Raw genomic sequence first — 113871 nt, 5'->3', positions numbered from 1 at the left:
TGGGTGCGGTCAGTCAAATATGATTCTAGCAATTTCAATAGCTTGACTTCTATCCCTATTTTTTGAAGTTTAAGAAGGAGTAAGGGTATATCAACACGATCGAAAGCCTTACTAAAGTCAGTGTATAGAGCTTAAACTTGATTACCATTATCCATTGCAATCAAAGTGAATGTGACAAATTCCAGCAAATTTTTTGTTGTTGATCGTCCTTTGATAAAACCGTGTTGCTTATTCGTAATTCGTGTCTTTAGTTGTTGAAAAAGTTTTTGGTTTATTATGGCTTCAAAGAGTTTTGGAATGCAAGAAATAATTGCTACTCCACGATAATTTCTTACATCGGATCTATTACCGGATTTGAATATTGGTACAAGAAAAGAGTTTTTCCATATTTTTGGGAACCTTTCTGATTCAATGACGTATTGAAAAGCCATAAAAGTGGATGAGTTAATTCAGATGCCAAATTTTTTATAAAAACCGGTGGAATTCCGTCAGGACCTGGCCCTTTCGAGACATCGAGCTTATTTAATGCGTCAAAAATTTCAATGTAAGTTAGTTTTCTAACATTACATGGAAATTCTGGAAGAAATGCAAAGAAGTCACGATCTCGGTCCTCCTCAGCTGTTACAATATAAACTTCTTGAAAAAATGTTGCAAAGAGGTTGCAAATTTTTTCTGGGTCATTCCCCACGGTATCGTCAAGGTGCATGCGTGATGGAAAACCATTGCTTTTTAATTTTGTTTTTATGTAATTAAAGAAACTTTTCGGGTTAGATTTTATGTCCGACTCTGTTTTTAAGCTGTAATCTTCAAAAGCGCTTTTAACAGTTGAGTTGAGCTCTTCGCAAATGTTCAGATATTTTTGGAGATTAGCGTCAGATTTGTATTTCTTATAAAATTTATGTGCCTTCTGTTTTTTCTTTTTTAGATTCTTTATGCTTTGATTAAACCAAATCGGATATTTTGTGTTCATATTTCTCCTTTTTCGTCTTCTTGGTATCTCCTGCTCTATAATTTCATTGATCATCGAGTAAAAAGTCATCACTGCTACTTCAATGTTTTCCACACTTCTAAATAAATCCTGCCAGTTGATATAGTTAAGCTTACACCTAATTGATTGGTAATTTGCTTTAGTGTAATCAGAGACTTCCTCAAATTCATAATCAAATGGTTTTTGAGTGTTATCTATAAATATAGAATATTCGATAGCTGTGTGGAAAGCTTCGTTTTTTCAAAGTGGAGTTAATGATTCGGTCACACAAAAATCTTCGGTCATATTTGTCAACAAGAAATCCAAGAAGCATTTCTGTCGATTCTGAACATTGTTTATTTGATTCAACCCAAGACCGGCTATTTTATCAAAAATAAATTGCAGAGTCTTATTATCACCAACAACTGGAAGCAAGATAAATTCATTTTCAGAATCAGTGATAAAGTCCGCATTTCGTTGATTGAAATCTCCGTTTATATGGATTTTTGATTCTGGTGCAAAGGAAGATAAAATATTTTCAGCAACTTCAAAGAATTTCTCATAACAACTAAGTTGAGCACGATCAGGGAGGAAGTAAACAGATGCAAATATATGTATCTCCCCCGCAATAAGTGCTATGACCCACACTTGCTCAAACTCGTCGAATTCTGTTGTTGGAATATGTTCTGAATTTATTAATGAATTAATAGCAATAAGGACGCCGCCTCCCGATTTTTTATGGGATTTGTGAAGATTACGGTCATCTCTGAAGACATTAAAACGATTTCCGAATACTTCCTCGCTTCTAACACTATCATCCCAACTTGTCTCTGTGGCCATAATTATCGAGAAAGAAGAATTCAGAACATTAATTTGGATTTCTTTCATTTTAAGTGGACTTTTCATACGGTTGAAATTTTGACAGTATATCAAAATTTCAACTACATTTAGTTGTTGAGGCGAGGAAGATGGTTCATTATCTACTACTTGGTATGACGATGCATACAAATTGTTAAAACTTACTACTTCTCCTTGGTGTGAAGCTGACAATTCATTATCTTCTGGGACGTCTGATTTCGTTAATGGAAACATCTCCTCCTGAGAAGATGTCATGTCTTGCCTTACGCCAGGAAGTGGCGAGTTGTCATCCTCCAATGGGTTCGTCAATTCCGGGGAAAACACGAATGCCTGCATGGATATATGTTGCACGGTGCAGCTGTAGAGTCTCCCGAAGTCATGCAGCTGGACGAGTGCGCTTGAACGCAATGTGGTACGTTGGGTGCCATGTAGGGTTGAGAATTTCCCCTCTTTCAAATTGTATTGGTCGATAGCTAGCCGGTAGCCCAGAGAATTGATACTTCGCTGCCGCCAGAAGCTCTCTGTCCGTTGGAAGTTGGATGTTTCTGTGTTGACCGCTTTATATAGCGGAAATTCTCTAAGATTTGTTTGATATGCTATACATTACAATTCACTAATCCCTCATTTTTCCATACATTTGTTCTACCGATTTGTGTGCTAACCCTACCCGTACCATCAATAACGAGTAACTAATACAACTAATACGTTTTCAACGTTTTTGGTATAAATGAACCATCCGCGATTTGAAGCCACACTACTTCTCGTTTGGTGGTCATCGAAGCAATATCATTGCTGGAGAGCGTCGAGCGGGAGTAGACTTCATTTACTGGTGTCACAAACGTTAAAATTTGATTTTTTTGAAAAATGAAAAATCACCGAAAATCGAGATTTAAAAAAAAAAGTTAATGCCTAATGTCTGAGAATTGCATTAACCGTCGAGATTTACAGTTATCCCAAATTTTTTTTTGTAAAAAAGATGTTTTTTGGAACTTGGTCGTTTTCCGTTTCCGTTTTCATAAGTCTCCATGAACAAAGGAAAAGAAGAAGAACGGATGGGAACATTTGCCTAGAGTATAAACAGTGGATCTCGCTGAGGCAAACTTTCATTCTTCGTGAGGAAATCGATTGAGCAACATCGTTGCTGGGCGAGCTGAATGGCGAGGGATCGAATTCCTCTCTCAAGGCAATGGGGGTGGAGGAGTAATATGAGTCTCAAGCAAGGAGGGGAGGCAAACTTTCAGTATCGTTCTGTATTCAAAGTAATGAATATCGCTTGTTCTTCCTTGTTTTGCGTCATTACATGTCTTAGTTTCAGATTGAGCTGTGGACGCGACTAAATTACTCACTCGCTGATGTCTCTGGCATTGAAATCATTGCATCAAACTGACGCCATTGCATTAATGTTCTGAGCTACACAATTGTGTGGGGAATCATCAAGCTAGGCTATCTACGACTCACCAAGAAAATAAATGTTCTGTAAATTTGTCAGTGATTTGGTTTCGCATGACGGTAGGAAAACTTTCTCCACAAAGGATGACAGCTAAGCTAATCCACGGCTTACAGATACAAGGCTAGTTCTTTAGCGAGTAAAGATTTTTTTTGATGACGTCATCCGAGTCGTCAGTGTAAACAGTCGTCAGTTGTATTTTGTTTTCCGACTTACGCGTAAATGTTCCTGAAATGAAAATTCGAAAATGGTTCAATGCGCTGTAAGCGGGTGTATAAATTATAAAAATGACATTATCGGGCCAAAAAAGAGATTCTTTCGCTTTCCGAAAAACCGAGAATTATGTTCTTTGTGGATAAATGTTTGCGAAGCCAACAGTGATTTGAACGTAGCCAAGGCGAGGGTATGCTCCGATCACTTTTTAGATGAGGACTACCGATTGAAGGACATTCTACTAAACACCGTATGGAGCAAACGAATGCTGCGGGAAGATGCGGTTCCAAGCCAATTATTGCCTGCGGGAAACAATTTTGTTGCGAAAAACGAAATCACCGTATCCGAACGGAAGGAAATCGTTTCTGAGTACGACAGGTAAGGGAATTTCAAAATGTTCCTCCTTGTTGATGTTCATCAAAGTAAATCCTTTTTCAGGAATGTTCCTCGTTTCCAAGATGCATCTGTCCAAACAGATATTCAATCGGGGCAAGATGCAAAAGATAAAATTACGTTTTTAAAAAATTATCAGAATTATATTATTTTACATCAGAACCAAATTGGAACTGGCCTACCGGAGGAAGATTGAAGCTCTTCAAAAAGAGCTTCGATTGGAACGCAAAAAGAATAATCAATATGTTGCTGAGTCAAGGAAACATAGAGAACTATGCCAAGGAGTTAACCACTGTTTTTCGAAAGGTCAAGTGCGGAAGCTTCGATCTCCATCCAAGCGGATTAAGTGGAGCGCTGATGATATTTCAACCGCCTTATCAATATATTCAGCAGGATCTAAAGCCTATAGATTGCTTCGATCAAAAGGATATCCTCTACCAGCAATTTCCACATTGCGGAAATGGTCCGGAAAATTTGATTTGTCACCTGGAATACTTACGCCTGTACTGAAACTCTTGAAGTCAGCCCCATACGATGAAAAAGAGCGTGTGTGTGTATTGACCTTCGACGAAATGAAAGTACGAATGGTGTACGAGTATAACCGACGTACAGACAAAGTATTAAAGCCATCGAAATACGTTCAGGTAGCGATGATTCGAGGACTTTATAAAAACTGGAAGCAAGTTATCTACTTCGATTTTGACAGTGCGATGACCGCAACCCTTGTGAAACAAATCGTTCAAGCCTTGGATAGCATCAACTTTACTGTTGTGGCCATGGTTTATGATATGGGTCCAACAAATATGGGTCTATGGAGAGAGTTGACAATCACTACCGAGAAACCCTACTTCAAAACTAACGATGATCACAAGGTGTTTGTCTTTGCAGACACACCTCACCTGATCAAGTTAGTGAGGAATCATTTTTTGGACACTGGCTTTATGCTTGACGGTCAAACGTACGTCAATTCTAGACCTATTGTAGATCTCATGAATCTTGAACAGCATGACTTGAAAATTTGTCACAAAATTACAAGCACGCATTTGGACGTAAAAGATGCTGGCCGACAGAAAGTCAAATATGCTACCCAACTATTTTCAAACACGGTTGCCCAAGCGATCAAAAGGGGAGTTTGTCTTGGTGTACTGAACTCCCCAAATGCATGCGAAACTAGTGAGTTCGTGAAAGTAATTAATGATTGGTTCGACCTGTTTAACATGTCAACTAGCATGAAAGGTTCCAGGGAGAGGATGGTTGCATTCAGCATGTCGAATGAAACTCACATGGCCATCCTGGCCAAAACAACCCAAGTCATGGAAAACATGAGAGTTCCTAATAAAAGAATGATTCTTCCTTTTCAAAAAGGTATCCTAATTAACAATGCAGCAATCGTCCAACTGGCTGAATATTTGGAAACTACATACGGCAACAAGTATATTCTGACGAGGAGACTCCAGCAAGATGATTTAGAACGTCTGTTTGGAACTATTCGTGCCAAAGGTGGCTTGCATGACCATCCTACAGCAATGGAATTCATGCATCGATTGAGATTGTGTATCCTAGGTAATAAAAATCGTATTATCTGCAATTTTCTATGCATTACATTGCTCGTTTCATCTTTATAGGCCGTTCCGATTGCACTCAGCAGGTCAGTGAGTGGAGTAACGTAGAAGAAGGGGTAGAAGAAGTGGAAGACGTCCTGTTGACGGCCGAGATGTTGGCCGGTATTGTGGGAGAAGACATGTCAGACCCTGATGAAACCAGTTTTAACCAAGCCGAATTAGATGATTTTGATACTAGCGGGATCGAAGGCGAGTTGGATGATAATCTATCAATGACAGAGTTCGAAGAGGATGCCATTGAATATATCGCTGGATATATTATTCGAAAACTTCATCTGACCGATAAATATTCTGGAAGCTCGACGGACTTCACTTGGGTGGATCTTTTATCCGAGGGTGGACTCACCAAGCCAAGCCAGGAATTTAAAAATCAAATACTGCGATTGGAAAACTGCTTTGTTGCCGTGCATGGTGATCAACTGAATTGTAGCGAGAAAGCCATACATAAATGTGTTGAAGTATCCCAAGCAATCGACATCCCGGAAAAAGGCAAAGGGCTCTTTTTTAGGACCCGCTTGTATAATAGAATTAAGTCCTTAAACAAAGCCCATGCTGAACAGGGGAAAAAGAAGAAAAGGAAGCTAAACAAAACAGTTACATGATTGTTTTATTTTATACGTTTTCTTTCATTAATAAACTAACATAGATAAAGAAGTCATCTTTTGAACGCTCATTTCCGAAATCTATGTTGGTGCCTTACCTTCAAGAATATATTTCTGCGGTTTTCTCTGCATTTCACATTGCTAAGGTTTTATTATACTTTAAGTATCTTCTGTTTGTTTTTGGGCATGCTCGCATAGAATTCCTGCAGTTTGATTACACTCTAGGATGGATCTCTGTAAGCCGTTTCGTGTATTAGTTCCTCCTTCAAAGCACAGTTCGACAAAATGTTCAGTACACTGAACATTGAGCTATCAACTAGCGTTGATAGTACTGCTTGTTGATCCTATCCGATCACCGGATAGTTTCCGTCTTCGTCAATATTCCTTCGTAGTTCCTGTTATTGTGTTACACTAGTAGGGATTCGCAATTTCGCTAAGCGATTCAGTAGATAGGCCGCTTTTGTTCAACATCTTTTTTCCTGGACACATCCTTTAGCTGGAATGGATTTTCGATTTAGACAGGAGAAGCTGAGAAGAATCGGTCAACACTGTAAATGTCAGAAAGCGGTACTATATTTACCTATTTGCCTTGGTTTTCAGCATTTGACATATTATTTCTCGTTAATCGTCGCTAAATTTTATCAAATTATTCATGGTGTTAAATATAATCAACTATATTATCAACGCACAAACTTACAAAGCACGAAAAATAAAAAATAAGAACACATTGTTTACTTCAACGACTCAGATGACGTCACTAAAAAATAACTGATCCGGAGTAGCTAGCCTTGTATCTGTAAGCCGTGAGCTAATCTAGACTGGTAATATTAACAGTGGAAGTACACGAAATCAGATTGGGTGACGACCCTATGAAAAAATTGACAATGCAAATTTCCGCTGATAATAGCGAGACCCGAAATTCCAAACGAAGTGGTTTCACACGCTCGAGTGCTTGGGTCAGCGATTAAGACCCTCCTCGATGCAATAAAATGCGCCACAATGTAGGGAACATTACGAGTTCCAAGAAAACGCGACAATTAAAAACAAGTATAATGTTCGGCAGCGATAAGATCGAGAATACCATATCGATGCACGACGTCGCATCATATTCCATAGACGGGGCATTCATCGTGGCGATGGTGATCGCCATCATTTACTACCATTGGAGGAGAAACACGAAACGACTGCGCGAACTGGAAGGGGCGCAGCGGAGGATCCGACTCGATAGTGTGAATGCTGTATAATCAAAATAATGCGAACGCTGTATAATCAAACGCACATTTTGTGCTGACATGGAGAAACAAGAAACACCCAAGTGACCTAAGCAATGTAAAATTTAAGGAAATACAGTTCAGTCTAAAACCGACCGTGAAGGAGTTAGTACTTAGTCCGAAAGCCGTGTTGGGCCACTATGGCCCAATACTAACATCTTAATTTTAACGAACAACATTTGGTGACCCCGACGTGATCGCACTTCGAGCGATCACGGACTCGCGAAAGTAATCGATTCTGATAAGTGAAGTGACATTCTCTCCGCGCGCGAAAAAGTGATGCCATTGCATGGCTGTATAATCGGAAAGTGAAGTGACATTGTCTCAGCGCACGGAAGATGTTGCGCCATTAAGTGGCTGAAACCAAGAAAATGAATCTCCCATTCGCGGGAAGTATGATGTGCCACTGCGTGGCTAAAAATTAACAAAGTGAACTTCCTACTCGCGGGAAGTATGCTGCGCCACTGCATAGTTATTACAATGCGCCACTGTGTGGCTGAAAATTGACAACGTGAATTTCCCATTCGCGGGAATCATAACATGACACTGCGTGACTGTGTGATCAATAAGTAAACTTCGCCCGTGAGCGAAGCACGGTGTGCAACTGCGTGGAAGATGTGTGATAAACACGAATTATTGTGACTGATGTGAAAAATTTGTAAAGATGAATTCTCGACATTCCAACGACCTACTGTATTCCATGTGCTACATGTATATGAGGGATACGGAGGAGAATTTGAAACAGGACCCGCGTCGTACGCGGGAAGAAGCTGCAGCGATAAAACTGATAATATCGCACATGTTCAACTTGGCGGCAGGAGCCGCGGTTATAAACAGATACGAAAGCAGATTTACCACTGAACTAAATAGATCGGCCGAAGCCATAGCCGACTATTTAGACTGGAGCATAATCAATGACCCAGCTAAGTATTTGAGTCAATCAAACAAGTAAAGCGGTTAGTAATTATCAAATCAAATAAACATGACGACAAACGAGGACGATGCCGTTGAAAGCTGGAAAAAGCAGCTAACGGCACTGGAGCAAAGCATTGCTCCGATTATCAAAGACGCATGCAAATTAGCAGAAGACGACGACGAAGTCGAAACATTACTAGTGCAACAAGAAGTACTAACAAGCTTGTACGATCAAGCTTGTGCAGTGATACTGAAAATTGAGGGCCAAACGGGGCCCTCCAAGAGACGGGATGCTCTCCTCCCCGCATATATCAAGTCCAGAGCCAGTTTGGCAAAGAGAATACGGCATGCGCAATCACAGACGAATGAACCGAGTCAGGATGAAGGTTCAAGGCAAGTACTGGATCAAACAATGATCACCGGCAATAGCAAGGCCGATTATTTACCCCGATTGGAGCTCCCGAAGTTCCGTGGGTCAGCCACCGAGTGGCTATCGTTTAAAGCCCGCTTTGAGAAGCGGATTGCGACCCTAAACGAGGATGCAAGCAAATACGCTTTCCTGGCGAAATGTTTAGAATACGAGCCCGCTCGTAACTCCTGCGAAGCACTCGAGAATTCAGGAGTGCCTTTCACTGAAGCCTGGGCCAAACTGGAAGCAAGATTCTACAAGAAACGAATCGCATATGAAGGTTACTTTTACACTCTGCTGAAAATTAAAAGGATACATAAGGCATCGCAAAGAGCGATACTAGGACTGATCGACGCTGTCGATACACTATTGTCCGCCACTCGACAAATAGCAAATGAACAACCTGGCGAACCAGATTGCATCGCCAATGGGTTACTAATATGCTTAGTGAAAGAACGATTGGATGAATCAACACTTTCTAAGATTGAAGAAAAGTTGGACCTCCAGCGCATTTATGTTTGGAGCGAATTCAAAATAGAATTAGAGCGGCTGGCTAACCAGATGACTTGCAAAGTGGCTGCCGAAACGGCACACTCTAGTCATCGACCCCAGCCGAAAGTCGTAGCAGCAATCGAAGGCAAAGCTGCGACCACCAAAGACAAAAGGGAAGCACAGCGGTGCTACGTTTGTCACAATGAAGGACACACAGCATTTACGTGTCCTAAATTCACGAAAATGAGCATCCCAGAACGATGGGAAACTATCAAAGCAGGGAGGCACTGCTTTAATTGCCTCATACCTGGGCACTCAACGAAGGAGTGCAAATCACAACGGAAATGCCAAATATGCAGCACGAAGCATCATACACTACTTCATCGTGGAGACTCTCCCAAGGGGGACGAGATCCAACAATTGCATCCCGAGAAGGATGTCAATCAAGCACAAGCAAGTTCAACGAAATGACTAGCTCAGGAAGAATACGTCTTTCTGGGCACAGCCATAATTCATGTTAAGGGTGAGCAGAAATGGCACCCTCTTCGATGTCTACTTGATTCAGGGAGTCAAGTAGAAACAATCACAGAAAAGGCTGCTCGAAGCCTAGGAATTCCGCAACACTCGGTAAACGTAACCATTAAAGGAGTTAGCGGACAAGCACATGTTAAAAGGGGTATCAAAACTGTGATAGCCTCTCACGCAAGCAACTACAATGAAAGTTTAGAATTGATCATAGTGCCAAAGATATTGGACGATCAACCAAGCACAGCTATTGATGAAAAGGGTATACGGATACCAGAACAATTGCACCTTGCCGATCCCCAGTTTTACAGATCGAATGAAATCGACATTCTCCTCGGAGCGAGAATATTTTTCAAAATTCTAATGCCAGGCCGGCTTAGCGTAGCCAACGGTCTTACGTATCAAGAGTCCAGCTTGGGCTGGATTGCATGTGGGACGCTACGTCACAGCAGCCCATCAACCACTGTATTGCCTGCTACAAGGTGTAGCAGAAATGAATTCGAATTCCCACAGGACGAAATGGCCAAACTCATAGAGAAGTTTTGGCGTCTTGAAGAAGCGTGCTTTCAAGACTGGGATCCAAAGCAACATGACGAATGCGAGGCGGAAAGTCACTTCCGCACAACGTTAGAGATCGCTCCCGACGGGAGATACATTACACGAATGCCCCTACGGGGGGAGCCGTCATCGTTAGGCGACTCTTATCAACAAGCATATAGAAGATTCACATCGCTTGAGCAAAGGCTCAAGCGGAATGCAGACCTGTACAAAGAGTACAGGGCATTCATGAATGAATATGAAACACTGGGACATATGGTACCAGTCACCACAGAAGACTTTCACAAAGTAAAGTATTTCATCCCTCACTCGTGTGTGGTGAAACCAGATTCAACATCCACCAAGGTTAGGGTGGTGTTCGACGCAAGTGCAAAGACGTCAACCGGAGTATCCCTGAACGATATACAAATCGTGGGACCAACCATTCAAAAGGACTTATTTGATCTGCTAATTGATTTCAAGACGCACAACGACGTGCTAGTAGCAGATATTGCAAAGATGTACAGACAAATTCACATCGCATACACAGACACTTGGTTACAATGTATTTTGTGGCGCGACAGCCCCAATGATCAATTGAAAGCGTATAGACTGACGACTGTCACATATGGTGAAGCGTCTTCATCATTCTTGGCCTGTAGGGCACTACACGAAGCAGCTGAAGATTATCGGTCGGTAAATCCGAGAATTGCCGACACCATTCAACGATCGTTCTATGTTGACAATCTGATGATTGGAGCGTCCAACGCAGATGAACTGACGGAGACGAAACGAGAAATAGAGCATGCATTGTCACTTCATGGATTTCCACTTCGAAAGTGGGCATCAAACAACGCAAGCGTACTGGAAGGAATTCCAGAGAAAGACTTGGAACCATTGATCCAAGTTGGTGACCAAGAGGTCATAAAGACATTGGGGATAGCCTGGAACCCCAAAACAGACGTGTTCCAGTTCATCAGTACGAAAAACATAGGTGAAACATACGAAGCGCTCACAAAGCGACAGATGGTCTCGAAGATTTTGAGACTGTATGACCCAATCGGATTGATACAACCTGTAATCATTACAGCTAAAATATTGATGCAAGAATTGTGGACTTATAACGTCAGCTGGGACGATGATGTTCCAGATCAAGCACTAAGCTCATGGAAGAAGTTCGAAGCTTCATTAGTGGAGCTCAGCAAGATAGAAATACCTCGGATGTCGACTCCGAGTCATACGATCGCACTAGATTTACACGGATTCAGTGACGCCTCCGAAAAGGCTTATGGATGCGTCATTTACTTACATGCAATCAACTTAAAAGGAGAAGAGAGTACGAATCTCTTATGTTCGAAATCGAGAGTGGCGCCTTTGAAGAAGGTCACTCTGCCCCGTCTGGAACTCTTGGCGGCGGCACTTCTAGCAGAACTAACTGCTAAAATAAAGAGCATTCTGGCCGGTCGAATCTCGTCGGAATATTACTACAGTGATTCACAAGTAGCGCTAAGTTGGATCAAATCTTCAAATACACGTTGGGGAACCTTCATTAGAAATAGAGTGCAGAAGATACACTCCACCACGAATCCAGAGCATTGGAAATATATATCTACGAAAGAAAATCCGGCTGATATGGTTTCGAGAGGAATTCCAGTCAGAAAATTACGCGAAGCAAAACTAGAATTTTGGTTACACGGACCGGAATGTATACGAAGAAGACAATATTATCTGCAGAGCGGCTACGAATACACTGCTGCTGCAGAACAGGAAGAGATTAAAGAACCAATAACACGATTGGTAGCAGCAACAGGAAAGGCATGCGAAGACTTAATCGCAAAATACCCGCACCATCACACTCATGACAAAACAGTAAGACACTTTGCATGGCTGTGTAGAGCCATAAACAATATGAAGAAGGTCAATAAAGACACAGGCATCAGAAACGAAAAGAGATCGGGCCCACTCACCACCACTGAATTGAATGAAGGACTAACACTCGTAGTCCGAATTATGCAAGCCACTATTTATCCAAATGAAGTAGCGGAATTACGAAAAACTGGGAAGGTGCCTACGAAAGGACCTTTCCAGCATCTCAACGCAATCGTCAGAAATGGAGTCATACATGTCACAGGGAGACTCCACAATGCAGAAATGCCCATCTCACAAAAGAATCCAATATTGATTCCCAAATCGCACCCATTTTCGAGGGTAATAATTCAAAAAATACATGAGGATAGATTTCACGCCGGAACAGATCTGGTAATAAACGAATTTCGACAAAGATTTGGATGAGGGATCTCCGAAGGACCGTACAAGGAGTCATTCAACGATGCATCTTATGTGCCAAAGCGCGGCCCAGACGTTTACAGCAACGAATGGGACAACTGCCCTCGCCCAGGGTAAATGAATCAGTAGCGTTCACTCACACGGGAGTGGACTTATGTGGGCCATTCGAAGTATATCTCAATCAAAAATCGAAATGCAAGACCACAGCATATGCTTGCATCTTCATATGTTTTGCGACCAAAGCAGTTCACCTAGAAGTCGTCGAAGATCAGTCGACGGCAGCGTTCATATCAGCACTTCTCCGTTTCACATCAGTGAGGGGAATACCCGAGGTTATTTACTCCGACAATGGGCGGAACTTTGTCGGGGCCAGCAGAGAACTCAATCGTTTACGAAGAATATATAACAATGAAGTTTTTCAAAACAAATTAGTTGATATTGCGGCAACTCACAGAATAAGATTTTCATTCATTCCACCCCGAAGCCCCAGCTTTGGAGGACTTTGGGAAGCGAACATAAAGGTAGCCAAGCGGCTCTTTAGTGCAGCGGCCAGAGGAGCACAGCTAAACATCATGGAATTGCAGACACTGTTCTACCAAGTGGCCGCAATAATGAATTCGCGACCACTCACACCTGTTTACACGACGCCAGAGTCACCGACCGCGATCACACCCGGTCATTTTTTGATAGCACGCCCAATGCTAGCCGTGCCCATCCCTACGCAGAGTAAGGATGGAAGCAATCTCACAACCAGATGGAAACGAGTACAATCGCAGCTCGAACAATTTTGGAGAAGATGGAGAGACGAGTATCTCCACCAGTTACGTGATTATGCAAAATGGACCAAGCAACAAGCCAACGTTAAGGTAGGCCAAATCGTATTGATCGGAGACGATCACCTTCCCGTAGCAAGGTGGCCTATGGGAATTGTCACACAAATACACCCTGGAGATGATGGAGTAGTCCGAGTGGCAGTAGTGCGAACCGCTACCGGAATTTACAAACGCAACGTGCGAACACTTGCTCCTCTACCAGTCGAGGAGCACACCATTCAACCCATTATAGAAGAGTATGACAACACAGCTGATAACGAACAGCAATCTCAAGCCGAAGCAATCGAACTAGAAGACGATCCCCCTCCCCAAGCACCCCAAATGATTTGGGACGGTAGACTACGCCCTCGTCCCAAAGGGGGGAGAAAATGGAAGTACACGAAATCAGATTGGGTGACGACCCTATGAAAAAATTGACAATGCAAATTTCCGCTGATAATAGCGAGACCCGAAATTCCAAACGAAGTGGTTTCACACGCTCGAGTGCTTGGGTCAGCGATTAAGACCCTCCTCGATGCAATAAAATGCGCCACAATGTAGGGAACATTACGAGTTCCAAGAAAACGCGACAATTAAAAACAAGTATAATGTTCGGCAGCGATAAGATCGAGAATACCATATCGATGCACGACGTCGCATCATATTCCATAGACGGGGCATTCATCGTGGCGATGGTGATCGCCATCATTTACTACCATTGGAGGAGAAACACGAAACGACTGCGCGAACTGGAAGGGGCGCAGCGGAGGATCCGACTCGATAGTGTGAATGCTGTATAATCAAAATAATGCGAACGCTGTATAATCAAACGCACATTTTGTGCTGACATGGAGAAACAAGAAACACCCAAGTGACCTAAGCAATGTAAAATTTAAGGAAATACAGTTCAGTCTAAAACCGACCGTGAAGGAGTTAGTACTTAGTCCGAAAGCCGTGTTGGGCCACTATGGCCCAATACTAACATCTTAATTTTAACGAACAACAAACAGAAAGGGCTTCTGTTGAAAAGAGCGCAAAACGGAGATAAGTGTATGTATATTAAGTTGCTTCAAGTCATCGATATATGGATATTTGTGTGCGTACGTGCGTGCTTTATAACCCGTACGTAAAAATAGTGCATCTTCGCTACGCTGAAACCCCATTTGTATCTGCTGCCGTGTGCATTGGCAATGTAACGATGCAACAATCGCCTAATTTTTTATGCTATGATTGCTATTGATTGTTTGGTGCTGCAAATTATGCAGTCATAATGACAAATATAAACAAGAAGGGGAGATAGCGGGAGGGAAATATTTACGATAGGGTATTAGTAATGCATCTCTGCTGAGGCTGTTTCCAAGCAGTTGTTTGTTTTCTGTCATCAACGCATTGAACTGACGCTATGGTGAAGCAGGTGTTAAGGTTGTGCACCAAAAAAATTATTTGGGAGTACCAAGTTATTCAATAAGTTATAATAAGTTAATAATTTATTCGGGTTCGCGTGCCAGTCGCAAACTGCTTTCAACTAGGATTGCATTTGCGTTAATCTTGATCATAATGAAGCAGTGCTACTCTTTTCGAGGTTGTTGAGATTAACAGACAGAGTTTATTTCGTTTATTTTGTCACCAAGAAAGTATATGTCCTTCTGGAATTTTGTATGTGATTTGGTTTCACTTGCTACGCGTATCTCGAGCATGCATTGTTCTGCTAGTACAAGAATGAATCATCAAATTACTATCGTCAAATGATTCAAAAATAAAAAAAAATTCAGGACGACCAAACTGGTAGAATGGTTATTTCAAAATTTTCGTAGCATTATAAAATAATATCCGCAGTTATAAACAAGCAACTTGAAATAAACTACGGCGTAGTTCTACGTCAACAATGTCGTGTCTTGAACACAACCTCTTATAATTTTTTTTTTTTTAGATAACTGTAAATCTCGACGTGTCATGCAATTTTAAGACCACCGCCAATTTATTTAAACCCCAATTTCCGGTGATTTTTCGGTTTTCGGTTTCGGTTTATCGTGCAAATCAACACTTCGTAGCAAATTCCGTATGAAAAATACTTTTCGTTTCGTACTCCGAAAAAAGTCCCTGAGTTTTTGACAAAAAAATCGAGATGACATTAAATCTCGACGTTTCATGTAATTTTAAGAGATTTGACATCATAACATTTTGTTTCGAAACCACCGATTTCCTTTACTCCCCCCTTGGGTGATTTTTCGATTTTCAACATTTGTATAGAGTAACTTTTTGAAACTTTAGGGTCGATTTTTTCCCATACATTCATTGGCATCCTAATATACACGCACAGGTCGATACAAAAAAGGGGAAGCTGTCTGTAGCAAAGTGTGCTACGACAAAGAAGGTGCACACGAGTAATTTTTGTGTAAGTGCGGATACAGAAGAATATCCAAAATTTTAGAATATAGAATATACTAAATATTTTTTGAATATACACTGCATTTATTTAGATAAAACGTATCTATCATGGAAGTATGCCTCCAAATTCCAGCAAAAGCGGAATATAGGAAAAAAAGTGTGTATAGTTTGTTATCGATATCTGAGTGAGAAGTAGGAAGTCTGATGCGAGTTGACAGTGCAGTTCAATCGTAAGGTGAGGATGGAATTAAGTAAATAAAATGTGCTGATAGGTTTCGACGATTCTGAGTCGCATGCATGAAGTAATTAAAAACTGAATGGCTAAAATTTTATTTCAAAAATTTCGATGCATTCTAGAATAATATCCGAAGTGATGAACAGGTGGATTAAAAAATATAATTTTCTAGTTCTACGTCGGAAACTGCGGTCGTGTCCTAGATACGACCCATTGCATTTTTTTTTATTTGTTTGAATAAGCTATAGTAGATCATATTTTTGATGAGAAAATCGAAAAACATGACGGCAATTTTTTAAAGACACGGATTTTTTATTTATACCACAAAACCAGTAACCTGGTCGAAAGAAAAGTAGTAGTTATTCCTTATGATGGAAGACATAAGAACAATTCTGGTTTGGCTGCAGGTGTAAGTTGACGTCGCATTTAAGGTATATGACTTGCGTTTCCGATGTGTATCTCGGGGTTTTTCCGGAGTATCTGGAAAATGATCCATTCTATCATGCCTGACATCAGAGGATGGATCATACGCTCGCTTCGAAATAGATGGTTTCTTTGTGGTGATCAAACGTGGTCGACCGAGAGTTTTGCAAACATCTGAGCTTGATAGAATTACGTAACCTTAGTCCGAAAGTTCGGTAAATAAATATTTAAATGAGGATCTCAAAAACAATTTTTTTTGTTTTTAAATTCAGTAGACTTCGGATCGGATTAGTTTTGTCAGCGGCTCCAGTAACTTCCGATGTTAATTTTTAGTAGGTCACACTTCAGCAGGAGTCGGATTATTTTTACGTCCAACACCGCCTCAAGGCGGGTTATAGTTTTTACCGAAAAACTGTAATTTTCTGTTACCATAACAACAAAACTTGATGTCGAACGTGAAATACTAATCAAAATAAACTTACAGAACAATTTTTTCACCAGTGAAATGTTCAAAAAGTGTGTTTGTTTTACGTTTGGAATGCGCGACCGAAATCTGAATATTTTTTTCCACTTTTATCTCGAATAAAAAACTCCTAGCAGAAAGCAGTCAACAGAAAAACCAATGTGTTTATATGATAGATGTATGATAGAAAGTATTTTGAAGACGTGCTAGTGTTGTTCAACATTGAAAATAATATCTGAATAATTGAAAAAAAATTCCGTGAAGCCCGCCTAAAGGCGGGGTTGGGTTGTAGAGGGTTAACATACACATAAGGATACCTGTATCATTGACCAATTACACAACAGTTGGGAATATATTGTACTGATTTTATTACAAAATTTCTCTAAACCTAAGCTAATTTATATAAATTTAATGCAAGCAAATGTAACAATGTTCAAAAATATACAGTCAAGTAACATCTTCCACTTTGTTCGCTGTCATATTGAATCTGTAAAAGTAAAAGAAAGATGGAAGCATACATTATTATGGCACATACAAGCGAGATTGAATAGTTTATAAAACAAATGGAGTAAAACGTTCTGGTCGGTGGTTTTTTCGTCAAAAAGTTCTTCCAACTTAAGTGCACTACACATACAACGTCCCGTCACCGTCACCGTTCTCTTGGGCTTATTTTGCCGTTGCAGGTATATGTGAATGTGACCGTACGATTTCCGTGACAGAATATTTGACATTTCTTTCGTTTACGTTGACTTTACGGTGACGGAACGTTGTATGTGTAGCGCACTTTACACCATGTATTCGCACATGGGGGCTGTCCACATACCACGTGGACAACTTTATGGGGGGGGGGGCTAGGTAGTATCAAAATGTTCACGCTTGTCCACGGAGAGGGGGGAGAGGGTAGAGACTATGTCCACGTGGACACGAAGAATAAATATGTTTTCAAATACACTCGCCAAAAAAATTAGAGGAACAGAGTGCGAAGTCGGAAATTTTAAGTGATTTTTGACATGCTGTATCTTCGTGAAAAATCAACATATATCGATGGGAGGCACATGATTTTGAAGCTACAACTTTCAGGTATTAGAATATTTTACGTACATATTTTTATCTTGATGTGTGTAGGTGTAGTAGGCAATAATATCGGGAAGAAATGAAAAATCAATTTTTCTTAGTTTTTTCAAGAATATTCTGGACTAACACAATTTTTTGCCAACCAACTCAACAGCAAATCCATATAACCTAATCAATCAGCTTTTTTTTGAATGAAAAATTATCGCTTCGTCTTTGATGATGAATAATTCAATCAACAGCCATCGCACCGCAAATCGAAAGGCAGTTTTGAAAACTCCAATAAATTCTGCACAAGGATATTTTGTTACTTCGACGAAAAAAAATTATTAAACTTTTTTGTATTGATTTAAAAAAGGATCAAAACAGGATTTTCATAGTGCTTTACAAAATCGACTGTAGTTCTGCAAATATCGCAGTAAGTTCTAATGTTTCCAGGCAAATTTTTAGCCGTGTATTCCCTAAACATCTGTAATCGTTTCATATTGATACGTTCAACCGTTTTTTCTAGCCGATTTTTCAAAGTTTGGAGTAAATTAGAGGAGCATTTAATCGCAATCGTATCAGAAGTACAAAATCCTGCGCGACTCTCAGAACAAACGATTCGTAACATTACACTCCAATGTAACATTTTCGTCAACTCGAGAAGACCCGAAAAGCTATCGATCTTTATCGCTACTTTCACCACTAGCAGTCAAGAATAACTCTGAAAAACCAATCGTAACTGTTGTTCCGTGATTTGAGATTGGTCGTTTTGACTGCTCACGTTTGCACATTGGTCTTATTACGTTGCATGACAAAAATTTTAAACTAACTACTAAACGACAACCCTAATATCAGCATTTTGTTCTAAAGACAGATTATCATTGTTATCACTCGTTGAATTGCACTGAAATGGATAACAACACCCGAAAGAAACAAAAACTCAAAACGACCGATGTACGACTTCGTGTTGTTTTGACTGCTTTGTTAGTCTGGGCAATGGAAAGTGGCGTCCGAAGTAACAGCCGGGTGCTTGAAATCCTAATCTATACATTGAATTTTTTTTCATCGGCGATAAAAAGATGAAGAAGATAGATACGTGAACGATTGTTTTTGTAATGCATTCAATGATTGAAAACTAATAGCGTGTATCCATTAACTCGATTTGTTTACATTTGTTACATAGGACCTTTTCAAAAATTATGCGAGAACTCTATAATGGTTGAGTTTTCATGATATTACGAATATATTTTTTTCATCAAATATAATTTTCTATAGATTTTTTTCTAACTCGTGAACAGTTAGTGTTAGAATAAAAATGTTTGTATAACGGGTGTTAAATAAAAAATGAGAATTTTTTCAATACCTTTCAGTAACTCAAATAAAGAGCGTAAAATTTTCTTTCTCCAAGAAAATTGCTCTTTGAGCTCCCTAGAAACAGTAGGCGTGTTTGGTTTTGCTAGTTTGAATTTAGTCAAAGCAAAGATGGTGTCGAAACAGCACGTGCTCCGCGAACGCATTGTACGGTTCTACGAAACGCATTTCCAGCAAGGAAAAAACAGGAAGTGGGTTATATCTATGGTATAACCGCAAGGGTGACGTAGGACTATCGTTGATTTAGAGATCATTTGTTTGAAGTTGAATCAAAATCCATTCTGAATGAATGAATAAATGAATATTTGGGGGACTTCGAAAACGAGAGCGTTACGTTGGAGGCACAAGGTTTTATGCATCCAATATAGGATACGAAAAACCTTGTTCTGAAGAATAATCTTCAGAAGCTGTTATATGGTTAGACAACATTGAAATAAACTCTTTCACATGAATGTATTTTTAAATTCCCAGAGGAACTGGCAGATTATTTTCCAGAAATGATTAGATCTTTCCGGAACTTTCTCGATGCTGAATGGCATCTAAACGGAAAGAATTCCGCGCGTGTATGTGTCGATCCTTCGCCGTCCACCTCCTCCAGCGCGTTAGGCAACGATGTTGCCTTGTCGATATCCTCACGAAAAATGAATGCGTCTCACAACTAGAATATCGCTTAAGTATGCTTTTTGTGTGTGATTGAATCGAGAGAAGGTGTGGTTTACGATGGCAATTTGGAAGGCAAACTAGAGGGGAATGAACTTTCTGAGCTCGAAACGACTGAGCAATAATCGATTGCGTGCGCATACAATATTGGATACGGAAATATCCTACTGATGGGGAAGAATAATCTTCAGAAGCTTTCCTGCTAATTACACTTGGTTGAAAAATTACAAAATCAAATATATTTGATCGCTGTGTTACATAGTTAGAAAACATTAAAATAAACCTTGTTCTGAAGAATAATCTTCAGAAGCTTTCCTGCTAACTGCACTTGGTTGACAAATCACAAAACCAAATGTATTATATGGATATTTTAGGGATAGAAAACATTAAAATAAATGAACGCTTGAATGTAATTTTCAATTCCAAGGGGAACTGGCAGATTATTTTCCAGCAACGATTAGATATTTCCACATTTTCCTCGATACTGGAAGCCCACCAGTGGTTAATACTTACTCGATAACTACCTGTTAATAGCACTTGATTGAAAAATATTTGGTCACAGTGTTACATGGATAGAAAACATTAAAATAAACTCTTTCACGTGAATGTATTTTTAAATTCCCAGAGGAACTGGCAGATTATTTTCCAGCAATGATTAGATCTTTCCGGAACTTTCTCGATGCTGAATGGCATCCAAACGGAAAGAATTCTGCGCGTGTATGTGTGTGTGTAGCGATGTCTTCCCGGGAAACCGTTTGTGGCATCACTCTCCTCCTGATTATATACCGGTTGGTGATTTCAATAGCCTGTTTCGAGAACAATTTTAAGGCTATTGAAACAAGTTTTTGGATCAAAAAGTAACAAGTATATAATGCGTAGACATTTTATGTTTCTAATGAAGTGTTTATCATACCATTTCGTTCAGTTGTTCAGGAGCTATTAACGCTCAAAATCTCGGTCTCCGGCGTAACGCTTTCGGTTTCGAAACTTTGATTTTACACCTCGGTATAGAAATGAAAGACGTAGTCCTACGTCAAAAGTTCACGGTGGCATATTTTAAGGAAGAAAATGTACCTGTTAGTACGGTATATCGTATCCTGGGTTCCCTGAACGTAGAGCGGAAGGTCGGAAGTGGTCGTCCGGTGACGATAATGACGAAGCAGAGGAAGACATCGTTAAAGAAGCTGTTTGACAACAAGGACGCAACCAGCCTGCGTGACGCCGGTCGGAAATATGGCTGCTCCCACGTATTGATCCATCGGACCCTCAAGATGGAAGGAATCGATGGAAGGAAGAAGACGAGGTCGCCGGAGTACACGGAGGAGCAGATTGAGACGGTTAAATCACAGTGTCGGTGGATGACCAAAAAATACCGCGGGACGTCTTTCGTTCTGGACGACGAAAGCTATTTTCCGCTGTCCAAAACGCATATTCCAGGAAATGATAATTACTACTCCAGCGACAAGTCATCCACACCGCCTGAAGTGAAATACAAGTTCAAGCACAAGTTTGAAAAAAAGGTTATGTTGTACATCGCCATTTCCGACCGGCGCATTTCAAAGCCTTGGTTTAAGCCGAGCGGTCTGGTAATCAACCAACAAATCTATCGAGAAGAGTGCCTCGATAAAATCCTGCTGCCTTTCCTGAACGAGCATCACGCGGAAGGGAAGTACGTCTTCTGGCCGGACAAGGCGTCTTCCCATTGCGCCAAGAAGATGCTAGCGTATCTTGAGGAGAAAAAGATACCGTTCGTGCCGAAAGATCGTAACCCAACAAACTACAAACTTGCCCCAGTGCCGCCCAATAGAGGATTTCTTTGACTCACTCAGTGCCCTAGTGTATAAAAACAATTGGAGGGCCAAGGACACGAAGCAACTGACTACAAGAATACGGAATTGTATCCGGAAAATGGACGTAAGTGCCGTACAACGTTCTTGTGAGAGCATCGCGACAAAGTTGCGTCGAACAGCAGACCACGGCCTTTACTCAAACATTCACTGACATTTTTTTGAAGAAAATACATTATGTTATTAATAAAAAATACTGAAATCGATGAAAAAAAACATTTTTTTTATATGTGATTGAAAAAAATCTCATTTTTTATTTAACACCCGTTAGTTTTGCATGCAGAATTACGTGTAAAACCATTTTTTTCTATTATTTTTCTCGAAAACTTACAATTTTTCAAAGTATTGGAATTTTATCAATTCCTAGGATTCAATATTTACATTTGCGTAAAATAATCCATGCACCACTAGTCATCATAATTTCCTATGATCCTCTTATCTCTCCACGCTAATAACATTTTGTTTACATCGAGTACCGTTACCTATTATCCATAGAAACTGCGTATTAATTCGTGATCAAATTCACTAGACATTAAAATTCGTACAAAAGAAGTGTAAATTATTGCATGTGGTTGGATAAAGTATTCAGTATAATTCCTCGCTGTGGTGGCTGAGAGCAGAAATATGACCGCAAAGGGTTAATGAATTATCACGTAACTTTTAAAAGGTCCTAAGTAACAAATGTAAACAAATCGAGTTAATGGATGCACACTATTAGTTCTCAATCATTGAACGCTTTGAGAAAACAATCGTTCAAGTATCTATCCTTTTAACCTTTTTATCACCGATACAAAAAATGTCCAATGTACAGATTCAAATTTTAAGCACTCGACTGTTATTCGGACGCCACTTTCCTCTGACGCTCGATACGTCCAAAGTAACAAAGCAATTGCAGAATCGATAAAAATTTTAAAAATAATAAAATATTTCAATACGCTTTCAATACCCTCTGAAAATTCTCCGAACTATGGCGGAAAATGCTTCGTATTGGGCTAGCGACTAAAGGTGATTCGGAGATCCAGAGTGAAGATGAATCGGCATTTGCTGTGATCAATCATACTCCGGAGTGGACAAAGATCTGCACTCAACAAAATAAAATAAATAACAAATGGACCAGAATGCGGCATCGAAAATTTTGAGTGGGTTTTTGAACGCTGTAATTCTGTCATAAAACGATGCATTTGTCAGAGCAATAACTGGGTCTTGTATAGAACATTTCAAAACTGCCCGTCGATTTGCTATGCGATCGTTATGTCATGAAATATGCATAATCCAAAAAGAAAAAAATTATTTTTCATTCGATTTCCAGATGGAATAAGTACACTTCTGAAATGAAGCTGAGAACTCAAATTAACATCATTGTATATATGTATTACTAGCTAACCCGGCAAACTTCGTCCCGCCAAAAATTTGTTTTTTGTTATCAATACCTTCAAACATTCACGTTTTATTACTATGAGCAAGTTCATGAATCCAATCGCAGAACTGTTCATTGATTGATTTTCTATTCGACCCCGTTGAATTTACCTTTTACTATAAAATTCCTAGTGTTTCTAACTATTTCATTCCAGAGGAACGAGGGGTGTCATACCATTATAGAAACATTTCTCATACTCAAAAACCCTCACATCCCAAGTTGTGCTTGATTAGTTCTCGAGTTATGCAGAAGTTTGTGTTTCGTTTGTATGGCAGCACCCCTTAGAGAGGGGGAGGAGTGTATTCACCATAGAAACGATTCGTGCCCCGTAAACCTTCACATGCCAAATATGGCTCCATTTGCTTGATTAGTTTAAGAGTTATGTAGAAATTTGTGTTTCATTTGTATGACAGCCCACCCTTAGAGAGCGGGAGGAGTGTCCATAGAAATATTTATTGCATCCTAAAACTTCCACATGCCAAATTTGGTTTCGTTTGCTTGATTAATTCTCGAGTACTTCAGAAATTTGTGTTTCATTTGTATGGCAGTCACCCAAAGGGTTTTCTTACAAATCTTTCGCTTCCCTCTTTTCTATCCGGCTACCTGGCAAAGGTACGCCATCCGCTATAGATAATAATTTCATTCCAACTAACACTAGGATAAGAAACAAAAAGTTGAATTCCGACCATAAATAAGAGTAACAAGAGAAGAAAGAGTGATTCTCTCTAGCTAAATTGAATACCGGTCGTGAATAAGTGCGTAAAAACGTAATTAGTGCCAACCAATTAGTTTATGATTACAAGAAAAATGGCCGACGAAATCCAGAAAAGGATTGACGAGCTTCTAGCTCAACTGGAACTTCAGAGAACAAAAATCGCCGGGTTGGAGGCAATCACTGCTTCAACTAGCGGAAATAATGGCCAATCGCCCCCTACTAGCTCATTAGGGATGATTATGGCAACAAAATTTGATGGATCCCGAGTACCGGACGCGATCAAGATGATCCCCTCCTACAACGGCGACCCTAAAACCCTTTCATCCTGGCTCAATTCAGTAGATAGCAAACTCGAGTTTGCTAAAAAACTGTGTCCCACGCCAGAAGAGCAGAATAGAGCTTTACCCTTATGGTACAGCATTATTCGAGATAAAGTTGTTGATAAAGCCAATGACGTGTTGGTGCAGAACCACACATCCACTGATTGGCTTGAAATAAAACAAACACTCGAAGAATACTTTGGAGATAAAAGGGACTTAAGCACCCTAACCACCAAAATAAATTATTTGCAACAAAATTCAAAAACTATAGAGGAATTTTATAATGAATGTCGAGAGCTACTAGCCGACATCACTGCAAAAATATTGTTGCATCAGGAAATGCGCATTTGCGCTAGAACCCTGACAGAAAATTACGAATGTATGATAACTAATGCATTCGTGGACGGGTTAAGAGAACCGTATTCGACACTCGTTAGAGTGTCGCGTCCAGGAAATTTGAACGAAGCACGTCAAAGTGCTACCGAACAATTTAACGCGGCTCAACGAAAAAAGGAAAGGAACAATAAAACAGTAGTAGCACCACAAAAAACAGCTTTTAGACCAACAATGCCGCAGTATAACACTTGGCAAAATAATAAATACCCAGCCCCACTCCACTTTTCCCAACCATCATTCAAAAGGCAACCCTCTCAGAATCTACAATACCAGAAACCTTCTTTTCAAAACACACAATTCCAAAGGTCATTCCATCCAAATCCCCAGTTTCAAAAACAAACAATTCCATATATTAAATCTGATCCATCAGGACAGCCCAAACAACAAGTACCTTTTCAAAAGTGGGGAGCTCAATTAAACAATTGCGAAACTACGCAATATAAAAATTACGAACAGCGTCATGAGCACTCGCAAGAGCACTGTGCTTCAGAACAAAATTACGAAACAATTGTGATGCCAATCAATACAAATGAATACGAGAACACTCCAGAAAACATAGAACCAGATATGACGGAAGAATTAAATTTTCATTCAGCCTTCGACCACCAGACAGGAAACTAGCAAACAATTTTCTTCCTTTTCTTGAGATAAGTCTTAAGAATCGGAAACCGCTCCGATTACTGATTGATACGGGAGCAAATCAAAACTATATCACCCCAAATATTGTCCCAAAACCAGCCATAGATCGAGGCCCTAGACATAAAATTAAAAATATCAACGGAACTCATGACGTCGAGGAATTTACGCTTTTCAATACATTTGCAAAATTTTCAGAGGATATTCCGTCTCAAAAGTTTTTTCTATTCAAATTTCATAACTATTTCGATGGATTGATCGGTTTTGAAACCCTTCGGTCATTAAATGCAATTATTGATACCGCGTCAAATTCATTACAGATAGGAAGCTTTACTATACCCTTACACAAAAAATTTCCTGACACAATCACACTTAACGCTAATGAAACACAAGTAGTTACCATTCCTACCTCGAAACCAAACGGCGATTTCTTGATTGAACATGAAGTAGCAATAGCCCCTTGGTATACTAGCTGGACTATACCACTATCATGATCAGAAGGCTTATGTCATGATACACAACTACGATTCAGACAATAAACAAATAAATATTTGTGACCTAATAGAAGTTGAAATTAATAACTTCGAAACGCAGTCACCCTTCTATCCACTCGTGCCCCAAAACGAGCACAAGAACCTTTTTAACAAAATACGACACGAAAATTTGAATAATGAAGAAAGGCAAAGGCTTTTCAAACTTCTCCACCAATTTCAAGACGTATTTTATAATGATGGAGAAAAACTAACATTTACAAACGCTACTCGACATCACATTAACACTGTGGATGAACTTCCCGTCTATTCGAAAACATATCGCTACCCATTTTGCCAGAAGGAGGAGGTTCAGCAGCAGGTAAATCAAATGCTAGAACAAGGTATTATTCGAGCTTCAGATAGCCCTTATAATTCGCCCGTCTGGATTGTACCTAAGAAGCTTGATGCTTCCGGACAACGGAAATGGAGATTGGTGATCGATTATCGCAAGCTTAATAGCAAAACGGTGGACGATCGATACCCGATCCCAAATATCACCGATATACTAGATAAACTGGGAAAATGTCAGTATTTTTCCACCCTTGATTTAACATCAGGATTCCACCAAATCGAAGTCGACTCAAAAGACATTCGTAAAACAGCATTTAGTGTTGATGGAGGACACTACGAGTTTATTCGGATGCCTTTCGGCTTGAAGAATGCACCCACTACCTTTCAAAGGGTAATGGATAACATTCTTAGAAAGCACATTGGAACACGATGCTTAGTTTACATGGATGATATAATCATCTTCGCAACTAGCCTACAAGAGCACTTGTTAAACCTGAAATTAATTCTAGAAACCCTCAGAGAGTTCAATATGAAGATACAAGTTGATAAGTGCGAGTTTCTTCAGAAAGAAGTTGCGTTTCTAGGACATGTAATAACCTCTGAAGGAGTGAAACCCAATCCCGGAAAAATCAACGTAATTAAACAATGGCCAATACCGAAAAACGAGAAGGAACTAAAAGGGTTCCTTGGAGTAATCGGATACTATAGAAAATTTATCAGAGATTTTGCGAAAATTGCAAAACCTCTTACGCAACGGCTTCGTAAGGGCGAGAAGATCAAACACACAAGTGAGTTCATCTCAGCCTTCAACCGTTGTAAGGACATTTTAACAAGTAGCCATGTCCTCCAATACCCTGACTTTTCCAAACGCTTTATACTTACCACTGATGCATCGAATTATGCATTAGGTGCAGTTTTATCCCAAGGCCCTATCGGTAAAGACAAACCCATTGCCTTCGCATCACGCACCCTAAGCAAAACCGAAGAAAAATATTCAGCCATTGAAAAAGAACTCCTCGCCATTGATTGGGCATGTAAATATTTCAGGCCATACTTATACGGTCGGAAGTTCACGTTATATACCGACCACAAACCATTGACATACGCATTCAATTTAAAAACTCCAAACGACAGACTCATACGCATGAAACTGCGTCTGGAAGAATTCGACTACGAGATTCAATACCGTTCCGGCAAACAAAATGCAGTAGCCGACGGGTTATCGCGAGTCACTCAAGAGTTAAATTCAAATGAAACAGAATCGTTACCGGATGCATCAACCGCACGTTCCACAGATTCTGACAATGACATCCCTATAAGAATGACCGAATCTCCACTTAACTTTTTCAAACATCAAATTCTTATCAAGAAGGGAGATAGAAATACTGAAACATTAGAACAAATTTTCCCAGGAGTCCAAAGACGCACTTTGATGAGAGCAACATTTGGTGTCTCTATAGCTATAAAGATATTTCGGGACTATATGCATTCTTTAAGAGTTAACTGCATTCTTTGCCCGGAAGAATGGGTAAATACCCTACAAGCAACATATAGGAACCACTTCTCTCGTGCAAAATCATTTAAAATTGTATTAACACAATCCATATTGCAGGACCTTACCACTATAGAAGAACAAGATAGAGTTATAGAAGCCACACACGGCAGAGCCCACCGAGGAATAGAAGAAAACCAATCAGCAATTGCGAGAAATTTCTACTTCCCTCGAATGAGAGACAGGATACAGAAATTTATCAACTTTTGTGTCACCTGTCTTGAATGTAAGTACGAAAGAAATCCCTACAAAATAACCTTTTCAGATACCCCAATTCCACAAAAACCTTTAGACATCCTTCATGTTGATATCTACATTTCCTCTCCGAATCTTTTTATAACAGCCATTGACAAATTGTCAAGATACGCTATCCTTATACCTCTAAAATCCCGCTCTATACCCGATGTTAAAAAAGGCATTACCAAACTTCTCACTACTTACGGAACCCTTAAAATGATAGTCTATGATAATGAGGTTGCTTTCAAATCCCCAGAAATTCAAGGACTTCTCCAAAGACTGAATGTTGAATCATATTTTACACCTTCTGGACATAGTGAGGTGAATGGTATCGTAGAACGATTTCATTCAACTCTTACCGAAATCTTTTTATGCATGAAACAAAAATATACCGATATGTCAGCAAAAGATTTGTACAAAATAGCAACTGCATTATACAATAGCACGATTCATTCAGCAACAAAGTTGAAACCAATCGAGATCTTTTTTGGTATCAAAGATGGCGATGAACGCCCATTGAACATAGATAGAATCTTAGAAAACAGAAACCAAATTTTCGACGAAGTCATAAATAAAATTCAACAATATCAAGAAAAAACAAGAGAAAGACACAATTTAAAAAGAGAGGAAGAACCTGTCCTAAACGAAAATGAAATAGTTTACCAAAAAGCACAAGGCATAAAATCTAAACGAAAACCAAAATATAGAAAACAAAAGGTCAAGCGAAATTATAGGAAAACATTCACAGACTATAGAAACATTAAAATTCATAAAAGTAAAATTAAAAGAAGAAGAAAACGTTATTAATAAAAGAGAGAGAATGTAAGGTCCAAGTAGGAATAATCAAGATCATCCATCCAATTAATTTAACTACAATCGAAAATACGATTGATACATTAAGTAGTACTTCATATCAAAGATTAACCAATACAAATCCACTTGCAAACATCATCAAGTACAAAGTTCAGCAACTGTACACAACGTTCTACGGATTGAAATCCAGAAAACCTCGAAACAGACGTTGGGACATCATTGGCACAGTATTCAAATTCATCGCAGGAACACCTGATGCAGAGGATCTGAGAATAATTAATTGTACAATGAACGAACTGATCAACCAAAACAATGAACAGCTCAAGATTAATTTTCAAATAAGCGAAAGAGTTTCACAAATTACCAACACTATCAATAAAATCGTGGAGAATTCTTTCACAAACAAACTTATATTGGACGAAATTGAAACGATAACAACAATATTAAACATCGATAACATCAACCATCTTCTTGACAGTATCCAGGATGCAGTAACTTTATCAAAAAGCTCGCTTGTTAGCAACAAAATACTATCTTTGAGAGAAATAAACGCTATAAGGACACTGTTGCAAGATCAAGGCGTCGCAGTAAATTTTCCGGATGAGGCTCTACAATTTGTAATCCCGAAATTGGCGCTGAGAGACGATATACTTTTATATATACTTAATGTTCCCCAGCTGGAAAATACAACATCAGACATCATTAGAATTTACCCCTTGGTAAACAACAACCGTATCTTACACCAGAATCCAACCTACATAATTAAAAGGAACAACAATCTTTACACAACAACAAAACCCGAAGATTTTGTCCAGAAATCATCATTCCTGAACGAGTTACGCGATGAATGCGTAGCTTCGTTGATTCACGGAAGACAGGCTACATGTAGCTATGTAATGCAAAACAAGACGACCCAGAAACTTATCACGGAAAATTCGATCCTGATTTCTAACGCAAAAACCAAATCCTACAAACGACATGTGGACCAGATAATAGAACCCTGAATTGAAACTTCCTCATTTCATTTGGAAACTGCACGATATTGTTTAACAATCAACGTTTCAAGAATGCCGAGATAATAAGCGAAGCAAACGTCATCCAAAGAGCGTTTCACAATCTCAAAATCAACTGGAAACACCATAAAAACTACGAATTAGAAAAAATCAACAATGAAACTATCAGCAACAGAAATAAACTGGAGCATGTTTACCTCAAGCAAGTTCACATTAATTTTAAACTCTGGAGTCTTTTCGGCGGATTTTCTCTCATGTAAATTACATGCCTCATTGTAATCAGTTTCATTCTTTACAACAAGTTGTCGGCCACAAGAACTTATTCAAAAGCATCAGATATCGAAACGGGACGTTCCTCACTCGAAGGGGGAGTAGTTAACTACGAGACCAACCTTAACCCCCGAAGTGTCAACCCTGGGATGAACACGACTCCAAATTTACCTGAAGATAAGCAGTGCCCGCTCGAACAACTCAGAGCCCTACAACAGATACAACAACAACAAGCAGTTGCTCTCGAACTTTTAGAAAATAAGGAAACGATCCTAAATAAACAATGACAATGTTTGCCACACCGTAGTTAGACAGTAAAGATAAGCAACGAACAATAAGGACCGAAATAGCAATAAACGATTTAGATCATTAGCAGTATCTCACATTCAGGGAAAACACAACACAATGCCGATAATAGCAGCAATAAAAAGGATCGAAGGATCGATAGGGAAATATAGAACAAACAGGTAGAAATAGGAAGTTAGGAGTAAAATGTAATGATGAATAAAAATCAGTTGGTATTTTAGCTTCAAGAGAACAACATCTCTTTTATTTCAAATATATCACTTCCCGAACGTAAGTTATGTAACTTATATATATATAGATATGTGATATCAACACATTTCATTGCAAGTGTTGAAAAAATCCTGAACTAAAATTGTATTTGAAAATAATTTTAAACCCACTTATTTTTATTCGATTGGGGTTTGCAATCACAATCAGTAAAGCGCTCAAGATCAATCTTTGAAGTTGTGTAGTTTATATTCAGATGCGGATTGTTCCTCACCTGGTTACCTTTACATTACGAGTTTCCGTGTTGGCAAACTAGATAGCCTGTATATTTTCGCTGATAATGGAAAAACAAAAAAAATCTCGTTTACTCAAAATTATTTCAAAATTCAATGAAACATGTGCTTTGTCATGCTACTCATTTCTCTACCGTACAATAACAATGAGCCACAGCAAAGCTGGCACAGAAGGGTACAGCTAGTAAAATTTGAAATAAAATAAACTTAAATGGAATTCAGGTGCAATTCAATTATTTCCTTAATTATTAAAAAAGGAAAAATGTCCACGTGGACAAAGGGGGGTGGGGTATGAAAATGTCCACGCTTGTCCACGGAGGGGGAGGGGGAGTCTAAAATCGTGATTTTTCTGTCCACGTGGTATGTGGACGGCCCCATGGCATGGTAATATCCAGTACCAATTAAAATAACGTAAATAAAATACAACCAAGATAAGATAAAGTTCGTCTAGGAGTTTTATTATCATCTAAGAAGAAAAAGGTGGAGAAGCACTAGAAACGAAAGCGGAGACAGTACCACCTACCTCGGTAGGCTTTAAACAAAACAGTTCGCCTCTAATATGTAACTCACCTTTTCATGATTGCTTTGAATAGGTCCAATGCCCGAATCCAACCTGGAGTCCTGTTTTGAGTCATTACTTCGATGGTTAGGAATATTGCTGTTTTGTGTTCGGCAGATAATATCTGGAAATATGGTGGATATAGGTTAGGGTGCCAATGAAAATGGTCAACTCTAATTTCAAAAAGTTACCTCATAAAAAATGTTCACCACCTCGAAAAAACACCCTATGCCGAATATCAGCTCAATCGGACATAAGGAAGAGTGGCGTAATTTTTTTGAAAATCGAAAAATCACCCAAGGGGGAGTAAAGGAAATCGTGTTTTTCGAAAAATGTTTTTTGATGCCAAATGTCTTTAAATTGCATAAAACGTCGAGATCTAGGGTCATCTCGAAAAAAATTTTTTGTCAAAAATCGGCATTCTGGGACTGGATTTGCTAATGAGCTAATATTTTGCTTAGGGTATATTATCATGCAAATCAACATTTCGTAGCAAGTTCCGAATGAAAAAATGAGTGGGTTATATCTATGATATAACCGCAAGGTTCACGTGGAACTACCTTAGCTTAGCAATCATTCGTTTGTATTGATTAAATTCTTGATTGAATAAAACAGTTTCCAAATTCAATTGAGTTCAATATATTTGCTCTGTGAGTGAAAAAAATGAACAAATGCCGTGTAAAGTCAATTCATTTATTGTGATTGATTGTTCTTCGTTACAAGTAAATTTAATGACGGACCTTTTACGTTTGGTATGATGACTAGAACAAAATATATGTACGGAAGAATTATCAAACGTTTGATGAACCAGCCTAAGGCTGAAAATCTTTCCAATAAAGACCAAAAAAAATTATCAAACGATTATTTTATTTTACATTTCCCTCTGAAGTTTACATCCCAAAAGTGTACATACTTCTCGAATCTCGAATTTGCTTGAAACTGGGAAGTTCATTCGCTTCTAGTGGCTGCACGATTTTCCCATGTTCCTAAGTTTAGAAGATCATGTTAGGACAGACATATTCCACTCTGCACAAAGGCAAGCGAGGACAAAAGTACTCGCAGTTTGCATTTATTTGCAGAGCCGATTTCCCCAGAAACCTCGGTTTTGAAGTCTGTGTTAGGGAAACACATTTCAATCGGAACAAAAATACCCCCGATTTGTATGAATTCGCAATGCCGATTTCCCCACGCTTCATGGATTTGAAGTCTGTGTTAGGGAAACACATTCCAGTCGGAACAAAATTACCCCCGACTTGCATGAATTTGAAATACCGATTTCTCCAGGCACCTTGGTTTGGAAATCTCTATTAGGGAACACATTTCGGTGGGAACAAAAGCTCCCCCTACTTTCGTGTGTTCTTTTTCTTCTTTTTGGCTTTAAGAGGGTTTAAACTTTTCAGTTCACTCGCCTCTAGGCTCTTTCGTGTGTTTGCAATGCCGATTTCGCTGCTTGGTTTTAAAGTCTGTGTTAGGGAACATTTTTCGATGAGAACAAAAGTCCCCCTACTTTCATGTATTTGCAATGCCGATTTCCCCAAGGCTGCTTGGTTTTGATGGCTGTGTTAGGGAAACCGTAAATCGGGCCAATCAAAACGATGCAGTTAGGGCGTTTAGATAACGACTAATATTTTACAGTTATTCAATTGTTTATCTAATGAAAAACAACATTTTGTTAGTTGCGATAGATGCGTAGAAATATTCCCTATCAAGTGATGCAAACATCTCTCCTATCCAGTACGAAATGTTCGAGCTATAAGCATTCGAAATCTTTCATTTTTTCCTGCATGTTCTGTGTTTAGGTTTTCATTTTACCCTCCATATATTCCGGTTAGACGTAGTCCCACGTCAAAATCGAGATAACTATTTTTATTGGCACCAAAATCATACTTTTGTTTCGTACTCCAAAAAAAACTCCAAGAAAACCCAGTCCCAGAATGCCGACTTTTGACAAAAAAAACTATAGTTTGCGGTTATACCTATGATATAACCGCCAGGTTAACGTAGGACTGCCGTTGGCTTAGTAATTATTTGTGTTTTTTTCAATTAGCAATAATCGCACTTCGAATGTTCCTCATTGGGTACGATATCGCCGCTGCGCAAAGCTGTTGATTAAATTATTGATTAAACTAGCGAATGAATGAAACAATTCACGAATTCAATTGCAAACAAATTCCAATTTAAGTTAATTCATGCATTATGATAGTGGTTATCGCAGCAAATGGTTATCAACATTTTGTCAAATTATCAAATGGTATGTATGTGATGAAGTTCAATGAGCTGGCGACATGAAGGGACATGCAGTCTTGAATAACCGAGCCAAAGCATTGCATTTGTACCCGCTTTTGTAGACCGTGTTAGCAAAACGCATTCCGGAGTGTAAAAATGCATGGGGGTATTAAAAGTACTGCCGAGATCTGAAATGCCGATTTTCCCAACTAATTGGTTTCAGAATCTGTGTTGAGAAAACACATTCCGGTTTAGAAAAACACAAGCGAGTACAAAAGTACTCGCAGCTTGCTTCTTATTTGCAATGCCAATTTCCCCAAGCTCTCCCCAAGTGTCCGCTGCTTGCATGTATTTTATAATGCCGATTTCCCCAGGCTCCATGGTTTTAAAGTCTGTGTTAGGGAAACATTCCGATTTGCAAAAACGCAAACGAATACAAAAGTACCCGCTGCTTGTACCTATTTTGAAATGCCGATTTCCCCAGGCTCCATGGTTTACGTCTGTGTTAGGGAAACATCCATTCATTCCTGCGATGGTACCTCAATCGCTGTTTAACTATAACTGAGTGGATTTCCGAGCGGCGCTTGCTTATATACCGATTGGTGATTCCAATAGCCTGTTGTGAAAGCAATTTTAAGGCTATTGAAACAAGTTTTTGGTATATAACGCGTAAACATTTTATCTTTCAAATGAAGTGTTTATCATACCATTTCGTTCAATTGTTTAGGACGCTCAAAATCTCGGTCTCTGGCGTAACGCTTTCGTTTTCGAAACTTTGATTTTACACCCCGGTATAGAAAGAAAGACGTAGTCCTACGTCAAAAAAAAAATGCAATTTTAAGACATTTGGCATAGAATTTTTTTTTCGAAAACCCCGATTTCCTTTACTCCCCTCTTGGGTGATTTGTCGATTTTCAAAAAACTTAAACTTTGACCGCTTTGCGCCACCTTCCCTTGAGTCGGATTGAGCTAAAATTCGGCATAGGGTGTTTTTTCGAGATGGTGAATATTTTGTTTAGGGTAACTTTTTGAAATTTTAGGGTCGATTTTTTCCCATACATTCATTGGCACCCTAATATAGGTCATCAGGTAAGCCGAAGAACAATCGAATAAGTGCAGTGTTACAGAGTTGATGCATGATACAAATCAATGTACATTGATCATGACATGGATTATTCGTGGACGTGAGTTGATCTGGGACGGGATAGGGATTTTCGTTTCGTTCTACAATGCCAACTTAAGAATAGATTTGTTTTAACGTACCCAATAATCGTCTCCATTACTAATAACAACTGATATGCAACTGATAAATTTTCATTGATATAGTATGTAAGGTAGAAGATGAAGGGATGGAGCTCAACATCTAAGTTTTGGTTATGCTCATAGCGATCTTCCAAACTTTTAAAAGAGGCCCGCATATAACAATATTTGAGAGTATGAAGCAACCCATGATTATTCGCAATAGCTGAGTTTCGTCTCCCGTGGCCGAGTGGTTAGCGTCATAACTAACATGCCGGGTGTTCGGGTTCGATTCCCGTTCTGGTCGGGGGAATTTTTCGTCAAAGAAATTTCCTCCGACTTGCACTGTGATCACGCGTATTCTAGAGCTTGCCACTCAGAATGCATTCAAGGCATGTTATTTGGCATAGAAATCTCAACTAAGTACTAATAAAAATGACGCAAGTAATACTACGTTGAGACGGCGAAGTTCCTCTAGGAACGTTAGTGCCATTGGAGACGAAGAAGAAGAAGAGTTTCGTTAATAAAATATCCGTTGGAAGTTTTAGGTTGGACTAAGGAGGTCGCGTTGAGTGACTCGTTGACAATTTATTTTGAAGGTGTGTGTAAAACAGCGTAGCAACGCAGCAGCAAGGGTAGTTGCATAGTAATAGTAGCTCCAATAAAGAGTTTCTCTTGTTCAAACCTCACTGAAAGCGAAAGCGAAAGCGAAGCGACTGTTAGAGCTGAATATCGATGCGGTACCCATCGAGAGACATCGAGAATTTCTGGGCAAACCTGAAGCGTAAGATCTACTCCAACAATTTTGTCGCGAAAACTGAGAAGAAATTGATAAATAAAACGAAAAAAGAACTCTAAAACATGCCTACACGCATGTTTTCATCCGCCATGGCGAATGTTCCGGTTAATTGCCGGAAGGACGTTCGCAAGGGCGTAAAATTTTTTGTAAGTAAGAATATAATTACTAGAGTGCCAATGGATGTATGGGAAAAATTGACCCTCGAATTTTCAAAGCGAACTTGATTAAAAATGTTGATCCCCACGAAAAACTACTCTATGCAAAATATCAGCTCAATCGGACTTAATTTACTAGTGTCGCACAGTGCACACTTCACGGTGAAAACGAAGTGAATTGTATACAATCTTATTACAGCTGTGTATGTAGAATCCAGAAGAGTTCATCCGTCGTGACAACGTTGATGAACTCGGTGTTATTATGAATACCACGATACTGTCATGTTACGGAGAAGAACAGGTATATTATCACTTGTGTTTTAGATGGTGAAAGCTAGTCACGCGGAATGGAGTAAGTTTAATTTCGTATTTATTTAGCTTTTTTGCTAACATTTTGAATCTTGTCTTGTCTTGTTTAAGAAAGAAAAGATAAACAAACAGCAATTTACTCACTTGGTGACATTTTTAGACGAAATTCTAACGTATCCAGAGGACATAAATTTGTTTATTTGGACTCGGACGATAATTATGATTGATTATGTATATTATTGATTTGTTGATATTTTGAGTATTGAATAACCGTTAAGTTTTTCCAACACTGTAGAGCAGGTTTTTGTAATGCAAACATTCGCACGATAGTTATAAAAAATAAGGCCATTATTTTTTTACTTTTTACGCAATAAATATTTTCAACGATATTGTTTTGAAGACATGCTTTGAATAAAAGAATATTTAAAAAGCTATAATAGTTGTTTCATATGAAGATTATGTTTCTGACCGATGCTGTAAACCAGTTTTTGTTTAAACAATTAAATCAAATCTCGTTTCCCGTGTATCAAATTACTCGAGAATAGGAAGGAGAAAAGGATTGAAATTCAGAATCCCATATTGGAGTAGCTCAGATTATACTGATCGTTGTTTTCTATGGGTTAAAGAAGGTATTATTATTCAACAAAACTGTAGAAATGGTTCTTACAAAATGATTCTTACCTTGACCTATGCTAAATGCTTCTCACTATTCAAACGAGAAAGACAGGGATGTTCATTATTATACATAATAGTCATGTTCTATGTCTAGAGAAATTTATAGAAAGAGAAAATAAAATTACATTCTCATATGTTAAGTAACTATATTATTCACGAGCAACCAAGTATTCCTTCTCATCTTTGAACCTGCGTTTGATTCAGCAAACTAATACACAAAACAAATGAGTCATCGGATGAGCCCAAATAGTTGTCATTGAAATACCGCATCATCAAGGTATAATCGACAACTTGTCATTTTAAAACGTATGCTTAATTAAATGGAATATTATCTCATACATTGTATTAGTTTTACCTACATAACGGTGAAACGTCCAAAATTCCGCAACAGACATAAGTTCAAACGCCTAAAATTATGCAACGGACATGTCTCTTATAAACGGGAATGAACTCTTTCACTTCACGGAGTTTATTTTTACACGCAACTGTCCGTGACAATGATTATAGCCACAAAAAGATTAAGTTAAGTGTAAGTGACGTGGAAGCGTACGTAGCAGTGATGTTCGTGATCAGGCCCTCTATCGCTTATTACTCATATACGTTTCGATGGGTTTAAGAATTTGTCTGCATCAATCCATCAATTCATAGAAATATAACCAAGCTCATCCGCATGCTCAAAAAAATTGCCCCGTACTCAAACGGTTAAACAGAAAGTGAAAAACATTACAAAGGAAAAAAGGAAAAACGGAAGCATCATATTATCTTTACATAAATTCACAGCCTATGATGAAACGCCTTTTAAATCTGTTTAAAAAAATGTCGACGATCCAATACTCGATCGCTAACTAGGCTGGAAATACAACCCAATTAGCGAATTCCACTCGCTAAGTAAGCTGCAGAACAGTGAAAGCAAAACATCAAATTGAATATGACGCCTATTATTAATACACAAATGAGCTGCAGCATAGTCAACGCACGCCCTGTTTAAGAGCCATTTAAAATAGGCACATTTAACGAACGCACAATTCAAAGAAATGCGACACACGGGTTGCATGTAGTTCTAAAATATTCCCCTTTATTCCGCGCGGCGAGTGACGTGAGATTGCAAAGTTTACTACTTTATTCTGGAAGCCCCTTTACTTTTTAGCTCCTATTTGACGCTCTAGTCGATAACGACACGACTTCAAATCTAACCTAGTGACGAACTATAGTCACGCCATTCGCCTACGGGAATGCAGTCACTTGAGCCATCTCACGTCATTCGCCGCGAAGAATAAGGAGGATTAGTTCTAGCTGGCTCAAATGGAATGCACTTGAAAGGACAGAAAACAAATATCTGCACTCAGACTCAGTGATCATCTCTGAATCTGAATGATTCAACGGCAAACCGGCCCGTGAATCTCATATGCTACTGAACCAAATATACAGCTTACAGACTACGTTCAGAGGACAAGAGAGTATTTCTAGACTCTCTCCGAAATATTCTCACAGCTCACGCATGGAAACATTCGTTCTTGCTCTTTTTCCTCGTGTGGTATCTTCAGTGCAAACATGAGTTGCTCGGTGTGTTAATGTGAGAGTTTCAGAGCAGCTGACTGTTTCACGGTTGGTTCATTCAAATTTGAATGAATGGTGAAAGCACTGCTTATTCTGGTTATCTGTTTTGTCTTAGTGACAGACGAATATCGTGGTACGCAAGTAAACAATTGTGTTTAACACTTTCTTCAACCGAGGCGAAATACATTGCATTGGAGGAATGTTATCTACTCCAAACCAAGGCGCCTAAAAGTATATCCTAAGGTGGGTCAACTTGCTAAAACCGTTCTTCAGCCATCTTGGAAGTCTACTGTGTTTTTTTGTATGTAAACAAAACACAATACGCTAGTGCCGAAGCTCGCTCGCGATCAGTCTGTCTCTTTCACGCTACAAGCAAATAATTCCCCTTCTGCTTTCTTCCGTACTGTTTTCATATACCGCTACCCTAACCAACTTAGTGACGAAACGGCCTCACCTTAGGATATACTTCTAGGCGCCATGCTCCAAACAACTGCGTCTGCAGGAATTGATGTGAGATGAACAGACGGAAAACCCTGTATGCATTTTGGAAGATTATCAGAGTTGCACTAGGCTTCTCAGTCAAAACAGCGGATGCGCTCAAAACACGTGGACACTAAGTTCCTTTTGTCTAGGATCCTACGAACACAAACAAATCGACGTCGCCTACTGTTCATCTGAAGATGTGCTTGCGAGTATCTTGACCAAGCCGTTAAACCGTGTGAAGTTGATGATTCTAGCATGGCAACCCTGCCGTATTGATTTTTATATCTGTTATTCTTCTTTCCTCTTTTGTTCACTCTTTTGCTACACTACTGAGAATATAGGACGATGATTCATTATGACTTGGCAAATTTTCCGAGTCAAAATTTCTTCATATTCGACCAGAATTTGTCGACTATTCTTCAGAATCATTTTCACACCTTCAAAGTCTTTGTAGTTTCTCTCAACACAAAGTTCATCTGATGAACGTATAATGTGGAATAACATAATAACAACAGTTTTACCTTTAATCGTTGTAGCGTACGATTCATGTTCCATATCCAAGCTGGCCGCAAGTATGGTGGAAGCACTTGCACTAACTGAGCTACAGGAGTCACGCATATAGTCATGGTTCACAGACGACGGTATAACATTGTTGTCGATTAAAACGGAAGAGTTGCTTTTGTCTCTTTTCTTATGCCTTCGCATATAATCAAGTGTGGCTATGATACCCACTAAGAGCAGAAGGCTGACCCCTCCAATACCACTAACAACACTAGGATTCCATTTTGGAACTGACTTTTTTGTATCAAGAAAATCAATGAATAAAGGAACCATCGTAGTTCTTGGAGGAACACCAGAGTCAGTTGCGACAATATAAAGATGGAATTCTTTTGTCTCAGTGATATTTTGTCTTAGCCATAGTCCACCTTTGGAATCTATATAAAATACATCTGACTGTTCTCCAAGAAGGGTGTATGTTATTCTATCATTAATGTCGCCATCTGCGGCTTCTACTATGCCAATCATTGCAGGAAGGGTCATATTTCCATTGTTGACTATTCTAAAACCATAGCGTGGTTTCCTGAACCTCGGTTCCCAGTCATTAACATCGCTTACTTCTATTCTCATTTCTACATAACTCTTGTTGATTCCGTCATTTATTTCGACTGTAAATGCATGTAAATGTTTTGATTCATAATCTAATCTTCCATTGAGCTTGATGTTTCCGTTGTTATCAACTGAGAACCAATGTAGCTCTGTTTCGTTTAAAATTTTATACTTTACGTTCGATGCTTGTTGATTACCGTGTGGATGTACTCCAAGGTTTTTTAGTATACTACCGACAGCATAATTTTCTTTCACATTCATTTTATATCTCGACGTAAGAAACACTGTTTCGGGGTTTTCTTCCGAAACTTTTTGTGAAAGTATTACCGTACTCAGAGCATATCGGTCCGAATTATCTGACTGTGTTGCCTTTATAACCAATGTGATATTACCGGTAGTATTTTGATGGCCCTGAACTTTTAAAGTCCCGCTGTAGGGATCTATTGCAAAATAATCTGACAGAGATGATGGAACAATTGAATACAGCAATGAGGCGTTTATCCCGAAATCTTGATCGATTGCCTTTATATGTTCAGGGTGCAAAGTTATAATAGAATCAACCTGATTAGCCTCGAAAAATCCATAATAAACATCCTGATTAAATCTAGGGTTCTGGTCATCTGCATCTAATACATTTATGGTTAATGTTGTATCAGCAAACCTTGGAGGAACCCCTTGATCTTGTGCGCGTAGTTTTATCGTGAGGTTATTTGTGGTTTCATAATTTAATTCATGTTTTAACACTAGGGTACCCTCGAGGGGTGAAATGAATGAAATAAACTTTGCATGCGGTCCAGGAAGGACTTGATATTCGATAGTAGAATAAGGTCCAGGTTGATCAGAATCTTTCGCTCGAACCCCCTGTAATATTCTATAAAATAAAAGTTAGTGTGATGTACATGGAAACAACGAACCTAGCTTTAATTGATTCAGAATATTTTCCTCTAACTGATGGTCGCTGTTTCAGCGCATTATTATTTGAGTAATTTTACGATTGTGCCGAAAACGATAACATCGAGTCTGATTCGTGATGTATTTGCACATCATAGAGCGCTAGGACGTTCAGCATTGCAGAGAAATAGCTCGATTCGTAGGCGACCAAAGTGTTTGAGTTTAGTTAGATATTGGTTCGCAAATGAAAGGCTAAGTTGGCATTTTTTGAGAAGAATAAAGGAAAAATTAGAGACAGAAAACTTCAGCTGGACTGGATTGGAAGACGGAAACAACTCCATTTAAGGTTTTGTTTTCTTCTTAAATTCATGATTTGTTTTAGTACAGACTTTTTTCCTCCAAACAAATTAACCATATAATTAAGATCTTTGAGAATTAACGTACTTTTTTTCGTCAGTGGGTGATGTAAACACAAAACCACTGACGGTTTTTGTTTTTTGTTGATGTTTGAAAAAGTTATTATCAAAATGACAAGTAAGAGGAAACAAATAGATATAGTACACGAACAATGATAATAAGTAAGACTTGTCGAGTAAAGACATTGCGGGAAATAGCAGCTGCTGTCGGAAGAACCCACTCTACAGTAAAGAAAATCGTAAACAAGTGGGAATACGAAGGAACCATGGAAATGTCCTGTTTAATGGATGCAAACGGATCCTTCTCTGATGATGAACGAGTAATTGTGCGAAAATTGCAGAAGAACCCATCTGAAGAATAAAAATCGAGGGAACAAAGTGGAACTCGAAACGACGATTAAGGAGATCTGGGAGAGCATTCCGTCTACAGTGACCAGAAATCTCGTTGAATTGATGTCATGGCGCTTGCAGGCAGTGCTGGACGCCAAAAAAAGGCGATATCAAATACACTGAATTCTTTTGTTACGCGAATTTCTTTTTTGAGCGCAAGTAACTATCGCGTAAGTAAACTAACTAGTAAGTAACTAAACGCTCATCTTATTTCCTAACAAGAATAAGACATCTATTGAGTGTTTTGGTCGAAAAATTATTCAAGATTACCTTAGCATGGGTTTCCTCTCATTGCTCGATTCCGGGGAATGAGAAAGCGGACTCGCTAGCTAAGGTGGGCGCTTCAGAAGGCACACTTTTTGAAAGGCAAATTGCTTATAACGAATTTTTTCACATTCCTCGTCAGGACACACTCGTTAGTTGACAGCGCATGTGGAGTGAAGATGAGTTCGGTCGTTGGTTACACACGATTATCCCTAAGGTTTCGACGAAAGCTTGGTTTAAGGGATTGAATGTCGGTCGTGATTTCATTCGCGTGATATCTCGGCTTATGTCCAATCACTACAACCTAAACGCGCATCTCTATCGCATTGGGTTCGCAGCAAACAATCTTTGTGATTGTGGCGATGGCTACCACGACATCGAGCATATTGTCTGGTCGTGTATCCGGTTCCATGCTGCTCGCTCTCAGCTCTCTAGAGCACTGAGAGCAAAAGGCAGACAATCGGATATCCCCGTCCGGGATATCTTAGGTAGCCGTGATCCTGATCTTCTGCTTCATCTATACCTGTTCCTCAGAAACGCCGATGTCAACGTTTAATGATGTTTCCTTCGTTGTGTCCCTGTTTCATATCCCTCCTATCCGATCGATAAACTTTTACTTAGTCGCGGCAATACATACACACACTCTTACACGGGCCAAAGGTTGTGCAGTCCACTGATCATTCAACAAGAGCCGAAGGTTGTACCGCTCATGACAACTCTACATGAACTGATGATTGCGCCGGTTAGTGATCATTCTATCCTGGATTCCTCGAGTCGAGAAAGACGCACCACGCTAGATATGAGGTACAGACTAGGGGGGCGTTGCTGATTAAGGGTCAGCTGCATCCCAATAGGAAGTATCCCGTGTCGGGCACACGTACAGAGCATTGGAGACAGCAACATCCGAATTACGAAAACACTTGTAATACTAACCTCGAGCCAACCGCGAGTAATCGGTTACATATTACTAACATAGATAATAAGAAAAATTGTCAAAGTATTGAACTCCCGGCCCCGTGAGGCTAACGCCATATGAGCCTTGATAGAAATATATATTTTGGAAAAAAAAACTCATTTTCGATGAAATTGCTCTGCTCGGTTTTAATCAAATAAACCACGTAAAAAACAGTCAAAATACATATCTAGACCTTCTATTCACAAATATGACCGAAGACTTCTGTGTGTATCAATCCATGACTCCGCTCTGGAAAAACGAGACATTCCACACAGCAATAGAATACTCAATTTTTACGCAAAACAAAGCAAGTGCCTGCCGACTGTGAGTATGTAGAAGTGCCGGAATACAATATGACTGATTTCGAAGCAATTAAATGTATTCTACCTACAATAGATTGGGAACATATGCTTAGTAATGAAGGACCAATCAACCAATCTGTACGAAATTTTCACGAATTTCTGAATAACATAATGTAAGAATTCGTCCCGAAGAAAAGAAGACGTAGAACTCGCGAAGCAAATATCCTCAGTGGTTCAATCCACAAATAAAGAAATTAAAAAAATCAGAAACAAAAAGCACACAAAAAGTATAAACTAACAGAATCGGATGAAAATTTATTTAGTTACCACCTTATTTGTCAAAAACTGAATTCGGCCATAAATATCGCATATGAAGAATATAATCGGAAGGTCGAATCTGAAGTCAAATCCTGTTCGAAGAACTTTTTCAATTACGTGAAGTCTAAACTTATAAGCAATAATATTCCATCACGTATGCATCTCGACGAGAATGTGGGTAACACTTCGAAAGAAACATGTAATCTTTTTGGCATTTTTTTTCAGGAAGTCTATACCACATTCTCCGAGCAAAACCGTGACCGAAAGTACTTTTCATTTCTACCGAAACGACATCTCTGTGAACTATATCACACATCAGGAAATAGCCTGAGCCCATCGAAAGGCCCAGGTCCTGAAGGAATTGCACCAGTAATCCTCAAGAACCTGGCTGACGAACTTACGCATCCTCTTCATCTCCTGTTTAATATGTCTTAAAAAACTGGAATATTCCCAGACAAATGAAAATTATCTTTCTTAGTGCCTATCTTCAAATCAGGCTCAAAGTCTGACATCCGTAATTACCGTGGCATTACTATTATCTCTTGCATTCCTAAATTATTTGAATCAATTATTAATGAAAAAATCTTTCAACAAGTAAAAAGTCCAATTACATGTAGACAACACGATTTTTTCAAATGCCGCTCTACATCAACTAGCCTATTAGAATTCGTCACCTTTTTACTAAATGCAATGGACAATGGCAAACACGTAGAAGCCCTCTATACGGACTTTAATAAAGCATTTGACCGAATCGACATCCCATTATTAACCTTCAAACTGGAAAAATAGGAATAGCACACAGTCTTTTGGAATGGCTTAACTCATATTTAATAGAACGCAAACAAATAGTTCGTTTCCAAAACAACCATTCAAACCCCATTAAAGTCACTTCGGGAGTGCCGCAAGGACCCCTTTTTGGCCATCCTCTTTTAATTTTGTACATTATTGACATTTCCTTTATTATGAGCGTATATATGTACTCATATATGCTGACGACATGAAGCTTTTCGCGGAAATTGAAAATGACAGCGACTTAAAAGCATTCCAGAATGAAATAAATGTATTCTACACGTGGAGTAAAAAAAGCCTCTTACAAATTAATGCAAAATAAAAAGTAGTGCAATAACATTTAGCAGAAAACAACAAACACCAAATTTTGTAATATCCCTAGGAAACGAAACTGTAAGAAAATGCAGAATAGTCAGAGATCTAGGCGTCATTCTTGACTCTAGACTCACATTTATTGAACACTACAACTCAGTAATAAACAAAGCAAATAGAGTGTTAAGCTTAATAAAACGCTTTGCACATAACTTCCAGGATCAATACATACTCGACAAAAAAATTAGAGTGCGAAGTCGGAAATTTTGAGTGATTTTTGACATACTGTAACTTCGTGAAAAATCAACGCATATCGATGGGATGTGCATCATTTTGAAGCTACAACTTTCAGGTATTAGAATATTTTACGTATATATTTTTATATTGGTGTGTGTAGGTGTAGTCGGCAACGATATCGGGAAGAAAAGAAAAATCGATTTTTCTTTGTATTTTTTAAGAATATTCTGGGCTAACACAATTTTTTTGCTAACCAACTCAATAGCAAATCCAATTAACCTTATCAACAAGCTTTGGTGGTTTGGTTTGATGATGAATAATTCAATAAACAACCATCGCATCGCAAATCGAAAGACAGTTTTAAAAACTCCAATAAATTCTGCACAAGGATAATTTGTTACTTTGACGAAAAAAATTTTTTAAATTTTTTGCATCGATTTCAAAAAAGTTCCAAAAACAGGATTTTTATAGTGCTTTACAAAATCCACTGTAGCTCTGCAAATATAGCAGTAAGTTCCAATGTTTGCAGGCAAATTTTTAGCCTAGTATATTCCCTAAACATCCGTGAACGTTTCATATTGATACGTTCAGTTTTTTCTAGCCGATTTTCAAAGTTTGGAGGTAATTAGAGGAGCATTTAATCGCAAATCGTATCAGAAGTACAAAATCCTAGGCAACTCTCAGAATGAACCATTCGTAACTTTCGTCTCTATAAGTTTGTGGGTGATGAGTGCGTGAATGTGTGGATCGAAATGTAATCGTAATAATCGAATAATCGAAAAATTTAGACATCTTTATTGACATCACAATGAATAGAGAGCTAATTAAAAACACGTGCCGTAGAAATAACAATTAGTCTGTAAGAAAACATTGTAATAACATATGTATGTAGTGTACATTTGATTGACGAAATAAATAAATATATATTTATATTTGCAATTGTTCATCGGGACACATCGTTCATACATTTCACTTCAGTGTGGAATTGTTATTTTTTTCAAATGTATTCTAAGACTCGTGTCAGTGAAGCGCCACACAGTCTGATATTTGAATTGATCTACTTACGTACAAAAATCAAAACAGACGGTGTGATTTGCTTTTCTCTCACAAACACTATTATCCCATGAAACTACATGCTTTTACCTCTACTACTACAATGGCTTCCTTCCACTTTCACCTTAAGTTTTGTTGGCCATTCAACAGTATCTTATTACCCATTATTTTTTTTCTGTTTTTCAGCCATGTGGGTTTTGAATACAATAGAGCCTTTTCTTTCATTTGTCCACCATAAAATTAATTTACAAATACATATTTATGGCGAAAAACTACAAATATGTTTGATTACATTTGTCTCAAAAATTCCGACCAGAAAAAATGCATTTAAAAAAAAAAAACCTGTTGAGGTACTAGACCGATTCAGACCATTTAGCCAAAAAAAAAATACACTGGAGTCGCTTTTTACGCGGGGGAAAACAGCGTAAATTTCAAAATCCGCGTAAAAAAAACCTTGTAGATTTCAAAATCCGCGTAAAATACAACCTTGTAAATTCCAAAATCCGCGTAAAAATAAACCGAGTGAAAAAAATACGTATAAAAATCTAACAAACAGTAAATTATTTATTAAAAATGCAACTCATATTTTAACAATTGAATAACCGGTTTTTTTTTCGTATGCTGCAATCATGATATCTGTATCTTCTTTTATCTCTCAGCTACTAATCAGTGATACAATACAAACTTATTTCGTGAAAAGTCAAATCAATTACACATTCAATTTGTACACGGTTGATACGCGCTGCGTAAAAAAACCGCGTAAATGTCGAAATCCGCGTAAAAAACCGCGTAAATTCCGAAATCCGCCGAAGCCGCGTAAACTAAAACCGCGTAAAAGGCGATTTCAGTGTACTATACTCCCAAAAATTCGGATTTTGATAGTCATTTTTTTTTGCAAATGCTTAGTTTTATAAGTTATAGGCAGTATCGATACCTGTAAATGACGTTAAAATGAAGCCTATACCCAAAGAATGTCAGGGTTTTTATATACATTTAAAAAATTAAGTGTTCGAAATTTTAGACTGTTCGGACTGTTTTGTCTCAAAAACGATATACGAAAAAATCGATAAAAATCAATCGAAAAATACGATAAAAATCAATATAATTAAAACAACTCTAAAACAATTAAAACTGCAGATGTCGTAACGGCGTTTTTCTTTTAATTTGGTTCGATTAATCCACGTAAATTATTCGGTCGCTTCGATTATTGTTGCACAGTATTCGTTCGAATAATAATCGATTTTTGTAGTAAGTTTTCGATTAATCGATCAATTGAACGATTAGCGGACATCACTAGTTGATCCTGCCAATAATACTGTGGATAGGGAAACAATGTGATGAATATATGTGATATGATGTTTGTTTTCCGTATTTTACGCTGGAATGTGTGCTAATTTTACATTTTACGAAAATGAAACTCAAATGTTGGGCATCAATTATAAATACTTGAAAAGTACCTTGTTCCTATTATTGTTACTTCGGAAACATTGACTGCATACGGGGCACCACTCCAGCGAGGTGAATTATCATTAACATCTATGACCCGTATATTAACAGGAATAACGAAACTCTGAAAAATATTTCAAATTTATAAGCATTTGATTCAAATTTGTGGTTTGATTCAAATAGTTTTGAGAACTGCTTATGTGTTTGACTGTCCATGAGGAGTATTCTGAAGTGATTTATTTGAATTTCGAATGAGAGAGTTTTTCTTACCGGATCATTGGTTGATCGCCTCTCACAAATGACATTCACGTACACTGATGCGGGGCCTTCGATTCCTTCTTTATCTAGCGGTTTGCTTAATACCAAATTTTTCGAATTTGGTATTATGCTCACTGGTGCATCTTTTTCACGTAGCGATAAAACTATGTCATTTTGAGGATCACCATTAACACTCAAGGTTCCAAGTAGAGATCCAACGGCAACGTCTTCATTAGCCAGGAAACTTTCCGTCGAACCTCCTTCAGCCAAATAACATCTTGAGTCCAGAAGCTGTGCTGTTCCTGTTTTCAAAATATGAACAATTATAGTGTGTATAGAGTTAAATCAACTGTTGAAAAAAAAGTCCGACCGTTCTCGAACACTATTGTGTTATCATTAAGCAGAAGTATCGTTTCTTCTAAATTAACCTACTAAAAGTGGACTACATACGAGGTAGTTAAAGCAAATTCAACCTATTTCATAAGAAACAAAATACGATACTTCGTTCAGAAGTGTTTGAACGTGTAAACTTCTGTTCCTTCTAGTGTCATTAAGAGTTTTTGGGTTTCAGGCTTTGTTATCTCTTGTCACTCACGGCGAAGAGGAGCATAATTCAACCATAAACTTACAATAATTCATTCTGCCATCTCTGATAAATGCTATAACTAACAACTATCACAGCGAGCTTATTGCAATAGAGAAGTGATAAGGTATGAATGTTAAGACAATCAAGGATAATCTATTGCGTTATTTATAAGCTATCGAGATTTACGTGCACTTATTATATCAATTTTACATACCATTTTCAAGATATAACCCTATAAGAAGCAGAACACTCCTTCGCCACATTCTAGTTGGTTTCACGACATCTGCCAATATGAAATAGAATATTTCAAATAAAGTCCGTTCATGTATCTATTGGTTTGTTGCGGTTTTCGAACTAAACATAGACGAGAAATAAACATTGCTCATCAGATTTTGTGGCAGCCCCAATTCTGAATATCATTATATTGTGTTGACTTGTGTAAGGTATTGAAGATCTTTTCCCAATCAATTATATGTTGGAACCGTGACCAAAAAAACGCCCCGGAAAACAACTGCAACAAAAGCAACCGTTTAAAAAAAATTATAGGAGGTCTGCCATTGTTGACGTAGAACTACGCTGTAGTTTGCTTCAAGTCGCTTGTTAATAACTGTGGATATTTTTTTATAATGCTAAGAAACTTTTGAAATAACCATTTTACCAGTTTGGTCACCCTGAAATGTTTTTTTTATTGTAGAATCATTTGACGATATCTGTTTGATGATTCATTCTTATGCTAGCAGAACAATACATGCTTGAGATAAGCGCAGCTGACATCCTCAGTGGAGAAAGTTTTGCTACTGTCAAGCGAAACCAAATCATATACAAAATTCCAGAACGTCATTTATTTTCTTGGTGACTAAATAAATGAAATAAACTCTATATGTTAATCTCAACAACCTCGAAAAGAGTACTGCACTGTTTCAATAATGATTAATGAATGATCAAGCAAAATGCAAATGCAATCCTATTTTTTTATCCAAAATATAGGGTTTGGGAAAAAGAAATGTCGTATTTCTGATCGAAATTTGACGCTTTATTTAACATACAGGGTGGGCCATTTAAAGTGGAAGGATTTGTTTTTGCAATAACAAAGTAAAGAAGTGGAATTTTAATTTTTTTTTTGAAATTCATTTATTTTGGTCCAAGGAGATTTGTTCTAACTACTTTTTGATTATGATTTCTCGTAAATGACCGCCTCTGGCCTTGACCGCAAAATGTGCCCTTTTTCGGCATTTTCCATCACTTTGCCCAATGTTTCGGCCGATATGGCAGCAATTTCTTGTCGGATATTGTCTTTCAGCGCAGCCAGGGTCCTTGGTTTACCAGTGTATACCTTGGATTTTAAATATCCCCATAAAAAAGTCAGGAGGCGTCAAATCAGGTGATATCGGTGGCCAGTCCTAATCGCCGTTTTTCGATATTAATCTTCCGGGGAACATTTCGCGCAATAATTTGGTCGTGGCAGCCGCTGTATGGCATGTAGCGCCGTCCTGTTGGAACCAGTAATTGTCCAATTCATTTTCACGAACAAATGGTGGTTCGAGCGATGCCTAACTCTTGCGAACGATGGCGACCTGATGTCGATGGAGTCTCTGCAACACTGGCTCGAACGGCATCAATATTCTCGTCGAAACGTCTTGATCGTTGTCTGGACAGATGACTGGCATTACCAACACTACCAGACGATATAAATTTGGCATATAATCGATGTATAGTGTTGTCTCCAGGCGATGTTTTAATTTTATTTTTATTTTTCCACGCACGTTTAGTTAACACAATTGAGAAGTTATTTTGAATGTACAGCTGAACAATTTCAGCGCGTTGTTTAGGTGTGTATTGTTCCATGGTTAAAATTGTACTGAAATGACGCTTCCAACGCGGTATGACATTTGTTAATCTGACATCTCTGTCAAAAGTTATGGGGTTGCCAGATGCTTCCACTTTAAATGGCCCACCCTGTACTTAAAACTATCCAATTTAAGTCAAATATGCGCCGTTTTGTTCGCAAACTTGTTGTCACTTAGAAGGCAACTTCATTATCCCCTCCTTATTTGCAAAAATACTCAGACAGCCAGTTTTCGCAAGCCTCTTTTGAGGCCAACTTAGTATCACCAAGAGCGTTTTGCATGGACCGGAAGAGATGATAATCACTTGGAGCCAGGTCCGGACTATACGGTGGGTGCAATAGGACATCCCATCCTAGCTCCCGTAGCTTCTGGCGGGTCATCAAAGATGTGTGAGGCCGAGCGTTGTCCTGGTGAAAAACAACACCATTCCTATTGATCATTTCTGGTCGCTTCTGGTCAAGCGCCTGCTTCAAACGGTCAAGCTGCTCACAGTAGTAAACCGAGTTGAGAGTCTGGACATAGTTGAGCAGCTCATAGTGAATGATTCCCTTCCAATCCCACCAAACACACAGCAAAACCTTCCTGGCCGTCAATCCGGGCTTGGCGATGGTTTGGACCGGCTCACCGCGCTTCGACCACGACTTTTTTCGCTTTAGGTTGTCGTACGTGATCCACTTTTCATCACCAGTCACCATCTTCTTTTCAAAAAAGACTCGAGTTCATTCCGTTTCAGCAGTGCATCGCAGGCGTTGATTCGGTCTGAAAGATTTTTTTGCGTCAACTCGTGTGGCTCCCATACATCCTGCTTTTTTTGGAGTCCAATCTTCTGCAAATGGTTCCAAACGATTTTCTGGTCTATACCCAGTTCCTGGCCAATCGAGCGAGTGCTCACATGCCGGTCTACTTGGCGACGATCTACGACGATTAGCCTACCAGTACGGGATGTATCTTCGACAGCCACTACACCAGAACGAAATCGATCAAACCAACGCTGTTCTGTGCGAATTGTTACAGTATCGGATCCATAAACTACACGAATTTTTTCGGCCGCCTTCGTTGCAGTTTTACCTCGCAGGTAGTAAAAACGTAAAATATGGTGAATTTCTTGCTTGGTCGACTCCATTTTTGACGCGCTATAGCTTGAGACTGAAAAGGACAATCACAACACTGTCAAAACGACACTTGTAGCACAGATTGTCGTCTTTAAATAGCCGTGCCTTCCGGAGCGTGGCGCATCTTCGACGACCTCTACACCAGAACGAAAACGTTGAAACCATCGTTGTGCGGTGGAAATGGAAACTGTATCGGGTCCATAAACTGCACAAATTTTATTGGCAGCTTGAGATGCATTTTTGCCTTTGTCATAGTAGTACTGTAAAATATGTCGGATTTTCTCTTTATTTTGCTCCATATTTGCGACACTCTAACTCACGAACGACTTAACCAAACAAAACACTGTCAAGGACTGTATTATAGCGCGCAAAAATACCTTTCCAACAAGCTATAGTATGACTCGATACAATGAATACAACTAGAACTACGCGCTTACAACGACACCTCGCGGAAATACCGCAGGACTTTTTTGACAGCCTAATATTTTTATTAAGGCTCATATGCTGTCAGCCGGGACCCGGGGGCCGGGAGTTCAATATTTCGACAACGACTAATATATTATGCCTATGTTAGTAACATGTAACCGATTACTCGCGGTTGGCTCGAGGTTAGTATTACAAGTGTTTTCGTAATTGTGATGTTGCTGTCTCCAATGCTCTGTACGTGTGCCCGACACGGGATACTTCCTATTGGGATGCAGCTGACCATTGATCAGCAACGCCCCGCTAGTCTGTACCCCATATCTAGCGTGGTGCGTCTTCTCGACTCGAGGAATCCAGGATAGAATGGTCACTAGCCGGCACAAACATCAGCTCGTGTAGAATTGTCATGAGCGGTACAACCTTTGGCTCTTGTTGAATGATCAGTGGACTGCACAACCTTTGGCCCGTGCATCTGTAAAGAGTGTGTGTATGCATTGCCGCGACTAAGTAAAAGTTTATAGATCCTCCTATCCGATCTATAAACTTTTACTTTACTATAAACTTTTACTGGATATGAAACAGGGACACAACGAAGGAAACACACAGCAAAACCTTCCTGGCCGTCAATCCGGGCTTGGCGATGGTTTGGACCGGCTCACCGCGCTTCGACCACGACTTTTTTCGCTTTAGGTTGTCGTACGTGATCCACTTTTCATCACCAGTCACCATCTTCTTTTCAAAAAAGACTCGAGTTCATTCCGTTTCAGCAGTGCATCGCAGGCGTTGATTCGGTCTGAAAGATTTTTTTGCGTCAACTCGTGTGGCTCCCATACATCCTGCTTTTTTTGGAGTCCAATCTTCTGCAAATGGTTCCAAACGATTTTCTGGTCTATACCCAGTTCCTGGCCAATCGAGCGAGTGCTCACATGCCGGTCTACTTGGCGACGATCTACGACGATTAGCCTACCAGTACGGGATGTATCTTCGACAGCCACTACACCAGAACGAAATCGATCAAACCAACGCTGTTCTGTGCGAATTGTTACAGTATCGGATCCATAAACTACACGAATTTTTTCGGCCGCCTTCGTTGCAGTTTTACCTCGCAGGTAGTAAAAACGTAAAATATGGTGAATTTCTTGCTTGGTCGACTCCATTTTTGACGCGCTATAGCTTGAGACTGAAAAGAACAATCACAACACTGTCAAAACGACACTTGTAGCACAGATTGTCGTCTTTAAATAGCCGTGCCTTCCGGAGCGTGGCACATCTTCGACGACCTCTACACCAGAACGAAAACGTTGAAACCATCGTTGTGCGGTGGAAATGGAAACTGTATCGGGTCCATAAACTGCACAAATTTTATTGGCAGCTTGAGATGCATTTTTGCCTTTGTCATAGTAGTACTGTAAAATATGTCGGATTTTCTCTTTATTTTGCTCCATATTTGCGACACTCTAACTCACGAACGACTTAACCAAACAAAACACTGTCAAGGACTGTATTATAGCGCGCAAAAATACCTTTCCAACAAGCTATAGTATGACTCGATACAATGAATACAACTAGAACTACGCGCTTACAACGACACCTCGCGGAAATACCGCAGGACTTTTTTGACAGCCTAATATTTTTATTAAGGCTCATATGCTGTCAGCCGGGACCCGGGGGCCGGGAGTTCAATATTTCGACAACGACTAATATATTATGCCTATGTTAGTAACATGTAACCGATTACTCGCGGTTGGCTCGAGGTTAGTATTACAAGTGTTTTCGTAATTGTGATGTTGCTGTCTCCAATGCTCTGTACGTGTGCCCGACACGGGATACTTCCTATTGGGATGCAGCTGACCATTGATCAGCAACGCCCCGCTAGTCTGTACCCCATATCTAGCGTGGTGCGTCTTCTCGACTCGAGGAATCCAGGATAGAATGGTCACTAGCCGGCACAAACATCAGCTCGTGTAGAATTGTCATGAGCGGTACAACCTTTGGCTCTTGTTGAATGATCAGTGGACTGCACAACCTTTGGCCCGTGCATCTGTAAAGAGTGTGTGTATGCATTGCCGCGACTAAGTAAAAGTTTATAGATCCTCCTATCCGATCTATAAACTTTTACTTTACTATAAACTTTTACTGGATATGAAACAGGGACACAACGAAGGAAACATCATTAAACATTGACATCGGCGTTTCTGAGGAACAGGTATAGATGAAGCAGGAGATCGGGATCACGACTACCTAAGATATCCCGGACGGGGATGTTCGAATGTCTGCCTTTTGCTCTCAGTGCTCTAGAGAGCTGAGAGCGAGCAACATAGAATCGGATACACGACCAGATGTCGTGCTCGATGTCGTGGTAGCCATCGCCACAATCACAAAGATTGTTTGCTGCGAGCCCAATGTGATAAAGATGCGCGTTTAGGTTGTAGTGATTGGACATAAGCCGAGATATCACGCGAACGAAATCACGACCTACATTCAATCCCTTAAACCAAGCTCTCGCCGAGACCTTAGGCATAATCGTGTGTAACCAGCGACCGAACTCATATTCACTCCACATGCACTGCCAATCAACGAGTGTGTACTGACGAGGAATGTGAAGAAGTTCGTTATAAGCAATTTGCCTTTCAAAAAGTGTGTCTTCTGAAGAGCCCACCTTAGCTAGCGAGTCCGCTTTCTCATTCCCCGGAATCGAGCAATGAGAGGGAACTAATGCTAAGGTAATCTTGAATAATTTTTCGACCAAAACACTCAATAGTTTTCTAATTTTTGTTAGGAAATAAGAGGAGCGTTTATCAACCTTCATTGAGCGAATTGCCTCTATTGAGCTGAGACTGTCTGAAAATATAAAATAAAGGTTGATGGGTAGTGTTTCAATGATCCCTAGAGCATAGTATATCGCACCCATTTCAGCGACATACACGGAACAAGGATCTTTGAGTTTGAAGATGCCGAAGCCAGTGGACCCGTTTATGGATGAACCGTCAGTGAAGAACATTTTATCAGATCTAACTTTCCCATATTCTGCCGAAAATATCGGCGGAATAGAATCGGAGCGTAGATGATCTGGGATTCCATGGATTTTTTGTCGCATGGACAGATAAAAAATGACAGAGAAATTGCAAAAGTATGGGAAGCAAACTTGGTTGGAGATGCCCGGTGAAGGTGCACTTCATGGTAAGGTACTCATGGTATATAGACATAAAACTTGACTGAGGAGTCAGTTGGAGTAGATTTTCGAAGTTATCAATCACCAATGGGTTCATGATCTTGCAACGGATGAGAAATCTGTAGGATAATTCTGTGAACCGAAGAATAAGCGGGGCCAAGACTATACGCAAGCAACGATATTGTATTCTTTCCAGCTTGAGAATATGAATCCTGGCAGCTGATCGGAAGCGAAAACTGCCATATTCTAACACTGATAATATCGTTGTTTTGTACAACTGAATGAGATAGGTGAAGTTGGAATTGGGCGGGTTCGTGCTTCCTAGAAAAAAATATAGGAGGTTGTGTCCAAGATACGACCGCATTGTTGACGTAGAACTACACTCTTATTTTATATAAGTCGCCATACACTGGTGGCTTGAAATTACTTGGAACATAAACACTTCTCATCATTTTGCGCTATTCTCAAAAGAAACGCTTATGTTAATATTACTGGCCTCGAAAAAAGTTGCATTTCTCATGCTAGAGGGAAGCGCAGCTGTCACCCTTAGCGGAGGAGGCTTTGCTACTGGCAAGCGAAATCTAATCACATACAAAATTCCAGAACGACTGTAGTGTATTGCCTACCTTGTATTAATAAACCATTGCAACACACCTATTTACTCACACCTTGTATTGCCTCACATTGTTATTCACCGAAGCATACCTTCTATATTCATATACATTGATGGGTGGGCTACGGGCTGTCATTCGGGCTACGAGCGTAGAGAAGGACGGACACAATCTTACAACTGGCGACGAGGAGAAAAAATAATTGAGGAACGAGGTAATTATGCAACCAGCAAAATATTTTCATTGTGTAAGAAAATTGCGTGGCCTTTATCACAAGGTAAAATCCAGTAGCAACTGGAAGTGGAATGTTTAGCAAACGCGAGAATTATGAAGAATTCTCCGTGGGGTCGAATTTTGCGAGAATCAGAGTGATTCTAACGGCGTTGGCGGGAATCGGAAGGATTCCTCCTGTTTGATTTGCGAGAATTGATAGAATTCTCCAGGGGGTCGAACTTTGCGAGAATCGGAGTGATTCTCACGGCGTTGGCGGGAATCGGAAGGATTCCTCCTGTTTGATTGCGAGAATTGATAGAATTCTCCAGGGGGCAAAGTTCGATAGAATTTAGACATTCTCGAGGAGTGCGGAAGTTTCATGTCTTCCCTACTGTGAATGGTTCACATCTCGACGAGAAATGTTATGGAAGAGAAAAGTTTGTTTTCTGCATAAGAGGTTATGTCATAACCAAACGAAGCCTTCCGGGATACGGCCGAATGATGTAAACACAAGACGAAAATTCGAGAATTTTCCCTGTTGTTTTTGTTTTGGCTCAAGCTAAATCTAGATCAGATTCACAAATCGAAGTGCAGGGAATTAGAACTGGGGCCAATTCGATGTATAGTAATTCGAATTGGAGACGCACTGATGAAGCAGACGGGCATAATTGAGATTGTGTTATCGAATACAGATGGAAGATAAAATGTTTGTCTCTCTGTGGTTTCAGATGGATGAATCACGGGCGGTTCCGGCTTTTAGATGTGATAGAATCGAAACAAGTAAACTTGCTCGAGAATGAAAGGTGTGGAAGGAGTCACTGGAGTGCTTCTTTGCGGCCTACGATATAACGGATCAGAGAGTCATGCGAGCGAAAATGCTCCATATGGGTGGTTCTGCCTCGCAGACGGTTTTCAAGAACCTGGAAGATCATAATCACGTTCCACTGGTCTCCCTGGTTCCGCGATGGTACGATGTAGCGGTTGAAAAACTCGACGCATTTTTCGAACCAAGACACCAAAACACTTCTGAGCGCAGGAAGCTCCGGCAAATAAAGCAGAATTCTGGTGAAAGATTTGCGGATTACGTCATCCGTCTTAAGCAGCAAGTTGGTGAGTGTGGATTCGAAAGATATGGAGCCGATATAGAGGAAATCCTGAAGAATATCTATCTAACGGATGCCGTTGTTGAAGGATGTTCTTCAAACGAAGTGCGCAGAATGATTCTGCTGAAGGATTTGCCTTTCAAGGATATCGAAGCATTCGGAGTTACCCAAGAAGGCGTGGACCAGCAATTGGTTGAGATTACCCAATCGGGGACTCACACGATGGATAAGGTATACAGTGCTCATTCGCAGAATCGAGACCGCCGTAGTGCTGTTAGAGATAACTCAAACAGGATGTCGATGAAGAGATGTTACAATTGCGGTCGGCAGGGACATTTGTCAACCTCTCCAATTTGCCCGGCACGCGGTCAGCAATGCCGCAACTGTAAGAACTACGGTCATTTCGAGAAACTGTGCCGTAAGCGAAAGTCGACGCTAACAGAACCCTCGCTGAAGAACCAAATCCGAGTAATTGAAAGCATCAGCAACGACAATGATCTAAATGTAGTCGTACCAGAAGACAACCCAACCCAAGACAAAGTGTACTACGCCTTCTACTCAGGTAATGAATCGAACATGCTTACATGCAGTATCGGTGGTGTTTCTACGGAAATGTTGGTCGATTCTGGTGCTGATGCTAATTTGATTAGCGAGGTATCTTGGGCGAAAATGAAAAATAGTAGGATTTCGGTGCATACGTCCACCAGAGGGAGCAGTCGAATTTTAAGAGCGTATGGCAGCGATATTCCATTGACCATTTTGGGAACCTTCGTTGCGGACATAACCATTGGGAGAAGACAATTCAAGCTGAATTTCTCGTAGTCAAAGGAGCCTTCTCGGTGACCGAACAGCGAAGCAGCTAGGTGTATTAAAGATTGATTTGCACGTCAATCGTGTCGAGAATTCTACACAGTCGTTCAGCAAGATTAGGGGTATCACGGCTTACATCCCTATGAATCATGAAGCCATCCCAGTTTTCCAGCCAATGCGTCGCATTCCTTTGCCATTGGAGCAAGCAGTTGCGAAGAAAATCGATGAATTACCGAAGCGGGATATCATCGAAATCAAGACAGGTCCAACCAGCTGGGTGTCCCCGTTGGTTATTGTAGGGAAGGCAAATGGTGAGCCTCAACTCTGTGTTGATCTCCGCCGTGTAAACGAGGCTGTTCTTCGTGAGCACCATCCGATGCCTGTTGTGGAAGATTACATTGCGCGCCTGGGAAGAGGATCGATATGGAGCAAGCTCGATATTCGCGAGGCGTTCTTGCAAGTCGAATTGGCAGAGGAATCACGTGATGTAACGACCTTCATGACCAACCGGGGGCTATTCCGGTTTAAGAGACTGCCGTCCGGCTTAGTAACGGCACCGGAGATTTTTCAAAAAGCTATGGACGAAATACTGGCAGATTGTTGCGGCACCTATTGGTATCTCGACGACATAATTGTAGAAGGGAAGAACATCGAAGAGCACGATAATCGACTTGAGAAGGTATATTGATTTCTGACAATTTGATATTGTTTGTATTTGTTTCCCCTTTATACGAATAAAATGACTTTCTTGGATTAAACTTTTGAATTTCTTCATAAAATATACACTGAGCTGTGAACTGAGTCCAGGGTTTCGATTCCAGGTTCTTTCGAGATTGAAGGACAGGGGAGTGGAGCTCAAATGGGAGAAATGCCAATTTCGGGTTACCGAACTCGAGTTCTTGGGCCATCAGATCTCCAGAAACGGGAAAAGTCCTTCCGAGTCGAAAGTAGCAGCGTTGATGTCATTCCGAGAGCCTGAAAATGAAGCAGAGGTACGTAGCTTTCTCGGATTGGCCAACTTCCTGAATCGATTCATTCCGCATCTTGCGACTATTGATGAACCGTTGCGCAAACTTTTGGTTAAGGGTACTAAGTTTGAATGGACTTGCAGAGAATCTGAATCTTTCCAATCCATCAAAATGGCTTTAAGTAGTAGCTTGGGGTTCTATAAAGTAGAAGATCGTACAGCTGTAGTAGCAGATGCCAGTCCCCAAGGGTTAGGAGCTATTCTACTCCAAATCAACGACGAAAATGTGCAACGTGTGATCAGTTTCGCTTCCAAATCCTTAACAGAAACGGAACGACGGTACTGTCAAACGGAAAAGGAGGCCCTAGCTGTCGTGTTGAGCGTGGAACGATTCCAATACTATCTCCTTGGCAAGAAATTTAACATCCTGACAGACTGTAAGGTTCTTGAATTGTTGTTTTCCAAGCGCTCAAAACCCTGTGCGCGAATAGAACGCTGGGTTTGGCGATTGCAAACGTTTGATTATAACCTCATACACGTCTCAGGTAAAGAAAACATAGCTGATTCGCTATCTCGATTAGCTATCCAGGAACCTAAGCCATTCGATCAATCGGAGGAAATATTCGTACGCGAAGTAGCCATTCAAGCAGCTAAATGTGCTGCGTTAACTTGGAATGAGATTGTACAAGCAACAGAAATCGATCACGAAATCTCAAAAGTACTGGAAATTCTGAGGAATGGTGATATGCAGAACTTATCTGTTGAATACAGAGTAGTTGCCAATGAATTGTGCAACTTTCAAGGCGTACTGCTACGAAACGATCAGATTGTCGTACCTTTTCCAGTAAGAGAAAAAGTGCTGATTACAGCTCACGAGGGTCATCCTGGCATAGTGATGATGAAAAGTCACCTAAGTTCAAATGTCTGGTGGCCTAAAATGGATCAGGCAGTTGAACGATTCGTGAAGCGTTGTAGAGGTTGCGTATTAGTTGCTGCTCCAGAAGCACCAGAGCCAATGCAACGTAGTCACCTCCCTTCATCACCGTGGCAAACACTAGCACTCGATTTTTTGGGACCTCTGCCTGAGGGCAATACCCTTGGTTGTTGTTGACTGTTACAGTCGTTATATAGAGGTAGTTTAAATGGATACAACAACAACAAAAGATGTTACACGAGAGTTGATGACCATGTTCAGTCGGTACGGAATTCCATCGTTCTTGAAAGCCGATAATGCACCACAGATTAGTTCCGATTGTGAGGAGTTTAATGAGATTTGTTCGACTAATAGTATCAAATTGCTGAACACAATACAGTACTGGCCTCAATCAAACGGAGAGGTTGAACGGCAAAATCGTTCCATTTTGAAGCTCCTCCGAATATCTCAGGAGCTTGGGAAAGATTGGAGAAATGAGCTACGGCTGTATCTACTAACCTATTATTCCTCGAAGCATCCAACCACAGGCAAATCACCAGGAGAGTTGAAAGTCGGTCGTCAGATAAAAAGCAAGCTACCAACGATTTCGAGTTTTCTTGAAGATGAAGGAGTACGTGAGAGAGATGCTGTCATCAAAGAAAAGGGGAAAGAGTACAGTGACAGAAGAAGACAAGCAAAGGAGAGTAATATAAAAGAGGGTGATGTCGTACTTGCTAAGCGGATGCGAAAAGCAAATAAACTAGACACTGAATTCACTAACGAAGAGTTTGTAGCTTAGCGTGAAGAAGATACTGATACCGTCATACAATCGAAGGCCACTGGTAAACAATATAGGCGAAGTTCAGCTCATTTAAAGAAAATTGAAGATCCAAGAACTTTCCGGAAAACTCAGGAAAACAGCTCAGAGCCTATATCTCCGTCAGTTCAATCTGAAATCGACGGCGACAGGAGTTGTGCTTCCAGGGCCGAGTTAGAAAACACATCAGTCGAGGCATTCGTTTCATCCAGATCACCTGTAACAAGACGTCCGAGAAATGTACCGACGAAGTATCAAGATTATATACCGTATTAACTGTAAAGACCAAACAGATCTAAATAAATATTTAAACTTGTTTGCCTTTTTAAATCAAAGGAAGGATTGTAGTGTATTGCCTACCTTGTATTAATAAACCATTGCAACACACTCACACCTTGTATTGCCTCACATTGTTATTCACCGATGCATACCTTCTATATTTATATACATTGATGGGTGGGCTACGAGCTGTCATTCGGGCTACGAGCGTAGAGAAGAACGGACGCGAAAGCTGATACGGACACAATCTTACAACGACATTTACTTTCTTGGTGACTAAACAGGCAAAATAAACTCTTTTTGTTAATAACAACCTCGAAAACAGTAGCAATGCTTCATTATTATCAATATTAGCGCAAATGCAATCCTAGTTGAAGGCAGTTTTGCGATTGGCACGCGAACTCAAATAACTTATAACATTCCAGTAAGACTTTCAAGATGCTTGGTATTCCCCAAATATTTTTTTGGCGCTCAACCTTAACGCCTGCTTCGCCATGTCAGTTTAATGCATTGATGCATTCTCAAAGGCATCAACGAAGCCCTTATGATGACGGAAAACAAACCTTGTTAACAGCTTGGAAAAAGACTGAATTATGCTTGAATTCGCTGATGACTTTGTCAAGAGCGACCAGCGGGGGGAGCTTGATTTTGGTTGCTGTCTGGGTAACGGCGTTTACATTTTCGACCGACGCGCCGAAATCGCCTACTTCGCTGTTATTCGATGCGGTGTCACACTCGCGAAGGCTCGGTTCAGTGCGAGCGCTTTTCACTTTTCACTTCATGCTCATCACACACTACGCGAAGCGTCCAATTTATGATGCGGAAAGAAGAACATACGATACGAATAACGCGAAAAACGAACAGAAAAATCAAACGACGATTTCCAAGTTGGATTACCACTGGTGGGGTCCAATCTTAGATCGAAGCGCAGCGAAAGCAAAGTAAACTGGATTACTCAACAGTCCGATGCCGAATGAAAGTTTGCATCAGCGAGATCCACTGTTTATACTATAGGCAAGTATTCCCCTTCATTCTTCTTCTTTTCCTTTGTTCACGGAGACTTTAAATCCTACGATTCCCCCTCCGTTGGTCGTCGATAAGTTGCTCGTTATTGATATCTCTGTTCGGGAAAGCACTCAAATGGACAGAACAAATGTATGGGAAAATAGAAACACTTAAAGTTTTCATGAATTTTAACCATTTACTAACCAGGGGATTCTATTGTATGGCATATTAAACAAATTTTACGCAATTTCCGATTCGTTTAGTATGTAAATCGCCAAAATCCGTTCGCGGCGAAAATAACGTTAACTTTATTTCATAAAAACGTGACCTGTTTTCTGATTTGGCACCCTTAATGAAAGACGTAGTTCTACGTCAAAAACTGATGGCGGTCGACCATAGTTTTTGAAGGAATATATATCGAGGCAATTCAGAAGTATTTGCCATTGATTTGTGTCTGGCAAGCGACAACTTCAATGCCTGTCATCGATAGGGGAGTGACTCTATAGAAGGAGTGACATTTTTTGATCCCCAATAGTACGCCACCAAAACGAGTCATTTCGATCGAGGCGAATAATGTTGAAATTGTGGAAATTCAGCTCGTCGGCTGAAGAAAGCCATGTTCCACAGACGGAAAATACATCACAGTTTGAACTATGAAAATAAAAAATTAAATTGATCTAGTTTAGGGATGATGCTTCTGCAATTCCACTGTATTACAGTGGTCAAATCCTTGACCTTTTGCACTGAATCAGGCATCGAGGGAAATGAACGCTGCAAAAAAACCATATTTTTCTTTCAAAAATGTTCTCACAATCGGAAGCAAACATAATACTATGCTTTTAAGAGGGTCATTTACATTTAAAGCATTTAAAATGTTGTCCACCAGGTCAGAAAGGGCAAGTAGACCAGATTGTGGCAGTTGCCTTGACTCCTAGTTGAAAGCAGTTTTGCGACCGGCACGCGACCCCAAATAAATTAACAACATATTATAACTTATTGAATAACTTGGTATTCCCCAAATAATTTTTTGGTGCATAACCTTAACACCTGCTTCACCATAGCGTTAGTTCAATTCGTTGGTGCAATGTCAAGGGCACCAACGAAGCCTTTATGATGACAGAAAACAAACAATGTTAACTGCTTGGAAAAAGGCTCAATATTGAGATTCATTACTAATACCCTAGCGCAAAAAGTTATTCCCCCCGCTATCTCCCCTTCTTGTTTATATTTACCATTATGGCTGCATAATTTGTAACACTAAACTATCGTCAATCATAGCATAAAAAATTAGTTGCATCGTTACAGGGCCAATGTACACGGGCACATACAAAAGGGGTTTCAGCGTAGCGAAGATGCACTATTTTTACGTATGGATTATGAAGCACGCACGTACGCACACAAATATCCATATATCGATAGCTTGAAGCAACTAAATATACTTATCTCCGTTTTGGGCTCTTTTCAACAGAAGCCCTTTCTGTTGATATTGCCAGTCTAGGCTAGCTTAGTTTTCATCCTTTGTGGGAAGAGTTTTCCTACCGTCATGCGAACCCAAATCTCTGACAAAATTCCACAACATTTTCTTGGTGAGCTGACGATAGCCTAGCTTGATGATTCCCCACACAATTGTGTAGCTCAGAACCTTAATGCAGTGGCGTCAGTTTGATGCAATGATTGCAATGCCAGAGACATCAGCGAGTGAGTAATTTGGTCGCGTCCACAGCTCAATCCGAATCAAAGACATGTGATGAAGCAAAACAAGGAAGAACAAGCGATATTTAATGCTTTGAAGATGTTGTTCAGTCGATGTCCTCACGAAGAATGAAAGTTTGCCTCAGCGAAATCAACTGTTTTGACGTAGGACTACGTCTAACCGGAAGATATAGGGGGTGAAATGGAAATCTAGGCACTGAACAAGTAGGAAAAAATGCAAGATTTGGAACGCTTACAACTCGAGCATTTCTCAATAGATCGCAAAGGTTTTTGCATCAATTGATAGGAAATATATCTACGCATCTATCATAACGAATAACATTTCATTTTTCTTGAGATAAATAATTGAATAATTGTGAAATATCAAACATTGTCAAAATGCACTATGTGCCCATTTTTGATTGGTCCATTTTGTGCTCCTCAAATTGTACCGACCAAAACGGGCAACCAGAGCAGCAGCGAAATAGAATGAAGCACGATTGGAAAGAAAAAAGAAGAAAATGAACGAAACATTGGTCGCAGTCTCACACATGCGTAATTCTCGAGCCAGCCAGTCAGCTTAAAAATCCCCGCTCCGCTGCCGTAACGATCATTCTTTGTGTGGACACCGACTGGACAACATCGTTGCTGGACGAGCTGGACGGCGAGGGATCGAGTGCCTTTCTCAAGGCAAGAGGGCGGAGGTGGTAGCGCTGGAGTAGAGTAGAGTAGAGTTTTCAAAGGGCCTTTCTCAAGGCTAGAGACGAATGAACTGCAAAAGTTTAAAGTCTCTATAATACAATATCTTCCTTCCTTCCTTCCGTAACGATCATTCTCATTCAAACCGTACACCACATCGGTTCGCATCACAACACATCAACAAACCAACCCAAGCATCCATGTCTGGACATGGTAAAGGAGGAAAAGTGAAGGGAAAGGCAAAATCCCGCTCGAACCGTGTTGATCTGGAGTTTCCCGCAAGGGTAGCTAGGCCGAGCGCGTTAGTACCAGTGCACCAGTCCACCTAGCCGGCGTTATATAGTTTCGGTCGCCGAAGTGATCGAGTTGCCTGGCAAAGCTACTCGCGACGATAAGAAAACCCGCATTCGGAACAGAACACATTCGGTTCGGTGGACATCAAGACAACAGGCAGTTGCAGCGAGTGGCGAGTGGCAAACGCAATCGCAAAACGGCATCAGGTAGCAGAAGAAAAAATTTTGTTCTTTATACAAACTGCTTTAGTGGCAAATCCAGAACAAGGCGGCATCGAGGGCGTTCGAAATGGTTTTTTTCAAAACCACGAGTACTAAGTTTTCTAAATTGGAACCATTCCATAAAACAAGGCGCTTTTCAGGGCCATTAAACCTTCCAAAAAAGAGTTTAGGAAATACAGTTCAATGCTTTCTAAAACAATATCCAAAATAATAATAAAACACAAATTGATTTTTTCATAATTTGATTGCCAGGATATGATGAGTATGTGAATTTGGCAGTTGTTCTGAGCTTATTGATTTTCACCAATTCTTAAATTGCTTCTAGATTGAAAGTACAGTAATTTACACTTATCTCGACATTTAGCTAATTGAACGGACCTGTAATGCGACATATTTAGTTGGACATTTTTGTAAACATAGAGTTCGGGGTCCAAATTATGACCCCACATTGAAAGTCGATACTGTACCACTGTCATCGCAAATGTTCAATTACAGGTTAAAATTACCTAAAAGTGGTGGTAATGCGACGTGCCATTGAATGTAATTTACTGTAAAATATGTCACAAGCTGGTTGGGAGAAATTTTCCAACTGTGAAAGCTGTGGCGAGTGGCAAATGCAATCGCTAAACAGAAAGGTTTAGTCGAACAAGATGGGGATATCGAGTGATAACAAAACAATAAACTCTTTAGATTGAAGATAATTTTGTGATCCTGAAAAGGACCCTTTTTAGCCTGCATGTGAATCCAACGAGCGAACAAATCGTAATGAATGTATTTTTTTGCCATCGCTCCCTTTTAACGCTCATTCGTTCGTCTCGTTGGACTCGCCCCTCTGGCTAAGTCTGCCGATTTGTCTCTATCCTGTGAGTGTGTACCGCTAGAGTATAAAACACGCGGACCCCAAAAAAATATCTTATTTTCTTTCAAACCGTAAACCCGTGTGGTTGTACGGCATCGGCATCGTGGACGTAACAAAGGAGGACAAGTTAAGAGAAAGGCAAAGTCTCACTCGAACCGTGCAGGTCTCCAGTTCCCTGTTGGTCGCATTCACTGATTGCTCCGCAAGGGTAACTAGGCCGAACGGATTGGTGCCGGAGTACCAGTATACCTAACAGCGATTATAGAGTTTCGGCCGTCGGAGTGCTCGAGTTGGCTTGCAAAGCTTCTCACGACAATCAGAAAACCCGCATCAAGAACAGAGCAGCTTCGGTTCGGCGCTCATCAAGAAAACAATTAGTTTCAGTGAGTGGCAAAGTGTTTCTCCGGCACGTCGCATTAAATGTAATTCACTGAACAACATGTCACAAGCTGGATGGGAAGAAATTTTCCAACTGTGAAAGCTGTGGCGAGTGGCAAACGCAATAGCTAAACAGGAAGGTTTAACCGAAAAAGATGGGAATATCGAGTGATAACAAAAACACAACACCAAAGGTTCTTTTCAGAACCATCAACATATTCATAAAGAGTAAACAGTAAACTAATCCATTTTTCAGGTAGATAGGTAGGTATTCACGTATAAAAGAAAATAAAACAATATATTTAAAATATATATTTAACAAAAGCTGTCCCCTTTGTATAGTCCTACGTCACTCCGGTTATGTCCCCGACATTACCCACACGTCTTTTTTTTTTATTAATTCGTTTATTTTTACAGATTCAGTTACTTTAAGTTACTTTAGTTTAAAGGAGCCGAATTCTTAAATATAATTTTAAAACTATATATATAAACAATTTTCTTACATCTATGGTTAGTAAGGTGGAAACCTGATTACTCGCGGTGTACTCGAGTTTAGGAGGGTGACATATTTTTAGGAGAAGGATGGGATATAAGGAAATTGTAATAAAGTTGATGAACACTCACTTCTTAAATCTATTCGTACATTTCAACTTATTCTACTATTTATAGCAAGGGGACGAATTACCCGCAAAGGAAGGAAAGGAGGGTATAAGGATGTAGGGACAATCACACACGAAGATCTATAGCTTTAAATCAACTGTTTATACTCTGGGCAAATATTCCCCTTCGTTCTTCTTCTTTTCTTTTGTTCACGGAGACTTTACATCTCACGATTTCCCCTTCGTTGCTCGTCGATAAATTGCTAGTCATTGACAGCTCTGTTCGGGAAAGCACACAAATAGACAGAACAAATGTATGAGGGAATGGGAATGCTTCCAATTTTCATCAATTTAAACCATATACAGACCATGGGATTGTAATGTATAGTATATCAAACAAATCTTAGGGAATTTCCGATTCATTTAGTATGTAAATCGCCAAAACCCGTTCGCGGCAAAAATAATTATTAACGTTAACTTTATTTCATGAAAACGTGACCTGTTTTTTGATTTGGCACCCTTTATTATTATTATTATTAATCTTCGACCTAGTCGCACAAATCTTAAACTTAAATTACCTTCATAATTCGATTTTTAAAAACATTTTTAGTCATATTAAAGTCGAAACTGCTACTAACATTGTTAAATGCCCTTTGGTAACTGCTGAATGGGCTGTTGAACCCAAAACTTGTTCTATGTCTAGGAACGATAATTAAAGGCAATTGTCTAAGTTGACGTTGAGGGACGTAAAACGAAACTTTTTCAAGTAGGTTCGGACAATCGATATTGTTTTTCAAAAGGTTGAATATGAACAGCCGCTGTGTCTGGGTTCTTCGTGCTGATAGTAACTGAAGGTCTATAAGTTGGCAGCGAGCCGCATAATCAGGGAGATTAGCCGGATCGTTCCAGGGAAGGTTACGGAGGGCGAAGCGCATGAATTGCCTCTGTACACGTTCAATGCTGATCACTTGAGCAACGTGATACAGTGACCAGATCGGCGAGGCATATTCCAGAGTACTGCGCACTAACGTACAGAAGAGCGCTTTCAGGGCATAGATGTCGGTAAACTGCGATGCGTTTCGGCAGATGAATCCGAGAACAGAAAACGCTTTGGCTGTTATGGTGGCGGTATGTTCGTTGAACGTCAGCTTGGAGTCACTGACAACGCCCAGATCGCGGATGGACTGAACACGTTCTAGAGGAGTTGTGTTAATTGAGTAGACGTAATTGATCGGCGACATACCACGGGTGAACGTGATTACCTTGCATTTAGTGATGTTCATATGCATACCATTATCAGAGCACCATTGCGAAGTGATGTTGATATCCGTTTGTAGCGCAGTACAATCCAGTATTGACTTGATTACCCTGAATATTTTTAGGTCGTCTGCATATAATAGCTTCCCGGATGAAAATCGGGGGCATAGATCATTTATAAAGAGAACAAAGATAAGAGGACCCAGTACGCTTCCCTGTGGAACACCGGACGCTATTATAAATAATTCCGATCGTGCAGAGTTGCCGGAAACGTTTTCTCATGCACGGATCGATTAAATAGTATGTCAAAGGCTCCATTAGAGATGTAACACAGTTTTTGAATAAAAGTGGTGGTAAACCATCGACTCCTGCTCCTTTTGACACGTCGAGATCTTCTAATACATTCAGCACTTCTGCCCTAGAGAAATCGATGAGGGGCAGATGAACATTATAGGAAGGCACATCTTGGAAACTACTTTGATGAATTTAATGCGAGGTAGAGCTGAACACACTTCGAAAGTACATTAGCATGCAAGATTTCGAGTAATTTATCATACAACAGCAGTACGTTTTCATCGACAGAATCACCTTGAAAATAATTCTGCCAGTTTACTGACGAGAATTCAACATTCAGAGATGCGAAATCATACCTCCGAAAGTCAAAATCGAAAGCTGCGGGATGCAAATCCACCTGGTCGTGAATGCAGCAATGGGTATCTACTTGCGAGACGAATGGTACGTAATGAACGTCGATATTCAGGAGAGGAAGTGGAGGTGCGAAAATTTCGAGATCGTCCGGTGAATCAACGAACGCCAAGTCAAGAATGTTCACTAGATGCGTTTACCGGAAAAAGGTCAATGTAATAGGGGGAAGGCCCAAGCCGCCAAGATGACGCTATCCGGGTCGACCGCCGACCCGCCGTTGGAAGGGACGATATCTCGCTAGCAAACCTGTGTTCTACTGATTGTCCGGTGAGTTTGAAGCATAGGAAACGATCCTTTAGCAAGGTCCGACTGAGCTTCAGCGAGCGTCGGACGGCATACGTTTGCTTGGTGCATTACGTTGCCCGGTTAAATTTTTGTCTTGAAATATATCAATCGTTGCAATAATAAGCTCCGCATAAGCTCCGAGTAGCCGGTCGTGTGCTGTGAGCGTCTCCGTATTGTTTTCGGTTACCGTTGGTTGGTGTTTCTTATCGCCCGGATGTGCTTTTTGACGTAGGACTACGTCTTTCATTTCTATACCGGGGTGTAAAACCAATGTTTCGAGAACGAAAGCGTTACGCTGGAGACCGAGATTTTGAGCGTTAATAGCTCTTAAACAACTGAACGAAATGGTATGATAAACACTTCATTTGAAAGATAAAATGTCTACGCGTCATATACTTGTTACTTTTTGATCCAAAAACTTGTTTCAATAGTCTTAAAATTGCTTTCAAAACAGGCTATTGAAATCAACAATCGGTATATAAGCGAGCGCCGCTCGTAAACCCACTCAGTTATGATTGAACAGCGATTGGAGCATGTTGTCGCTGTTGTTGTGAAGCTAATTTCGTTTATCATGAAAACGCTGATGAACGGTGTCACCAAGAGCCTGTTTGTGCACCTAAGGCCAAAAGGGAATCCATCAGGAGGAGAGTGATGCCACGGCTCCGCTCGGAGCAGCCGCCACACACACACACATACACACATACACGCGCGGAATTCTCGTTGCTATCATCGTTGCTGAAAAATAATCTGCCAGTTCCCCTGGGAATTGAAAAATACATTCATGCGAAAGAGTTTATTTGGTGTGCGATTTAGGTATAATATATATTAGGTTTAGAAATACAAAAAAAAATAAGAATTATATTATTTTATATCTGCCGTAATGGCAGAAGGTCATGTTGACATGGAGATTGAAACTACTGTTTCCTCCTCACTAGCTACAACGGGGGCTGGGAAGTCGCTTAAACGCGTTCCCCCCTCAGAAGATGTCTCTTCAGAGAAAGAGGTAATCTACCTTAACAAGCCCCCCTCAAGAAAATTGGCAAACTTTTCCTCTTCGCCCCCTCAATCTCCCGCTCCCGCTTCCGCTCTACTTCCGAACTTGCCTCCCAGCCCTACTGATACCGCTCCCGTTCAACAATCGACCTCGTCCTCCCCCTCAGTTGTTTCCTCTCCTCGTGTCAAGGTCTATCCAGACGAAGCACTTGGAGCTGGTCCATGGGTTGTTTTTTTCCGGCCTAAACCAAAAGGAAAGGCAATTAATGTCATTCAGGTTTCGAAAGATCTGGCAAGATTATATTCCTCCGTGGTCGAAATCTCTAAGGTTAGACCGAACAAACTGCGTGTTGTCGTGAGTGATCGGAAACACGCGAATGCAATTGTGATCGACGAGAGATTCTCCCTAGAGTATCGCGTTTACGTACCCTCCCATGACGTAGAAATCTCGGGGGTGGTAACTGAAACTGGTCTGACGTGCGAAATGATAAAAGAAGGAGTTGGTAAATTTAAAAGACTCCCGTTGGTGGGTGTTAAAATTTTGGACAGCCGCCAACTAGGAAAAGTATCCCAAGAAGAGGGAAAAACTAAATTCACGCCGTCAGACTCGTTTCGAGTAACTTTTGCTGGTTCCGCTCTACCTGACTACGTCATGGTGGGCAAATTGAGATTGCCTGTGCGACTCTTCGTGCCAAAGCCCATGACTTGCCAAAAATGCAAGTCAGTTGGTCACACTTCAGATTATTGTGCCAACAAGGAGCGCTGTGCCACTTGCGGAGAGCAACATGAGGGGAAATCCTGCAGTGCGACTGAGCATGAATGTCCATATTGCGGGGGATCCCCACATGAGCTCTCAGCTTGTGAAACTTACAAGAGTCGCTGGGATAAACAGAAGCGCTCTTTGAAGGAACGCTCGAAGCGCACTTTTGCGGAAATTTTGAAGGGCGCTTCTCCACTGGCTCAAGAGCAACAACCAATCAACACACAAAATGTCTTCGCCACGTTGCCCGTTGACGAAATAGAAGCGGACACAGCTAACGGGGGCACACCGTTCATTTTCCAAGGGAATCCCCGGCGCAAAAATGTGACCACTCCCAAAGTTCAAGGACAAGCCCCTCCGGTGATAACCCCTGTTAGCATGCCTAAAAAATCGAGTGCAGCGGACAAGCAAAATCAGGTTCCTCCTGGTTTCCGTGGGAATAATTCACCTTCGAATGGCCCAGCACTCGAGGGGACATCAAAAACCCCAACTGTCCCTGTTTTTCCGTCCAGTTCAACTTCCCAATCGGGATTTATAAAATTGTCTGACCTTTTGGACCAAATCTTCAAGTGTTTTAATGTTTCCGACTCCATCAGAACCATTGTCATTTCAATGCTTCCAGTATTAAAGTCAATTTTGCAACAATTGATGCAAACATGGCCCCTCCTTGCAATGATTATCTCTCTTGATGTCTAATTTAAATAGAGAGGTCGGAGATATCACTGTTTTACAGTGGAATTGTCGTAGTCTTATCCCTAAATTGGATACATTCAAATTTTTAATTCATAAGTTCAATTGTGATGTTTTTGCTCTGTCCGAAACTTGGCTTTCTTCGCGAGATGATCTCTCTTTCCACAATTTTAATATCATACGCTTGGACCGTGATGACAGATACGGAGGGGTGCTATTGGGTATCAATAAGTGCCACTCATTTTTTCGAATTGACCTTCCACCTATTGGAGGGATCGAAGCTGTTGCTTGTCATGCAAACATCAGAGGCAAAGACCTCTGTATTGTCAGCTTGTATTGGCCTCCGAGAGCTGCGGTTAGCCGCAATCAACTTGTTGACATGTGCTCACTCCTTCCTGAGCCACGATTGATCTTGGGAGACTTCAACTCTCACGGAACTGCCTGGGGGGAACCGTACGACGACAATCGTTCATTGTTGATATATGACCTTTGTAACAGCTTCAATATGACCGTTTTGAACACTGGGGAAACAACACGTGTACCTAAACCTCCTGCTAACCCAAGTGCTCTTGACCTCTCGCTTTGCTCGAATTCACTATCGTTAGATTGCAAGTGGAATGTAATCCAGGACCCCAACGGCAGTGACCACTTGCCAATCAAAATTTCCATCACCATTGGTTCGAATTCTTCTGAATCTATAAACATGGCATATGACCTCACAAGACACATTGACTGGAAAAAATATGCGGACGCAATTGCTCTAGCCATCAATTCCAGAGATGGTTTGCCTCCATTGGAGGAGTATAACTTCCTTTCTCGTTTGATATATGACAGCGCGGTTCGCGCTCAAACGAAACCCATCCCAGGCTCCACTTTTCGTCAAAGGCCTCCCAATCCATGGTGGGATAGCCAATGTTCCAAGCTTTATCAGGATAAATCGAACGCATTTAAAGCTTTTCGGAAACGTGGAACCATTGAGAATTTTCAAACGTATTTGCACCTTGAAAATCAGTTCAAAAATTTGATCAAAGGGAAAAAACGTGCTTATTGGCGAAATTTCGTGGGAGGTTTGTCACGAGAAACGTCAATGAAAAAATTATGGAAAGTGGCTCGAAACATGAGAAATCGCTCTTCATCGAATGAAAGCGAAGAATATTCACATCGATGGATTTTTAATTTTGCACGGAAGGTTTGTCCCGATTCCGCTCCCGTGCAGAAAATTGTTCGAGATATACCACAAGATAGGTGCGATCTTGATTCTGAGTTTTCGATGGTAGAATTCTCTCTTGCTCTCCTTTCATGTAACAATTCTGCTCCAGGAACGGATAGAATTAAGTTCAACTTGTTAATAAACCTCCCTGATGTGGCGAAACATCGCTTGTTGAATTTATTCAATCGGTTTCTGGAGCATAATATTGTTCCAGATGATTGGAGACAAGTGCGAATTATAGCTATTCAAAAACCCGGAAAACCCGCGTCCGACTTCAATTCGTACCGCCCAATAGCAATGCTGTCTTGTATACGGAAATTGTTGGAGAAAATGATCTTGTTTCGCCTTGATCATTGGGTTGAAACGAATGGCCTACTCACGAGAAACGTCAATGAAAAAATTATGGAAAGTGGCTCGAAACATGAGAAATCGCTCTTCATCGAATGAAAGCGAAGAATATTCACATCGATGGATTTTTAATTTTGCACGGAAGGTTTGTCCCGATTCCGCTCCCGTGCAGAAAATTGTTCGAGATATACCACAAGATAGGTGCGATCTTGATTCTGAGTTTTCGATGGTAGAATTCTCTCTTGCTCTCCTTTCATGTAACAATTCTGCTCCAGGAACGGATAGAATTAAGTTCAACTTGTTAATAAACCTCCCTGATGTGGCGAAACATCGCTTGTTGAATTTATTCAATCGGTTTCTGGAGCATAATATTGTTCCAGATGATTGGAGACAAGTGCGAATTATAGCTATTCAAAAACCCGGAAAACCCGCGTCCGACTTCAATTCGTACCGCCCAATAGCAATGCTGTCTTGTATACGGAAATTGTTGGAGAAAATGATCTTGTTTCGCCTTGATCATTGGGTTGAAACGAATGGCCTACTCTCAGATACACAATATGGGTTCCGCAGGGGCAAGGGGACGAATGATTGTCTTGCGTTGCTTTCTTCAGAAATTCAAATGGTTTACGCCGAAAAAAAACAAATGGCTTCAGTATTCTTGGACATAAAGGGGGCCTTTGATTCTGTTTCAATAGAGGTTTTGTCAGACAAATTACACTCTCGGGGTCTGCCGCCTCTGTTGAATAATATGTTATATAACTTGCTTTGTGAGAAACAGTTGAATTTTTCTCACGGGGATTCGACAGTAAATCGGGTCTCCTACATGGGCCTCCCCCAGGGCTCATGTTTAAGCCCCCTTTTGTACAACTTCTATGTAAGCGACATCGACAATTGTCTTACACAAAATTGCAGCCTAAGACAACTTGCAGATGACGGAGTGGTGTCTGTCGTAGGATCAAACGAATCCGACCTGCAAGGACCCTTACAAGATACTTTGAACAATTTTTCAACCTGGGCCATTGGGCTAGGGATCGAATTCTCCACGGAGAAAACAGAGATGGTGGTTTTTTCTAGGAAGCATAGACCAGCAAAACCAAAGCTTCAACTTTTGGGTAAACCGATCACTCATGCTATGTCATTCAAGTATCTTGGGGTCTGGTTCGACTCCAAATGTACTTGGGGGGCCCATATTAGGTATCTGAGTAAAAAATGCCAACAAAGAATAAACTTTCTCCGTACAATTACCGGCACCTGGTGGGGAGCCCATCCCGAAGATCTTATAATGTTGTATCGAACAACTATTCTCTCAGTGATGGAGTATGGCAGTTTCTGTTTTCAATCAGCTGCCAAAACACACCTCATTAAACTCGAGCGAATTCAGTATCTTTGTCTCCGTATTGCGTTGGGATGTATGCCCTCAACGCATACCATGAGTCTCGAGGTTTTGGCAGGCGTACTCCCACTAAAAGATCGCTTCAATTTATTATCTCTTCGGTTCCTCATCCGGTGTAAGGTTATGAACCCATTGGTGATCGGAAATTTTGAGCAGCTTATCGAGCTAAATTTTCATTCAGGATTCATGAGCTCATATCATGAAATCATCTCCATGCAGGTTGATCCTTCTTCGTATACTACCAACCGTGTTTGTTTTCCTGACTACATCAATTCCTCTGTACATTTTGATCTGTTCATTAAGGAGAAAATCCATGGAATTCCAGATTATCATCGATCGGGGATCATTCCTACGATCTTCAATGCAAAGTATGGGCGTGTCAATTGTGATAATATGTACTTTACTGATGGGTCTTCTATGAATGAGTCCACAGGATTTGGAGTGTTCAACGAAATTTTTAGCACCTCCCACAGTCTTCAGAATCCTTGCTCTGTGTATATTGCTGAATTGGCAGCAATACATTGGGCGCTGGACAGCGTCGCCTCACGACCTGTTGAACACTATTACATTGTAACGGATAGTCTTAGCTCTGTCGAAGCTATCCGTTCAGTGAGGCCGGAAAAGCACTCGCCGTACTTCCTTGAGAGAATACGAGAAATTTTGAGTGCTTTATCCAGACGCTGTTATGTCATTACCTTTGTCTGGGTCCCTTCACATTGCTCAATTCCGGGTAACGAGAGGGCTGACTCATTGGCAAAGGTAGGTGCAATTGAAGGCGATATTTATCAGCGTCAAATCGCTTTCAATGAATTTTATTCTTTAGTCCGTAAAAATACCATCGCTAACTGGCAACGTAAATGGAACGAAGATGAATTGGGCCGGTGGTTTCACTCGATTATCCCTAAGGTTAGCCTCAAACCATGGTTCAAAAGTCTGGACTTAAGTCGGGACTTTATTCGCACCTTCTCTCGACTCATGTCCAATCACTGTTCGTTAGACGCGCTACTCTTTCGTTTTAATCTTGCCGATGGCAATATCTGTGCTTGTGGCCAAGGTTACCACGACATCGAACACGTTGTTTGGTCGTGCGAGGAGTATCTTGTTGCCAGATCGAATTTAGAAAACTCTCTTCGGGCTAGAGGAAGGCAGCCCAATGTGCCGGTGAGAGATGTGTTAGCTGGTTTAGACCTTGATTACTTGTCCCAAATATATGTCTTCCTAAAAGCTATCAATCTTCGTGTGTGATTGTCCTTATATCCTTATATTCTCCTTTTCCTTTCCCTTCGCGAGAAATCAAATCCCTTCTTACTAACAATAGAATAAGGTGAAATGTAAATACATGTTAGATATAAGATAGGCTTAAGAATTGAGTATGATGAATGTGAGTGCGAATGTGAGTGTGAACATTGTCAACATATCCTTATATCCCATCCTTTTCCTGAAACAAAATGTCACCCTTCTAAACTCGAGCAAGCCGCGAGTAATCGGTTCTCTACTTCATTAACATTAGAATTAATAAAAAATGTTTATATATACTTGTAACTATACAAATAGGAGTTTGGCTCCTTTAAACTTATGTAACTGAGCCTGTAAAAATAAACGATTTAATAATAATAATAATAATAATAAAGAGTTTATTTTAATGTTTTCTATCCATATAACACTGCAACCAAATACATTTGGTTTTGTTATTTTTCAATCAATCGCAATTAACAGGAAAACTTCTGAATATTTTTTTTTCCCCCATCAGTGGAAATTTTCGTATCCAATATTGGATGCATAACATGCAAAACGGAAAATGTTTCACATCGCGAAAATCAAGTCATTTTCAAGCGATTATTTGCTTTCTACTCATATAATGCTGCGACCAAATACATTTCGTTTTGGATTTTTTCAATCAAGTGCGATCAACGTAAGAATGTAAGAATGTAATGAACGTAAGAATGCGAATGTCTTTCGGCAATTTATTAGAGGTGCAATGAATCTTTAGGAATTCCCGCTCTACGCGCACTGGCAAACAATGTTTACTCAACAATTTCTCAAACGAGAAATGGGTGTTGTGAGAAAGGATTAGCGAACGCGAAAACGACAAACGGGAGAAAGATACGTTCGGAGGTTGAAGGAAATTGGCAGAAAACTTCTTCATTCTATCATTCAAATAATGTGATTCATACCACATCGTTTTGCCAGAAAGAGATTATTAATGTTCAAAGGAGGAATCGAGTCCTCCGAGGAAATTACCCAGCGCAAATTAGAGTCGACTATCGATTGCGGCATTCGTACACAAATAATTTTATAATGCAGTTTCACCAAAGTGATTTCTTCGGATATATTCACTACATCATGTCAAGTATTTCATATTCTTCATTAAGAAATCCATATCCATGGCACCTATCGGTATCGAATTATCATCGACACCGCGATTTTCGCTAAATGCTCCTTTCAGTTCGGCTTGTAAAAAACTTTTCTGAACTCTAATCCATCAAATTTGGAGCCCTGAAAAGGGCTGTTGATTATATGCTAAGCTAATATAGCACGCTCTCCTCGGATACGATGGGCCAGCTGGATGTCCTTGGGCATGATGTGACGCGTTTTGCATGGATAGCACACAAATTGGTATCTTCGAATAAGCCTCCTGCAGCGTCATAACCGCGGAACTTTGGAAGCGCAAGTCGGTTTTGAAGTCCTGAGCAATTCCACGATCCAAATGCTGCAAAGGTAGCTGCGGATCAGCAATTCGGTCGACTTCTGATAGCGATGAATTTCACGCAAAGTTCCCGGTCGATAGCGATGTGGCTTCTCCACCTATCCTGCTACTGGTGCGCTTATTCGAGCTGACTTCGTGTGCCTTACCACCGAATGACTAACGAGCTGTCTGCGAAAGACTAACGAGCTCGAGTCCTCACGGTGCGAGAGTAGAGTAAGAAATGAACGAAAGCAAAGGAAGCGTCATTTTATAAACCATAAAAGTATAGAATCTAAATCCCACCCTTATTATATTCGTGAGTATACAGTAAGTTTATACAATAAAGAGGGTGGGGTTTACATTCGATTCTTTTATGTTTTATAAAATGACACTTCCCTTGCTTTCGTTCAATTCCTCTTCTACTGAGGAGCTTTATAGCATGCAGGAACTTGCAACCCTGTTTCTTGAACTAGATCGACAGACTAGAAGTTGTCGCAACCAACAGGAACAAGTGCAAGTCATGCTACACTTTTATTATAACCATGGATCGGTCATCTCTCAGGCTAATTAATTGGAATGCCTGCTCTCTCAAGAGTAAGGTCATCGAATTCACTGACTTCTTAGTGACAAACAGCATCGACGTAGCTATCATTACCGAGACGCATCTTAAACCGAATGTTAACCTTCGGGTTCCGAATTATCGTCTATTGAGAATGGATCGTACTAGTTCTGGTGGAGGAGGTGTTGCCCTAGCCATCAGAAATAACATCAGATATCGACTTTTGCCGTGCCTGAAACTCAACATCATCGAAGCTATAGGAGCGGAAATCACAACATCGATTGGGCCTATTATCGTGATTGCGGTCTACTATCCCAAGCAGACGTCAATCAGAGATGGCTCGGCGTTGCTTTTTAAAAACGATATCATCAAGCTAACACGAAGGCAGTCGAAATACGTTATCGGCGGGGACATTAATGCTCGACATCAGTCCTGGGGAAACCAAAGGAGGAATCAAAATGGAGTGACTCTAAACGATGATCTACAGTGTGGGCACTACAGGATTCTTAGTCCAGCAACCCCCACCCGAATTTCTCGTTCTGGAGTACATTCCATCATTGATTTCTTCATTACCAACATGGATCGCCACATCGGTGATCCTATTGCCCTTAACGAGTTGAGTTCGGATCACTTCCCAGTGATGGTTGAATTGGGAGTGAATGTCGTAGTCAGGAGGCCACAATGTAGACGAGACTATCATCGTGCGAATTGGGTGGAATTCCAGCAGCTTATCGACAACAATATTGATTTCGATCAGCTTCTTGAATCTCCCGAAGATATCGAAACAACAGTCAGCTATATTCAAACTGCAGTTATTGAGGCTCGCCAAAACCACATCCCAGAAACGATTCAGGTGAGTGACTCTGTTCAAGTTGATCCAATTACTAAACATTTGATTAGACTTCGGAACCTCTATCGAAGACAGTACCAACGTACTGGTATTCGAGAGAGGAAACGACAGTATAATCAGTTAACCAAGGTTATCCAGACCAGAATGATTGATCTCCGTAACAAAAAATTCGCAAAAGATATAAGTAAACTTCCGAATAACTCCAAGCCATTTTGGAGGCTCGCTAAAATTCTCAAGACCAAGTCTAATCCTATTCCTCCTCTTCTACAACCTGACAATTCAGAACGATTGATAACACCCGCCGAAAAGGCTAATGCAATTGGCAACCATTTCGCTAGTTCACACAATCTTGGCCAGAACATTACAAGTCCATTTGAAGCTTCGGCGAATGATACTGTAAGGGCTATTGACAATATTCATTCTGTACCTCAAGAGAATGAAATCATCTCGACTGCAGAGGTTATCTCGGTTATACGCTCGTTGAAGAATATGAAGGCCCCCGGCTTCGATAGTATATTTAACATTGAGTTGAAACATCTTAGTAACAACTTATATGAAATTATGACTTCTGTCTTCAACAGATGTCTATCACTTGGCTACTTCCCCTCGAGTTGGAAGTCAAAGAGCTATCGACCAATTAGCCTTCTCCCAGCATTTTCGAAAAAAATTATATTAACGCGCATTCTTGCTTTTGCAGATGAGCACAATATATTTTTGGATGAGCAGTTTGGATTCCGAAAAGGCCACTCTACCATTCACCAGCTTCGTAGAGAATACAACATAATCAAACGAAACAAGTCAGTTTCAAAATCATCTGCCATGGCACTTCTTGATGTTGAAAAAGCATTTGATAATGTTTGGCATAATGGTCTCATTTACAAGCTTCAGAACTTTGGTTTTCCTACATACTTGATAAAAATTATCAAAAATTATCTTTCTGATAGAGCGTTCAATGTTTCTATAAACAATATTTCATCGGAGGAATTCATTGTGAATGCAGGTGTTCCTCAAGGATCCATCTTGGGACCAATTCTTTTCAATATCTACACTTCAGATATTCCCGCACTCCCATCTGATGGGAAACTGTCACTATTTGCAGATGACACTGCTATCATTTACAAGGGCAGAAGTATCACAGAACTAAGATCTAAACTTCAAAGAGGGTTAGACGCTTTGTCTGGATATTTCAATAATTGGAAAATATGCATAAATGCCGCAAAGACACAAGTTATATTGTTTCCCCACAAGAACACTCCAAAGCTTGTTCCTCCTCAAAATATGACAGTCAGTCTTAATGGCAATAGTATTGAATGGTCTTCAGAAGTAGTGTATCTGGGTCTAACTTTCAATCGAAAGCTTACCTTCAGAGCACACATTGACAAAACAGACACAAGATGCAACATTTTAATCAGGTCATTGTATCCCCTGATCAATAGATACTCTCGATTATCTCTAACGAATAAACTTGCAGTATGTAGTACTTTATTATAATATGTAGTACTTTATTATAATGTAAACCAAATTAAGAAATAAAAAGAATTTAAGTGAAAAAAAAAAAAACTTTCGTTCACTTCTTACTCTACTCTCGCACCGTGAGGACTCGTTTCATCGGGACTAAGCAGACAGCTCGTTAGTCTTTCGGTGGTAAGGCACCACGAAAGCAGCTCGGATAAGCGCACCAGTAGCAGGATAGGTGGAGAAGCCACATCGCTATCGACCGGGAACTTCGCATGAAATTCGTCGCTATCAGAAGTCGACCGAATTGCTGATCCGCAAGCTACCTTTGCAGCATTTGGTTCGTGGAATTGCTCAGGACTTAAAAAACCGACTTGCGCTTCCAAAGTTCCGCGGTTATGACGCTGCAGGAGGCTTATTCGAAGATACCAATTTGTGTGCTATCCATGCAAAACGCGTCACATCATGCCCAAGGACATCCAGCTGGCCCATCGTATCCGAGGAGAGCGTGCTATATTAGCTTAGCATATAATCAACAGCCCTTTTCAGGGCTCCAAATTTGATGGATTAGAGTTCAGAAAAGTTTTTTACAGGCCGAACTGAAAGGAGCATTTAACGAAAATCGCGGTGTCGATGATTTGATACTTGATACCGATAGGTGCCATGGATATGGATTTCATAATGAAGAATATGAAATACATGACATGATGTAGTGAATATATCCCCATATCGAAGAAATCACTTTGATGAAACTGTTTACCGATTGTCGTTTTTAAGTGTTGGGAAAGGGCATTATTTTTGCTGAGTAAATTCCAAGAAAAAATCCATTCCTTCTTTAAGCGTGATTCATTCTGCTTCGGATCAACGGAACAGTGATAATCATTTCATACAAAAGATAAAATGTCCAAGAGTTATATGATTGCTATTTATTGAGTCGGAAAATTGTTTCAATAGCTCAATGATAGCTTCGAAAACAGGTTATAAAATGACGCTTCCTTTGCTTTCGTTCATTTCTTACTCTACTCTCGCACCGTGACGACTCGTTTGTTTGGGACCAAGCAGATAGCAGGTTAGTCTTTCAGTGGTAAGGCACACGAAGCGCACCAGCCGCAGGATAGGTGAAGAAGCCACATCGCTATCGACCGGGAACTTTGCGTGAAATTCATCGCTATCGGAAGTCGGCCGAATTGCTAATCCGCAAGCTACCTTTGCAGCTTTTGGTTCGTGGAATTGCTCAGGACTTCAAAACCGACTTGCGCTTCCAAAGTTCCGCGGTTATGACGCTGCAGGAGGCTTATTCGAAGATACAAATTTGTGTGCTATCCACGTAAAACGCGTCACATCATGCCCAAAGACATTCAGCTGGCCCGTCGAATCCAAGGAGCTATATTAGCTTAGCATATAATCAACGGCCCTTTTCAGGGCTCCAAATTTGATGGATTAGAGTTCAGAAAAGTTTTTTGCAGGCCAAACTGAAATGAGAATTTTCGTTTGGATGCCATACAGCATCGAGAAAATTCCGGAAAGATCTAATCGTTGCTGAAAAATAATCTGCCAGTTCCCTGGGAATTGAAGAATACATCCATGCGAAAGAGTTTATTTTAATGTTTTCTAATTATATGGCGAACACAGCGACCAAATACATTTGATTTCGTAATTTTTCAATCAAGTGTAATTAGCTGGAAAGCTTCTGAAGATTATTCTTTCCCATCAGTAGGATATTTTCGAATCCAATAATGGATGCATAACATGAAAAACGGAAAATGTTTCGTATCGCCAAAATTATATAATTTTCAATCGATTATTGCTCAGTCGCCGAAATTTTCATACTCAGAGAGTTCATTCTCCTCTAGTTTGCCTTCCAAATTGCCATCGTAAACCACACCTTCTCTCGATTCAATCACGCACGAAAAGCATACTGAAATGATATTCTGGTGGTGAAACCCATTCATTTTTCGTGAGGCGTCGTACACAAATTACGTAACGCGATAAGGGGGGAGGGGTTAGATGTTGCGTTACTTTCTGTTTATTAGAGATAGGAAATTGCGTTACGAAAATCCGGATTTTTGCGTTACGTAATTTGTGCACGACGCCTGAGGACATCGACAAGACAACATCGTTACTGAACGAGCTGAACGGCGAGGGATCGAGGTATTCATTACCTGGCTTGACCTGACCTGAAATGCAATCAGTTTGTTTTAACTGTGAGGGAGCGCAGAAAAGCCGATCGATCAGAAGGAGAAGAGAAGGTGACCAAGAGAGTATCAGCATCGAAATACGGTTCCTCGGGAAGACATAGAAGCAGCCGCCACACACACACACATACACGCGCGCAACTCTTTTCGTTTGCTGGTTATCGAGAGGAAACCTGGAAAGAAATGATCGTTGCTGAATAATAATCTGCCAGTTCCCCTTGGAATTGAAAATTACATTCAAGCGAGTTTATTTTAATGTTTGCTATCCATATAATACTGCGACCACATACATTTGGTTTTGTGATTTGTCAATCAAGTGCAGTTAACAGAAAAGCTTCTGAAGATTATTCTTCAGAACAAGGTTTTTTGTATCCAATATTGGATGCATAAAACCTTGAGTCTTCAAAGTAACACTTTCGTTTTTGAAGTCACCCAAATATTTATTTATTCATTCATTCAGGATGGATTTAGATTCAACTTCAAACAAATGATCTCTAAATCAACGATAGTCCTACGTCACCCTTGCGGTTATACCATAGATATAACCCACTTCCTGTTTTTAACGCGTTGTTCAAGATATCGTAAAACGCAGTGTCTGCAGAAGAAGTGTCGAACGCAAAATCCGTGAGTGAAGAAGAGCCAATAAAGCTTGGCAAAGCCAGCCGGCTTTCAATTTTCGCCGATTCATCGCCATCGCAATCGAAGTCGGACAACGGTGATCAGTTGCACGCGCGATTCGCTGCTCACTTACGGCAGTGTGAAGAAGCGCATCACTTAATGATGTGTGGTAGTGCCGAGCGCTCTACACGCGATCCACCGATCGCGAAGAAAGCAGCGGTTGCCAGTTCATCGGCACTGGGGTGCATTGTGGTGAATAATTATAATTAAGATAATATGTATTATAAGATTTCCTTTTTGTTTTGACGTAGGACTACGTCTAACCGGAAGATATAGGGGGTGAAATGGAAATCTAAGCACCGAACAAGTAGGAAAAAATGCAAGATTTGGAACGCTTATAACTCGAGCATTTCTCAATAGATCGCAAAGGTTTTTGCATCAATTGATAGGAAATATATCTACGCATCTATCATAACGAATAACATTTCATTTTTCATGAGATAAATAATTGAATAATTGTGAAATATCAAGCATTGTCAAAATACACTATGTGCCCATTTTTGATTGGTTCATTTTGTGCTTCTCAAATCGTACCGACCAAAACGGGCAACCAGAGCAGCAGCGAAATAGAATGAAGCACGATTGGAAAGGAAAAAGAAAAAAATGAACGAAACATTGGTCGCAGTCTCACACATGCGTAATTCTCGAGCCAGTCATTCGGCTTAAAAATCCCCGCTCCGCTGCCGTAACGATCATTCTCATTCAAACCGTACACCACATCGGTTCGCATCACAACACATCAACAAACCAACCCAAGCAGCCATGTCTGGACATGGTAAAGGAGGAAAAGTGAAGGGAAAGGCAAAATCCCGCTCGAACCGTGTTGATCTGGAGTTCCCCGCAAGGGTAGCTAGGCCGAGCGCGTTAGTACCAGTGCACCAGTCCACCTAACCGGCGTTATATAGTTTCGGCCGCCGAAGTGATCGAGTTAGCTGGCAAAGCTGCTCGCGACGATAAGAAAACCCGCATTCGGAACAGAACACATTCGGTTCGGTGGACATCAAGACAACAGGCAGTTGCAGTGAGTGGCGAGTGGCAAACGCAATCGCAAAACGGTATCAGGTAGCAGAAGAAAAAAGTTTGTTCTTTATACAAACTGCTTTGGTGGCAAATCCAGAACAAGACGGCATCGAGGGCGTTCGAAATGTTTTTTTTTTCAAAACCACGAGTACTAAGTTTTCTAAATTGGAACCATTCCATAAAACAAGGCGCTTTTCAGGGTAATCAAACCTTCCAAAAAAGAGTTTAGGTAATACAGTTCAATGCTTTTTAAAACAATATCCAAAATAATAATAAAACACAAATTGATTTTCTCATAATTTGTTTGCCAGGATATGATGAGTATGTGAATTTGGCAGTTGTTCTGAGCTTATTGATTTTCACCAATTCTTAAATTGCTTCTAGATTGAAAGTACAGTAATTTACACTTATCTCGATATTTAGCTAATTGGACGGACATGTAATGCGACTTATTTAGTTGGACATTTTTGTAAACATAAAGATCCAAATTATGACCCCACATTGAAAGTCGACACTGTACCACTGTCATCGCAAATGTTCAATTACAGGTTAAAATTACCTCCAATCCGATACTGAGTGGTGGTAATGCGACGTGTCATTGAATGTAATTTACTGTAAAATATGTCACAAGCTGGATGGGAAGAAATTTTCCAACTGTGAAAGCTTTGGCGAGTGGCAAATGCAATCGCTAAACAGAAAAGTTTAGCCGAACTAGATGGGGATATCGAGTGATAACAAAACAATAAACTCTTTAGATTGAAGATAATTTTGTGATCCTGAAAAGGACCCTTTTTAGCCTGCATGTGACATTCTTTGTGTGGACACCGACTGGACAACATCGTTGCTGGACGAGCTGGACGGCGAGGGATCGAGTGCCTTTCTCAAGGCAAGAGGGTGGAGGTGGTAGCGCTGGAGTAAATAGAGTAGAGTTTTCAAAGGGCCTTTCTCAAGGCTAGAGACGAATGAACTGCAAAAGTTTAAAGTCTCTATAATACAAGACCTACCTACCCTGCATGTGAATCCAACGAGCGAACAAATCGTAATGAATGTATTTTTTTGCCATCGCTCCCTTTTAACGCTCATTCGTTCGTCTCGTTGGACTCGCCCCTCTGGCTGAGTCTGCCGATTTGTCTCTATCCTGTGAGTGTGTACCGCTAGAGTATAAAACACGCGGACCCCAAAAAAATATCTTATTTTTTTTCAAAACGTAAACCCGTGTGGTTGTACGGCATCGGCATCGTGGACGTAACAAAAGGAGGACAAGTTAATGGAAAGGCAAAGTCTCACTCGAACCGTGCAGGTCTCCAGTTCCCTGTTGGTCGCATTCACTGATTGCTCCGCAAGGGTAACTAGGCCGAACGGATTAGTGCCGGGGCACCAGTATACCTAACAGCGATTATAGAGTTTCGGCCGTCGGAGTGCTCGAGTTGGCTTGCAAAGCTGCTCACGAAAATCAGAAAACCCGCATCAAGAACAGAGCAGCTTCGGTTCAGCGCTCATCAAGGCAACAATTAGTTTCAGTGAGTGGCAAAGTGTTTCTTCGGCACGTCGCATTAAATGTAATTTACTGAACAACATGTCACAAGCTGGATGGGAAGAAATTTTCCAACTGTGAAAGCTGTGGCGAGAGGCAAACGCAATAGCTAAACAGGAAGGTTTAACCGAACAAGATGGGAATATCGAGTGATAACAAAAACACAACACCAAAGGTTCTTTTCAGAACCATCAACATATTCATAAAGAGTAAACAGTAAACTAATCCATTTTTCAGGTAGATAGGTAGGTACTCACGTAGGAGAAGAAAATAAAACAATATATTTAAAATGTATATTTATCAAAAGCTGTCCCCTTTGTATAGTCCTACGTCACTCCGGTTATGTCCCCGACATTACCCACCCGTCTTTTTTCTTTTTTTTGTATTTTATTAAAAAAAATAGTAGAATATAAGTACCAATTACAGAACGGCAGGAGTGGGAGGATTTCCAAATATGGAGTTCTCTGATAATGACTCCCCCCGGTTGAAAAAAGTAGTAATAAAGGAACAGCGAAGACACTTAAACGCTTTCCTATATCAGAAGATGTTTCGTCCGGGACGGGTCAGCTAACTCTAGTAAGCCTCCTCTAAAAAATCTGCAACTATCTGCAACTTCCACCCAACCTCCGATCTCGCCTCCCCACCATGTTGTCCCGATCCCCACCAATCCTTACCTCCTGTTGTCTCCTCCCTATGTGTCAAGGTCTATCCGGAAGATAATGTTAATGTTATTCAGATCATGAAATACCTGGCAAGATACTCCTCCGTGATAGAAATTTCGAAGGTTAGACCGACCATCCTGCGTGTTGTCGTGGCTGATCAGGAAGGCGCAGACGATATTGTCGTCGATCAGAGATTTACCCTAGAATATCGTGTCTACGTGTCTTCCCATGACGTAAAAATCTCGGGGGTGATAACCGAAACGGGTCTGACGTGCGAATCAATTATGAATGTAGATAGCAGATTGAAAAAGCTCCCTTTGACTAAGGTTGAAATTATACAATGCTGACAATTCGGCAAAGTCTCCCAGGAAGGGGAAAAATCGCAATTCACGCCGTCCGACTCGTTTAGAGTCCCTTTTGCTGGCTCCGCCCTCTCTGACTACGTTATGGTGAACAAATTGAGGCTACCGCTCCGACTCTTCGTGCCAAAGCCCACGACTTGCCTAAAATGCAAATCAGTTAGTCACATAGCAGCTTCTGCGCCACAAGGAGCGCTGTGCCACTTGCGGAGAGCAACATGTGGGCAAATCCTGCAGTGCGACTGAGCAAAAGTGTCCATATTGCGAAGGAAAAAAAAACGAGGGGTTGTATCCGCGACACGACCGCTCAGGACGTAGGACTACGCAATCTTTGTTTTTTTAAATTTGTTGATTTATCATTTCGGATATCATTTGCGAATACGTCGAAATTTCATAAATAACTCTTCAGAAAAATGTTCCGGGAACCCTGAAAAGGTTTAATGGTTTGCGTGGTTTTATAGAATCCGTTCGAGAAGCAACGGTTCTTTTTTGCCTTTGCGAGAACAATAAACTGATGTGTCATATGTCGCAACTTGTTTCTTTATAACAATGCACGCATTGCACTGAGTATTTAACGAGAGGCATCTTCCGTGCATCGCCATTCAACAAGCATCAAACACGCGTCTAACAGATGCACCCAGTTGTAGCATAAAAATGAAACATCGCGAAAATGACCGTTTATGAAAAATCGTATCTCGGCTCGGTCAAAACCGTCAACAAAGCTAGGAGCTTGCGGCATCAGAACAGAGCCGATGCGCACGAAAGCAAATACGAATGGCAACTAAAAGTATCGAAGGTGCGCTGTACATACGTACAGGGAATGAACTCAAAGTTTCGCGCAACGGAAACAAGCAACACACGCAGAATAAGCGACCTTTGTTGTTTCGGGCACAGAAAGATTCTGAGAATTTTCCTCAGAGGAAATCCAATACTTATACGCTAGCAACAGCTAGCAATAGGTATGCAAGGGTGGAGTTTACTTCGTAATCATTCTCTTTTCGCTATCCTGCTGTGTCGTTGTTTCTATTCTAGCGGCTGTAGAGCTGCTCGAGTTGCTAGAGTTGGGTTATTGACAGCTCTGTTCGGGAAAGCATGCAAATGGACAGAACAGTTGTATAGGGAAATGGGAACACTTCCAATTTCCATCAATTTAAACCATATACAGCCTATGGGATTGTAATGTATAGCATTTAAAAAAAATCCGATTCGATTGATATGCAAATCGTTGAAATCCGTTCGCGGCAGAAATAGTTATTAGCGTTAACTTTATTCCATAAAAACGTGATCTGTTTTCTGATTTGGCACCCTTAATGTAAGATGTAGTCCTACGTCAAAAATAGAAGCGCTCTACAAGGAACGCTCGAAGCACACTTTTGCGGAAATTTTAAAGGGCGTTTCTTCACTGGCCCAACAACAACAACCAATCTCCACACAAAATGTCTTCTCTACGTTACCAGTTGATGAAATGAAAGCGGACACAGCTCGCGGGGGCATACCGTTCATTTTCAAAGGGATTCCCCAGGGCAAAAATGTTACCACTCCCAAAGTTCAAGAACAAGTTCCCCCGGTAATACCCCCTGTTAGCTTGCCTAAAATATCGAGTGCAGCGGACAAGCAAAATCAGTTTTCTCCTGGCTTCCGTGGGAATAGTTCACCTTCGAACGACCCACCACTTGAGGGGACATCAAAAACCCCAACTGTCCCTGTTCTTCCGTCCAGTTCAACTTCCCAACCGGGATTTATAAAATTGTCTGACCTTGTGGCTCAAATCTTCACATACTTTAATGTTTCCGACTCCATCAGAACCATTGTCACCGCAATGTTTCCAGTATTAAAGACAATTTCGCAGCAATTGATGCAAACATGGCCCCTCCTTGCAATGATTATCTCTCTTGATGTCTAATTTAAATAGAGAGGTCGGAGATATCACTGTTTTACAGTTGAATTGTCGTAGTCTTATCCCTAAATTGAATACATTCAAATTCATAACTTCAATTGTGAGGTTTTTGCTTTGTTCGAAACATGGCTTTCTTCCCAAATCTCTTTCCACGATTTTAATATCATACGCTTGGACCGTGATGACAGATACGGAGGGGTGCTATTGGGGATCAACAAGTGCCATTCATTTTTTCGAGTTGACCTTCCACCTATTGGAGGGGTCGAAGCTGTTGCTTGTCACGCAAATATCAGGGGCAAAGACCTTTGCATTGTCAGCAGCTTGTTCAGGTTAGCTGCAAGCAACTTTCTGATATGTGCTCACTCCTTCCTGAGCCACGGTTGATCTTGGGAGACTTCAACTCCCACGGAACCGCCTGGGGGGATTTTTTTTCTCTCTATTATAGTGACTTTCAACATTTTTGACTGGTTCGTCACTTTAACTTCCATTTCTGGAATGAACGTCGAAAGTGAGAATTGAACTCATGACCTTCGCGTGAGAGGTATGGATGCTACCACTACCCCAGATTGCCTCCACTAAACCTGGGGGGAACAGTACGACGACAACCGTTGATGGTTGATATATGACCTTTGTAACAGCTTCAATATGACCGTTTTGAACACAGGGGAAATTACACTTGTACCTAAACCTCCTGCTAACCCAAGTGCTCTTGACCTTTCGCTTTGCTCGAATTAACTATCGTTAGATTGCAAATGGAATGTAATCCAGGATCCCAACGGTAGTGATCACTTGCCAATCAAAATTCCCATCACCATTGGGTCGAATACTTCTGAATCTATAAACATGGCATATGACCTCACAAGACACATTGACTGGAAAAAGTATGCAGACGCAATTACTCTAGCCATCAATTCCAGAGATGGTATACCTCCATTGGAAGAGTATAACTTGCTTTCTCGTCTGATCTACGACAGCGCAATTCGCGCTCAAACGAAACCCATCCCAGGTTCCACTATTCGCCGAAGGCCTCGCAATCCATGGTGGAATAGCCAGTGTTCTAAGCTTTATGTCGAGAAATCGAGTGAATTCAAAGCTTTTCGAAAACGTGGAACCATCGACAATTTTCAAACGTATTTAACCCTTGAGAATCAATTTAAAAACTTGATCAAAGGTAAAAAACGTGCTTATTGGCCAAAATTCATGGGGGTGTCACGGGAAACGTCAATGAAAAAACTATGAATGTGTTATACCTATGATATAACCGGTTGACGTAGGACTGCCGTTGGCTTAGTAATAAATTGTACTTCTTCAATTAGCAATAATCCCACCTCGGAATGATATCGCCGCAGCGCAGAGCTATCTTTTGTGTGTATTGATTAAATTATTGATTAAACTAGTGAATGAATGAAACTATTTACGAATTCAATTGCAAACAAATCCCAATTTAATTAATAGTACTTAGCTGGGATTTATATGCCGAAAAACACGCCTCAAATGTATTCTGAAGTGGCAAGCTCCAGTATACGCGTGACCACAGTGCAAGTCGGAAGTAATTTCTTTGACGAAAAATCTCTCGGCCAGGATGCGAATCGAACCCGAACCCCCAACATAATAATGGGCCTGATGGGTACACATCTTCCAATGCAGTCTTGAATAATCGAGCCGAAGCGCTGCATTTGTACCCGCTTTTGTAGACCGCGATAGCAAAACGAATTCCGGAGTGTAAAAATGCTTACGGGTATAAAAGAATTCCGAAAAAATATGTCACCCTTCTAAACTCGAGTCTACCTCGGGTAATTGGTTTTGCACGGTTGCGTGTTAGATTGAGGAAAATTGTTCATATATATAGTTTTAAAAAGACGGGTGGGTAATGTCGGGGACATAACCGGAGAGACGTAGGACTACACCAAGGGGTGTCCATTATTCGAATATCATGGAGCTCAGATCCCAGAATGACCAACTCAAACGTTTAGATTCAAATACAAAAAAATCAAAATTTGTCATGCAAATGTCGTGCGGTGCAAATGTTGTACGGGTTATTGTTCAGCCGGCAACTAACACACACTTGATGGCAAGCATATCGTAATAGGAATTTACCGTCTGGTATCGTGATATAATTGAGCTTTGAGAAAATATGTAATCCGCCATTTTGTAGCGGTCGCCATCTTGGATTTTCATAATTATGAAATACGCAGTGTTATAATGACTGCAGAGTTAAAGGTGTGTTCCAAATTTCTGATCAACCGGTCAACAGGAAAGGGGTCAAATTTCAATTAATGTGGTACAGCACCATAGACAAACATGTTACATACAAACATACAAATATGTCACAGCTAAATAAAGCCGTTTAAAAACTCCTGCATTCTATCAAATCGAGCGCGATTAGCCACTCATTCACCCGGCGCGACGCTTCACCACTTTTAACACACTTCGATAGGCTCTCCTGCTCCACATCCCTTTGCAACTCCTGTCTCTCACTCTTGCGGTATCGCACCGCATACATCCCCGGCAAATGCAGCGATATCTCTTATGCTGAAAATCAATTTCAAGAAAGCGTCTTTCCTACTTGGCGTCCGATGATAGATTGTGGCCAAGCCCCACCATCGCTCACTTTATATAGCCATATAGTTAACGTTGTAGCGACCGCCTATACTTATTTATAATCTCTTTCTCGTCCTCCATCTTCCGCTTGTCCATACGTTTTGCCCGTACCCGTGGTTGCTTGTTATGAATAGCTGTTTGCTGCGGACAATATGTATGGGAATGTAGGGAATTCTTTCTTCCAATTTTTCATCAATTTGAACTTCATATGAACTAAAAAAACGTAATGTGTAGCATATAAATTGCTGAGGATATTTCCTATCAATGTGTGTATTTGGAACCAAAATCCATTCATTAATTGAGGACGTATTAGCGTTTCAAAATTGAACACTTTTTCATACCGAAATATTGAAATGGGCCCATATATTGAAAGGTTAGACGTAGTCCTACGTCAAAATATATTTAACAATCCGGCTCCTTTAAACTTATGTTACTGAGCCTCTGAAAATAAATGAATTTATAAAAAAAAAGCAAATCAAAACTATTGCACCACGATCTGAAGAAATTTCCACAATTATAGGTATTTTCGTTGGGACATCTTATGAAAATGCAAAATCATAACTCGTATACCATGATGTTATTCCGCGTCAGAATATTTCTAGCCTGCTTGTGATCTTTCACTTTTTTTGGCGGTTGTTTCTGTTGCAGCTGTTTTCCGGGAATCGTTGGAACAGCAGTAATATATTTAGCATTTTATAAGCAAACAACCGGTTAAGCTGTGCTTATGCGTATTTCTTACATTCTAGAGCCTATGCTGGGTTCAACTGAGGTACCTTTCAGGCAACAGGTGATATACGGCATTCACGCACGCTACAAAGAATCATACAATCGAAGCAACACGATGCGGCAATCAAATCATTCTACATAATTGATGCGACATGCCGTTCAGTGTTGTCTCAGGGAAATCCCAATTTTATATATCCCCAAAACTTGCGACAAACTGAACTACACAATAAAAAAAGGCCGAAGTGAGTGGAAGTAGATCACTGGAAGCTAATCAAGCGGTAATAAACTATTAGCATTACTTTTGCATTAATGCAGTAGCTGTGATCATTAAATATCTTCTGGTCTAATTCCCTTTGCTGTCCATTCAATTATATTCAAGGAAAATGGAAAAGGATTTACTTATGGTAGGTACAATCTGTAGTCCGAAAATGCGCAATTTATATAAAGATGAATGATTTTTACTGTTTGATTTGATTCGTTACCTGTTTTGGCAAATATCTATATTGTGACCAACTTGAAATATACTTTCTACTGTACGATATATAATCACTGTACGATATATAATCACTGTACGAAGCGTAAACATAAAACTGCTGTTATAACGAGCTCATTATTATTGTTTCGTTCAGGTTTTTCACCGAGTGTTTGTTACTAATTAACTCTCCCAAAAGTCAATACACAAATCCCGAACAAACGCACAACAGGTTGTCAAAGTTGAATAAATTTACGCATAATTACTGTGATTAATGTTTCAATACAAAAACGACAAAAACCAATGAGACATCAAGTAGCGAATTCGTTTTTGTTCAGTTTCAACCCCAGTGCCGCACTAACTGCTGTCAAAACGTTTTTCTACACTGGAGGAAAACATTAGTAAATGCAATTACCAAATCTTTAGTAGTTGAAACCAAGATGTGTGGAATAAAGGTGTGACCGTGTCGTCAATAAGTGCGCGAGGGGAAACGGTATAAATCCCACTCCACAGAGGACTGTGGAGTGGGATTTAACTGCAAATAGAGATGTCTAAATGTTTCGTTTATTCGATTAATCGTAGGGTCATTTTCAAATTTCAATTTTTAATTGTCTTTCAGTATTCGATTAATCGAGCGAATATTTGTTTCTTGTAATCACAACGAACAGTCATTTATAATAAAAAATGATGTCATAATTTTAATAGTTACATTAAATATAATTTTGAAATAAATATGGTGTACTGAAAATGTATTTCAGTATATTGATAAATTTGCCATTTCATGATTTTTTGAGGACGATTGAAAAGAGAGCACACCATGAAAATGATGCACAATATTTTTATTATACCAACATAAAATGTTTTCTGTTCAAAATTACCTATTCTTCGAATGTTGTTGAAATATCTGATTTGTGTGTATTTTCCTGCTTTTTCCCTAAAACTACTAGTTCAAAAAAAGTATATTTATAGAATCATTGACCACTAGTATGGTATATTTTCCTTGGCACCCGGAGTTTGAATACTACTATTTTAGAACATGAGTTGAGACCACCTTTTTCAAGTCGGCATGTTACTTCTGCAGACCCTGAATTCTTCATCCCAGTATCCTCCACCAGCAGGGAATCATTTTTATGCTTCAACCGTAAATGGTTTAGCATATTCGATGAATATCGACGAAACACCGACGGTTAAACAAATTTTGCACTGTATTTTTTGAAAAATATCTCCATCACCAACCGACACCGAGACAAAACTAAATTTAATCGTAAAAGACTTACCTTTCAACTTCTCAATGCTCTTATTGCCACCAAAACAATTCCACACGCAAAGAGCAAAAAAAAGATATTGCAAAATATTGCAGATTGTTTACATACAAAATCCAAGATGGCTGAAAGGCCTTTCTCATAAGTCGCGCTACCGTATTGTATCTATCGTGGTTGAAACCAAGGCGCTTATATCAATGTATACCTCAAGACGGGTCTATGGGACTAGGTGAGGCCGTTTCGTCACTAAGTTGGTTAGGGGAGCGGTATATGAAAACAGCACGGAAGAAAGCAGAAGGGGAATTATTTCCTTGAAGCGTGAAAGAGACAGACTGATCAGGAGCGAGCTTCGGCACTAGCGTATTGTGTTTTGTTTACAAACAAAACACAGTAGACTTCCAAGATGGCTGAAGAGTGGTTTTAGCAAGTTGGCCCACCTTAGGATATACTTCTACGCGCCTTGGTATACCTATAGAGTACCTCAAGGCGCCTAGAAGTATATACTAAGGTGGGCCAACTTGCTAAAACCACTCTTCAGCCATCTTGGAAGTCTACTGTGTTTTGTTTGTAAACAAAACACAATACGCTATTGCCGAAGCTCGCTCGTGATCAGTCTGTCTCTTTCACGCTACAAGCAAATAATTCCCCTTCTACTTTCTTCCGTGCTGTTTTCATATACCGCTCCCCTAACCAACTTAGTGACGAAACGGCCTCACCTAGTACCATAGACCCGTCTTGGAGTACCTATAGAGGCGCCTTGGTTGAAACCAAGACGGGTCTATGGTACTAGGTGAGGCCGTTTCGTCACTAAGTTGGTTAGGGGAGCGGTATATGAAAACAGTACGGAAGAAAGCAGAAGGGGAATTATTTGCTTGTAGCGTGAAAGAGACAGACTGATCACGAGCGAGCTTCGGCCCTAGCGTATTGTGTTTTGTTTACAAACAAAACACAGTAGACTTCCAAGATGGCTGAAGAGTGGTTTTTGCAAGTTGGCCCACCTTAGGATATACTTCTAGGCGCCTTGGTTGAAACCTGTTGAAACCAAGATGGTGGAGTTAACAGGTGGCTCGTAATTTACACAATTTAGAAAAGACGTATAAGGAATGGCAAGACGAAAAGTTTGGATTTGTTTATGTTATTACTTACGTTGGTATAGTTACATTTGATTTCGTCGAAGGTATTTGAAGCAGTATAATAAATAAACAGTTGTCGTTGAAAATAGTAACCTAGTAACCTTTATGCATATGCTTCCGCCAGCTGGCTCTGATAATGTGATTCAGGGAATGCTTTGATCGTGGTACCGCCACTGGCGCACAATTTGCAGCTTTGTTTTTTGTGCTCGTTCATAACGGCAAACAAACGGCCCGGCGAAACTGTAGTCGATGTTTAGTGTTGTTCGGATACCATCTATGTAAATAAGTTCAAACTTACGGGATACGTCCGAACGACAATTCTGACATTTCGTTTTACCTTCCACTTCAATTTCCTTGGTTGAAACATTGGTAAAATGTACGCATTTTTTGTAAATGTTACCAAAACTTTGTAAAACGGATGTCTTATGCAATACACATCCCTACTAAAGATTCGAACATTTTACTTCATAGCATGTGTAACCTTGATTGTTTTCATTTCTAGGAACTGTAAAGTGCGTACTTCGCAGTCGTCATTCCTCTTGAGGAAACAAAGCTATTCGGAGGTAAGTTTTTTTGGTTTTTATTAGATTCAAACATATGTAACTTCTGTTTCTCTTCGGCGAAAACATATTCTCGACCACAAAGATATCGAGAACTTGTTTTCGCTGCGGAAAAACAAAAGTTTAATTCGTTGTATTGAAATCTTAATACACCGAATCTTATAAAATAAACTTCAACACAATCCTTCCCATTTTAATTTTGAGCTTCTAATCTTGGATTAAAATTGCACAGTTGACTATTCAATGTATATTAGACTGAGCATGTGCAACACAAAGGTAACTGTAGAGTACAGAGCTGACATAATACCAAATGAAATAATAGTAATAATAATAATAATAAAAAAGCATGAGAAACATGCCATGAAAACTATAGACCAATCAGATGAAAGGAAAATATGAGCCAGGCTATAAAAGCGCGAGCCATTCCGCGCAGCCGGCATTCTGACAACGGACGTGATACGAGCAACATCTGGAAGGAAAACCAGCAGCAGTGGCAACAGCGAAAAACGGAGCTAACCTGAGCAGCCGATAATCAAGCTAGGTGTCGCATCGGCCTGCTTCAATAGCAGCAGCAACAGGAGCAGCAGTAGCAACGGACATCGAAGTTCATCCGGACAACCAACAATCGAGCTCTGCCTCGCATAGGTCTACTTCGGTAGCAGCAGCAGTAACATCGCGAGCTGAACATTGTCGGCACTATCTCTCCGCTGATAGCGTGAGGACGCGCTTCCATTGAGCCGGGAGAGTGTCGCAGTGTGGAATCAACGCCGCAATACGTGATTGGCACCCACGTATTGACTAGCTGCAGAAAGGGTTTTAATGAGTTTTCCCCGCTGTAGCTGGCAAAGAAACTTCTAGACTGAGACTTCATATTTGAAGCCTATCCATTGATCACAATGGAAAATATCGACGGTCGCGACAGTAACCACATATATTTCATCACAAACCCATATTTATGCCTAACCATATCATACATCAGGAAACGGGAGAGCAAATAATGCGGATGAAATGTACTGCGATCTGGTCCCATTAGCTGCCAACTAATCAGTTGTTCCTGTCCTAAAGGATGAAAATGTGCAACAATAAAAGGAGCAAAACCTTGATGAGTGAGGGCTTGAAAAAACATATGAGATTGATTCGGTTGAGGCTGCGATTTAATCTGCACGAGCAATGTTTAGATGTAGAATGTAGGATGTAGGAAATTACTGTGTAAAAGATAATGTATGATTGAAGACAGCTTTTTAAATAAGAATTAATTATCAATAACTTAATGTCATTATCCCTTATCATTATCTCTTACAAATAAAAAACAACGTTTTCACTGATGCTGTTCCAATGGTGGGCCAACATGCCCACCATCCTACAAAAATAATGCCTACCAATTTCCTTTTGTAAGATGTACCAATGATTAGTAAGGTAGAAAATGACTAACGAATTGGTAACATTTACGAAAAAAACAGGAAGTGGGTTATATCTATGGTATAACCGCAAAAGTGACGTAGGACTATCGTTGATTTAGAGATCATTTGTATGAAGTTGAATCTGAATTCATTCTGAATGAATGAATATTTGGAAAACTTCGAAAACGAGAGCGTTACGTTGGAGGCACAAGGTTTTATGCATCCAATATTGGATACGGAAATATCCTACTGATGGGGAAGAATAATCTTCAGAAGCTATCCTGTTGATTGCGATTAATTGAAAAACCACAAAACCAAATGTATTTGGTCACAGTGTTACATGGATAGAAAACATTCAATTAAACTCTTTCACATGAATATATTTTGAAAATTCCCAAAGGAACTGGCAGATTATTTTCAGTAACGATTAGATATTTCCACATTTTCCTCGATACTGGAAGCCCACCAGTGGTTAATGCCAACTCGATAACCACCTGTTAATAGCACTTGATTGAAACATATTTGGTCACAGTGTTACATGGATAGAAAACATTCAATTAAACTCTTTCACATGAATATATTTTGAAAATTCCCAAAGGAACTGGCAGATTATTTTCAGTAACGATTAGTTATTTCCACATTTTCCTCGATACTGGAAGCCCACCAGTGGTTAATGCCAACTCGATAACCACCTGTTAATAGCACTTGATTGAAACATATTTGGTCACAGTGTTATATGGATAGAAAACATTCAATTAAATTCTTTCACATGAATATATTTTGAAAATTCCCAAAGGAACTGGCAGATTATTTTCAGTAACGATTAGATATTTCCACATTTTCCTCGATACTGGAAGCCCACCAGTGGTTAATGCCAACTCGATAACCACCTGTTAATAGCACTTGATTGAAACATAATTGGTCACAGTGTTACATGGATAGAAAACATTCAATTAAACTCTTTCACATGAATATATATTGAAAATTCCCAGAGGAACTGGCAGATTATTTTCCAGCAATGATTAGATCTTTCCGGAACTTTCTCGATGCTGAATGGCATCCTAACGGAAAGAGTTCTGCGCGTGTATGTGTCGATTCTTCGCCGTCCACCTCCTCCAGCACGTTAGGCAACGATGTTGTCTTGTCGATGTCCTCACGAAAAATGAATGTGTCTCACGTTTTCATGTTTCTTTGTTTTTAAGAGGCTTTAAACTTTGCAGTTCATTCGCCTCCAAGATGTGTCTCACCACCAGAATATCGCTTAAGTATGCTTTTTGTGTGTGATTGATTCGAGAGAAGGTGTGGTTTACGATGGCAATTTGGAAGGCAAACTAGAGGGGAATGAACTCTCTGAGCTCGGAACTTTCGGCGACTGAGCAATAATCGATTGCTGGCGCATACAATATTGGATACGGAAATATCCTACTGATGGGGAAGAATAATCTTCTGAAGCTATCCTGTTAATTGCGATTGATTGAAAAACCACAAAACCAAATGTATTTGGTCACAGTGTTACATGGATAGAAAACATTCAATTAAACTCTTTCACATGAATATATTTTGAAAATTCCCAGAGGAACTGGCAGATTATTTTCAGTAACGATTAGTTATTTCCACATTTTCCTCGATACTGGAAGCCCACCAGTGGTTAATGCCAACTCGATAACCACCTGTTAATAGCACTTGATTGAAACATATTTGGTCACAGTGTTACATGGATAGAAAACATTCAATTAAACTCTTTCACATGAATATATTTCGAAAATTCCCAGAGGAACTGGCAGATTATTTTCCAGCAATGATTAGATCTTTCCGGAACTTTCTCGATGCTGAATGGCATCCTAACGGAAAGAGTTCTGCGCGTGTATGTGTCGATCCTTCGCCGTCCACCTCCTCCAGCACGTTAGGCAACGATGTTGTCTTGTCGATGTCCTCACGAAAAATGAATGTGTCTCACCACCAGAATATCGCTTAAGTATGCTTTTTGTGTGTGATTGAATCGAGAGAAGGTGTGGTTTACAATGGCAATTTGGAAGACAAACTAGAGGGGAATGAACTCTCTGAGCTCGGAACTTTCGGTGACTGAGCAATAATCGATTGCGGGCGCATACAATATTGGATACGGAAATATCCTACTGATGGGGAAGAATAATCTTCTGAAGCTATCCTGTTAATTGCGATTGATTGAAAAACCACAAAACCAAATGTATTTGGTCACAGTGTTCAATGGATAGAAAACATTCAATTAAACTCTTTCACATGAATATATTTTGAAAATTCCCAAAGGAACTGGCAGATTATTTTCAGTAACGATTAGATATTTCCACATTTTCCTCGATACTGGAAGCCCACCAGTGGTTAATGCCAACTCGATAACCACCTGTTAATAGCACTTGATTGAAACATATTTGGTCACAGTGTTACATGGATAGAAAAAATTCAATTAAACTCTTTCACATGAATATATTTTGAAAATTCCCAGAGGAACTGGCAGATTATTTTCAGTAACGATTAGTTATTTCCACATTTTCCTCGATACTGGAAGCCCACCAGTGGTTAATGCCAACTCGATAACCACCTGTTAATAGCACTTGATTGAAACATATTTGGTCACAGTGTTACATTGATAGAAAACATTCAATTAAACTCTTTCACATGAATATATTTTGAAAATTCCCAGAGGAACTGGCAGATTATTTTCAGTAACGATTAGTTATTTCCACATTTTCCTCGATACTGGAAGCCCACCAGTGGTTAATGCCAACTCGATAACCACCTGTTAATAGCACTTGATTGAAACATATTTGGTCACAGTGTTACATGGATAGAAAACATTCAATTAAACTCTTTCACATGAATATATTTTGAAAATTCCCAGAGGAACTGGCAGATTATTTTCAGTAACGATTAGATATTTCCACATTTTCCTCGATACTGGAAGCCCACCAGTGGTTAATGCCAACTCGATAACCACCTGTTAATAGCACTTGGTTGAAACATATTTGGTCACAGTGTAACATGGATAGAAAACATTCAATTAAACTCTTTCACATGAATATATTTTGAAAATTCCCAAACGAACTGGCAGATTATTTTCCAGCAATGATTAGATCTTTCCGGAACTTTCTCGATGCTGAATGGCATCCTAACGGAAAGAGTTCTGCGCGTGTATGTGTCGATCCTTCGCCGTCCACCTCCTCCAGCTCGTTAGGCAACGATGTTGTCTTGTCGATGTCCTCACGAAAAATGAATGTGTCTCACCACCAGAATATCGCTTAAGTATGCTTTTTGTGTGTGATTGAATCGAGAGAAGGTGTGGTTTACGATGGCAATTTGGAAGGCAAACTAGAGGGGAATGAACTCTCTGAGCTCGGAACTTTCGGCGACTGAGTAATAATCGATTGCGGGCGCATACAATATTGGATACGGAAATATCCTACTGATGAGGAAGAATAATCTTCTGAAGCTATCCTGTTAATTGCGATTGATTGAAAAACCACAAAACCAAATGTATTTGGTCACAGTGTTACATGGATAGAAAACATTCAATTAAACTCTTTCACATGAATATATTTCGAAAATTCCCAAAGGAACTGGCAGATTATTTTCAGTAACGATTAGATATTCCCACATTTTCCTCGATACTGGAAGCCCACCAGTGGTTAATGCCAACTCGATAATCACCTGTTAATAGCACTTGATTGAAACATATTTAGTCACATTGTAACATGGATAGAAAACATTCAATTAAACTCTTTCACATGAATATATTTTGAAAATTCCCAAAGGAACTGGCAGAATATTTTCAGTAACGATTAGATATTTCCACATATTCCTCGATACTGGAAGCCCACCAGTGGTTAATGCCAACTCGATAACCACCTGTTAATAGCACTTGATTGAAACATATTTGGTCACAGTGTAACATGGATAGAAAACATTCAATTAAACTCTTTCACATGAATATATTTTGAAAATTCCCAGAGGAACTGGCAGATTATTTTCAGTAACGATTAGATATTTCCACATTTTCCTCGATACTGGAAGCCCACCAGTGGTTAATGCCAACTCGATAACCACCTGTAAATAGCCGCGCGTGTATGTGTGTGTAGCGATGTCTTCCCAGGGAACCGTTTGTGGCATCACTCTCCTCCTGATAGATTCCCTTCTGGCCTAGGGTGCACAAACAGGCTCTTGGTGACACCGTTCATCCGCGCTTTCATGATAAATGAAGAGCTTCACCGCAACAGCGACAACATGCTCCAATCGCTGTTCAATTAGAACTGAGTGGATTTCCGAGCGCCGCTCGCTTATATACCGATTGGTGATTTCAATAGCCTGTTTTGAAAGCAATTTTAAGACTATTGAAACAAGTTTTTGGATCAAAAAGTAACAAGTATATAACGCGTAGACATTTTATCTTTCGAATGAAGTGTTTATCATACCATTTCGTTCAGTTGTTTAGGAGCTATTAACGCTCAAAATCTCGGTCTCCGGCGTAACGCTTTCGTTTTCGAAACTTTGATTTTACACCCCGGTATAGAAATGAAAGACGTAGTCCTACGTCAAAATCGTCATATATTCTAAATTTTCCTCTCAGTGTATTCACTCAGTTTCAACCAAGGCGCTTATATCAATGTACAACAGGTGAAGCAGCATCATCACTTTTGCAAGAGGGGGATTACGGTTTTGTGGAGCGGAGGTTGTTTGTTTTATTATTGCTAGGGTACGCCATTTTTGCATTTTCACATGTGATAGTAATGTAAATGAGAATGAAATTCTACAAAATCATCCCTTCTTTTTCACATAAATTCGCGAAAGCCGAACATAATAGACATCGTTTGAACAAGCGTCGTAGCAGTTTATAGAGAGCCGCCGGCAGCGTTCTGATGCTGTGTGTAAACAATACCGACAGCAATTCCAATATGGCTGAAAGTGCATTTCATAAGCGGACCTTAAGGCTGATTTAGACGATGCCAGTCAGCGCTCTAGTTGAAGTATCCAGTGAACAGAGAACAGACACTCTGTTCAAGTTACTTGTACCAGTATCGAACAAGTAATTGGCCTCTAACTTGAACAGAGTGTCTGTTCTCTATTCACTGGATACTTCAACTAGAGCGCTGACTGGCATCGTCTAAATCAGCCTTTACACGGTCAACTTTATTGACAATATGATGACATTTGAGAGCATAATGACAGCTGAACATGGCCGACAACGCAGAAATCTGGATTTTCTGATTTTCGAGCATCAATATCGTGACATTTCACATAGATGCATGATGTTGACGTTTTACCTCACGTACTTCGAATTGCCAGATTTGCAAGCGGACATTTAATTTTTATTAGTCTTTTTTTGCGATTGCAATTAAAATTTATAAACTTCTGAAATTGTAGGAATCATAAATGAAAGCATTACAGGTCTGTCCAATTAGAAAAATATCGCATTAAATGTAAATTACTGTACTTTAAATAGCAAAATACGGTACTTTTCACGATTAGAGGCGAATGAACTGAAAAGTTTAAAGCCTCTTTAATCCAACATCATCATCATTTTCACGATACAAATCAAAACCTCAAAGTAAACTGACAATGTGATGGTGAGAGAGAGAATGAAAATTAACAACGTCTTAGGAATTTTTTAACGTTGAATTCGGTCATTCTTTGCGCTAGCGAATGCACTTCAGTCTAAGTTGTGTGAATGAGAATGAGAAGATCTGGGAAAATCACAGGTGAAAAAACATCACGTGTTAATTCAAGTTACAGCAGAATCCCGATTATCCGTGGAATAGTCGGGTAAACTCACCGCGAATAACGAAAATCGCGTATGACCCTTTAAAGAACCAAAAAAAAAATGTAAACACGAAAAAAGATGTTTCAACATAAAAACTATGTTTTATCAATACAGAAATCATTAAACTATTCATCTATAAGGTCGTGTATGTCAGTGGCTAAATAATGTTAAAGCCATGACCACAACAAAAGATTATGCATACCACTACCACTCACTAATAAATTCCGGAAAGGCCTTTTGTTTTACTATGGAACTACTTTTACTATGGAACTATGGAACTATGGATCACCCGCTCGCGGATAATCGGGGTTCTACTGTCATAGTCTTATTTATGGAATAAAAACATTTGCTTGCAGATAATATAACTTGCATATATTTTCGCAAACTAAAATAATCTGGCATCTCTGAAACTGAAAGGAACAGTCTGTATTTATGAAGCGAGTATTATGATGTATTTTTGAGAAGGAAAAACGAGTTTCAAAGTGTAAATTATGAATGAAAATTAACTTTCAAATTAGTGTTCTATGTGAATACAAACCACTTTTTTTTCTCCAAGTGGTGAGAAAATTCCATACAAAAATTGTGTCCGAAATTGACGTTATATTATAATATTAAATTTTAGTAGAAATATCTGAAAATTCAGAGGAAATAGGTTAAGTTAGGGTTAGGACTACGCCCTTCAACTAATTAAATAATACCAAGTAGATATTTTCATTCAAATTTTACCAATTTAAAATTGCCTTTTAGCCTTCTAGTCTGATGGAGAATAGTTTGGATCCCAAACTCGAATGTCGCCACTAGCCATCGCGGATATTTTCGTTGTCTCCGGTTGAGGGCGATATTGACCGTGTAAGGTGACAAAATATTGATTGAGGTAAGATCGGATGTCGAAAGCCTTGCTGTCACGATATTGAAGACACTTATTGTCAATCATTTTGATCGTGTAATGGGCACCTTACACGATCAACCGGATTGACAATAAGCGTCTTCAATATCGTGACAGCTAGGCTTTCAACATTTGATCTAACCTCAATCAATATTTTTCCACCTTACACGGTCAATATCGCCCTCAACCCGAGACAACGAAAATATCCGCGATGGCTAGTGGCGACATTCGAGTTTGGGATCCAAACTATTCTCTATCAGATTAGAAGGCTAAAAGGCAATTTTCAATTGGTAAAATTTGAATGAAAATATCTACTTGGTATTATTTAATTAGTTGAAGCGCGTAGTCCTAACCTTAACTTAACCTACTTCCTCTGAATTTTCAGATATTCCTACTAAAATGTATTATTATAATATAACGTCAATTTCAGACATAATTTTTGTATGGGATTTTCTCACCACTTGCAGAAAAAAAGTGATTTGCATTCACATAGAATACTAATTTGATTCGTAAAAGTTAATTTTCATTCATAATTTACACTTTAGAATTCGGGTTTTCTTCTCAAAAATACATCATAATACTCATTTCACAAATACAGACTGTTCCTTTCAGTTTCAGAGATGCCAGATTATTTTAGTTTGCGAAAATATATGCAAGTTATTTTATCTGCAAGCAAATGTTTTTATTCCATAAATGAGACTATGACAGTAGAACCCCGATTATCCGCGAGCGGGTGATCCGCCCTGCGGATTATTCGTGACTGCGAGTTCCATAGTAAATCAATAGGCCTTTCCGGAATTTGTTAGTGAGTGGTAGGCCCATGCTCTTTTGTTGTGGTCATGGCTTTTACATTATTTAGCCACTGGTGTACACGACCTTATAGATGGATAGTTGATTGATTTTTGTATTGATAGAACATAGTTTTTATGTTGAAACATCTCTTTTCGTGTTTGCATTTTTTTGTCCTTTAATGGGTCATCGCGATATTCGTTAATCGCGGTGAGTTTGCCAGACTATTCCGCGGATAATCGGGATTCTCCTGTAGCTTGAATTAACACATGATGTTTTTTCATCTGTGATTTTCCCAGATCTTCTCATCCTCCAAATTTTATAGCGGAGTGTGAAGAAACACACAACCCGCTCACTAGCGCAAAGAATGACCGAGTTCAACGTTAAAAAATTCCTAAAACATTGTTAAGTTTCATCCACTCTCTCACCATCACATTGTCAGTTTACTTTGAAGTTTAGATTTGTATCGTGAAAAGTACCGTATTTTGCTATTCAAAGTATCGGTTTTCCAAACCAAAAGCTTCCATTTATGATTCCTACAATTTCAGTAGTTCATAAATTTTAATTGCAATCGCAAAAAAGACTAACAAACATTAAATGTGCGCTTGCATATCTGGCAACTCAGTCTGGAAGTCCGTGAGGTAAAACGTCAACATCATGCATCTATGTGAAATGTCAAGATATTGATGCTCGAAAATCAGAAAATCCGGATTTCTGCGTCGTCGGCCATGTTCAGCTGTCATTATGCTCTCAAATGTCATCATATTGTCAATAAAGTTGACCGTGTAAGGTCCGCTTAAGGTGCCCATAACCAGTACACGTTAATCAAATTTTATCTGTCAAAAATAGTCAAATATTTGGCTTCGGTCAAACAGTGTATGAGCACCCTAAATCGTATACAGGCATGACAATGGTCGTACTAGATGCATGTATAAGTCGTATAATCATCCATCCAATCATCGTGAATACCCAGCAAACATTAAATCGTATAATTTTGCATGTGCCAAGTCTTACAAGAAATCCGAATAAATCAGAATCGCATATAATATCAATCAAAGTATGTATCGTATATATTTGAAATCGCATAAAATGTATAAACTCGATTTTATATATCATTATCAAATCAAGTCGCAATTCGGTATAATAAACATCAATTTTATGATGTATATTGTCGTAAAATTTATTTAATCCGCATCATATGCGTATATTACGCTGATGCAGTTTATGTTTCGTATAAGCGTATAATTTAAATCGATTCAGTACTGTAGTAAATCGTGTTGCATGCTGAAGAAAATCATGAAACAGTAATCATATTAGATCCTAATAAAGAACATATTACATCATATTGAAATGTCAATGAAATGCTGATGCACTCGAAAGTTTTAACCGCTGTTGAATTAAATTTCAGATAGCCGCGCGAGATAGCTGGTGGATGATAATCCAGACGACCGGAGTTCGAACCCACATCGGAGCAGTTTCCACCAAACATCAATCTTTGTCATTTTAAACATTCATATTCCACACTCAACATAAGTCAATCAATCAATTATTATTTCTACGAACATAAATACTCATATATAAAAATGGCGATTCGAGAGGTTATAATAAACATTTCACGAAAATATTTTGCGCTATTTGTTTTTTTTTCTATGTCTGTAATAAATCGTATATGAGTATGGCAAAAGTCGTATTTGGTGCTTTGACAATTCATGAATATATTCATATTAGATCGCAATTCAATTCCAACATAATCGCTATTATAGCCGGTCAAAGCTGCATATTCATCCAAACAAATTCGGTAAGCATTTGCCATGTATGTATATGACCTCCACTTTTGCATGCATATGCCAGTTAGGCGCATTATATGCCAACCAAATTTTAGGGCATATGATGTTATATATACGCTTGTTATGCGATTTAATGTTTGCTGGGTACTGTTGGAACTGGAAAATAAATGTGTGTTCGTTGCTTATGATGCGAACATAAATAACAATATAATACAGTAATTTAAATTTAATACGACAATCCGGAGCACCACTCAGTGTCGCTTTAAGCGGACCTTACACGGTCAACTTTATTGACAATATGATGACATTTGAGAGCATAATGACAGCTGAACATGGCCGACGACACAGAAATCCGGATTTTCTGATTTTCGAGCATCAATATCGTGACATTTCATATGGATGCATGATGTTGACGTTTTACCTCACGGACTTCCAGACTGAGTTGCCAGATATGCAAGCGCACATTTAATTTTTGTTAGTCTTCTTTGCGATTGCAATTAAAATTTATAAACTACTGAAATTGTAGGAATCATAAATGGAAGTTTTTGGTTTGAAAAACCGATACTTTGAATAGCAAAATACGGTACTTTTCATGATACAAATCAAAACTTCAAAGTAAACTGACAATGTGATGGTGAGAGAGTGGATGAAACTTAACAACGTTTTAGGAATTTTCTAATGTTAAACTCGGTCATTCTTTGCGCTAGGTGCGGGTTGTGTGTTCACACTCCGCTATAAAATTTGGAGAATGAGAAGATCTGGGAAAATCACAGATGAAAAAACATCATGTGTTAATTCAAGCTACAGTAGAATCCCGATTATCCGCGGAATAGTCGGTCAAACTCACCGCGATTAACGAAAATCGCGGATGACCCATTGAAGGACAAAAAATGCAAACACGAAAAGAGATGTTTCAACATAAAAACTTTGTTCTATCAATACAGAAATCAATCAACTATACATCTATAAGGTCGTGTACACCAGTGGCTATATAATGTAAAAGCCATGACCACAGCAAAAGAGCATGGGCCTACCACTCACTAACAAATTACGGAAAGGCCTATTGATTTACTATGGAACTCGCAGTCACGAATAATCCGCAGGGCGGATCACCCGCTCGCGGATAATCGGGGTCCTACTGTCATAGTTTCATTTATGGAATAAAAACATTTGCTTGCAGATAAAATAACTTGCATATATTTTCGCAAACTAAAATAATCTGGCATCTCTGAAACTGAAAGGAACAGTCTGTATTTGTGAAACGAGTATTATGATGTATTTTTGAGAAGAAAAACCGAATTCTAAAGTGTAAATTATGAATGAAAATTAACTTTTACGAATCAAATTAATATTCTATGTGAATGCAAATCACTTTCTTTCTGCAAGTGGTGAGAAAATCCCATACAAAAATTATGTCTGAAATTGACGTTATATTATAATAATACATTTTAGTAGGAATATCTGACAATTCAGGGGAAATAGGTTAAGTTAAGGTTAGGACTACGCGCTTCAACTAATTAAATAATACCAAGTAGATATTTTCATTCAAATTTTACCAATTGAAAATTGCCTTTTAGCCTTCTAATCTGATAGAGAATAGTTTTGATCCCAAACTCAAATGTCGCCACTAGCCATCGCGGATATTTTCGTTGTCACGGGTTGAGGGCGATATTGACCGTGTAAGGTGGAAAAATATTGATTGAGGTTAGATCAAATGTTGAAAGCCTAGCTGTCACGATATTGAAGACACTTATTGTCAATCCGGTTGATCGTGTAAGGTGCCCATTAGAGGCGATTTTGGCTTGTAATTGAACATTGGCGATGTGAGTGGTACAGTGTCTACGACTGGTGGCAACTTTAATGTGGCGCTATAATTTGGGCCCCGAACTGAACTGAATATCATACAGTTGTCAATGTCAGCCATTTTTTTTGTATTTTTGATGTTTGACAGTGTTGATACTTGAAGAATGGCAAACAAAGTGGCAAGTGGCAAATAAAACTGCAAAAAGGGATGCCATATCTTTTTCATTCTAATTTTCATTTTCTAATTTTTATTCATTCATTTTCAAATCAGTGGAAATCGGTGTGATATGTATTTTCTATTTAAATTGTTGAGGTGAGTACCCAGCAAACATTAAATCGCATAACAAGCGTATATATAACATCATATGCCCTAAAATTTGGTTGGCATATAATGCGCCTAACTGGCATATGCATGCAAAAGTGGAAGCCATATACATACATGGCAAATTTTTACCGAATTTGTTTGGATGAATATGCAACTTTGACCGGCTATAATAGCGACTTTTGCCATACTCATATACGATTTATTACAGACATAGAAAAAAAAACAAATGGCGCAACATATTTTTGTGAAATGTTTATTATTGCCTCACGAATCGCCATTTTTATATATGAGTTTATGTTTGTAGAAATAATACTTGTTTGATTGACTTGTGTTGGGCGTGGAATATGAATGTTTAAAATGGCACAGATTAATGTTTGGTGAAAACTGCTCCGATGTGAGTTCGAACTCCGGTTGTTTGGATTATCATCCACCAGCTATCTCGCGCGGCTATCTGAAATTTAATTCAACAGCGGTTGAAACTTTCGAGTGCATCAGAATTTCATTGACATTTCAATATGATGTAATATGTTCTTTATTAGGATCTAATATTATTTACTGTTTCATGATTTTCTTCAGCATGCAACACGATTTACTACAGTACTGAATCGATTTCAATTATACGCTTATACGACACACAAACTGCATCAGCGTAATATACGCATATGATGCGGATTAAATATATTTTACGACAATGTACATCATAAAACTGATGTTTATTATACCGAATTGCGACTTAATTTGATAATGGTATATAAAATCGAGTTTTTACATTTTATGCGATTTCAAATATACACGATACATACCTTGATTGATATTATATGCGATTATGATTTATTCGGATTTCTTGTAAGACTTGACACGTGCAAAATTATACGATTTAATGTTTGCTGGGTGTATTCTTGGTAAACTAAGAATTAATGCCCTTTTATAGATAGGGCATAAAAAGATGATATAAAAGGATTTCTAGGAACTTCCTTTTCTTTCTCTTGTTTTCTTGTTGATATTGTTCATTATAAAAAATATCCCCGAAACTGTAACTGTTAAAAATTAACATAAGCCACCGATTAGTTTATGGTTTACTGTTTACAATTCTTCCACAAGTGAAATTCTTTCATAAGTGTGTATATGGAGGACCATTATATTTAGCGAATAACTATACGAAAGTCAAACATTTATATTTTGCTTGTGAACGAATGAATCTAACGACGAATCGTTAATATATGGATCCGTTCAATCCAGTTTCAAACGAGACCGAAATCAAATAAGAATAGTCCGGTCATGATCTTATGCATATTCAATAAATATTCCACGCCACCAACATTCATTTATACATTTCATTCAACGATATTCTAGAATATGAAAAAAGGCACTTGTCCAAAAAAGTTACTCCTATACTCGCGTCGGTGTGTCAGCCCGAAAGTGTTAAAAAAGTGACACACGTCCCCTCTGTACCAACACATGCGATACGCCAAACGATGACGAATGACGAATAATGAAGCTAGAGAGAAACGCAAAGTCGTAGTGTTGATATTCTCTGAGAAATGAACGAATTATTGATTTCTCGGTCTGACAGACCAATGCGCGAGTATAGGAGTGTTAAATAAAGACAAAACAAAAGTTAGCAAGTAACATTTCATTGAAAATTTAGGATTAAGAATACGACCGTTTATGGGATCTTTTCGCTCATTAAATGATGGAAGTAAGTCACAATACAATTGTCATCTTTTAAAAAACAGTCAGTTGCATGTTTTCATAAGCAATTGACGAATTTACGTTAGAATTGCAACCAGTTGGCGCAGCGAGTAAAATGATGATGTTTTGTTTTTTTTTGTATGGAATTGGTTTGATTTGTTCTGAAAAATCAGAAATTTTCTGCAAATTTCCCGGATTAAAGTATTCTTTCTACGCTGAAAAGGTTAGAAAATCATCATTTTACATTATTTCATTCATAACATATGACGAATGATTCGGTACAAGTGTTATATTTTACATTTTTTCACTAGGTAAATTATAGGGGGCATTTGTTGCGCTTCAAACATTGCAGTTCGTTCTCGTATCGGCCAAAATGAAATCCCTGCATAATCAATGATCTCAACCAACTTGATATGATATCGATTGCATCGTCATTATTCACAGTTTAAGCTTCTGAAAAATGTCCGGAAGTTAGTGCTCATAACCTATATTCACTATCAAACATAAACATTCCGAAGACTACCTATAACTTCCCAGCAAACATTAAATCGTATAACTTTGCACATGATAAGTTGCATATAAATTCGTATCAAATCACAATCGCATAAAATATCAATCAAAATATCGATCATATATATCTAAAATCGCATAAAATGCAAAAACACGATTTTCCATATATTTGATGAATTGAGTGGTAACATTGGCGGATCAAATCACATATCAGTCCGAAAAGCATCGTATATCGTTATATACGGCTTTATATGCGTACGAAATGTGACATATACGTATATCGCCTCCACTTTTGCGTGTATATGCTAGTTATATGCATCATATATCATCCAAATGTGTCTTGGTTGTATGTATATCGCCTCCAATTAAAGCTATTCATACGACTTAATGTTCGCTGGGTTTGGTCCAATGAGGTATTGAGACCATTGTAATTAGACATAAATAGAATTTTCTTACCATTTTTCTATACACATTTTATATTGAATGCAAATAATGACAACACCATATTCGGTTTACCAATACATGCATACTCTGCCTACTGCTCTACCTCATATGTAATTTATTGGTGTGAAATCAAATACTCTCTTAAAATTAGTTTGACAGATTATGTCTACCAAGATGTATAGAAGTATTACTAAGGTGAGTCCGTATCTTCAGTAAGTTAGTGAGGAGAGTGGTGAGTAGCGAGGAGTGTGAGAGGGGATTGTTTACAAAAAAAAGCGGGAGGGGGATAGCTGATTCGTATGTGCATACATACTGTCACAAGCGTTTGAATTTCTATATCTTTCAATTTTCAACGCGTTTGATTTTTACGAAAATAAACGTTTCTGGGCGTGCATCGTTTTTGCTGAATAAACTCAACCACCTATCGTATATGCTACAAGTAAAATACTTCACTACTTACCAAGGAAGACACAGATTTTTGTGTTTTAAATTCCATCTCTATTTCAATAAACCTGTTATATCTGTTCCAGTTGGAGCGTCTGATAGAATAAAAATCTTTTTGTAAGTATTGAGATCGGTAAACTGAGTAAATTTTAGATTTTTTTCTACTTGCAGTAGGAGCAGCGGAAATCTTGTCAAGACAACATCTGGACAACATGAATTGTTCATCGCTGCTTTATGAACACGAGCCACACAGCTCGGTTTCATTGCCAACGAGCCGCAGTTCATGATGCAGACCATTGAAGACCCAGCTAGCATCATGCATTCTAGGCGGGAAAACACAATCTAGTTTATGTAAATTAAAGCTCTTCGACATTTTCCCTACTTTTCCTACAATGTAAGCGCTAATTGTAATACATATTGTAGATGCCGCTAGTTTCATTACTTTCGAACCAGACATCGTCGCCAATGATCGTATCGCAACACGATGGCAAAGCAGCAGGTTCATCCAACCCTCAACCGTAGCGTGTACTTCAACAAATTTCCCAAGAAGCTCTCATGCTGCAACAAAGAATCAACGTGCAAATACCCTGCTAATATAAACATATTCGACGCACTTTTTATTCTGTGATAGCTTTGAACCACTGCGTCTACTAGTTTGATCTATTGTGATGATTCAAGGCACTTATATAAAATGTAAATTGTCGCTATTCGATATTGCCTTCCAATTTAAGCATTAATCATTTTTAAAGATATTTTGTAGCTAACGCATGTTTCTTGCTACCGAATCTGAGCTGCATCCACCGCACAACCACAAGATATACATCAACAAGTTCGCCAAGTAATGATAATGTTTATCGATGAATCAACTGTAACAGTCAAATTTTACACAAGCAACTTCAGGCATTTCAGATAGAAAAGATAATCTTGATAAGTTAAGTCATAGCTATCCGATATTACAATCCAATATTAGTACTAATCAGTTTTTGAAAACATTTTGTAGATACAAATCAACAAGGGTCGCCAATTGTCACGCAACATGTTTAAATAGTGATACAGTAGATGCACCCACCTGAGCAACATTATACACTTCAGTACATTTTCCAAACAGCAGTCGGGTTCATTAATAAATAAAATACAAGGATTGTCGCGATTGGTCATTTCGCCACGCACAACAGCATAACAGCTGTTCTCAATTTTTTTATTTAATGATATATTTATGTTTTTCTTTTTTTGTATATTTTTCTTAAATTATGTACATTTTTATTGCCTGTTAAGACCATGGCGCATCAACTTATGAATGACAATGTAAAGGTAATAAATTAATATAGTTAGAAAACTACGATCAGTTCGCACAACAGAATATAAAATACTATAGTGTTTAAAAATGTAATTATGAAAGAGATTTATAAAATACTAAATTATTTAAAAAATAAAAACTATTCCTCGAAGAAAACATAACTTTTTTTATTGTTCATTTAGTCAATCACGATCAATGTATTTCGATAGAGTTTATCGATCGGATAGGAGGGATATGGTACAGGGATACGACGGAGGAAACATCATTAAACGGCATCTGACATCGGCGTTTCTCAAGCACCACATTGTGCATGTTGTCCAAGTCTTTGAAAAATTCGATAGTGTCCACATCTGATGAATATAAATGCGTTATGGCACTAACCGCATGGCAACATTGTGCGATCATCGCTCCCTTATGCCATGTCTTGGCGATTTCACTTTTAACTACAACATACTGGACAAGTCTTGTAGCGTTGGACATTCTTTTTTAGTTTATTACTAACCAATCGATCAATGTATTTATTTATTAATATAATTATGTTTATTTATCTATGATGTTTCGCAAAATACTGGAATATATCAACATGTTGTTTATATATATTTTTTTACTTTAATTTGTGTGTGTAAAATTTGGACAGTGTATATGTCTGCACTTTTCCATCTAAACAGCAGCTCAATTATATTTTTGTTCATACCACTAATTGTGTAGATAGTCATGGATAGGCAGATTGTTCGCTTCCCAGTGATTACACATGTAGTCTCCTTCATAGTCATCAGCATCACTTCCAGAAAGTCTGGAAGGATCTCCTGTGGCATGTAACCCAGCATGCCGCACAAATTGGACAATTTCACGATGTCATTGTCCGTCAGTGGAATTTTCTCCGGTTTCAGAACGCGATGAAGACAATTGTTTAGGTAGGAATGAATAGTTCAGAGCATCCGCACTCAATGAATATATTTTCTCGCTTTTTTCTCCTCAAACAGTCCACAGTAGTTTCCAATAATTGTGTAAGCTGCGTCATTATTTGCGCATCCATTCGGAATGAAACGCATATCCGCGGAGGTTTGGACGGATCTGTGGACGATTTTATTTACTAACTTTGTAACATCAGATACAATCGATACCATACCCGTAGCAAGGTTTTCTTCATCTGTTTTCTGAGTACCAGTTTGGCCGCAGCTTGTCGTAGAGACTGAGTCTGAGTGATATCTAGAATAACAGTCACGCCGAGAGTAAATTTCTTGAATTTTTTCACAGACAATAAGGAGGATAACACTCTTTCCTTAAGTTTACTTCAAGTGAAACCGGCTCCATAGTGGTCCAGCTTATTTATGCTGGTATTTATGGTGCTGCTGTTGTAGATACCGAATTGCTAATCTGTCCAGACTGTGCCTTTAAAATTATTATCCATATTTTTTCCTCCAATTATATTATTAGTCGGATTCATAACAATGTCGTTATTGTTAATTGATAAATTTCTCGAACAGTAAATAAGAATAATAAGAATTTTATGGTATTATTAGAATGATAGTGACTCAAGAATAATGATATCAAATTTAGAATATCGGTTGAAACTTTACAGTTTCGAACTCACATTTCGCTGTTTTACACTATTCGAAGGTGAAGATAGACATTGTGATATTGATAAGCGACCCACGACTGAAAAAATAAATGGAATGGTGAACGCGAAAATAAGAAGTAAAAAAATCTTACTTGACTGGATTTGTATCAACGGACTTTATGTTCGTCGAATGTGCTGGAAATGAGCCTGCATTCGCATGTCATACTGAATGACCCTTTCGGTAGGGCGGCTGGTATCGAAGCTAGAGTGTTGTTCATGTTTGTATTACATGGAGCCACGATCAAATTTTCTTTCATCATTACTGTTTCTACTTCTCCAATAGCACCAACTTAGTTTCTTCGTTGCGGAGTTCTTCCCGAAGTTTTCTCAAACGTTTCAGTTTCCAAACTTCTGCGACTGTTAATTATGATAGGATACACTGGTCATCCTCATATTTGGACAGTCCTGTGGCTGGGGCAGCTCGGTTCAGAGATGCAACACCCGTCTTCTGGGGATCGGGGAGGTACTGCCACATGTAGGTAGTAAGGTCACGGAGGGTGGAAGTGCCGGTGTAATCCAATCCAAAATTGTCCATTTAAACACGCAGATACCGAGCCGTTACGGGGATTATTGCAAATCGGTAGAAGCTCCAAATAGATGCACCACTCGTTGTGGAACCAGGTATAGAAACGAATATGAAGATGCCTGCAGGGCAAACAAA

The 113871-nt window shown here is 39.6% G+C and overlaps 5 protein-coding genes, 1 long non-coding RNA gene and 1 pseudogene across 11 annotated transcripts; 4 read left to right on the top strand and 3 right to left on the bottom strand.

The window, feature by feature from the left end:
• Nucleotides 1-344: 344 nt before the first annotated feature.
• Nucleotides 345-14359, bottom strand: LOC129777174 (uncharacterized). Of its 2 annotated transcripts, XM_055783282.1 has the most exons (3): nt 6800-14359; nt 6683-6733; nt 345-6598 (listed from the first exon to the last, which is right to left on the bottom strand). In XM_055783282.1, the coding sequence occupies exon 3, from the start codon at nt 2159-2161 to the stop codon at nt 1229-1231; it is 933 nt and encodes a 310-aa protein (XP_055639257.1). In that variant the 5' UTR covers nt 2162-6598; nt 6683-6733; nt 6800-14359; the 3' UTR covers nt 345-1228. The 2 variants fall into 2 exon arrangements, with proteins under 2 accessions (XP_055639257.1, XP_055639256.1); XM_055783281.1 differs by having other exon boundaries at nt 6683-14359.
• LOC129773845 (uncharacterized) lies at nt 10234-13778 on the top strand. Its single transcript, XM_055777503.1, has 2 exons — nt 10234-12459; nt 12534-13778. The coding sequence occupies exons 1-2, from the start codon at nt 10234-10236 to the stop codon at nt 13776-13778; spliced, it is 3471 nt and encodes a 1156-aa protein (XP_055633478.1).
• Nucleotides 14360-17209: 2850 nt separating the features above from the next.
• Nucleotides 17210-91846, bottom strand: LOC129777170 (protocadherin Fat 2). Of its 3 annotated transcripts, XM_055783266.1 has the most exons (8): nt 91570-91846; nt 91477-91533; nt 48332-48400; nt 47544-47833; nt 47285-47397; nt 39315-40771; nt 31362-31474; nt 17210-17345 (listed from the first exon to the last, which is right to left on the bottom strand). In XM_055783266.1, the coding sequence occupies exons 3-8, from the start codon at nt 48378-48380 to the stop codon at nt 17292-17294; spliced, it is 2076 nt and encodes a 691-aa protein (XP_055639241.1). In that variant the 5' UTR covers nt 48381-48400; nt 91477-91533; nt 91570-91846; the 3' UTR covers nt 17210-17291. The 3 variants fall into 3 exon arrangements, with proteins under 3 accessions (XP_055639241.1, XP_055639242.1, XP_055639240.1); XM_055783267.1 differs by having other exon boundaries at nt 48332-48471; nt 91477-91846; XM_055783265.1 differs by having other exon boundaries at nt 91477-91846.
• LOC129780918 (U4 spliceosomal RNA) lies at nt 33283-33454 on the bottom strand (annotated as a pseudogene).
• On the top strand, nt 57441-59486 carry LOC129773844 (uncharacterized protein K02A2.6-like). The gene is made up of 2 exons (XM_055777502.1): nt 57441-58087; nt 58230-59486. Exons 1-2 carry the CDS (start codon nt 57551-57553, stop codon nt 59484-59486), a joined length of 1794 nt encoding a protein of 597 aa, XP_055633477.1. The 5' UTR covers nt 57441-57550.
• On the top strand, nt 59518-60087 carry LOC129773843 (uncharacterized). The gene has a single exon (XM_055777501.1). The coding sequence runs from the start codon at nt 59518-59520 to the stop codon at nt 60085-60087; it is 570 nt and encodes a 189-aa protein (XP_055633476.1).
• Nucleotides 91847-110118: 18272 nt separating the features above from the next.
• LOC129777177 (uncharacterized) lies at nt 110119-111735 on the top strand. 3 transcript variants are annotated; one of them, XR_008743214.1, is made up of 5 exons: nt 110119-110409; nt 110464-110643; nt 110716-110985; nt 111042-111223; nt 111293-111735. It is a non-coding gene; the product is annotated as an uncharacterized LOC129777177 (long non-coding RNA). The 3 variants fall into 3 exon arrangements; XR_008743213.1 differs by having other exon boundaries at nt 110121-110409; nt 111053-111735; XR_008743212.1 differs by having other exon boundaries at nt 110123-110409; nt 111042-111735.
• Nucleotides 111736-113871: the final 2136 nt, after the last annotated feature.

This window comes from Toxorhynchites rutilus, chromosome 3 (genome assembly GCF_029784135.1).
Source record: "Toxorhynchites rutilus septentrionalis strain SRP chromosome 3, ASM2978413v1, whole genome shotgun sequence".
In the NCBI taxonomy this organism is placed as follows: domain Eukaryota; kingdom Metazoa; phylum Arthropoda; class Insecta; order Diptera; family Culicidae; genus Toxorhynchites; species Toxorhynchites rutilus.
This window is presented reverse-complemented; position numbering and strand designations above follow the sequence as displayed.

Bases quoted from the DNA above. Each gene is read 5' to 3' on its own strand.
- LOC129777174 (XM_055783281.1), bottom strand. From the start codon at position 2,161: ATGCAGGCATTCGTGTTTTCCCCGGAATTGACGAACCCATTGGAGGAT.
- LOC129773845 (XM_055777503.1), top strand. From the start codon at position 10,234: ATGGCCAAACTCATAGAGAAGTTTTGGCGTCTTGAAGAAGCGTGCTTT. The intron at 12,460-12,533 runs GTAATAATTCAA...ATTTCGACAAAG, and splicing joins AATCGCACCCATTTTCGAGG to ATTTGGATGAGGGATCTCCG.
- LOC129777170 (XM_055783267.1), bottom strand. From the start codon at position 48,380: ATGTGGCGAAGGAGTGTTCTGCTTCTTATAGGGTTATATCTTGAAAAT. The intron at 47,834-48,331 runs GTATGTAAAATT...TTTTGAAAACAG, and splicing joins AGGGTTATATCTTGAAAATG to GAACAGCACAGCTTCTGGAC. The intron at 31,475-39,314 runs GTAAAACTGTTG...CCATATTTCCAG, and splicing joins GTACGCTACAACGATTAAAG to ATATTATCTGCCGAACACAA.
- LOC129773844 (XM_055777502.1), top strand. From the start codon at position 57,551: ATGAATCATGAAGCCATCCCAGTTTTCCAGCCAATGCGTCGCATTCCT. The intron at 58,088-58,229 runs GTATATTGATTT...TTTCGATTCCAG, and splicing joins ACGATAATCGACTTGAGAAG to GTTCTTTCGAGATTGAAGGA.
- LOC129773843 (XM_055777501.1), top strand. From the start codon at position 59,518: ATGGATACAACAACAACAAAAGATGTTACACGAGAGTTGATGACCATG.